This window comes from Lampetra fluviatilis, chromosome 20 (assembly GCF_964198595.1).
Source record: "Lampetra fluviatilis chromosome 20, kcLamFluv1.1, whole genome shotgun sequence".
In the NCBI taxonomy this organism is placed as follows: Eukaryota; Metazoa; Chordata; class Hyperoartia; order Petromyzontiformes; family Petromyzontidae; genus Lampetra; species Lampetra fluviatilis.
Window position 1 is genome coordinate 6,769,525 of NC_136294.1, and position 144,179 is coordinate 6,913,703.

General features: G+C 42.3%; 2 protein-coding genes across 2 annotated transcripts; one reads left to right on the forward strand and one right to left on the reverse strand.

The window, feature by feature from the left end:
- Window positions 1-18,531: 18,531 nt before the first annotated feature.
- On the reverse strand, window positions 18,532-57,956 carry LOC144937914 (chloride intracellular channel protein 5-like). Its single transcript, XM_078865517.1, has 6 exons — window positions 57,679-57,956; window positions 50,145-50,254; window positions 43,349-43,474; window positions 27,571-27,686; window positions 27,200-27,366; window positions 18,532-23,792 (listed from the first exon to the last, which is right to left on the reverse strand). Exons 1-6 carry the CDS (start codon window positions 57,727-57,729, stop codon window positions 23,634-23,636), a joined length of 729 nt encoding a protein of 242 aa, XP_078721643.1. The 5' UTR covers window positions 57,730-57,956; the 3' UTR covers window positions 18,532-23,633.
- An 8,766-nt stretch (window positions 57,957-66,722) lies between these two features.
- On the forward strand, window positions 66,723-77,498 carry HDDC2 (HD domain containing 2). The gene is made up of 6 exons (XM_078865518.1): window positions 66,723-67,038; window positions 70,225-70,346; window positions 70,804-70,906; window positions 71,283-71,351; window positions 71,553-71,691; window positions 72,223-77,498. The coding sequence occupies exons 1-6, from the start codon at window positions 66,973-66,975 to the stop codon at window positions 72,429-72,431; spliced, it is 708 nt and encodes a 235-aa protein (XP_078721644.1). The 5' UTR covers window positions 66,723-66,972; the 3' UTR covers window positions 72,432-77,498.
- Window positions 77,499-144,179: the final 66,681 nt, after the last annotated feature.

The window sequence follows — 144,179 nt, forward strand, 5'->3', positions numbered from 1 at the left end:
AAAGGGACAGAGAGTTCCACACCGAGAGGGCGACAGCAGAGAACCGACGTGAGGCTGTAACAGTTCGAGGCCTTTGAGATTTGACCGAATCGGGTGCATTTCGGGTGATTTTGTCAAAGGCAAACATTAACGTATATAGTTCAATATACAGCGAAAGTATTTATTGTTTAACCGTCTTATAATTATATAAGTGGGCAATCATTTCAAAATAAAAGTAATTTTTTCCAAGGAGACCTGAGGTTACTATGCAAACGTGATATTGAACGTGTAATGCAAAATAACATAATCAATGCTCACAGGCAAATCCATATTTTTTTACTGCCTCAGCAGCTCTGCCGCTATATTTTTTCACCTGATGACGATTGCTTGTGTTGCGATCGAAACGTCGTGATATTTTTTTTTATTTTTCTATCTACGTGGCTTTACCGAAAGACCCAAAGAATATAATAAAATACATTTTACACACCTGCTTACAGATGACCACAGTCACCCTGCTGGGATGGAAAAGTCTTGACTTTCTGGATAAAAGTCTGACACGCCACAATTTGTTGTTACGAGTGTTTATATTCTCAGCTGTCCCACACATTGTTTTGTGTTCATGCTAATGCCACGGGTTTCCTGTACCCAGTAAACAATGGGGCAAACAAACGAATGTTAACTCTATATATGCGGGAGATGAGAGGTTCGTCAGATAGAAATGTACGCACAGACGGACGACAAATGAGGGTAATAATACTCACAAAAGGTTATTTATAGACAGACTAAGGCGCGATTGTGACCACTGGCTCATTACATCTCAGGAAGTCATTGGGAGCGTCTGGCAATGGAATGCGTGGCATTTTTTAAAAGCTTGACATTCATATGAAATGGCTTAAAAGTGTTGTAATTATTCACATTGTACAGCCCTTTGTTAATCCACTGCTGGATGAAGGCCTACCCACACCGTGTTATGGAGGTTGTTTGACCATACTTCACCACACTGGTCAGTGCGGATTGGTGAAGGGGGGCACATGAGCAGTTCAGATATCACTGGCCTCGATTGTTAACCATAGCTCGGAATCGAACTCACATCGCCAAGCTCAAAGAGCAGCGCACTAACCATTACACCACCACTCCACCACACAAGGCGTAGCACTGAATAAAAACAACGTAACATTTTTGTAATATATAATTTGAGCAAAAGATGTGTTCTGTGTATGCACTTTTAAAGCATTGAAAATACTGCAAGCAATTGTTTCTGCTCGAAAACCATTGTTTTTCACTATCACTGTAACAAATGTCTGAATCAGCTGTTATTTGCATTATCGGATTTGTTACCATGTCGTGAGTACAAACGTAGCACGATTCATTGTGAATGTAGCCAAGGATCTCGACTACAGCCAGGCCTCCAATTAACATTGGGATTGATCAGACTTCTCGACATGGTCCAAATCTACCAATTTGTTTAACAACACAAACGCTAAAACATACCATACCACACGATTCAATTATATTCGGAAACTGTAGATCACCTTCAAAATAATTGTAAGTGCTTGGAAATACTATTGCTCTTCCTTCATGAAAGCAGATTTTTCCAAGATGCCTTCATTTGTTTTATTTGGAATGTATATTTTTGCCAGTTTACATTCACAAACATGATCCTTAACTAAGAAACAAGTACAATATGGCAGATTTCCAAAGATCTACGGAAAAATATATATTTTAAGAGTAAGTCAAGGTGATAGGTTAAGGAATGAAGAAACATACAATTACAGAGGTCACCGATTTTGTTGTTTAAGAACACATCGTAAGGACTGAGGAGATATAAGAGACAACATTAACAACAGTTTGGTGCCCTAAAATAAGGCGAAAGAAGTCGACGAAGACAGTGGAAGAGATAGCAGGAGCGAGACGAAATCACCGAAGTCAGAGTCCACGATTGGGCAGGAATAACTAAGGGAAAAAAAATTAACCCGTAAAAACAAAGTTTTTCACTATAAATCCTTTATATGCGTGGCATCCGGGCGGCTAGAGTCCTCTCGTCCTCTGGCTTGAGATGGCTGCCACCTATGGATCAGATGATTGTCTGGCAGCATTAAACAATTGGTAATTACATTTTTTTCCCCTAAACAGTGTAAAATTTTGAAAAAAAAATAATTCACGAAAATGTATTGTGTGCAAAATGTGAGCTCGATTGGATCACGGGAAGTGGGTTAAAAAACGACCGAAAGATTTGCACGGTCCTAAGCAAGCAAGCGAACTTAATATAAAGGATTTAAAAATGGGGTAGCCCATTGCCCCGTAAGTCGGACGATACAGCGTTGTAATACGGTGTTTTTTACTGGAAGATTTGCTGGTTTATCCAGGATGTTTCTGTAGCTCGTCGTCGCTTTAAGATGTTCTCTGTTCATATTTTGTTTGTTGCGGTTGCAGCCGACTCAAGAGCCGCATGGCTCACAGGGCTATACCTAATACATGAAACTTGAAAATTTGAAACAACCACAGCAAATCATCTTCACTACTTTCGATAAGACCAGACTTTGTGGAATAATTAGTGGTGCACTTCACACGATTCTTGAGAGACACGTGGAGATCTAGAGAGACACACATAGACCATTTACTGCATATTTGCAGGTTGGACAGAGGTGGGGGCATTTGAATGAACTTGCCCAGTGATTCAACTACTGCGCCAAGAGACCAAACCGGTGACTTCTGGATTGAAAGCCCAGTGGTGCTAACCAACAACCATTGCACCGGGGGAAATGCTTCCCTAAATAAATGTAACTTTTCTTTGTCATTCTCCAAGTCGCCACTAGGTGGCGACCACTCACAGTGTTGTCTCGGTGGTTTCTGAGTGCGGGAGATAGGAACGCAGGACTTTCAGCTGTTACGCTGTTTGTTTATCATGGCCTTGCGAATGCTCACTCGTATTCTCTTCCCCACCTCTTGATTTTTTTTTGGTCATTTCCATCTGTGGCTCGTTGCTGGGGCCCCCTGCGTTTTGCTTATTTGGACATTTTCCCAATTTGTCGCGAGTAGCTGTCTAAGTGCCATATCTGTCTTTTTCATGAAGCAAAAAAAAACATTACAAACTTGCTACAGAATTTCCGAAAGTAATTTGCGTGACAACGTAAATGCCCTTGATGTATGTTTTGTTTGCATATGTCCTGTATTGGCTGTATGATTTTCGAAAAGTTTTTCGAAAAGTTTTTTGGTTTGGCCATGTTTGTTTGTTGTAGTACAAAGTTAGACTGATGGCCTTAATCTAAGTTGTCTTGTGATTGTTGTTGTTTGACTTGCATCTCACTGGGATTTTTGCACACAGCGTTGGTGTACGGTGCTTTTTCTGCAATATTTTGCTGTCTTTTCTTGGATTTTCTGTTTGCACTTAGTCACATAGTCACTTTAAGATGTTTTCTTGTTCATGTTTTTGTTTTTTTGTTTGTTGCGGTTGCACCCGATTCAAGAGCTGAATGGCTCACAGGGCTATACCTAATGCATGAACCTGAAACTTGAACTTGAAACTAAGTACTGTATTGCAAGGGCTCTCAGAGCAACATCGCCTGGATTCTGGAGTGGTGCTCAGAGGGCGGTTAACTATCATAACTACTAAAAATACTTAACCAATTAAAACGCATGTAGTATGTATGTTTAATTTATTTCGCACCGTACGTAGCCGACAACGCTGATCGGAGGTGCGGGGGAAGGACAACAAACCAAACATAATTTCGCAGTTTGAAAGAAATGAGTAGAAAAAAAACTTGGAGGTGCTTTCGTGTTGTGAATCTAAAAATCTCCAAACTACTTTTATCGGCGTGTCTTTTTCACGTACATAGCATGGTGGCCATATGATGGGTGTGTCTGTGGCATTTGCTGCGGCCGAATTGTCCTCGTTAATACTGTGAGAGGGAAGATCGTACGACTAAAATGTCAGTACACTGTACTGCCATGTCTCTCAAGCACCATTTCTATACAACTCACTTGTTGTGCCTGACCCAACGTGGGTGGAGTATGGTCAAACCATCCCCATGACCTATAAAGGTATTGTGGGAAGCATTCGTCCACCAGTTGATTGACAAAGGGGCTGTACACATTACACGCAGTGCCGGATTATCCTAGTAGCAAAAGTAGCTACATATGCTACGGGCCCCGCACTTTCAAGGGCCCCGCGCTAAATGCTTTCAAGCTATCAATTCCGGTTCAGTGATACTGCACTTGCTATTTTACTGTAGTACTATACTGCCTTCAATTTTTATGAACGACTGGGTGTTTAGGGTTAGCGATGTGTCGTATTAGCTGTCTGTATAGCAAATGAAAAAATACAATTACTTTATTATGCAAGTATTTTTTTATATTTATGTTTTTTTTAATTTAGGGCCCCTTTATAACATATGCTACAGGCCCCGCACTAGCTTAATCCGACACTGATTACACATTGCTTTTTCTGTAATGGTGAACTCCAATGAATTGTCATTCACATTAATTTGAAAGGCAAATGCAATAACTAAAACAAAAACATTCACAATTGTAGGTGAATGGTGTTTTCCACGTTGGCGTTTTAACAATGCCAGGTAACCAAAATAAAAAAAAAATCTCAAAGATGTTTGCATGCGTCACAATTCCAGTTGCTACATTATTTCTTGCAATAATTCAGACGCATGCCGTTTGTCCTGCGCAGCTGGCCTTGCACAATGGGAGTTGACTGGATTGTTTGTCAAGGACAATGACATTGCTTAGTTTGAACGTTTTCAAAAATTCTGAAGAAAAAAATAGGTAATTCCATTGCATCTGAAAGCAAAATAATTAAACTGTATAAAACGCAAGCGCACCGAACTGATATATTTACCTTTCTAGAGCCGGGTGTGTACAGTATATGCCACAAATGATAGGTTTACATCTTCTTGGTTCTTTCGGTAAAGTCACGTAGAAGGGAAGTAATAAAATCATAAAAATAAAACATAATAAAATACAATTATTTTATTATGTTTTATATTTATTATTATTATTTTATCCCTTCTACGTGACTTTACCGAAAGAACCAAGAAGATGAATCCCTGCAGTCACGAAAGCTTTAAATCGAGATAGGTTTACAGTTTTGCTCGCTGACAGATTTCCACACTATTGTGTATGTTAATACCTATTGGGCTTAAGTTTACCTTGATAACATATACCCTATTTAGAGACGTATTTTTCTGCACACCAAATGTTTTACAATCTTGATTTGAAGCTTTCGTGACTGAAGGAATCCATACTCTTTGGTTCTTTCGGTAAAGTCACGTAGGTAGAAATAAAATAAAATAAATACAACAAAATAAATGTGTTTTACGTTTATGTTTTTTTTATATTCTACTCTATAGTGTCATTCGGTGTACACCCAGATAAAGGTTGGACGGGTGTGAGTGGTGGCACAACTGTGAGAACCTGGGTTCGAATCCTGGCCATAGCTGGCATCACAGTGCTGAGTGATATCTCAACTGCTTCTTGGCCTCTCCCCTTTCACCAGCCTGCACTGGCCATGCGTGGTGGAAGTGTGGCATATGTCAGTCAACAACCCTCATCAGCCTACACGATGTGGAAAGGCCTTCGTGAACAAAGCACTGGATTCACAGAGGGTTGTTAATATTTTCCATCCATTAACCTTCAATTAATGCAATTCAAACAGCTTCCTCTACGTGCATATCCTGGACATCTGTGAAAAAGAGCTGCATAGCTCATCAGATTCTTTCAGTCTAAATAAAGATTCTGATTCTGAGAGGTTAGACTAAGCTTGTTAAGGCCACATTTGATTGCAGGCGTTGAACAATTACGAATATCACTTTATCCAGGGTTTATATATAAACGAATTGTTCTTGAAGTAGGGATTCATCTGGATTTTTACACAGGACATTATTACGAAGTACCAAGGTACTTTAAAACATCGTTACTGGATATGACCCAGATATGTGTGAAAGTGCAAATTCAACACACAGATAAGATCAGTAAATGGAGCCAAACATACGGTATTTTTATTGTGTGATATTTTATTCGAGTGTAAAGTCACTCAAGGTTCTCTACCTCTGGCTTATGAATGACATGTCTTGATATTACATTGACAACATTATATACACATTACTGTAAATGGTAGATAAACAATGGAAAGGACGAGCACGGTTGGCTACATACGGTGCGAAAGAAGTTCAACATACATACATGACACATTTATTAAAATCCGTTCTTAGACTCACGATGCATGTTAAATTATACATATAAGATATATATTTTAAAGTCAATATACAGGGTGCTTAACAAAAATTAACACTTCTTTGGTTCTTTCGGTAAAGTCACGTATAAAATACCGAAAGAACCAAAGAATAATTCCTGCAGTCACGAAAGCTCCAAAATTAAGATTGAAAAATTAACACTTCTGAGAATTTGCAACAACACCACAGGAAATGTGCCTCCGGGCTCTGGAGACCACCTGGAGAAGATTCCAGGCACGTGTTGACAATGATGGCGAACAAGTGGAGACTGACTTTTTTGAAGCTATTCACATACATTTGTTATCATGTTACAGTGTACTACCCGTTGTTTTTCCATTTAAAACGATAGTGCCATGTAAGTGTTAACATGTTTTTGAAGCACCCTGTACTTTATTCCCTAATTAACGAATGCATCCACTAGGCGTGCTAATTTAAAGACGGTCACTGTATCGTGTGCTTTCAGATGCGCTCCTGTGGCCGTCTGGAATGCTCTTCCTTCCGACATTAGGAAGCCACTGGGGCTACGAGCTTTCAAATCTCGATTGAAAACTCCTTTCCTTCGAATTGCTTTTTGCGTTTGGTTTGTTGTCCTTCCCGTGCACCTCCAATTAGCACGGTTGGCTACGTATGGTGCAAAAGAAGTTCAACATACATACATTGTAAAAAAAACTAGATTCGTGGATCAAATTGTGATTCCCTAATCGTGACAAACCATCAGATTGCAGAGTGGAGAGAGTTCTCTCATGTCTACAAAACGAAGTGCAGTGTATGAGTGTAATGCATTGACTTTGAGGCAGGGTAAATGGGTCGCTCACAGACGGGTTTGGTGTGAAACGCCGGTCTAACAGAGCAAGAAAGTTTCTGTAAATGGCTATAAAGATAACAGGTCAGAGGTCGGTAACCTGAGGCTATGGAGCCGTAGGCAACTCTTTAAGGACTGCTTCGTGACGTTCTTTATTATGTAACCACCGTCTCTTATTCGCATGCTTTGCGGCTCTTTAAATATTCAGGTTTTTTTTCGAATAAAAAAAATGGCTAATTTTGTTACTTAGGTTGCCAACTCATGGATTCGGCATTTATTTTTTTTACATTTGCAAATGGCTTATTTTTAGTGTCACTGACTCATATGTGTGGGCGTGCTCTCGGCATTCCTGTTCCCTACCACACACAACATTCTCAAAAAAGGAATTGTTGAAATATCCTGAGGCAGGACCATCATAAAAATTGACCTCGAGACTTCGTGAAACAGAAAATATAAATCTCGAGCCCTTCAAGTTGCTTACTCACCCCGCTGCTGGTGAAAGGGCATCCACTCGAGGAGGCTCTAGCCATCAAGTTCAAAAGTTTGGAGTACCCACACTTTACTCCCAACCTCATGTGGTCTGGCGAATAACTGTGGTGTACGTACCCATTTATGTGTGGCACATTAGGAATGGATCACTCTTTAAATTATGTCCTTGTGCAGCAAGGGAGTAAAGTGTGGTTCTGTGAAAGTCCTGATGTGCTGTGCAGTGCATCAATGCACGTGTGTACAGCAGCATGTGATGACTGAGTTGGGCCTGTAGGTGGCTGGCAGGGTTAATGAATAACCGCACGTGTAAACCAGCCACGTGGTTAATGGCGACTCGGAAGAATTGCTGCGTGTAACACGTGCTGTTGCATTTCACAGAGTGACGGTGCTGTTCTTCACAAGATTAATATTAACCACAATAAATAAATGTGCTTGCCCTCGATTTGGAGCACCTGCCCACGTCCTTCATTTAGAGTGTGCAACATATGCTTCTGGGTGGACGGAGGTAGAGAAATTTGAGAAACTCCCTCCATTGTTTCAACTGTTGCGCTGGCAGATCAAACCGGCGACCTCTGCCCATTGTGCTAATCATTACACCACGATTATCCATCCCACAGTTGAACTATCTGCGCCACGTGGCAAGATGTTAACTACCTCGCCTTGTATTCGTCACTAGTACAGCACACCGGTATGTTGGATAGCCAAGCCAACAACATTTACAATCTGAGTACGAAGTTTCGCCAATAATTACAACTAGCTTCTACTGGCCAAGACTAATAATAGAATCTATCGAAATTGAAAGAAGTAAAAAATAACTTTAACCGTTCGGAGAGTTAGTTTGCATGTTCTCCGCATGGTTGCGTGGTTTTCCCTCCATATTTATAAACATGCGTTTAGAGTATTTGGCTGCTATCAATTTCCACACTATAAGCCACTTCGTTGGCCCGGTTGCTCATGAAAAAAGAGCTATATCGCTCAGTGGGCCTTACCTGGTCAAATAAAAAAAGTTTTGTTTTAAAAATACATTTTTTTATTATTATCCTTGCCAATCAACTGATGGACGAAGGTCTTCTTTCTTCGTTTGTCATTCATTTGGGGTTGTAGTTCGACTGTTCTTCACCACGTTAGTCATTTGCGGATTGGTGAAAGGTAGGCGGGGGGCAGCGACGATGTAGACATTCTAGATTTGAAGCTTTCGTGACTGCAAGGATTCATATTCTTAGGTTTTTTTCGGTAAAGTCACGTAGGTAAAAAAATTAAATTAATAAAAGTAAAATAATAAATAAAATAAAAATCACGACGTTTCGAAGGCAACACAAGCTTCCGTCTTCAGGTGGAACCGTCACAGCACGATAGCTGTATCAAGTGAGGTGAAATTCCATGAAAACAGTCCTGGTATATATACTGGTTGAGGGTGGGAGGAGCCAAGGTAGGCCCTGAATATTATTTTTGTGAGGTTCGGTGCGGCTGAAGCACGCTGTTGTAGACATTCACTCGCCCACTGATGTCAGCGATGGTTGGGGACTGAAACTCTGGGCGCTGGGGTCACGTGGCAGGCCAGTGCACGAGCCACTGCCTTGCCACCCTTCCACCGCATTATTCCATTATCATCATTACTCTCACGATACTCTTAGATTGCTTAAAAGATGAAATGTCATGGCAATTAGTTTAATTCGTTTTCAATCGTTTAAAATCACAGATGTGCAGTATCTATAGCTGTCAAAATGTAAGCAGTTGAATGTCGTCAATACTTATGACCAAAAAGCATTGAGAATGGATTGTTGTGCTTACATTCCAAACGTCTACAGTATTGAGAGGCGTGTGCGGGTGTCATGATCTGTACAACAATGTAACAACCTGTCGCTTTAAATGGGTGCGTTTTTGTTCAAGTCCAATACCTCAGTAGTTTGGTATTTGAGCTAAAAGTCTGTGGGTGGAGGAGGGGTTTCACACGCTTTGTGTCATGCTCTGCGACATGAACTCAACGTCAAATGGCCTAGCATAGGGTGACCACATCATTACCCTCACCATAGCTCTGCCTCTTTAAACAGGAAATGTTTGTTACTATAGCTGGGAAATTATTGTTCGAGCCATGTACGTTTTCCCCAAAGTCAAATGCGTTTTGGTAGTCTAATAAGGCTAACCATAACAGTGTTTGATGTGTTTTTCTTTCTTCTGGAGCGAGTGACTTGTATGCGGTCAATGGCATTAAAAATAAACGTTTCGAAAAACCAGCTTTCCCACGTGGTTGGTTGCCCTCTAAATTGTGCATTTTTCCATTCCTTATGATCTTTGTGAGCAATTTGTATGAATGATGCACTTTTTTCGCACCGTACGTAGCCAGCCGTGTGACAGAGAGTTTCATGGATCCAAAAGAGGAGGGAGACTATACCATCATCATTTGCAGCCCTGTGTCATTCTTCTGCTGGATGAAGGCCTCCCCATAACATGTTGTTCATGGGGTCACCATGCTTTTGCCACAACACATCTTGTTATTGTAACTTTGCTGGCCCGCTACTACTGGACATCTGTGAAAAAGAGCGTTTAGCTCATCGGATTCCTCCAGTCTAAGTAAAGATTCTGATTCATTGGTCAGTACAGATTGGGAGTGGAGGGTAGGCCCAGGATATATCACTCGCCACTGATGTTGACCACTACAATTACTGCTGATTAAACTCTGAAGTGGCCTAAGAAGTGTGCCAATGCACCACCCTAATGGCACCGCACAGGTTTAAAAAATTAATACTAAACAATGAATATTTTATTTTACCAGGTAAGGCCCACTGAGCTATATAGCTATTTTCCAGAAGCGACCTGGCCACGAATGACAGCCCATGTATATGTATATAAATGTGGATGTAAAACCCAGAGGACCTGGAGAAAAATCCACGCAACCACGGGGAGAATATGCAAACTCCGAATATAAAGGCGTCAGGTCGGGATCGAACCCACGCCCTCCTGTATACCAGGCGAGGGCGTTAACATCTCCTGGCCACCGCGGCACCCAAAGTTGCTGAACTGTCCCCATTTGTTGAACTGTTCCAGGTCACCGTCCCAGTTCAGCAACTACTCAATCGGCAACACTTTACATGCAGATCTGCAAATGCGTTCACGTAATTTCACAAGCCATAAACGTAACCCGACAATGCCTTGGATGCATTAGCCATACCTCCACGCATTTCGTTAACATCTCCAGACAGAGGGGCAAGACTTTAACTTTTTATGACATGTTTTTTTTATGACGGCATGTACTTCCTATATTATATATTACCCACCGAAAAACTCGCCACCGGCAAAGTTCATTTTGAAAACTGTCAGGTGATGTGTTTTATTTTTATTACAGTACTGCACAAGAGCTGCTTGTCTGGCTGCGGTGTCACATCAACAGTGTTCTTGACAGTTATTAAGCGACGTGGATTCCAAGAACCTCACCCTGCCCGAGTTAATGTGAAAGTAAATATTTGACAGACGACAAATAATTGTTTTCATGTTTCTAAATTCATTTTTGTTACGAATCATCACGTGATGTAAAAAAAAATGATTGTTATGAATTTGCGTCACTTAAAAGCCATGTATTCGAATACAAATTATGAATAGTGCAGTATAAACTGAAGTGGATCCAGGGGAACGGGGAGGTGCCCCCTACCTTCTCCCTCCGAAACCCACAATTTTTTTTATTTCACTGATATTTACCACAGAAAATACAGGTTTCCATTTTTACTGTGGGGCACTGCCTGATGTGTTGACGAAGCTGGACAGTCCTTCGCACCCCGGGCAGCTATACTGGGTAGGGGCATCCACACCAGTCGGATAGAGTGAGGCGAGACAAAATGGGTCTCGTTTCACCGACCCACAATGACGAGTGTGGGGAAAAATGATAAACAACAATCCCCATATTCTTAGGTTTTTTCGGTAAAGTCACGTAGGTAAAAAATTAAAATTAATAAAAGTCAAACAAAAATGTCTCTCACTTGATACAGCTATCGTGCTGTGACGGTTCCACCTGAATGAAGCTTGTGTTGCCTCCGCAACGTCGTGATTTTTATTTTATTTTTATTTTACTTTTATTAATTTAAAATTTTTACCTACGTGACTTTACCGAAAAAACCTAAGAATATGAATCCTTGCAGTCACGAAAGCTTCAAATCTAGAAACAATCCCCATGACTGTCGCATATAAGCCACGGTCCCCACGGTTTGTAGCAGCTGTAGATCTACAGCTGGGAAGGTGGAGGAGCAGTAGGGAGAGCAAAGAATGTCTGGGGTATGAACAGAATGCCTTCGGAGTTGACCAGTGCTCCGAAAGGCATTCTGTTGTCGAACTGCAGAGAGAAATAAAAATCGGACAAAAGTTGGACTCGGGTCGAGATGTTGGAAACATGGAGACATCTATCGCAGCAACTTTAAATGATGGCCAAATCCACTGCACCCATCATAATGAGAGTTTTCGATGCTAAGTTAGAAAAACTGCACCTGAGATATGAGGCTGCGATGTCACTGAGTATGCTTTGATGTCGTGTCACATAGCATGCTGTGATATCACACTCCTCGGAGCAAGCCGTGATGTCACAGAGCACAGAGATTGCTGGGATGTCAAAGAAAACATGGCATCCATAATATAGGTTTTTTTGGGGGTTAAATCGCGTAAATATATAAATGTGTCGTTTAAACCCGCCACCACCCAACACAGCCAGCTAGTAAGGGTTGTCCCGTAAACAGAACGTGCCAATTCGTCACTAGCACAGCACTAACCGGTGTGTTGGTGAGCCAAGCCGCAACGTTTACACTCTGAAGTGACGACACATCAAATTGCGCAACTTTAAATACATATAGACAACAGGTTCTACTTAATTACACTTTTTAATAAATGTTTTCTCCTACAACATCAGAGTGCAGCGCTACATTAAATACGCACTACAATGACAATAGTTTAAAGCGATTTGAAGCATGTTTTATTTTTTGGGGGGGGGGGCAGAGCTTTGTGACGTCATATTTGAGGGGGGGGTCTGACTTTTTGTGACGCCGTGTGACGATGGGGGGTCAAAAATCGTCCAAAATCGCGTGACGTCATTTATGGACGGCCCATAATTGTTCGCAATGCGAATCCTGCAGAAAAAATGTATTTCTGTTGCTATGGTGTTTTGACCTGTATCGCTTTTGTCACGTGCCACGAACGACCTTCAAAGAGACAGATGCGTGCACACACATGCGCAGGTGTGAACAACTCCTATTGTTCTGCCTTAAGGCCAAGGGGGCCGCGATGCTTATGTTTGCTACCGACTGAGGACACTTGTGCTGTGTAACGAAGCAGAGATGTGCGTCGTGGAGTGGAAGGAGATTTTGTACCGAGAAGGTTGGTGGCCTATGGGGGGAGGGGAGGGATAGAGGAGGCATTCACAGTGGCCGGTGAAATACTGGTGAGAGATGGACCGCCGTGTTTGAGATGGCAAGGTACGAAAGTGTGGGCGGTGGATGTTGGTGGGGAATGAGAAGGGGTTGGAGAGATCCACGGATTCCAAGATGCACTTAGATGGCTCGTAAACACAAATGTCGGACTCACTCGTGGTGATGGATTGAGAGAGACGTAAGTTCGAGTTTAGAACAGAAAATTCTGACTCGGAGTTTATGCCTCGTTTTGGCTGACGGTAGATGACAGCGTGTGAGAGGTTGGAGGAGCTGGGTAGGAGGTGATGGGAGATATGTTCAAAAGGGGGCGACGATTTTGGGAATTTATGGCGGAGACTTTACAGTGGGGTGTAGAAATGACAGCGCAGTCACCTCCACTGCCAGAGGATTGATGGATATATATTCTTAGGTTTTTTCGGTAAAGTCACGTAGGTAAAAACATTAAAATTAATGAAAGTAAAATAAAATAAAAAAATATTATTTATAATTTTTTATTTTTTATATTTTTTTATTTTATTTTACATTTATTAATTTTAATGTTTTTACCTACGTGACTTTACCGAAAAAACCTAAGAATATGAATCCTTGCAGTCACGAAAGCTTCAAATCTAGAATTGATGGATATGCTCATAGCGACGGTAGCCAGGAGGGATGGCTTCAGAGGGAGAGTAGAGCTTCTACGCGAGACTTCCAAAACAAGTCTTCTTTGGCGAGCTGAAGAATGGCAAGCGAGCACAAGGTGGCCCCAAAAAGCGCTACAAGGACACCCTTAAAGCTTCCTTGAAGAGCTTTGGATTCGACCTGAAAAGCTGGGAATCCCTAGCACAGGACCGACCTGCCTGGAGAAGAAAAGTACAGGACGGTGCAGTCCTCTGTGAGAGTAGGAGAAGCTCCTGTGCCATCTTGAAGAGGCAGCAGCGCAAATCTACCAAGGAAGGACGTGTGGCTGCACCTCCCCGACCTGTCCAGTGTGCCACAGAGAACTCCGGGCTCGGATTGGCCTCTTCAGCCATCTGCACACTCATCAAAACCCAACAAAATGACAAACGTGCAATGGTCATCATCAACTTTGATGGACGAACAAGAAGAAGAAGAGCTTCGAGAGAGCGTGTGCCAAGTTTCAGAGAGACGGTGAATAGCAATGATCTCCACCGGAAGATAGTTGATAAGGAGTACACATTTTACACTGGGCTAATTGAGAGTTCAAATGCAACGCTTTCTGTAAATGATGAGAAAATCCATCACACCGGGAAAATGCGTGCATGCGGGAAACAAATAGATTCATTATGATTGGCGTAATTCCTTTCTCTTTGTGAGTTCACCTTTGTGTGTTGTTAGGACAATCGTCATCATCCTTGAATCCCAGTGAGTTCAACACTGGGCACCAACTCTCTCGCCTATCAAGAATATTTGAAGCTCTCTGTGTGTGTATTTCCAAAAGTGGGCCAGACTGGCAAATCATTGAGATATACAGTTTCTCTTGGTGATAGTCAAAACAGAGAGAGCTGTTGTTTTTTTTTATTAAACAGTTGTTCCATGCTTACAGTCACTGAAGCAGTAACTTGATAACTCAACTTGAGAGAATTCCTCATTGGGTTCAAACATTGTCATCAAACCCAGCGACGCTCATGTTACTCGGAAGGTGCTTGATGCACTTGAACCAAGGCTGCTGGCCAATATATATCCTCTTCTTGGTTCTTTCGGTAAAGTCATCACGTAGAAGGGAAATCATAAAATAATAAAAATAAAACATAATAAAAGAACAGGTCTGTCCACCTGAGGACGGCTGCTTGCGTTGCGGCCGAAGCGTCGTGATAATTATTTTATTCTGTTTTATTTGTATTATTTTATTATTTCCCTTCTACGTGACTTTACCGAAAGAACCAAGAAGATGAATCCCTGCAGTCACGAAAGCTTTAAATCGAAATTTAATAGATATCCTATCTCTCTCCTCTCTTCCATCATTTGCCATTCGCTTTGGCGGTGAACAGTAATCTCTCCTCACCACATTTCGTTATTGTCTCTTAAGTCCTCCTTTTTATGCCATGAACCCACCTCTTACGTGGATGGCCTCCACTTCTTGCCCCTTCTACATGGCAGTGCAAGGCCACTGATGATCATTCATTGGCCCTCCCTTCTTTTTACACTTCCAAACCTTTGTACCTTTTGAACCAAAGTCGTCTGCTGCAGGCCTCTTTGTTGCCCTATGGTACGTCAATTAGATTGTCGTATTCGTGATGCTCCCAGAATCCTTCTCGGCTCGATCATTTCTTCTTTCTTTCATCCGATCTGCCGAAGATCCAGCATGCATTATTCAGGTCCGTAGAGCAGAACTAGGGTGGAGCTGAGTTCACCATTGCCATTTTAATAATACAATAACCATTTAACCCCTTTTTTACGCAAGGCACTGCTGGGTGAAGGCCTCTCCACACGCCATGTCAGTTGTGGTTGTTGTTCGCCATACCAAGTTCACTGCGCAATACGTGTAGATGCAGCGAGGTGGCCCAGAACTGTTTCAATTATCGCTTGCCACTGATGTTAACTCGGGTTGCTGAATTCGTATCACACTGCACTAACCACTACACCACTGCTTCGTGCCACTGCCCACTAAAATGTGAAATTGAGAGAAAATCGCGCACCGTTCGTTGTAATCTTCTTGACTCGATTGTATATCTTGGGTGCGATGTCATTAAGAAAACACAAAGCATGCACAATGAAGTGCATTGTGGAATACTATTTCATTTTCGTGGCTGTCTTCCAGTCAAGTCCTGGCTGATAATATTGGCAACGTTTTAACGAGTGTATTTTATTTTAATATAAGTGGGGAGTGTTCACTCGGGAGAATGCTAGTCCGTGCATGTTTGTGACGTTGGGGGTTCGTACAGACTAAGAATTTGATGATGCTGCACTGCCATGTAATGCTCAAAATGACGACCACACCTGTTTCATGCGCATGCTGGTGACCCATCCGAGCACTATCCAGGTTCAAAATCCTGCTTAGCCTTCAAAGTGTGAAGGGATCAGGCACATTCCGGGTGATGTAGTCATGGGAAGGTAAGTAATAAAAGTATAATTAATACACATTTTTGTCGCTCTTATTGGAAAAATATATATAATTTCTGCATCGAATGAAATGCAATGTGGTAGTGCTTTCATGGGTCGGCCATTCCAGCAAATAGCAAATTATGTTGAAGTCGCTACTTCCCACAAAACAACAGCCTTGTTGTTATTATGTGGGAGGTAATAATGAAAATCCCCCACGCTTTTAGTGAGGAATGGCAAATCACCAGAATAACAAACTGCGTAACAAGCGAGCCAGCCAGCCTGCGAGTGGAGCAGAAACATTGTTTGCCAACTGAATTGTGAATTTTTGTTTTGCTCCGTGTGCAAGCAACCCACGTTAATCACAAAGCTGACCCTCATCTAATTTATTTTTTACCCTATAAGGCAGCGCTCATTTTGTTTACGCTGTGATAATGTCGAACATGGAAGCGTATTACTTCGTAAGATAACATTGGGTTCATGATCATTATGAATTATACCAACATCTAGCTTATCTACAGCAGTGTAATTTTACATAAATTTAAACGCAGTACTATATATGAATGATAAAAAGGTATCGCCCTTTCTCGAAAAAAAGCAGGCGTTAAGTTGTTCAAACACCAAATAGACACATATTGCGAGGCATCAAGTCTCCATTTGCCACACATAAACTTGTGTAAAAAAAAAAAGCATCCCAATCTGCTTTGATAATGTATGCATTATTATTGTTTTTTTACCCTTTTATCTGGCAACAAAACTGACAACTTTTTTTACGAGGAGTCATGTTTGCATAGACCACAATACCTGCAGTCATAATGAAAACAAAAAACATAACTCTGATAATGTATGCACTGTCCTTGAAGTTGAGACTAGGCTATAAGGAAAGCTGTCTCGGGTGTGGACCAATCAACTTCAAGGACAGTGCATACATTATCAGAGTTGTGTTTTTTGTTTGCATTATGACTGCAGGTATTGTTGTCTATGCAAACATGACTCCTCGTAAAAAAGGTGTCAGTTTTGTTGCCAGATAAAAGGGTAAAAAAACAATTATCATATTTTTGTACTGCCAAATGAGGTACCAATGGAATGTATGCATTGTCATTGAAGCTGATTGGCCTACACCAGAGGCAGTCTATTGTATGGCTTTGTCTCACCAGTTCTAGAGCAAAGACCGCCAAACAAGGAGCAGTGTAACGCCTGCATTTATGCCAGAAAGGGTATGAATCCTGTTTTTGGTCATTCAATATCTTCGAACTAAATATTTTAGGGAGTTGAGTCTGAGATGGCTAAAGTCTGCACAACTACTGGTTTTGAATGTCACATTGCATAGCTTTACATTTCACAAGCGAGTTGGACAACATCTGGAAATCCCCTCTGTTCCTATTGACGTAACAGATATGCCTCAGGTTATCGGATATCAATGAAGGTGTGAGCCACTTCGTTTCAACGTGGTCGAATATTACATTTAATAACCATTCAAGATGTGCTTTTATTAAATTTGCGCATTATAATTTACTGGTCAATCTAATTTTGAAGTTTTCGTGACTGCAGGGATCCATACTCTTTGAAAGAACCAACTGGTCAGTTTGATAAAGCTTGGAATGCATCGCCTGTATGACCCGAGCATGCAAGGAACCTGAATTGAACCAGCCGTTGGAGTGTGCCGGGGAGATGCATGTTAGGGGTTTGCCTCGCCTCTGGTTGTGTGGCTCTTCCTGGGGGCTACCATCCTCTTTGACACGCGGAATGTGGGATTGCTGGGATTGTCACAATTGAGTTATCCTCCAATAAATGCGGCACGTTTCCTTCGATCACGAATACTTCGGGCGGTTTTAGTCACGGCATTGAGACGCTTGTGTGGAACTTCGGACAATGTACTCCTAAACATTTTGGATGAGTGTTTTTTTTTAAACATCGTCTTCGATGGAATGTGTCATTGTTATGCTTCGGAAAAAAGAAAAAACATATTTGAGCTTTGTTTTTGCAACTGGTATGTTGGCTAAAATGTGGCCCCTTAAGACAACTGGATTATTTGGCAGCTATAAATTTCCACGCGATAAGCCACTTCGTTGAGCTATCCTTTGTGGCCGGGTCACTTCTGACAACCAGCTCCAGTGTATTAGCTCAGTGTGCCTTACGCGGCAACATAAAAAAAATAGTTTAATAGATTAGTTGAACATAAAATAACGTGACATGACATGGGAGCACTCTTCAAAGCGAGCTAATTCAGTGATTTACCATGCGGCTTGACGAACTGCCTTGCCCCCCTCTCCGTCTCTCGACGAGCTTATTATGTCTCGGTCATGCAGTCTGCTTCTGCTCGCCATGCCGCACCATGCAGTTTGTGTGTGTGTTTTTTTACGAGCAGCAGAACAGATGGGAGCTGTCACATTAATAATAGGCGGTCGCCCATTATTATTGAGGATGGTGGTGAGGGTTTGTTGGGGGAAGAGGGCGGAGGAACGTGACAAGAACGTGTTTTATTTCCACGTCAAATGCCGAGTGCGCATTTTACGCACGTAAATTATGCAACCTTGCGGCTCCCAAATTGAAGACAGTCCAGGGATGTGCAATGTCAGTGAATGCTTTGATTATGTTTATTGAGCAAATGGTGAAATAAACCCGTAGCATTACAAAGAAATTACAGTGATGTTAGTAGAACTCTTAACGGCGTTACGTAACTTCAAAAAAAGCATAGTTTTCTTTCTCCTGTTGTCATCGCATTACAATGCGGTCTTACTTTCAGCCCTGGTATACATTATACACACTCAATTAAAATTTCCACAAAATAAGAATATGTACGTGAAAATCTATATTTACATTTAGCACACAAGGACACAACAATGAAACCACGCAAACGCAACCTGGCTATTACCATTCCGAGAGAACTACTGCCTCAAATTAATTATTGTGTTCAGTTTGTATGCCAAATGCAAACCTCCCCCCCCCTCGGTCATGTGGGGAAAAGGACCAATCAGAACCACGCATGCTTTGTATAAAGGTGCAGCCCTGCAATGTCTTGGGTCATGTCACTGCTGGTGGAAAGGGCATCCTCCTAGTAGTGGGAACGTCACGATGTGTGGCCTCCCCTTCTACGCTGGAGGAGGTGTGAGCACCCACACACTTAACCCTACCACACAACATCTGCCGACTCATTTATACTGATGGGTGGTGGACAGAGGCTGGGGGGGGATTTAAGAAAATGTCTCTGTCGTTACAACTGCGTCGCCGGGAGATCAAATCGAACCGGCGATCTTTGGGTTGGAAGTCCAGCGTGGTTAGTTGACCCCTCCCCCCGCGCACATCCGATTAGCATGGTTGGCTTTCGACAGGTGCGAAAGAAGTTCAACATACCTACGTACACACGGTGTGCTCCTAACCATTAGACCAGGGCAGCATTCTTCCACCATGATGTAAAACCAGGTTATTTCTGTAAACGTGCAAGAAATGTCTGAAAACTAAGCGACAGTCCGTGAGCGTAGTGAAGGATGATGAACTATATATTTTTTTTCTCAGAGACTACATGCATTAACCGTGGCACGCTTTTACGAGTCCCAATTTGCACAAGCCTGACAGATGACGTAACAACTTTGTGTATTGTAATATATGCATGGACATTAACTGTAAAGTATCAATCAACTGTTAGAGTTGATGTTACGTCACTGCTGAGCTCACGTAAACTGGACGGTAAACCGGCCATTCTCTTATGAATAATAATAAAACATCTTATCGTTTAATTTTAAAAGTGCGAATAGAAACATTAAATAAAACATTAATAACAAACCGTAATGATTAATAGACTTCAGTGTGATCAATGGACCTTTCAGTTCCAATGGCTTTGCACAAAAAACAACCTTTCCTTGAGTAAAGGAACACCTGGAGGGAGAGATATCATTGGCAGCTGAGAAGCATTTTGTGTAAAGCCCATTTGTGAAGTCAATGGTATATAAAAATAAATAAATAGACAATGAAATATAATTTTTATACGGGGGCAGTGTGGGGTGGGTGGATGTACTCTGCTTAAGGTATATATTACGTGTTTACTTGTTTGCTATATATGTGTCATTTAACACCATGGGCACCTTTGCAAACGAGATATTCCATCTCAAGGGATCATCCAGGTGAAACGTTTTAATAAAAAAGTATAACGATCTGACACCATAATGTACAACCACTTCTGAGCCATTTTTTGAAGACTATATTTTTTTGTCTGCGTACATAGTCCCCATATGTCATTTGTAACGTTAGGGTTGCTTGACCATACTTCACCACGCTGGTCAGTTCGGGTTGGTGCAGTAGGAGAGGATAGACTTTGTGAGGATAGCACAATACCATGGATTTTTCTGTACTGTCCTCTGCTGACAACAGCCCACACCATATTTTTGTAATGTGTGGTGGTCACCCATCCAAGCACTATCCAGGCTCAACCCTGCTTATAACTTCTGAGATAGGATGAGATTGGGCACATGCGCTGCGGGATTTGGTCCGATGCTGATTGAATGTGTTCAGAAATGCAGTTCAGATTGTCGCCAATTAGTTCAAGAGAACAACTTTAACGACACCTGACTGGTCTCTAACAATGAAGTCACACCGATCGTGACAAAGTTTTCATTTTGGTTTGTGCCTGTACATTCTTGAACGACATCTCATGAATATGACCGAAAGAGAATAAGGCCCTCCAATGCACGCTTTCCCGATATTGGCTGAGAAACAAAGGGTCGTGCAGTGTTCCAGAAATAAAAAAACACAAGCAGCAATTCACATGGATCGATGCGATTAGTCCATTCCCAACATTTCTAAATGCGAACGCCACCACTGTCAATCCTCAAAACATGTGTTTGCGGACCCACCGTGCACCAACAACAAAATTACTCCCAAACACCGTATCGGCTACGGTTCCGGGTAACACCTCCCATGGACTTGGAGATCTTCAGTGGTCCACAGACCACAGGCTGGCAGCCACTGGTCGATTCCACGATGGCAGCTTTTGCTTGCACTTTCCACACAAAGGTTTTGTGGAGTGCAAGCATTTTCAAGAAGTTTAGCTTTTTTTTCCCCTAAAGTGTATGCATGCGGACGATGTTCATCACCATGTTGAGTTGGTATAGTTTCTAATGAGCGCATCAACTTAATGCATGTGCTCCTGAGCATATGACATTTTTTTTTCTCTAAAGTGTTTAGGAATAACGGACTGAATTCACAACTCTTGTAATTGCTTTAGTAGGACCATTACATTTACAGAACTCCTATTAGCCGCGACTGTATTGTCCGCAACTCCTATTATTCATGGGACTGTAGGATCCACGGAAACTCATATAATTCGTGAAGTAAATTCGCAGATGACTCCGCGGATAATAGGATCCACAACTTTCGTCGACCACGTCTGATCACGGATAAGAGGAGTTCTTTAACCACCACTTTGGGGCCTCCACTTATTATGTATGGCTTGGTGTACAAATGTGCCACTGCGGCCCCTAATGTGCTACAAAGGAAGACATTCAATTGAAGTCTTGCTGTGACATTCGATAACGAACTAGGTAACATAGAAAAAAGAGCCATCAAAACAGACACCTTTTAGTTAAGCATATAATAAACACACATCCAAGACTTAACAAGAAAAAAACGAGGACTCAATAACATTATCATCAACGGCCGTGTTTCCTTTAAGACGCAGACTTCTGCGACTAATGTTCGATTCATCATAGATTTGTTGGTCAGATCGCGTGAGTGTGACACACTTTGGCCCAAAAACCAATTGTGAATCACAGCTTGATGTTTCATTGTTGCAAGTCTTATTTGAAGATAGTTGTGAAGAGCAGTATTGTAATACAAAGTTTTGAGTGTGTGAGCACTTCTAAAAAAACAAGTATAAGGATGTCATACATGTGGTAATATGAATTTGTTTTGTTTTACCATTAATTACCAATTTAACCATTATCAATATCAATGGGCTAGAAAGTATCTATCTGCATGCATGTGAGGCATCTATAACTGGTTGAAGATATCATCTCCAGAGTACGACATTATATAAGATGATGTTAAACAGTCTTTAGCACTTGTAGAGTGTTTTTCCATAAAGCTTTTAAAAACAATTCATATTAAACTGTACAATAAAATCACTCGTAACATATGACAGGAATATGCGCTTATGCGATCCCCCAAACACATATGTTTCACTTACTTTCATAAATAAGTAAATTCTATTCTATTTTTGCGTGTGGCAATATGTTCAAGAGCTGAATGCCAATGTCGAGGTCTGCTGGCCACGAGAGGGCTTCAGGAGAAAGTTGGTGTAGTTTTTGCAAGTTCCTCCATTAAGTAAGTAATTAAGCAAATTACACATACGTTTAAATTGTTGAAGCCGATAAGGCGATTGTACGGTGTAGGTTATTGAAGGTCTTGCCTTTTGTCTGGTAGAGGAATCTTCATTCTAAACCTGGAATGAGTTCATTACTGTTACCTAATCGGATTTGCTGTGCATCCCTAAAGAATGCAAGGTCATACCTGGAATCTGTATGGACATTAATTTGCCGTACCTAAATAGATACAAAGTGTTTTTTGCCAACTACTAAATTACAATCAAATAATTAGATGTACAAAATCAATGATGTCACATGAACATTTAAAATGTATTTATTTATTAGTGCTAGAACTAATAATGCGGTCATTCCGAATAAACCTGTGCATGCCACATTACACAACCTCAGATTCACCTTATGACCATTGAAGTACTTATGTAAAAAGATGCATTAAAACTCATCTTGTAAGCACAATATATATCTATATAATTTATATGTGTAGGAGGTATAACATATGTACAGGTGATTCATGTTAAAGCTTATATTAAAAGAGAACGTTTGAAAGTCATTTTTCAGAAAAATACTGTTTGCGATCTTTAGGGTCTGCTTCGATTCCCACAGCTACAGCCGGTGCTAAGCAAGAGACAACACAGACCATCATCTTCTAGGTTCTTTCGGTAAAGTCATGTAGAATGGAAATAATAAAATAATAAAAATAAAAATAATAAAATAATTCTCATGACATTTCGGCCACAACGCAAGCAGCCGAAACGTCGTGAGAATTATTTTATTATGTTTTATTTTTATTATTTTATTATTTCCATTCTACGTGACTTTACCGAAAGAACCAAGAAGATGAATCCCTGCAGTCACGAAAGCTTTAAATCGAAATACAGACCATCATCTTCAGCAACGGGCATTAGCAGGAGGGGGGTACCAAAAGTAACTCTGCTGAACCCTCCGAGCCGCTGACATAGAGAGGGATGCAAGTTTGCCTTTACTGTCCACAGCTTGCGAGAAGCACTCGCCCCAGATGGGACACTGGCACTGGGTGCGGTTGCCACCACTTGCATGTCATGGGAAGCAGAAGAATGTCTCACAATACCGGACGATGTGAGAACTACAATACGACGTGTAAATGCATTGTCTTCGGTGGTGTAGTAGTAATAGTATTGTTATTATAATTCCTACACAACTTACAAAAAAGCTGGGACTTTTCATATTCCGGGAAGACTTCCCTAAGATGGTGCACCTCAAAATAGAGGACGATGCTGGGAATGCCAGGACGGGTATCAATCCCAAGTGCTTTGGTGGCTGTGCGGCAGATGAGGGGAGGGGGGGCGGTGTTGGGGTTTAGCCACTGGACAGGGCCCTGGCCTCACTTCCTGCGGCACACCTCGGCGTAAGCGAGCTCGATCTCGCGGTCCGCCGGGCAGGTGCGCATGAACTCGTCCTGGGCGTACGCGTTCTTCAGGTAGCGCCAGATGCCCGTCAGCTGCTCCGGAAAGTCAAAGCCTCTGTAGCGCTTGCACACCACCTGTGAAGAGCGGCATGCGGAATTGTTGGGTGTGAAGGAAATTGGACAAGACCCGCTCGTTGCACTTGCCCAGTCGTTAACTGAACGGCTGAATGAGACTTGGTGCCTTCTGGCAGTTTTTTTGTTTGTTGCTGAAAGAAAAGATTAACTGTTCAGAAAATGGGTGTCTTGTCATTCTGGTTATCTTGATCGTAAAGGTGCAGCCCTGCAATTACTTGCTAACGCCACTCCTGGTGGAAGGGCCTCCACTCGAGGGAGCTCTGGAGAGCTTCTCTCGAGAATATTTGTCCTCTTTTATGCCGGAGGAGGTGGGAGCTCCCAGATTTTACCCCATCACACGTGACGTTTATACTGCTGAGTGGACAGAGGTGCGAGTCTTAAGAAACTCGCCCATCGTTTCAACTGCTGCGCCAGGAGACTTAACCGGTGACCTCTAGATTACATGTTCAGTGTGCTAACCATGACACCAAGGCTTCATCCATAATATAGTCAAGCAACCACTTCTGTTAGGTTATACGTTGTTTTATATTCTTACATCACGTTTAGTAAAATTTTACAGGTTTTTTACATATCGACTGGATTTGGGAATATATTCTAGAATATTTCAGAAGCTGCTATAATACAGTTTATGGCGTTTAGCAAAAGCACTTAGGACTGGTCACCAAATATTGGTGTGAATTACTGAGTGCATTATTGATAGGTCTGCGTGAGTGGTGAAGTCAGGGAATCCATGAAATGTAGACTCTCTAAACCAAATATAACCAGAACCTTGTATTCTTATATATTATTTTCAATGTTACCACAAAACATTTTATGAATTGCATCCGAAGGCCCTCCCATTTTCTAAAATAGGAAACCACGAATATTATTCAATAGTAATCTGTAATGGGATATTCTCCTGCATTCTATCTCAGTTCACGTCACACTCCACGGGAGACAAATTAGTTGCTTCAGTAATAATAGGATTGTACATTTGTAGTGACATATATTGGGTCACTACGGCGTTCAGCGCCAGCTACTGAGAGAAGAGTGCAACTGTGCGTGTTATAGCCTCTCTCTGGCACCAGAGTACGTATGGCATGGAAGGGGGCCCTAGGGGGCATGGTTCTGGTGACAGTCAGAGAGAGAGAGCAGTTGAGGACGTGACAGTCTAGGTCAGGGGTCGGCAACCAAAATAACAAGAAGAGCCATTTCTTTCCAATTCGGTACAAAATTCAGTATTTCAAGAGCCGCAATGCATCTGAGTACATACGTACTCATCGTCAAGAAGCAGCTCGTAAAGAGCCGCATGCGGCTCCGGAGCCGTAGGTTGCCGACCCCTGGTCTAGGTGAGCCCGAGAGGGCACGTGACCAGGACAGGATAATGAGGGGGGCCAAAAGGTGGCGAGAGGGACACGTGATGTTTCGCCCAGAACCTTCTAGTAGGATCTAGAAGGCGGCGTGGCCGAGGGCGGAGGCAGGCCACGCTCAGGGGCATAAAAGGGAGGTCCCAAGAGCAATCGGGGCTGTCTGTTGGAATGGAACCCATCGATGCTACGTCTTTTCGATCCTCGGTCCCCGGTTATGTAGCTACCCCGTTGTGGTCTAGTTAACGAGTGTATGTTTATGTAGTCACCCTGTTGGGGTGTGAGAATAAACATGTTGCCTCCAAGTTCAAGTGTGTGCCTCCGTGGAACCCACTACACATTTGTAAGTGTTTAGCACGCGACCTAAAGTGATGTCTAACTCAATGCTGAACCTGTGCTCTGAATTAACCATCCTCCTGGCCATAGTTGTTGGCAGGGAAAATCCAAACATTGTGGAGTTTGGATGTTTCTATTTATAAGCACTCAATTGTACTTATGCAAAACTTTCAGCTTCCTATCAGTTCTCGAACGTCATTCTAATTGACGTTTAGCCAGTCAATCACGGTTGTCTAGATATACAAGACGTGTAAATCAATCGTGAACATTATTTTGTATATTAGTGTGTGGTATTCATTTAGCTTTTTTTGAGTTCTCACTGCTAGGCCATGCATTGTGTAGGGAAAGAGCTCAGAGCTGGAGTCCAGCCAAATTCATTGGTGATGGGAATGAGACCAGCAACGCATTACAATTGAGAACCCTGTTTGATTCACAGGTGGTTACCTGGATACAAACTCAGGATCTCAGCAGTTCCGGCTCAGTGCTCTGACATCCGAGATGCCAAGCTACCTCCACAAACGACTACGGGTTGAGTTCTGCCAGACTCAACCAAAGGTCCCTGGCTCCGGTGTGACTTTAGTCAGCATCTGTATTTTATTATGTTTTATTTTTATTATTTTATTATATCCCTTCTACGTGACTTTACCGAAAGAAACAAGAAGATGAAGACAGCATCTGTTTGTTTAGTCATAGCCTTCGTCTACTTGACAACGGCCTGTGGCTGTTGTCAGGTTAACGTTATTTAGTCATTCTATTTATCTAGTCGACTAAAGCAGTCAAGAATGTAGTTCACCTTCAGTTATATAAAGGTTGGTGTGGGAGCCACGAAATTTTCCCTCTCCCAACCACATCGAGCAGGTTGTCCAATCAGTGAACTTAGTAAATCTATTTGATATTCATTTACAAATAAAAAAACATTTGATCTTCCTCATTGCACCAGAGTCTCTCATATAGTTGATAAATTATCTTCGTCTGCACCTTCATTCAGCCTCGTAAATGTTTGTCTCATCACAGTGCAGTAAGGCTTTGGCCTATGGTGGGCAACCATCTACAAAGGGTGGTCCAGATGTCTTGTGACACGCAATTAATTGCCTCCTAACATTTTTATTTATTACACGCTTTTTATCAATTCACTCTGTCTGTTGTTGTTGTCGTATCCTCAAATCTTGTAACTCAATTTTTACCCACTTCCCAATGTAGTATCGACTGTAAACTTGGTATACTTATGTCATACTGATGACAATACTATATTCTATCATAAAAAAGAAAAAACATATATTTTAATAAATTGTTTTTTATATGTCATGTTTCGGCTTGGGTCTAATTGTCCACGCTCAACTGACGTTGGCTGTAAATCACTACGGTCCCTTACGTTATGGCAAGCTTCGGGGCCACTTCCTGGAGTCGTGGAGTTCTGCCATTACTAGTACGGTACATTTCATTAAAGCGTGTTTTTAAAAAAAGTATTTAAAAATATTACTTATTTTAAATTGCTTCCATTGCATGACACACCCATTGGTATGCATGCAAAAATATTACGTTTTAGAGAATTAAATAGGGGTGATCACAAGACATCTGGACCACGCTGTACAATAGCCGTCATTCTTGATGCTTATCATCCACTCAATAGTCAACGTCGGCTCAAATAAAATATATATAATAATTATCGGTGAACATTTCCATCGCTGGTTTCGTTAGCAAAGCGAACACCGCCCGGCGGCTCACCTTGACGATGTGGAGTTTGGGCAGGAGGTCACAGTCGGCGAGCGTCAGCTGGTTCCCGTCCAGGAACTTTCGCTCGGTCACGTCGCTGCTGTTTTCCTCGTACGGCAGCGGCTCCTTCAAGTAATCGTCGAGCCGTTTCATCGCCTTCAGGAGGTTCTTCATCAGGTCTGCGCAGAAAGCGTTTCCGTATCAGGGGGACATTCGTGTTATGTTGTCGTGCGGTATCAATAATTCAGCGATTAATGCGCCAACAACAACAAAAAACACATTCTGTTGTCTCGAGTGAGTAAGACAAGTGTCGACTGTTGTATAAAAATAAAAAATAAACTCCATTAATGTTTAAGAAGTGAAACTGAGCCCTGGGCACTCACAGTTGTCAGAGCCGTTGTCCGTGGCGCTGGAGTTTTTGATGTACGCCGAGAACCTGGAGAACACATCAGCCCCTGCCTTGTAGGACGACTGATATTTGACGCCCAGGCTTGGGTACCTGTAGAGTAAACGACGCATTGCATTAGATTGGTGTGAATGCAAAAAATAAGACATTCGAATTCCGTGGCCTAATAAAGGCTTTCATTAAAGGCGTAAAGATCCTTTGATGTATTGATTAAAATTAATTTCTCAAGGCTCACAATATACCGAATCACACTTGAGTAATCGGCATTTTTCAATGTATGATATTTACACGTGGATGATATGCGAATCTCTTACATTTAGGCAAATGGAGAGAACAAAATTGTATAAATGAGACCAACGAGAAACAATAAAAATATGATGGTAAAAAAGAGATGCAAAAAAGTGTCTGTTCTTGCATGGAATTGTTGCACCTTAATCTGAACATTGCATTGAACTGCCGAGTAGGGAACCATTACACCCCTGGTTTTCATTACGAATATATCTTACCTTTGAATAATTTAGCCATTTGAAAAAAAACAAATGCAACACAATATTTTTTAAAATCCCCTTGGGTCTTGTACTAAAACAACACAACTACTCTATATCATGCAAGGAATACACATTGCACCATGGGAATTGCTCCCTTATTGTAAGTCCCTTTTATAAATGTTTGATGCCACGTGTAATGCGTTTTTCCAGCCATTTGTGCCCCTTGCGTGCCATAAAAATGACGCACATATGCGCTATTTGGCGGCTTGTTTAATAAATAATCAAAAGCTTTCGCGAGATGTGATTAATGGATGAGCACATTTCATATGGTGTACAGTGTTGCATTTTCAATTACAAGATGCCAAGGGCAGCATTTTAACCCTTCGAGGCAGTAATCCCGACGAGGACACTGAGCGGCTGATTCAGGACCTTGTGAACAATTTCATTTTCACTCTACGGAGCTTTTAGTCACGACGGATTATCTGTGTCATCTCCACGGGGCATTGCAACTGCGAAGTACCGTGCGATGCCAACACGTTTGCCCGGTTTATTCTTTTTTTCATAGATGCTCTCCTCTAAACTAAAAGCTGTTTGTTTTTGATGTTTTTTGTTTGCTGTTGTTGTGCTGGCAAGTAAAACAAAAGATGTATAATATAAAATTCTACATTCATTGTTAAAACTAATGGCATCACAAAAACACGTCGTTTTGTTTGTTTTTGCAATGGCAGTAGTTTTGAAAAATGAGTATACAGTGCTTCATGTAATTGCCAATCATAATATATTAATCACGTACAAATGCCACATTACTGCTGCAGTATTCAGAAATATATCTGTTATAACTACATCTTGCATCTGCTGAAAACATTCCCATTTAGAATGTTGCAAATAATATGTGTGATGACAGCAAGTACGCAATCAGCTAAGTGACCAATTTGGAGCAAGCACGTGCAGCATTTGGTCTGACGGAGCGTGGCCGCTAATGCACATCCGTGGAACATGAATCGTTACATTTCCTCTTATTTGTCCTTTGTTGTCACAAAGCCATTGTGCATGGCTTTGTGACATCGTCAAAAGCTGGTCCATCTAATGCCTATTGTGTGGCTGCTGCATCATCTGCTAGACTGGGTGGGTGGGGGGGCATTATAAAGGATAATGCAGAGGATACTGTCCCCGGCTTTTGAAACCCATGGCTATCAAAGTATTGCCTTAAAGGTAAAATGTAGATAATGTTAAATGACAATCATGAATCCATCCATACGCTAGAATGTGCCGCACCATGAGAGGGTCGTTGTGAGAAAGGGTGGGCACTATACTGCCCTTACTGTATTTGTGGCGCAACTTGTTGTGTAAGCGGCTTCAACGTTATTCACAAACACATTTTTGGGGTTTTATATAAAAAAAAATGTGCCCAGCCAAGAAACAGGGGCATATTCTTGAAAACAGCCCAATACTCATTATCCATTATAAAATCCTGGCGTTCCGTTTGTCCGTCAACTGCATTGAAAGAGCCTTTCAGAAAGCCTGAAACAAAAAAAGTTATAGAAAGTGGACCCCACCCCCTCCCCCCGAGATGTGGGGGTTAAAAGTTTATCCAACAGGTTTACAAAAATTGTCGACCCCCCCAAATTCGTTCTTAATTCCCCGCAAAAAAGACATTTCTTGTACCACAAGAAATATATGCCTACACACCCTACATACAATAGAGTCAGTAGTACCTGGCATCAGTGGGGGCGACGGGCGAGGCGCGATGTGCCAAAATTCTAGTGCACTGAAATTGACCGAACGCATTAAAAATTCCCTTTTCGGTAAAGAGTACAGGATAATACATTACTGTCCTATAGCTGCCTATCTTCACTTTAATAAAACATGAGATTAAATAAACAGATAGCAATATGCATTGCATGTTATGCTACACACCAAGACCCCCAGTATATCATTTAAAATGTAAATGTTGTGGCTTGGCTCTCCAACACACCGGTGTGCTGTACTAGTGACGAATTGGCACGTTCTGTTTACGTGACGACCCTTACTAGTTGGCTGTGTCAGGTGGTGGCGGGTTTTAACGACACATTTATAGATTTACGCGATCTAACCCAAACAAAAAAACCTCTATTATGGATTTAAAAGGCTGTTGGGGCAAGTGCTGTTAGCGAGCACCTATGCAGGCCGGGACGACACACAATGGGGATGTTTGCCACGGAACCACCCCTAGCCGCCTCACCTACCCCCCCCCCGTGTTAACGTTGAACCCACTGCACCACAGACTCACTCACTATGAGGCTGAGTCTACCTAGGGGGAGGCCCATGAGCAATTCAAATATTCCCCACTGTACATTGGTCGTAAGTGGGAATTGAACTTGGGGTATTCGGGTCCATAGCGCAGTGCGCTAAGCGCTACACTCATACTTGCAGCTCTCAGACATACAATGTGTCCATATATAAGTCGTTTAATCCACCCCTTTATTGTAACAAATGCAACTTTGTATGTTTAAATTATGCATTTTTCACTCTTAGTTTGATCTCGATGTAGTTGTAGTGCTTGTTATTTGATCATCTGTGGATATTCAAATTCTCTCCCCTCTTACCTCACTCTAGGCTGCTTCACATGCCCTCCTCACCACCGATCAAGGCCGTTTGTTGAATCCCCGAGTCAGCCTTCACCCTGTGGGACGTTGCTTCTTCCCATCTGGTACCTCCAGCTCTGGAACTCCCTCCCGCTGACCATCTGCACTGCTGCCTTTCTGCCCGTGTTTCTAAGTCCAGTCTCAAGACCGTCACTTTCTCCTGTTCCCACGACTCTCTCTTGTCGCACAAAAGTAGAGTAAGTGAAGTTACTTGACCGCCGGTTAACTGTGTTTTAGTTAAAAAAATTAAGGAAAATGTAACCACATTTTCTGATTATAATGTGGCTTTGAAATATACACACGATTTCATTTGCCCAACACATGGCCTTTACTTAGTTTTGTCTTATATTATAGCTTGTATAAACAGTGCTTCAACTTTGTCCGTGGCCCATTCACCCCCTAGAATCTGCCCGATCTCATCAGATCTCAGAAGCCAAGCAAGGGTTTGTGCACCTACAGTATTTGTGTGGATCACCACTGGCGTTTGGCAAGTTTTGTTGGCATGGCATAGGGCTGTGGGGTGGCAAGGGGGTGGCAGGCGTTTAGTTGCACCCCTTTGTGGCTTCTTCCTCACGAAATCAAAACACTCATTCGTCGTATTCGACAAACATTCCAATGCAGGAGGACGCTCGTGAAAGGCAGCCTTGAGTCTTTGCCAGATAAACAATTGTCATTATGAAAATAACTGTTTTATTTTTCTGAACTAACCTCATAGCATAAAGCGTAGCTAGTTAGAGGCTACTTTCTAACCCACGTTCCGCTAAAACGAGTCACCCCTGAATTTAAGAACCACTCCCACTTGCTGCTTGTTGACTTCTTGAAATAAAACGAAGTGAAACGTTTGATCCTTGACCTTTATATATTGCACCCCTTTCAGAATCAGAGGTCAAGTAAGTTGAAGCATGCAGCACACGTGATGCGAGAGTTCTATTGTAATCACGTCTGTGGCCGTGGCAACAAATGTGCACGCATTATTTGTCATAATAACGACGGCGTTGTAAATTGTGGTTTTACATGGCACCACGAGATGGAGTTTTTTGTGCTGCCGAGACGTGAAAACTACAAAGTATTGGGCGCACTTGGCGTCAGCTGTGCGACTGTCGGGCATCAGAGTGTGACTCAAGAACGCTTTGAAGGGCTCTAGTGAGCCACACCCAGAGTGACAGCCTCTGTTACCAGGGCCAACAGCTCAGTTTAGCCCACGAACCAAGGGTGATTGGTCAGTACCACCTGGCGTGGCGATTGTTGCTCATACCCACCATCAGCAGTATCCACCCAATGTGGGCAGAGAGTGTGTCAAAAATATACCACCTGCTTTATGGACACACTTCCTATATATTTTCATATTCCACGGATGTTTAATGTTTTTTTTATTTCCCCTAAACATTATGCTCTATATATTAAATAAAAAAGAATGTACTGCTATACCGATGAAAAAGACTAGAAACTATTTTTATTTTACCAAGTAAGGGTCTTTTTAAGTAGCAACCTGGCCAAAAATGATAGCTTTAATTATGTGGCTTATCATGGACATTTATAGCAGCCGAACACTCTTCTGAAACAACATATTTCTCACGAAAAGCTACCACAGTGGCCTTGCAATCGAACAAACACGTGATCGAGAGATAGCATTTTTCCAGAAAAAAATCCTTAGCATGTGCCACCGTTGGTGGTACCAATAGTCCCATTTTTGGGCAAATGGTTTTGAAGCGCCAATGTGAGAAGTGCGCGTGTGGCGGGGTCGGTTGTGCAACCGCACACGCTTGGACACTATCTCAGAGCTGCGGCGAGGGCCTGCCCCGTGCCGGCGAGCCATCTGCCTATCTTCACCCTAAGCGCCAACTTCTCCTGTTGCTCTTGCTCATGAATGGGTAAAGGTGCAGCCCTGAAATTGCTCGCTCACGGCACTGCTGGCCAAAGGGCCTTCACTAGAGGGAGTTCTGGAGCACCCCTTTAATTTTGGCTCCTGATCTGTACTAAGCGCAAGACTACTGTTCAACACGTGACCAATATTATTCGATAGAGGTTTTTTTGGGGGGTTAGATCACGTCAATATAAATGTCTCGTTAAAGCCGCCACCCGACACAGCAGATTCGTAAGGTTTGTCACGTAAACAGAACATGCCAATTAGTTACGAGTTCGGCACACTAGTTAGTGTGTTAGAGTGTGAACAGAACTACTGCTCACAGGGCTTATATATGATGGAAACTAAGAGATGCCAGTGGTGTGGTTAATACGATTTCTATTTTTAGCCTTGTTTTTACAGTTTTTACAGTTTCACAGGCCCATTAACTTAACTTTGCTGTATAAATTTGAATATGAATTGCACACGTAGTAAATAATTGTTATCACCATAATTTGCATAAAAATGTCAAAGGCAAAATTAATTAATGAAAGTGACTTTACCGAAAGACCCAAAGAGTATAATAAACCTATTTTTAATTAAAGAATCAATTCATCATTAAGTACCAAGTGGTTCATTAATGTAAAGTTTGCGGCATGCCCACTGACACTAACTGAAGTGTTGATACTACCAAAGTGGAATAAGCTGTTGTTCAGCACTGCATATAATGTTCATTTCCCGTAAATATCAAGAGGCGTTTTAGTCATTAGTCATCCATTCACATTTTTTCACGAGGAAATAATAGTAATTTTCAAACCTTCTACTAATCCACTGCTGGATAAAGGGCTCCCTCCACATGCCGTATCAGTAATGGGGTTATATGATCATACTTCCCTCGGCTGACCAGTGCGGATTGGTCAAGTGGGATCCCAAAACCGCTTTAGACATCACTTGCCAATGATGTTAGCCGTGGCTGCGAATCAAAAACTCGGCACGCCGGGTTCATAGTGCAGCACGCGGATTGCTGCGCCAATAAGAAAATGACAAAACTACGAAACTTGAATATCTGTACGTACAGTATATGAATCTCTGTATGTATTTGAGGCTCTGTGATGGAGTTAATTGTCAGGCCAATGTCCCCACACCGGTTGTACTGGATTCCAATGAAGTGAACGTCGACATCAAAAGTGCTGCCCAAGGTAATTGGCCAATCGGTAGACGTCTTAGCCACCTGGCAATGTTCCGAGTCCACAAGGTTTGATCCTCAGCTTATCCACCACAATAGGACACTTATGTAAAGTATTCATACAATATATATTTTTTTACATGATTCAGCATTTCTTCTCATTATAGCTACAACTTTTTAGTCACCAAATAACTTGTGATATTACATGTAGATACTGTATTATTAGGAAATAGTGTTGCTTCTTGATCATGATTTGTTATGACTTATGATAACTCGTGATTGCTTTCCTACTTACATGGCCCATGATGGTAACATGTTAACTACCTCGCCTGATGTACAGGAGGTCGTGGGTTCGTTCCCGACCCTGATGCCTGCTGTATATTTGGATTTTTCACCGGGTCCTCCGGTTTTTCCCTCCGCATTTCGAAAAAATGCGATAAGCCACTTCATTGAGCTTTCATTTTTGTCCGGGTCGCTACTGAAAAAGAGCTGCTATAGCTCGATGGGCTTTCATTGGTAATATAAAAAGAGTCAATCGTAGTAAGAAACTCTGTAGCCTATGGGAGGGGCAGGGGATAGGCAGGGGCTGGGCAAGGCAGGGCAGGGCCACATTGTTTCTCCCTTAGTTTATTTCAGCATTGATTTACGTCAGAGAAGCCAAAGTTGCTTTATCGATGATAGCTGGTTACTCACAGGGTTCAGAATAGCCACGTTTTAAAATGTCGGAGTCGCCTTAGTGATGGAAGGGTGTGGTGGCGTTTGGATTAAGTATGTGGCATATTGTGTCTAAATTTGGAACGTACCGGACACATCCAATTAAAAAGTCACTGGCCTCTTTATGTATGTATGTGTGAGTCAATATGTGTGTGTAGCTCTATGTGTGTGTGTCAGTCGATTTGTGTGTGTAACTACATGTGTGTGTCTGCCTTTTTCGCCCGGGCAACACCGGGTATTCACCGCTAGTGAGAAATAAAGTACAAGTTGGTAGTTTTTTTCTAAATGATCCCTGGCTGTGATGGAGGGAAATAGATGAGGAGAGAATAGCAAAGGAAGGGGGGAAATAAGCCATAGAAGCTGATAGAAGGTTACATTTCGATTTGAAGCTTTCGTGACTGCAGGGATTCATCTTATTGGTTCTTTCGGTAAAGTCACGTAGAATGGAAATAATAAAATAATAAAAATAAAACATTAAATTATATATAATATACTTCTTTTATTATGTTTTATTTTGCAGGGATTCATCTTCTTGGTTCTTTCGGTAAAGTCACGTAGAATGGGAAAAAAATATATATATTTAATATATTTATTTTATTATTAGAATGGAAATTTAAAAGAAAGCATGATAAAAAAAATATATAATATATTTATTTTATTATGTTTTATTATTTTATTATTTCCATTCTACGTGACTTTACTGAAAGAACCAAGAAGATGAATCCCTGCAAAATAAAACATAATAAAAGAAGTATATTATATATAATTTAATATGTTTTATTTTTATTATTTTATTATTTCCATTCTACGTGACTTTACCGAAAGAACCATGAAGAAGAAGGTTACATCTCATCAACAGTGGTATCCAGACAGCGTCCGCGGCTGAAAAACACATTTTACTTATCAAGTAGGGAAATTTGGCAAAATCAGAAATCCTGTTAGACTCCACTTAAGTATTAGCAGACACCATGATTAATTTCACCGTTCGCTTTGAACATAATTGTGATGTCTTCAACGGGGAGCGGAACGTTAGTTAACATGTCATGAAAATATTTAACAGACCTTCAGGGAACCAGATGCAATTGCCCCTTGCGAACAGCGCAGTTTTTTTGTTTGTTGGGGAACTTTTTCAATGACAGGGCACGCTTTTTTGAGTCCATTTCTTCTCCTCCTCGCATAGCCTACAACAACCAGGGCTATAATTGTCTCCGTAATAGAAGGGAGGTGGAGGCAAAACTCACGTGAAATGACAAGCCTGTCTGAGACTTAAAAGGAGCCTTCTGCCGTAACATCCCTCTTTCCCTGGATGCAATTAAGATACTGAGCTTGGGGGCTTCTTTCACGGCAATTTAACCATCACTGCCCTCCGCTCCTGTTTGATCGTGAAGTTCATCCTCTGTCTGGTTTATTATCCTTGCACGTGAGCGCGTCGTTGATGGCCTTTGCCCAAATGTGTACAACGACTACAACAGAAAGCAGTTGAGGTGGGGTGCGCGTGATCGAGTCTCATCTGGTCGCGGGCACGAACGCTGCGATGCACCTACGTACGATGCACGTACGTTCGTGTACATGCTGTGCGCTGAACTTCTTTGGTGCCTAAATTTCGATTTAAAGCTTTCGTGACTGCAGGGATTCATCTTCTTGGTTCTTTCGGTAAAGTCACGTAGAAGGGAAGTAATACAATAATAAAAATAAAACGTAATAAAATAATATAATAAAATAAAATAATATAATAAAGTAATATAATAAAATAATTTTATTTTATGTTTTATTTTTATTATTTTATTACTTCCCTTCTACGTGACTTTACCGAAAGAACCAAGAAGATTCTTTGGTGCCGTAACGTGGCCAACCTGAGTGAAACACCGGCGACCCGCGATGTCCCGCGGGTTGGCGCTTTGCGAGCTCGGCAGCCCCGTTTGCACTGAAATCCGAGATACGTGGCCATTCCAGTGTGTGTGTGTGCGCGCGCAGTCCGTGTGTTTGAATTACAATTTGTTTAGACATTGGAGCAGCCTGTACAATATCAACATGAATTGTTTCCATTCAGCCGCTCCGCATTGGGTTACTTCTGTCCGTAGGCGAAGTTTGACTTCTGTATTTGGAGGATCTGTGCAAGGGTTCGCTTTGTCGCTCGCATAAGGAATCGCGGTTGCATATAATTGAGTTATTTTTTTCATCTTATTTGTAAACTACTGAATTTAGTTTATGAAGGTGTCCATAATAGAACATAAATGTGTCGTTAAACCCGCCACCACCGACACAGTCAATTAGTAAAGGTTTGTCACATAAACACAACGTGGCAATTCGCTACTAGGACAGCACGCGCCGGTTCTGTTGGAGAGTAAAACCCAGAACGTTTACAATTCGAGTCTGACGTTTCGGCAGTAATTACAACGAGCATCATCAGGCGCACACAGCAGCGTGTTAAAGGTGTCCAGTTTGGGCGAGGCGTCCCCCCCTCCCCCTTACCCCCCGTGCCCCCCTTACCCCCCCTCCCGGGTCCCCCCGCCCATGCTCCCCTCCGCCCATGCCCCCCCCGCTCACGCTCCCCCCCCCGCAAATGCCCCCCCACCGCCACATGCCCCCCCCCCCAGCTCACGCTCCCCCCCGCCCATGCTTCTGTCTCAGTCTTTGCGCCGTTTCGTTAAAAGCCGCGGATACATTTGGAACGTCACTTGCCGGGTAGGCAATACTGTGGGACAACACCTCGCCAATGTACATAACACAATGAGTAATCGCTGCACGTGCTGCTGCACCCCCACCCAACATCACATTGCTCCCCCGATGTTGTGCCACTCGCACGAGGGGGACGAACGTGCAAAGCCAGTTTTTTTTTTGCTCAGCCACGCTGCGGTTTCGCAGTGGGCAGGACGCAAATGTTGTTCGCGGTCTATTTTTGTACATGCCGTTTATAATTTAGGAAATATATTTTTTGTAACAAATCATATATACATATTTTTTTGTTGCCATGTTTAACTTCTGGTTCACGCTCGTAACGGATAATGTACCATATTAAAATGCCAATGTGATTATGACCTTTATCATACTTTTTACGAATGAAAAATAAAACAAATAATTCTGATGTTTAAAGTCCCTCGAATGTTTACACTGATCGTTGATCGCGCGTTTGCATGCTTTTGCATGATAAAGTCTCAAAAGAATGCTAATCCATTCTAAACAGCAGAATTAAGTTAAAATTAATGTAAGTATGTTATGTGGTGAATGCACGTATCAACATGCTTTCGTTGCCAGAATTGCCTATTGAGGTATAACCAATGTATCACATATTTGACAGATATAATCGAGGCATTTAATGAGGGTAGTGGTGATACAGTGGTTTGGATTCCCAGCCAAGGCTAACTAACATCAGTGGCGAGCGATATATGAACTCCGCCTGCACACCCCAACATTTCACAACCAGCATTGACCAGTGTGGTGAAGTATGGTCAAAACGACTCCCAGGAGGCGTTCATCCAGCATTGGATGAACAAGGGGTTCCATAGTACGTTTCATTATCATCTTATACTATTAACAAAAATTATATCCATGCCTCGAGTTTCCCGGCTGGTTGACGGGCGGACTTGCTATCCACCGAATAAACCTCGGAGGGATTGAGGAACCAAACTCTCCCCCAACAACAACGGGCCAGTTGTCAGAGCCCCCGGCAAAGTAAATATGAAGCCCCGAATCTGGAATAAAAGACGCTACTTTCTCAACCACCTCAACTCAAATTCACCCAATTCTTTCTGCACCAAGGTAAACACGAGTGGTATGTCCACGAACGGGAGCCGATATCGCCGCTTGCATCGCCGTTATTGATCGTTCCGAGTGGCACGCCTGTCATGCTCAGGCTGCAATCTACACGAGTGTTTATTGAGCCAGACCTCGGCACAGCTGTGTATATTCTCACGTGCTTACGAAGAAAGGACATCGCCCGAAACGTCGCCTATCACATGTTTCCATTGTAAGGTGACATTGTCGCTGACGAATGTGTTGATTTTGTTATTTGGTTCTTTCGGTTAAGTCACGTCTAAAGATAAAATAATAAAATAAATTAAATTAAATAATAGAATACGACGTTTCGATTGCAACACAAGCAATCATCATCAGGTATAATGAAATAGCGACATACAATCTAACCAGAAAACTATAGACAGACATATTAGCAGACAGATATCACCAAGATACATAGCGGGAGCAACACAGGTAACAGAGAGGGGTGATCGTCTCTGTGGGGTGGCCTTAAATAGACAGGGGGGGGGGTTAGAGAAAAAATTTGCATATCAATGAGTGGTCAACAGACGTGGTGCTGCACGGCAAGTAAGCCTGAAAATCAGCCGTGCAGCACCATGTCTGTTGACCACTCATTGATATGCAAATTTTTTCTCTAACCCCCCTTCCTTCTCTCTGCCTCCGCCCCCCCCTGTCTATTTAAGGCCACCCCACAGAGACGATCACCCCTCTCTGTTACCTGTGTTGCTCCCGCTATGTATCTTGGTGATATCTGTCTGCTAATATGTCTGTCTATAGTTTTCTGGTTAGATTTTATGTCGCTATTTCATTATACCTGATGATGATTGCTTGTGTTGCAATCGAAACGTCGTATTCTATTATATAATTTAATTTATTATTTTATCTTTAGACGTGACTTAACCGAAAGAACCAAATAATAATTCCTGCAGTCACGAAAGTTCTAAAATTAAGATTGCTGATTTTGTGTTGTTGTTGTTGTTGTTGTTAATTGTGCGTGGTTGCACCACACTTCCAATGCAGCGGCATCGCCAAATCATTCGCACTGCAACAGGGGGTGATTCCTTCATGCTTTAATCGATACCCCAGTGCTCTCTAATGACCATCCATTTCCTCAACGGGTCGTCGAACAGAGTGAAAGCGACGGGTCCGTATCTCACATAGCTGTAGGAAGCAGAGCGTTACGAGATTTAATTGGTGGATTGAGATTGGTGAGTAACACACGTGCAGAAGCTTTCAATTGAGGTGTTGTTTTCTCCAGTTTCTATCTACAAATGCATCGCACTGTGTGTGTCTGTTGTCAGGTAGTGGCTGTTTGAGGAATGTTGTGAGGTTTTCGTTTGACTGCAATAACAGATGGGCTACTCTACACCCCAACAGTAACTCTGTTGCGATTGGCTGCTGTCGGCCATAGCCACCAGAGCTAGCCAGGTAACTGGCTAAACGGAATTGTCCGTGTAACAAATGAACATTGACTTGAATTGAAACGGTGGAAGAAGCAGTTTTAAAGACAACAGATAGCGCCACTATATTTCGATTTAAAGCTTTCGTGACTGCAGGGATTCATCTTCTTGGTTCTTTCGGTAAAGTCACGTAGAAGGGAAGTAATAAGGTGGAAGTAACAAATGCAGAAGGCTGGCATGGTGCGTTTAAGAGTTATCTAAATTTGCCATTTGTGCGCCTATTAATGTGATTCTTTCACCAGAATATTTTTTTTAAATCATGGAGAATAGAAAGAAAAACATCACAATAAACATTGTCTCGTGCTCCGATTACAAGATTGTGATAAGAGTCGTCGCCTTAAACGAAACTTTGTCAAAACGATGTTTTATTTTACCAGGTAAGGCCCACTGAGCTATGTAGATTTTTTTCGAAAGTGATCTGGCCACAAATGATAGCTCAACGAAGTGGCTTATTACGTGTAAATTTGTAGCACCCAAATACTCGTATATTCCATCACAGTGCAACGGGTTCTATAGCTAGTCATTGTAAGGAATACATTTTACAGTGCTTTGTCAATCTACTGCTGGATATTACCATCGTTCATCATTAGACATGTTCTATCCACTGTTGATCTTTGGGTGGTGGCTTCCAATGTTGTGTTAACTCAAAAGCATTTAACTTGCAGGCAGTGTAAAAACAAATATACTGCAGAATAGTGTGCGTGCTAAATGCAGTGAACAAGGCTATTGCCTTTAGCAAGTAGACACGTGTATGTATGTTTGTTTATGTAAGACGTGTTTGCATGTTTAAACTGTTTGTATGCGTGCACTATTACGTGTCTACACCATAGACACCGTCGCAAATGAGATTCTCCATCTCAAGGGTGGTTTCACAGGTGACCTTTAAATTTGGCCCGAGTCTTGTCAGTTACAGCTACTGAATTATTGCTGTTGCTGTAGACGATTGTTCTCACTGGCAACATTGGCAACAAAAGCCATTGAACCTTCACTTTGATGTTACGATTGAACTGTGCTGGCTATTTTGTGCACTAAAATAACACCTATAATTAAATTAAAGGTCACGCAAATATAAGTGTACACTGCTTAACCATGAATGATGCTAGGAAATCGTGAGGGCACAGTTCAATATGCTGAACATATACGCGTGGTGAAAGTGATAGTTTAAAATGACTACATTGTTATCCAAGTGTGGTGAAGTATTGTCAAATAACTCCCACGATCCACACGGTCTGGGGAGGTCTTCATCCAGTGGTGGATTGACAGCAATGGAGGTATCAGTGCAGAGCTAACCATGAATAAATCATTTTCATGCCTGGGTAATACAAATTTCGCATAGCACTCAGCAGCATTCTGAACAATACTTTTTAATTATACTCTTGATGTTACACATTTTTGTCAGTCCCACTGCTATGTGTATACCTCTCCAAGCTGTGCCGCTAATTGGGTTAATTTGGCCATACACCACCAAGCTGGTTACAGTGTGGGTCGGCGAGTGAGAGCCCAAGACCGGTTTATATATGACTCGCTCTGATGTAAGTGGCCATGGCTGGGAATCCAACTACCCAAACTGCCAAGATATGTTTAGTAATGTAAGGGGGTTACTTTCATACTTTATATTGAAATTCTGAGCACAGTGGACTTACTATTTTCTGCATCAATTGACTGTGAAATATACGGTCAGCTATTCCTTTTCAGATTACAGAATTCTGCGATATTGCAAATGCACGTTTTCCAGTGTCACCCAGATTCCACATTGTCACATTTTCATTTGGACAGATGCTTTTGACTTAGGATTATTTTTTGTGCTGATAATGATGTACATGTTCATAACTAAATCATGTGTTATGCTGTAAAATATGTTTATAGTACACAGTTCCACTGAACACATTATTTAGTAATCAAAGCAAATAGCGATTTGATAAATGTGGTTTTCCTTTTACGTGTGGCTTGCACTAAAAATTTTCCATTTTGGTGAATCACAATAACACATATCCGATATTACAGCTGGTCTGTGTTGAGTCAAAAGGAACACAAAGGAAACGGGAAGTGACGAAGCCATTAGGACATGGTTTGGTGGGCTGCAGACATTGACAGAACCGCAGTCTTGGTTCGTCAAGAAGCGGAAGTTCATGTATGGTAACTTGAATACACAGTGGGTATACTTTAATTAGTAACTGCATGGCTGAGTCAGAAATGACATTTTTGAATAAGTACTTTTGAAAAATTATTGTTACATGTTTTAAGTGGGAAGATTCAAAATGTACATGAAAGAAATATGTCATTGTATTTTTTCCCTCCAATGTATTCCGATTGCCGTGTCGGAATCACATCATGAGACAAAATAATCCATTTGGAAAACGCACACAGAAGCTTGCCTCGTGTCAGAGAATGGCCTGCAAAAGAGATTTTGCACTGGACCTATCACAAAGAAATTAATAAAGTGGATTAGTTATCCTTTACACAGTAATAGTTGCATTTTCTCATGCTCTTTGTAATGAGACTTTCACATGGGAGTCATACCAATATTTTACTTTTATTTTAAGAGCTGGGAATCTAGCCAAACAAGCCGCAAGGCTAAATTTGTTTTGCCAATTGGTGACTAGGTTGAGGGTGATGAGCTCACTGCACGTGGGTAGCCAGTTTAATCGTGGGCGGCTGCCCAGATGTTAACCCAGTGCCTCAGCGGTTCTGGCTCATTGCTCTGGACTCTGAAACAGCCAGCGACATCTACACAAGATGAATGAATTATTTTCTTGGTGGGCCCTTTTATTACTTTGGAATATTTGCAAAGGGTTGTGTTTCAACATGAAATTCTGAGCCACATCGTGTCTTAACAGGTCCATAATTGACGTGGCTGCGCAACTTCGATGTATGATCTTGCATTTAGGGCCTAAAAAAGACAACGCAAAGCTCAAAAAGTAACCGGGTCAGAGCTGTACCCACACATAGGGCTGGGCAGAGGCTGTCAGAACAAGATGCGAAATAAACTACGCTGCCTTGGTGTTAGTCCCATATTTACCTATTATACATATAATATTACGTAAAATTCGTAAATGTGGGGCAACATAATGGAAATATAAGGGTAAACTTTGAATGCCTTACAAGATACGATCATTGTGAATGGATATCTTCATCAGTTGGCCTAAAATCAGAACGTGCCCAATCTCATGAAATCTGAGAAACCAAGCAGGTTTGAGCCTTGACAAAGCTAGGATGGGTGACCATCCATATGCTAAGAGGCTACATGGTGGGTAGCATAAGATAATGTAATTGTACCTTTATGCTCTCAACATCGGTGGGATGTTAACTATCTTGCCTGGTATACAGGAGGTTATGCGTTCGATCCTGACGCCTGTATATTTGGAGTTTGCATATTCTTCCCATTGTCGCGTGGATTTTTCTCAGGATCCTCTGGTTTTTCCCTCCACATTTAGAAACATGCCTTTAGAGTATTTGGCTGCTATAAATTTCCACGTGATAAGCCACGTCGTTGAACTATCATTTGTAGCCAGGGCACTTCTAAAAAAGAACTATATAGCTCAGTGGGCATTACCTGGTAAAAAAAAAATGTTTAGTAGTTTAAATCTATCCTACCCACCTTCACCAAACCCTCACTGACGGCGTGGGGGAGGGGGGGGGGCCTTCATCCAGCAGTGGATCATCAGCTCGTGTGTGAATGCTCACCTCGGGGGGCAGAGGGTCTCCTCCAGGAACTCCTCGATCTTGATGAAGTCGGTGCGGACGTCCCCGTTGAAGGTCAGGAAGGGAGGCTGGGATCCAGGTGCCAGGGAGCGCAGGATCGCTGGCTTCCTGCAGGTGCACAGGTTTTGGGCAAGAAGGCATTTGTATGTAATTTAGGGAACACTCTGGAGAAGCGATGCGTTTCCAGCTGTGGAGCCTGGTCTGTTGATTGAGTTGTTTCCACAAGGTGTTTTTGTGTAATTGCATCAATAAAATGCTTTTTCTCGATCTATACATATTTTAATGTGTATATATTCATTGTCGTTTTCTCTTGCACCCTATTTCATCCCAATTGCGTTATGTGATGAAATAAAGAGTCCATTCGGATATCTTGTAGAGCCGTGGTGCTATAGAGCGGCTCAGGGATGTGGATATTGGGGGGGGGGCAGTAAATTCCCACCAGCTCTGCCATATCAGAGTGCTGTTTACCTGCCCTATGACAGTCAAACCAATATTTTTAATTCTCAGAGTTCAAAATCAGCCAAATTAAGATCCAAATTTAATTTGATGTTATTATTTTGCACGGTAACCAGGCTGGGACCATCCACAATTAACAAGAAATGGCAATATGGATCTTAAAACTTCATAAACAAATGCAAACCTATCTTTCTTTAATAATTATTAACTGCAGAGACAACAAAACGTTTGGTTCAGTGATCTGAGTCTTGTTAATGACTGAGGTTGCTAGGTGGACCACGGCTTGTGTGTTCATGTTAAGGGCTAGGGGTCACTGATTTCAACCTCTATTGATAAAAGCACTCCATTTCAAAGTTCACAAAAGTGCTGAGGCTGTCCAGTCTATGAAGCTTCTAAACTGACATTGAATATCCTATGACATTACATATATATTGAGGAGGCTATTGGTGCCAAAGTCAGGTAATAACGGGAACATATGAACTAATTTTTGTTTTAAATAGATTATACATGTGTTTTAGGGAATGAACCAATACATCATTTAGAGTGGAGGTTGCAGGATGACATCGTGATTAGCACACTGCGCTCTGGAACTGGAGACCAAGGCCAGTCCCCAGCCACGACGCACATCGATGGTCAGTGATATCTGGCACAGTCCTTGGCTGCCCCCTTCATCAACCCACACTGACCAGCATGGAGAAGTATGGCGAAAACATTCCCCATGGCCAACACGGCCTAGGGAGGAGGCCTTCATCCAGCAGTGGCTTGATAAGGGGCTACACGTTCTTATTGTCATTTAGAGTACACGTAATATGCTGTGTCTAGAATTAATGTAATATAGTACTGTATTCCTAACAACTAGAACATATTTCCTTCATTTAAATTACATGTCATGGTGCTCCAACATCGGTGATACTCAAGGCAGCTGAGGCCCAGTGTATCTCACATTAGGACGCTTTAGGTGATTCAAATAAAACACTTTATGTAAACGATGAGAAAACCCACAGTTGCCTCTTTGTTTGCCCTACTGCTTGTTGAGATGGTCACATTACCATATTAAACTCTTCTTGAGTTAAATTTCGATTTAAAGCTTTCGTGACTCCAGGGATTCATCTTCTTGGTTCTTTCGGTAAAGTCACGTAGAAGGGAAATAATATGATTTTATTATAATATTATTTTATTATTTTTCTTCTACGTGACTTTACCGAAAGAACCAAGAAGATCTTCTTGAGTTGGTGGGAATAACGACCAAACCGTTCAGCTCTTGAGCTACTGACTGTCTCAATTTTGAGAGCATTGTACTGCACGTGCGATGTGGCAGTCACATGACAAGCATGCAAGGAATTAGGAGAGTTGTGCCTTACTGGTGTTTGTGACCCCATCCTGGGTCTCCCCTAGGTCGACTCAGCTTCAAATGAGTACCTGGTGTGGTGTGTAAGCATCAGTGTTGGGCAGACAAAGCCAGGCAGCTGGGCGTGGTGCTGGCCAACCACTCTCTGGCGTGCCGTGGCAGCCTTAATAGGTGCTGCTCGCTAAAATAATTTAGCCCTACAGTCTGTTAAGGCTATATATGTGTGTTGTTAGATCTATTAATAGAATGCCAATACAGGAGGCACGGGTTGTACTGCTGCATGTGTGACTATCATGCATAAACGTGTGCGCAATGTGGTGACACGTCCTCATGTCATATGCCCTCATGTCATATGCGCCACACGAGGAAGAAGAATAAAGGTAGACTACAGCCATTAAAGCAAACCTGCTCATTACTGGTTATTTTTAAAACAAATATTAAGCCAGCTCTTTGCAAGCTGGTTCCAAGTCACATGCAGTGGCGTAGCTAGGATATAAAATTGGCAATCCCCACCCGTTTAATCACATACCAAAATGTAATTACATGACATGTAGGCTGTGTGTGGCGGGATATATAAACTTTTAGGTTGAGGTGTAGATTTGTGCAGTAGTTTCAGGCTGCCGCGCCCGCCGCAATAAGTTATAATGTAACGTTGTAAGAAGCTTCATTTTGGCGCCCCTTTACCTTGGCGCCCGGGGACACGTGTACCCCCCTGCCCCCCCCTCGCTACGCCTCTGGTCACATGTCCATTTTGTTTGTAGTTTAACCATTTATGCTTTCAGGTTAGCACTGGCAAAACAAAAGTGGACAATCTAAATAACGTTTCTCATAAGTGACCGATGAATTCTGTGCATTTTACATTGTCCGCTTAAAAAAACTAAATTATGCAAAGCCACGGAAGAGATATACCAGAGAACACAATGAAGTATGTAGCTTAACAAGATACTTTCATATATCCCATTCCAGGAATTTGGGAGGATATTTATCAGTCGGGCGGATATTTAAAAGAAATGTCCTCATTGCCATTACACAAGTCAAGACATATCAGCATGGGCGTGTGAAAATGTACAGATGCGTGGATTTCCCCTAACTCGGGTTAGGAGAGGGGATGATGAGGGTGATGGAACAGTTGTGGTTCCTGTTTTTGTTCCCTTGTTGTCGTTACTGGGAGGTCACATGTGGACGTGACTTGTCCCGGGGCATGGCTGTGATTACTCATACTCACATGTTCCACTGTAAACCTCGGCCTTTAAGTTCGTACCTTCCCAACAGTTTTCTTTTTTAATGTACAACTGCAATCGATGACCGCGTTCTGTGCGATTGTATGCGTGTGCAGTTTGGGTAACTGCCTTTGAGTTTGACAAGAAAAAGTATGGACAAGAAACATGCGTTTAAAGCAGAGGTCGCAAACGGGTTTTGATTCCTTACCCGTACCCGTACCCGGCCGCACCAGGGTCGCAAACGGGTACCCGTACCCGGCCGGGTACGGGTACCCGTTCCCTACCCGTACCCTACCCGAAATGAGTGACAAACGGTTACTCACCAGTGACTCACGGCCTACCCGTACCCGGCCGCACCAGTGTCGCAAACGGCTACCTGTACCCGTACCCGGTCGGGTACGGGTAGCCAGGTATCGGGTAAGGTACGGGTATCGGGTACCCGGTTGCGACCTCTGGTTTAAAGTGATGCACTTCAAAGTCTCGTATCCTGGCCAATTTGTGTTCGGGGGTATAAAAGCGTCAAATCACACAAGGGGCTATTCAGAGAGTCAAAGAGAGTCGAAATAGTGCTGAGGAGACCCACGTGCAATACGTGCAGTGCCTAGTAAAAATCATCTACCCAGCCAACTGGTTCAACCTTAGAACGAGTGACTCACAGCGGAAGGTCGTGAGTTCAAATCTTGGTTGGGGGTTGACTTTAGCCCATCATCCTTCGACGGATCATTAAAATGAGTACCACCTTTTGGGGAAGTCAGCAGTGGTTATCCTATGGATAGCATCACTCCTGCCGCAGGAATGTGGAATGTCTACTGCTGGCTCGGGGCTGTAAACAGGATATGACCACTTCCTCCTTGATTACTTGAGCAGGACATCACTTTGACCTTTACACTCATAATGTACGGGTGGCAACGCTGTCCACGGTCAACAGGAATGATATACTGGATTTGTAAAGCGCAAAGAGTTTGTTTCGTCGTCTTATAAAAGCATATAAACTGCTTATCTAAATTTCGATTTAAAGCTTTCGTGACTGCAGGGATTCATCTTCTTGGTTCTTTCGTTAAAGTCACGTAGAAGGGAAGTAATAAAATAATAAAAATAAAACATAATAAAATAATTCTCACGGCGTTTCGGCCACAACGCAAGCAGCCGTCGTGAGAATTAATTTATTATGTTGTATTTTTATTATTTTATTACTTCCCTTCTACGTAACTGCTTATCTAGCTTGCGTAAAAACAAAAACCGAGCCCTCTTCACGAAATAATACCGGTTTTCCCTTAAAGTAAGACTTCTAAGAATAATGAAATTCGTTGGTATGAAGTTAAAACAGTGGGTGATTCCACAGTGGTTTACACACACACACGAGCAGTGGGAAGGACTCTGGCATGCGAGCAGCACTGCCTTTAACGACCTGTCATTCTTCATACTTTTGTCCAGCCTGGTGCTAGATTTGACACTTCGAGTGAAAAGCTGCTACTGTACGCAGACGTCGCAATTACGGGGGAAGGCGGTAGAGATGGATGATGCTCGTTAAAGCCTCGTCGTGTGCCCCCAAATCTCATGGCCACGAAGACAAAATCCCAGTGGTACGCAATCAATGCACGCACACAAACGGAAGACCGTTAGTAAACAGCTTGTGATAATGTTCCCAAAGAATGCAACAGCACAGGGCGCTGGTGGCTGCGTTCACTACTAAAACACGAACATTTAATAAACTTGGAACGTCAGTAGAGTGCTGAGCCTTCAGTTGGCAGACCACACTTTGTGTTGAGAAATATCTTCTATTGGCCAGACATAAACATCACAAAGAAATTACGCATGACCCTGTACTGCATGATATTTAATTAACTCTTTGTGTTTGCATATTACAGAACTGTATATGACACCATGCCCAGTAGATTATGATATGCTTTAATAAGTAATAAAACAGCAACCCTTCATTAATTGCTCGACAAGGGGGTTTGTTTGACCATACTTCATCAGTGTTGGTCAGTGCAGTCTTGGTGAGGGGGCAGTTGAGGACCGTATTAGGTACAAGCTGCTCTGATGTTTGCCATGGCTGGGAATCGAACTCTGGTTTGCCTTGTTCAAAGCACAGCGTGCTAACCGCAGCGCCACCGCTCCATTCCCGAAAACGTGGAATTGGGAAAACATCCCCAAAACAGGTCAATGTTAGCCTGTTGAGACACGTTTGGGTTGCAAATACAGTAAACTGGTAAACTAAACAATGTATTTACGAAATTGTACCGGAAGCAAATGTTTTTGTTTATTTACTGCGTTAAAATAAATGTGACACCCTATGATTCACACCTGGACAAACAAACACATATAGAATGTAACCTATATTTTATCTTGCAATCAATGTTATATACTGTGGCTTTACATTTCATGGCATTTTTTCTGCATGAGATATTTTATGTCGTGCTAAAAATACTGTGGTATTTATACAGATCAGGTGTATCACCTCACATTATTTAACCTGAGGTGTAAAACCATGCCCAGTGACTCTTACGGGAAGCAAAGTGTCAAACACCTCATGGTTAACACTGCATATAATGTATTTAGTATATGACTATATTTTCTAAGCGTGTATATATAACGAAATATAAAACAGGGCAGCTAAAAAGTTCTACATTTTTACAAAATCCGCTTCACAAATTCAGCAGAAAACATTAGCAGTTTACAAACAGGACCTTGTCTAACAAACCAAAGCATCCTACAGCAAATAAGAGGGGCGGATATGCAGTCCACTCAGAAGCAGATGCTAAGAGGCACTTAAAAAGGCCGCACATCAGAAAGGGAACATTTACTCTAGAAAAAAATATATATACACGCGAATCGTTTTCCTTTTTGCAGCGCTTTAATGGGATGGGCTTTCCGGAATTTTCAGCGGGGAGAGAGAAAAAAAATGAAGTCGAAAACTTTCCTTTGAAAAGCGGGAAGGAAATGGTCCGTCGAAAACTTGAACTGGGATGACATCCAACGGACGTGATGGCTTTACCGATAAGTAACTGAAATGCTGCGGACGCAGTGGTATTCAAACGTAAGAAAATTGCTTCGGATGGTGAAGTTCATTGTGTGAGTGTCCTTCGCGTCCTCTGAATGTCCCTCTTAAATTAAATTTGTGCACGTTACAAATTTTATCAGCGAAATACTTTACGGGCAGTGATATGTTTAGTTTGATGTATGTGTCTGTGTGAAAGTGTTTGTGGCATGTAGTCCAGGACCGGGGAACGGGAGTGGAGCGCTTAGCACGCCGTGCTATGAACCCGACGAGCCGAGTTCGATTCCCGCTCATGGACAACACCAGTGACAATTATCTGAACCGGCCCTGGGCCTCTCCTAGGTTGCAAATAAGTACCTGGTGCGATGTGTAAAAACATCGCCACTGGGGAGGCAAAGGCGACCGGGCGTGGTGTTGGCCACCCACCCCCTTGTGTGCCATAGCAGCCTTTATAGGTGCTCACTAACAACACTTGCTCCAAAAGTCTATTAAGGCTATACGGGGGATCTTTATCTTTGTATTTTTGTGGAATGTAGTCGAGGCCCACTTTGTATTCTGATGTCACATCGGTCAACATGACTCACAGTGAAGTAATAGTTAATGTTTTCAAAATAACGTTTGCATATGTTTTGCTTGACTGAACGTTAGTAAAAATACCCTCCCCCAGCCAACGCCAACCCAATGTAATTAACTTATGGGCGAATGTGCAGCGCATGTGCGCGGTTTGCAGTGGTGGGTGGTGCGAGCATTTACTTTGTCATGTCGACCGTGGTGACGTTGAAGGTAACCCCCTTGAGCCAGAGCACCATGAAGATCCTCTGGCACAGGGGACAGTTTCCAATTGTCTCTCCATCACTTCCAGCCTGGAAAACACCAGAAGGCATTCGAATGTATTGCAACACACGCACTTGTCTGGAATACAAAGAACAATTCAGCAATGCAGCCAGTGCCGGATTATCCTAGTAGCAAAAGTAGCTACATATGCTACGGGCCCCGCACTTTAAAGGGCCACCGCTAAATGCTTTCAAGATATCAATTCCTGTTTAGTGAATCTGCACTTGCTCTATTACTATAGTACTATACTGCCTTCAATTTCGATGAACGGCTGGGTGTTTAAGGTTAGCGATTTGTTGTATTATCTGGCCGTATAGCAAATGAAAAAATACAATTACTTTACTACGCAAGTTAAAATTTGCGTTTTAATATTTATGTGGTTTATTTATTTATTTCGGGCCCCTTTATAACATAAGCTACAGGCCCCGCACTAGCTTAATTCGGCACTGAATGCAGCACAAATACACACGCACAACGAATTATGACTACCCACAACCACCACACAGAGGGGACGATGACAGCTTGCAAAAAAAAAGGATATTATTTTTACATCATCGTCAATCATCATCGGTTATCGTCGTCAGCCACGATAAATCCACTGCTGGATGAAGGCCTTCCCAAGCCGTCGCCATCGCTCGCGGTCCTGCATTGTGATGACCCGTCTAGTTGATTTCATCGCTTAATTCTCTCTAGCGGACAAACCATCAGGTGTTTGAGCCTGCTTTAGCTCTCGCGTCTTCATGAACGTCGACCACCTGCCCATCTTCTCTCCTCGCGAAGCGTCGCGCCCAAACCCACGACTGTATTATTTATCGGTCAATATGATGCGTTTGTTTGCTGGCCACTTATTTGTCACTTGTTTTGAGCATGGAGGCCTTTGCTCAGCAACGGTGTAAAAAATAATAACTATATGTTGCCCATGTACAGAGAACATTAATAAGTAACACGACAAATTTGGACTACCCACATATACTTCACAAAGGGTGGTAATGACTATTCCAAAAACTTTTTTTCAAAACGCATGTATTCAAATTTATATATGATGAGAAACTCTCCCTATCCCCCCCATCAAAACAGAAAAATAGTGCAGGCCAGAGAAGCCATGAGTTTCAAACAACAACACAAAAGCGCGCTCGTGTGTGTGCTTTTTTCCTGCCACACTTTTTTGTACGTTGTTCATTTATCCCTGGGTAACAACAATAACAACACCAACATGTTGTTTTAAATAATTGCGAGTTTGCTCTGCGACTGCTCTGCCGTTGGGGCATGAGACCGTGTTTCTGTTGTCGTCAGCCCCCTACCCAGGGTGGTTAAGAAAGGTGACATGGGTTGGGATGAGGTCGGATGGGGAACCTGGCCCGGACTCCTCAAAGAAAGTTCAATCTTGCCCCTTTGTGGAATTGGGGCCCTTTTCTCCAGACACTTGCCTCTTATTCCCCTCCCCCCAACCGCCGTGTCCTTGCATGGGAGACCCAATGATGGGCTGTTGATCGACGAGCTTATTTAGCAACTGCCGTGAGCGTTTTCGTTAATGTTCATGCATTATATATATAGTGTAGTATCTTGACCGGGCTAAAACAACATTGAAGCAAGGGGGGGGGGAATAAGTTGGTTGCATTGTAAAATAATTTGACTATCCTGTAGTCGTCTGCCAAATGGCACAACCCTCATCCCATCTGATTTTGAGCTTAATGTAACTGTAAAGCAGTTTTCGATATCGTCATGACACTGAATTTAAATTTACATGCCTGTTTATGTGCCCCCCCCCCCCCCCCCCCAGAATAAAGCTTTCAAAGATATGTAACAAACGACATTTGTTGTCCGAAAGTCAAAGTAAGCTATGTACAGCCTATACTAGGGATGAGTATTGGATTTTAATATTTTCAGACTTTCAAAGACAAGAATGGCTAATGATTGCATTGGGATTCACAAGGCTCTGGATTGTATAGGCTTTCAGTTGGCGCACTGTGCGATGGTGAATTCATATCGCAGTGCCGCTGGCTCATATTGCATTGCTTGCAGTCACAGCTCATTTTAGTAGCATGACTTGTCTCCTGGCTTCACACAGCGAGCAGCGAGTGTGGCCGACAAACAGACGCACGCATCTCGCTGACGTTTTTGTTTCAATAGAAGAGACAATAGATTTCCCAGGCGGTACAGATACCACGCCATTAATTTGGTGTCCACTGCCAAGTGTCATGAATCTTGACTTAAAGCTTTCGTGACTGCAGCAATTCATATTCTTGGGTCTTTCGGAAAAGTTACGTAGTTAGGTTCAAAGAAAATAATCAAAAATAGCAGAAAACTACGTTTCCATCGCAATGCAAGCGGTCGTAGTTTTCTGTAATGTTTTATTATTATTTTCTTTGAACCTATCTACATGACTTTACCGAAAGACCCAAGAATATTCCAAGTGTCATGTTGTTCATATAGTTGAACTTCTTTCGCACCGTACGTAGCCAACCGTGCGAATCGGAGGCGTTATCTGTGACCCCAACGACTCCAATAATTATCTGTGGGAGCTGCAGGGTCCACAAAACCCATTATCTGTGGCCCTTTTCTTCCCATTATCCACGATTAGCCACCATTGTGTTTTTCTCCCCGCAGGTAAGTGCAGTACACCCGCGATGATTGAATCCCACATCACCGTGAACAAGAGGATTTCTGCAGTATTATATTTCCAAAGTGATTGTGAACCACTGTTTGTGAACACGGGCACTTTAGTGCACACTTATTTTTCAGTTGGCCTTCTATTGGTGAGCAATTTGAGCAACATCTCATATCACCATAATGATAATTTAAAGTAGAAGTTAAGCCTGGTCCTCGACAGATGTCTTGTGACCCGCGTTTAATTCTCTAAAACGTAATGTTGCTAACGGTTTATTTACGACAGAAATTAACATGCAAAGGAAAACAAATTGTTGGAAAATAAATTAATTGGGGGTTACAAGACAGCTGGACCACCCTGTGTGCAGCATTCCCAGCCACTGGCTCCCTGCTGAGTTTTCAAGGTTTATAGCTATGCCCAGTGGTCAACGTTTATCTTGGTAGCAAACTACAGCAAACGGTTCCTGTGAATCTTCTTGGTTCTTTCGGTAAAGTCACGTAGAATGGAAATAATAGAATAAAAATAAAACATCATAAAATAATTCTCACGACGTTTCGGCCACAACGCAAGCAGCCGTCCTCAGGTGAAGAACAGGTCTGTCGGAAAGACAGCGTCTGAATGTCTTTCCGACAGACCTGTTCTTCACCTGAGGACGGCTGCTTGCGTTGTGGCCGAAACGTCGTGAGAATTATTTTATTATGTTTTATTTTTATTATTCTATTATTTCCATTCTACGTGACTTTACCGAAAGAACCAAGAAGATGAAGCCCTGCAGTCACGAAAGCTTTAAATCGAAAGGTTCCTGTGAAATTAGCAATAAATCCTCATTCTGCAGCTGCTGCAGTCTCACTAGAAAAGCCTGCGCCGAGTCTTTTATGTCAAGGGTAGGGAAAGGATGGCCTTAGGGAGAGGAGAGAAAGAAATATGCGATATTTGCGGGGTGTTTGAGCCTCTGTGCAATCATGCTGATGGCGATTACTGCGAAATACGTGATGTTTATTGTGATGCCTCTTCTTTTGTGTATTATCATCTGGTGCCTGGGGTCCTAAGGGCACAACATTTGTATATTTATAAACTGTTTGTTTTACTATACGTGAGTCAAAAGACCCCAGTATTTGCCTTTGAATAGGAAGTGAACACACCGTTCACATCCCACTATCAGTTTTACCGGCGATGTCCTTTCTTTTGATGATGTTGTGTCACTTTAATCACCTTTTTGTAACGCACACCAACGCCACGTTTGAACCTTGACCACATTTTACGACTCAGCGTTGCTCACTTCTGTAACACCACGCAGCTATATGAAGTTTGCAGACTCTTAAAGGGAAGTTTACACATTTAAAAAAAAAACTTCTGTGTTTATACCAAAGTGTAGCAGGGCTATGTCATCGGCCGTGCAATATTTATTCAAAGTTTACACCTTGTAACTCAAAGTACTGAAATACTTCCCATAATTGTTACGTGGTTTTTTGAACGTGGGATGTAAATGGTTGAATGCAAGTTTGAATAAATTCGTAAGAAAATGTGCAAAACACTCCTTTTGAAATTACCCAGTCTCTCCGACACAGAATCCTCCCATAAAAGACAGTGTTGAGACTCAGTTTGGCATAGTATTTACAAGGACTGTACACAAATATGTATAAGGATTACATTGTATGTATGCATTGGAATATGTAACCTCGCTGTCCTGATTACAAACATAAATTAAAGCGCCATTTAAATGATGTAATTACTGAAATGTAACATTAGCAAAACATTGGCAAACGCGTAGCCATAAATGCGTTCGATCCTTTGTCCACAATGTTGTTTTTTGTGATAACAAACACATTGCAACCTATAACCTCTCCGTTAATTATTACAGAACAAAATGTAGTGAGGGACAATTTACTGGAATCTGAGCAGGTTACAACATGACTTGCTCGCTATCTGTTGCACCGAACCAAGTTCTGTCTCATCCACTTCACACAGTGAGTGCTCTTTGTTTTAGAAGGCTCTGGAAATGTTTGAGTGGGTAGGCATTAGTGGTGTAACCATTGGAAGAAAATATTTGCATCGCATACACCTCATTTATAAACAGCCCTTTGCCACACAGCGCGCGTGTATTTATGGTGACATTCTCAACGAGTGTCTTGTTTTCATTTGCACTTGAATTTATAGATATATCCAGTATAGACATATTTATATTTTTTACAAGTGAATATCTCAACACTATTCTGTTCCACGATGGCCAGACATCTGAGGACGGCTGCTTGCGTTGTGGCCGAAACGTAGTGAGAATTGTATTTTATTTTTATTATTTTATTATTTCCCTTCTACGTGACTTTACCGAAAGAACCAAGAAAATCTTGAAAGAGGCGGAGGGTACCCACACTTGACTCCACCACATGTGACCTGCCAGTCGACCGTGATGTTACGGAGGCGTTGGTTGGAGTGAAGAATCATCATCACCCTTTGCCGATTCATTTTAACTGCCAACACCAGAAGATTGAAATGTCAACATCCTCCCGAAGTCCAGTGGCGCTAACAATCATAAACACCACTGCAGCATCCTGCTTCTTACACTCTATTCATATGATACGGTAATTAAAGTAGCGAGGATAATATCGATTTCATAGTGCTTATTTCAGAACGGTATCGTAGCCTACAGTACTGTTGTTAAATTACACTGCACAAACTGTGGCCAGCATATACAGGGTGCTTCGAAAATGTTTTAACACTTCTGAGAATTTGCAACAACACCACAAGAAATGTTCCTCCAGGCTCTGGAGACCACATGGAGAAGATTCGAGGCGTGTGTTGACAATGATGGCGAACAAGTGTAGACTCTATGACTTTTAAGGCTATTATCATTACATTTTCTTGGTTCTTTCGGTAAAGTCACGTAGAAGGAAAATAATAAAATAATAACAATAAAACATAATAAAATACAAATCTCACGTTTCGGCCACAACGCAAGCAGCCGTCCTCAGGTGAAGAACAGGTCTGACAGACCTGCCGAAACGTCGTGAGAATAATTTTATTATGTTTATGTTTATTTTTATTATTTTATTTTTTCCATTCTACGTGACTTTACCGAAAGAACCAAGAAGATGAATCCCTGCAGTCACGAAAGCTTTAAATCGAAACATTACATTTGTTATCATGTTCCCATTAAAAACGATAGTCCGCTAATAAGTGTTAACATTTTTTTAAGCACCCTATATATATAGATGGTGCGCAGAAAAAAACAACTCACACAGGAACCCTCACATTGTAAAACAAGCCTGCAAAGTAAATGTGGTACTGAATTACCACCAAGTAAAAAAAAGTCTCGATTTAAAGCTTTCGTGACTGCAGGGATTCATCTTCTTGGTTCTTTCGGTAAAGTCACGTAGAAGGAAAATAATAAAATAATATTATTATTTTATTATGTTTTATTTGTATTATTTTATTATTTTCCTTCTACGTGACTTTACCGAAAGAACCAAGTTTAAAAAAAAGTCGCCACACTTGGCAGCAGGCATGACCTCATGTGTTATGCATGTCCAAGCCACTTGACTTCTTTCTCGAGGCACAATAGGCCCCTCTTACAGCTTTATTTACTTTGATGAAGTTTATTCATTGCTGCAGCTTGCTGTCTGAACATCCTTTACACGATTACGGTATTTCACTGCGAAATATCCACCCGTTTCTTACGATATACCAAATAAAACACACGCGCGCACAAATTGGGACACCTAATATTATAACACGTTTCAATCAATTGAACAAAAATGCGCTGATGATTATGGCAACAATTGTGTACAGCACTTCTGTAATGCGCGGCTATTTTATTAAGACGTTTCCTGACTCAAACATTCACGTGGGTGTCTCGAGGCACGAACGATTTCCTCCACTTATCAATTTACGCACGCACTTGGCTTGTCAAGACACCAAACATCCCTAATGCTATTTACAGTGGCGTAATCGTTACAGGTGTGTCTCGCCCCCAGGTTATTGTCGTGCACAGAGTTAAGGCCACATTTATTTATTTATTGCTCGTGCCACACCTGAACGAAACATTTTGACCCAGCCCAATGTCCACGTCCAGCTGAGGAATGTGAGCCGCGTCCACTGAAATTGTCTTTGCTGGCCAGGCATTTTTTGTTTGTCACTATCGTCTCTAAATAATGAACTTTATCCATATATACAGTACATTTCTATTCACTGTCACTTAAATTCCGAATAGTGAAACTTGGTTTCACGTTAGGGTATTTTATATATCGGAATTTCAGACACCTTCAAGCGTTTTAATACACACATTTGATGATGCCCTGTTAAGATGTGGTGGTTAAGATGATTAAAATGCTGTATGTGCATTTTATCATAAGTAAATAAAAAATATGTTCATGGCCAAACAGATGAAGTAATGTCTATATTTACATTTTACCTGCCTAACGAGTATTAACAAAAGTATTTCAAAGCAGGAATTATTTGCTTGTTGCATATTGACACCAACCAACATATCATAGGCCAACACATCATAAAATATTACATTCATGTTAATCATAAATAACAAAACAGTATTTTCAGACATAGAACAAGTATTATTTATTCATACATAACACACACTTTTTTGGGTTAATGAAGAGTTTTGGTCAAATAAACTTTTTTTTATCATACCACCTTGTGGAGGTGTTCCAATAGTGTCAGAATAAGGTTCTAAACGAAATTGACCAGTCACTCTGGTATACTCGTATTGAAAGCACCTTCGTACACATGAAGTAAATGGACATGAGTCTGTTTACATTCACTGGTGCTAGCGATATTTTAAAAAACGTTGTCGTCATTCCGTAAGAAAAATGCACGTCCACAATTCGACCTTACCTTCACAAACAGCTCGATGGACGGCTCGTTGGCATCAACCCCGTTGGACATTTTGAGACAACTCCAAAAGTGGTCGGACAAATGTGAGCAAATTTTTTTTAACTAAAAGCCTACCTATAAGTAAAATAAGAACAACAACAAAAAATCTCGCCTAACACCGGGCCAATGTCGAGAGATGACGAGACGCCCTTTATTTTCTCCCCAGACTGCAAATGCCAAAAAGGATGACAGCAACAGGACGAGCGAAGTGAGTGAAGCGCAGAGGGGAGCTCGGAAGGGCGGATGCGAGCAAGAGACCGCAGCTTGAGGCTTTTTATTGGCGACCCGAATTAGGAGCAGAGCGAGCTCCACCTCCCAACATCAGCAGAGCTGCCCCCTTCCACGCCCGCTGAGCGTGCGTCACTCCACTCCCAGACGCGAATGAGTAAAGTTGGCCCTTTGTTACCTGCATGCTAGCGAGCAAGGACTTTGTGGCTTGGTGCAACGAAACGCAGCTGGCGTGCGCCGAGGTTAATGTTTGTATTGCTTACGTCGTATCTCTAAGTGGGCATGTGACCGTTCTCGGTGTCCGAAGATAATTCTGAGCATTTTGACTGTGGCTCCGGGGATCCCGTCGCATTGAATATGGGCGGAGGGAAAATATAGAATGTCACGCTTCGCGTATGACGTTGATTGGTGATGGCTCTGTTATGGCAATAGCACACCAAAGGCTGCGTCTTAGGCCAACAACTCTGTGCAAGTGTGAAACCCAAAGTGTTAAAACCAAACAAAGGTAGCAGCAGTATAATGTCTAAACCAGCAGGCTACCGTATTGTTATTCTTGGTTCTTTCGGTAAAGTCAAGTAGAAGGGAAATAATATAATAATATAAATATAAAACAATAAAAATTATCACGACGTTTCGACTGCAACACAAGCAATCATCATCAGGTGTGAAACTTCTTGAGAATATTTATTGTTTTATATTTTTATTATTTTATTATTTCCCTTCTACGTGGCTTTACCGAAAGAACCAAGAATATGAATCCTTGCAGTCACGAAAGCTTTAAATAAAAATTTACCGTATTGTTATCAATCACGTGCCCTGTATGGCCAGAGCAGTCAGCACCGCAGGTTCAGCAGTGGCACAGTCATTCGAACACTGTGTTGTGAACCCAGCAATTTTTAATTCGACTCAAATCCATGGAACTCTCAGTGGTGATTGAGATCTGAACTCGCCCGAGTGTCTCTACCACCAGCCCTCTCTCCCCTTTTCCTAAGCCACACTGGCCAATGTGGTGAAGCCGTGACCTTAATCCAGCATCGGATTGGCAATTGGCTGTAAATCAATAAAATCAGCCAGCGTCGTACCCCAGGGGTCGTCAGTGTTTATGTTGATACAGCAGCAGGTGCTTCATTTCAGGCTGCGTTGACCTTGAGTAGAGTCCCAAGACAGATTCAGATACCGTGGCAAATAGCACGGTGCGCTATCCATACACAAGCAAACACTGGACAATGCCACAATACTGAAGGTAAAGAATGGAAGGCAGGGGCGACGCAGTTATCAGCTGTTTGCACACGTGTATGCCACTGCTCACGTTGCTTTAATTAAATATGGACACTAAAAATTGCCACAAACATACTCAACAGGTAACGTGCTCGAGTGTTACGGGTTTTTACGGCAGACCAAATGAGTTGTGGGATTTTCTCAAAAATAGCAGATTTTGTTACGCAAAAAAAGGCCACATCTTCTCACCTTGGATGTAATGTCTTTTTTTGATGACCATTACAGTTTTAAACCTCCCAATAACCCACCTGCCTACTTATCATATTTGCAAACAACTACACACTTCTGCTAATTCCTGACTTTACCATTTGCTTCATTGGGTGTTTCGTCATAGTTGTGTTTGGTATATCCCACCGAGGTTTGTGGACCAGCTTCCCATTACCCTGCGGATAATCCGATGTGCGATATTTCTGTCCCACATCACCGTGAATAAGTGGAGTTAACTCCTGCATAATACTATTGTGTTGACTACGCATAGATTAAACATGCAAGTAAAATACCTGTTACGCATCACTTTACATCACTGGAGAATTCCCACTCATAAGATCCCGAGGGCAACTATTATGATGCTGTTGTCAAGGTGTTAGGACCACACCCACCAGAATTGCACTATATTGTATCAGTAAGGTATTTAACTCCAGCATATATCGCTGTCGTCTTTGAATGTTCGCGAGCCTTGTCATATCGCAGTGTCGTGAATCATCACCATATTACGCAGTGTACCTATTTATGGTTCATTATACCGTCCCTTAAAACAATAGACTGGTGTGTAAATATTTAAACAGGGCTAACATTGTCGTCACAAACTACATTTGTTGCCATGGTTTGCCGTACTGAATTGCCCCTTTTTGAATCTGGAGGCTCTCAGCTCCTCTTATCCATTCTTAACTCGAACATTTATTTCAAGTTTGCTTAGAACGACTATGTATGTTCACTCCTTAAATAAGGTAATGCTACAGGGTTGACAGGTACAGATATGTAGCCTCTGCCCATTCACGATTGCCACATTAACCTTGAAAAGTAGGAGACATAGCTCAGATAATTTAATCTAAATGTGTTCAGAAGGTTTTGTAATGGGAAGGTCAGCCTTGGAATGTACAACATTTATTGTGATTGTTTGGTTAACCATTTTTTCCTACGGAATTGGCTCACTTATAGCACGATGAGTAAGTAACCTTGTGTGCTGTGAACGGAATGTGTCATGTGCAGGTTTTTTTTACTTAAAATATATTGATCATCATCATCAGCCATGATCTGTCCACTGCTTGATGAAGGCCTCCCCATATCATCGCCATCTATCGAGCTTTTAGCGGGACAACAATCCATCTGGGACCTATACACAAGCTGATTTTATCAATCGTCTCTGCAGTGGACTTTCTCTCAAGCACGTTTCCTCATTTAGTCTATACCGACTAACAGTCAATATCTTGTCTCTAACTTGCGTATGTTCTCTCATTCGTGTGGTCCACTTCCGAAAGTGCACCTCTCCATGTTTCTTTGCACACTTTTCAGCTTTAGTTAAATGTTCTTTGTCATCGTCCTTGTTTATGATTCACAATTCATAGCAGGTAATGTACATTGATGAGTGATAGACTCATTTAATGAATAAGATTTCAAAATATGAGCATGTTTTTTTTTAATAAGCAGTTGAATATATCTTCTTCTTGGTTCTTTCGGTAAAGTCACGTAGAAGGGAAGTAATAAAATAATAAAAATAAAACATAATAAAACAATTCTCACGACGTTTCGGCTACAACGCAAGCAGCCGTCTTCAGGTGAAGAATGAGACACTGCCAAGCTAGGAGCTTATATATAAGCTGAGTTGGAGGTGGAAGAAGAAGAGAGCCTTAACAAAAGAATGTGCATATCAAGAGGAATTTTGCATATTCATGGCAAATGCGTAGGAGGTGGGCGGGGCGGTTTCAAAGTCATATTATGCCCATGCATTATGCAGGATCAGCAGCACCAAAGGGAGGGGGGGGGTAGCATTAACAAAGGGAGGGCATGTTAATAGTATGTAGAAGCAATGAAATATGTGAATGGGAAAACGGTGGCAGGAGATCCGCAGCGGAGCAAATAATGCATTCCCTGTGGAGAACACAAGATACACAGTTAATGCCAGTGAGTGGACTGTGGTCTGAAAGTCACCATAAACGTGAACAACAATCAGTTAAGATCCAAAGTGGTTTATTACGTCCTTCCAATGATTGCTGAGCCAGAATCCATCTTCTCGGATGAAATTGTCTCTGTGTTTGTATATGTGGATCGCCTCATGAACGAATCTCTCATGGTAGCCAGATGGCTTGCAGAGAACCTCTGTCTTGGAGAAGTCAATGTCATGTGAACCCACTGAATTGTAACAGTGATCTGCCACGGCTGAGGTGTTTGTCCTACCGTGTTTCAGGTCAGCTTTATGTTCACGGATGCGGTCCGAGACATGTCGTTTGGTTTCTCCAATGTAACTGCTACCACAGAGGCAACTTAGTTTGTATACGCCAGGGTACTGTATGTCTGGAACCACGTCTTTTACAGACGGAACCAGATCACGGATTTTATGTACTGTGTTGAATCGTACCTGAATCTTGTGTTTAATCAGGATTTTGGAGATCTTTTTTGTGACCCCAGCAATGTAGGGTAAGGTGATGGTTTTGAAAGGCTCCTCAGCAGGATCCTTCTTGACGGTTGGAGTGATGGCCTTGCGGATTGTGTAGTCGGAGTAACCATTAGAGCTTGGCGTACGTGTTTGAGTTCACTGGCAATGTGTTCCTGGTCGGAGATGCATTGGGCTCTATGGTATAGAGTCTTGATGAGGGAGTTCTTCTGGGATGGATGGTGGTGGGAATCCGGTTTTAGGTAGGCATCCGTATGGGTGGCTTTCCTGTAGACAGAATGGCTCATTGAACCATCAGGTCTCCTTTTAATTAGGACATCCAAAAAGGGTAGCTTGCCATCTTTTTCAACTTCCATGGTGAATCTGATGGCTGGGTGTATGGAATTGATGTGGTCGAGAAATTGGTCTAGAGCAGGCCGGCCATGTGGCCAGATGATAAAAGTGTCATCTACGTACCTCTTCCATAAGGTCGGGTGTAGAGTGGCAGTCTGGATGGCGTCAGTCTCAAATTTGATGGCAAGCTACCCTTTTTGCATGTCCTAATTAAAAGGAGACCTGATGGTTCAATGAGCCATTCTGTCTACAGGAAAGCCACCCATACGGATGCCTACCTAAAACCGGATTCCCACCACCATCCATCCCAGAAGAACTCCCTCATCAAGACTCTATACCATAGAGCCCAATGCATCTCCGACCAGGAACACATTGCCAGTGAACTCAAACACGTACGCAAAGCTCTTAAGGCTAATGGTTACTCCGACTACATAATCCGCAAGGCCATCACTCCAACCGTCAAGAAGGATCCTGCTGAGGAACCTTTCAAAACCATCACCTTACCCTACATTGCTGGGGTCACAAAAAAAAAAGATCTCCAAATTCCTGATTAAACACAAGATTCAGGTACGATTCAACACAGACCATAAAATCCGTGATCTGGTTCCGTCTGTAAAAGACGTGGTTCCAGACATACAGTACCCTGGCGTATACAAACTAAGTTGCCTCTGTGGTAGCAGTTACATTGGAGAAACCAAACGACATGTCTCGGACCGCATCCGTGAACATAAAGCTGACCTGAAACACGGTAGGACAAACACCTCAGCCGTGGCAGATCACTGTTACAATTCAGTGGGTTCACATGACATTGACTTCTCCAAGACAGAGGTTCTCTGCAAGCCATCTGGCTACCATGAGAGATTCGTTCATGAGGCGATCCACATATACAAACACAGAGACAATTTCAACCGAGAAGATGGATTTTGGCTCAGCAATCATTGGAAGGACGTAATAAACCACTTCGGATCTTAACTGATTGTTGTTCACGTTTATGGTGACTTTCAGACCGCAGTCCACTCACTGGCATTAACTGTGTATGTTGTGTTCTCCACAGGGAATTCATTATTTGCTCCGCTGCGGATCTCCTGCCACCGTTTTCCCATTCACATGTTTAATTGCTTCTACATACTATTAACATGCCCTCCCTTTGTTAATGCTACCCCCCCCTCCCTTTGGTGCTGTTGATCCATCCTGCATAATGCATGGGCATAATATGACTTTGAAACCCCCCCGCCCACCTCCTACGCATTTCCCATGAATATGCTAAATTCCTCTTGATATGCACATTCTTTTGTTAAGGCTCTCTTCTTCTTCCACCTCCAACTCAGCTTATATATAAGCTCCTAGCTTGGCAGTGTCTCATTCTTCACCTGAAGACGGCTGCTTGCGTTGTAGCCGAAACGTCGTGAGAATTGTTTTATTATGTTTTATTTGTATTATTTTATTACTTCCCTTCTACGTGACTTTACCGAAAGAACCAAGAAGATGAATCCCTGCAGTCACGAAAGCTTTAAATCGAAATTGAATATATCTGTTAGAGACACAACTGGGAAAACCCATCCGAGTATGTTTTTATGCCTGACGACGATCAAAATTCTAAACTATTAAATAAAGAGGTGGACGCAAGCAGGTTGGATGCTTTTAGAACAGCGATGCCCCAACCTTTTTGGCACCAGGGACTGGTTTCGTGGAAAACACATTTTTCATGGACCGGGGGGGGGGTTCATCATTGGGTCTTTCCCTCTTTTCAAAGAAGCTTTCCAGCGACGTTTGTTTTTTACTCATTTTGGCTAGGGTTAGAGCTTGTGGGCTTACCAAAACTGTGACTGATTGCGTAGTGCGGGGAAGAGGCGCGGACGGAAGTGGTCAATAAAACAATGGGCGGGTCACGTGCGGACTCACCGCTCACCTCCTGATGCTGTGTGGCCCGGTTCCTAACAGGTCACGGACCGGTAGCGGTCAGCGGCCCGGGGATTGGGGATCCCTGTTTTAGAATATGTAACTTCATGCTATATGGAAGAGCAAGCATACAAGTGTGCTTCAGCAAGACAACGTATTCACCGTGCCCTAAATTGATTTATTGAACAAGAGATAGAACACATCATTTGTATTCATCCTATTGATTTTTCAAATGTGTGTTTGAATAAACAGCACTTAGAGGAATGAATACCTGATTTGTAAAACCAGTACTTGTCAAAACAATTTCTGCGAGAATACTGTTCGTATGAAAGACACAACACGCATTCTTAATGAGGTATGGTACCAACATTACTTCTGCTATTTAGCTCTGTTTTATGAATGAACGTCTTTATGTGCTTGTTATTTGATTTATTATAGTGTAAGTTACTACTATCCCATAAAATTGCGAATGTTAGCCTTTTTTTTATAACATGCAGTGTGGTATTGCTCTCGATTATTGATAATATATATAAAAATATATATTATATATATAAAATATTGCACTGCACTGCACTGTTTTAGTTTACTCAAGAAAGCCTTAATGAGCCTCAAGTATTTTTGGGAGGGTTCTGCATTGGAATGTTTGGGTAATTCTCTCTATGAGTGTTTGGCTTCGCGTGGGAGGAAACTGTAGGGTATATATACAGAGATACTATCCCGAGCATACGAGGGGCCCTAAGTTACACACGACGAGTTCATGAACCCACTTGCTGCACTGCCACTTGTTGACCACCTCGAGTTTTGGCCCAGCTGCTTTGAGAGCTTCATAAATGTTTTGTGATGTCCCCAATTCTTGCCACATCCTCAATACTGTAATGGAATTGGCCAAATTTCCAAACCTGTCAACCTATACGGTTTACCCGTATTCTTGAACAGGGAAATTGAGTTTTCAGGTCCATATGGCATACAGCGATTGCAATACTGGCAACAATTGTTGTCTATTTGTTTGTGTTTCTCCCTTGTGATGGGACTTTGTAGGATGAACGTTGAGATTTATAAGGGCACGGCATGACCAATAATGTCTCAATTGGTCTGTAAAACGATAGGCACTGATGTAATGGGTTGACAGGTAGGAATTCCCAATGCAGAACCCTTCCTTAAGAAGCCTCAAGACTCGCCGAGGCATTTCTAGATAAGGGGTATTGTTAAATAAGCCTGGCTCTGCTAATGAGACCCAGAGGGTTGAAACCGTTCCAGAGTTTGCTTGCTTTAAAAAAAATATGCTCGATAACATTTGTCTGGAAAGTTAAAAGCTTAGCTGATAAGACTATAACCACATATTTTTTTATTTAGAAGTGTTAACACTAGACTGAGTTTTGCTTGTGTATGATTATTACTGGAGTCCTGCATGTGTATGATTATTATTGGAGTCCTGCATTACGGGGATGTAGCTAATAACTAGTTATTTGATGTTTTGAAATGTAAAGGACATTAAAACCTCTTGACACCATGCAGCTGTATTCTAAACAAGGGCCCAACTTGGCCAGTGGCACCATCTGTTGGTGCCACTTGCAAATGCAGGAAAATGTCGAGTGCTGCTTGCTTCACATTTCATGCAATCTAAAGGCATATATATGAAACACCAGCTGAGGATTCATCTGTTAGCAACAATGTTCTGAATATAAACGCACGTGTGGTGCCATTCTAGTGGGCCTCCACTGGCTGACTGGCAGCTCATGCACAAGTAGCTCCAAATTTAAGACCATGCACAAGTAGTATATTTTGTGTGACGTCATCGCGCGAGCACATCGACGCTGTTTACATAACGTCATCGTTGCTAGCGAATGACTCGTTCTGCTGCGTCATTCACCCACTTCAGTCGCTTGACGTTGCCACAATAGGCTGTAGTCGTTATGACATCATCTGGCTGTTGATAGTCGCTATGATGTCATCGCCCTCACGAGTCAACGTAAAAACGAGGCGGAAAAACGAGAGATATTTGTATATAAAACAAGTTTTACAATTGAATAGTGACAATTCATCGATTAGCTTCAAAGTGAAGGGTCAATTAATATGAGACGCCATCTATATCGTCAAATGAATATTTTAAAATATATATTTGTAACTGGCTATGAGGTCACCCGGCAGGGTTTCACCCTGACGCATTCGATCACGCGGCCGTGACGTCATCGTAGCGCTGTATCCGTTATCTGTGGGGTGACGTCACGTGGGGTGGGGTGTGGCGCGCGAGGGGGTGGGGGGGGGCGCGCGAGGGGGTGGGGGGGGGGCGCGCGAGGGGGTGGGGGGGGGGCGCGCGAGGGGGTGGGGGGGGGCGCGCGCGAGGGGGTGGGGGGGGGGCGCGCGAGGGGGTGGGGGGGGGGCGCGCGAGGGGGTGGGGGGGGGCGCGCGAGGGGTGGGGGGGGCGCGAGGGGGTGGGGGGGGCGCGCGAGGGGGTGGGGGGGGGGCGCGAGGGGGTGGGGGGGGGCGCGCGAGGGGGTGGGGGGGGGCGCGCGAGGGGGTGGGGGGCGGCGCGCGAGGGGGGTGGGGCGCGCGAGGGGGTGGGGGGGGGGCGCGAGGGGGTGGGGGGGGGCGCGCGAGGGGGTGGGGGGCGGCGCGCGAGGGGGTGGGGGGGGGCGCGCGAGGGGTTGGGGGGGGGCGCTGCGGACGTTACGTGAAATCTCCGCGGAAGTGACGTCACGTTGCTCCCCGACATGACGTCACTACTGTAAGGAGACAGGCCGCCTCGGCTAACGCGGATCCCACCGCCCTCCATTCATTGCGCTCGAAACTCGGCGGGGGGAGAAACAAACAAAACCTCGCGTCCGTGCGTGGCACCAGCCTCGTTGGTACTGCCGGCCGGGGGCGCGAGCGTGTCTCTCGTGTCGCAACAGCAGCAGCAGCTCGAGATGGCGTCAGGAGCCACGCGGATGCAGAAACTCTTCGAGTTCATCAAAGTTGTCGGGCAGCTGAAGGTTCGTGTGTGTTTCGCGTTGTTGAGGCGGCGCCATTCCTCACCACCCCCTCACGCTGGACTTTGTCTGCTGCTTCTGTATCGACGTCACCTGGCGTCGCCCCAACGTCACCCCCCCCCCCAAACAATCGAGGCCCCACAGTCCGGCCTAGTCACCGCCGGCTAGCTGCGTTTCAGTTTAATTCCACATTTGAAACGAACAAGGGCTGTTGCCCGAAACGTCGCCGATCATTTTATTTGAAGGCAGTGTGTTTGACGGGCGTGGCGGTAAAAACATTGCGGTTGTGTTAATTGCTCTTTGCAATTGTAACTGTGCTGTGGTAAGCAAGTAAGGATTTGTACTTTGATTCCTGTTACCGATTAACGGTGGAGAGGAATCGAGTTGAATCCCAGTCGGGGCGTACAGCCCCCGTTCACATGTATGGTGCTGTAGGTGGTTCATTGAAACGCGATAAGTTTGTGTAACATTTGCAGGTTCGCGGGGTTTAACCGCAGCGCCTCTGCCGGTTAAAAGGCTCCAGCAAAACCGCATTGAGATAACGGGAATCGATTCGTGGATCGATATATAAGAATCGTGACCTTCAATCCTGCATGCGATTGGCTCCAATTATAATTAATTATACATTATTTATAATTGCATCTTCCCGTTTCCTTTGCGTTAGTTTAATGACAAGACAGGTAACGAGTTGCTGTGAACCATTAAACAGTTGCTGGGCATAGGCTCAGAGGCCCGGAACGTCGAACGGCCAGCAACACACGGCACTGTCAACAGTTGAGATGGATGCGAGTGATTACGAATTGAGCAAGGTCTCATTTAGGAGTTTTTGGCAAAATAGACAATGGGAATAAATGTAAGAATCTAGAAGTGAGAGTGCAGAAGCAGAATATTGTGACCTGCAGTGGGGTGGTTGAACACAGTGCAGTAATGACGATGAGATGGGTGGGTAGAATCGTCCACAACTTTTAAGTAATCAATATTTTGCATTTATAGGGCGTTTGATTTCCTCCGCATCTCAAAGCGCCTTGTCATCTCTCATTTCAACCATTAGACGGATCCCCCCTCGTGGCAGGTGTCCCTGTGCGGCTTACAAATATCCTTAATGTTCCACAGCAACGGTTAATGAATTTGTACATAAAATAACTTTTTGCTTTCAACATGCCAATAACATCTGGTAACCCAGCAGCATATTAACAAGCTCGACTTTACTGATGAGACCCAGGAAGTCAAAACCGGTCCAGGGATTGCTTGCTTAGCCAAATGCTGCTAGATATTAGTGGTCTAAAAATCCAATAGACCTATGACTGAGAGAAATTTGGATAAAATGGACAAAGCAAGTTTCCTGCTTTTAATTGCCAAGTCACATTTCCTGCTTCTAATTGGGAATGCAACATGTGGGCCAAAGCAAGAACTTTCAAATGACACCACCCGAGGTATATTTTAGTCACAATCATCAGCTCAGATCTCTCTACTGCGGGAAGAACCCTCCACAAGCTGTTGACATATTTCATGGTCTTGCGATGCAACATCCATCTTGGTCTTGCACAAGAGATGATATCATGGCTCCGTCTCTGCAGTAGATATATATATTCCGGGGCATTTCCCCTCCTTAATCTGCCACTCAATTGTTAGTCTTGACCACCGTTCATCATCCCTTCTCACGACATCACCTTCCTAGGCCCACTGACATGGCTACCCCCCATCTCCTCTCCAATGGCACGCATCAATCATAATGTTGGGGCACCACGGTGGCGATGTTAATTGCCTCACCTGGTATACAGGAGGTCGTTGGTTCGATCCTAACCCTGACGCCTGTATTTTTGGAGTTTGCATGCTCTCCCTGTGGTCATGTGGAGTCTTCTCTGGGTCTTCCAGTTTTTTCCTCCACATTTAGAAACATGCGTTTTAGAGTATTTGGTTGATACCTCTTGTAAATCATTGTTGGTTAATAATTCTAGGGGGAGGAGTGATTTAACTTTTCAGTTATGTCTGGGCAAAATAAATGGCATTTGTTTAGTGTAATGATGTTTTGTATGCATACAAAGCCTTGGATTTGAAATTTGGAAGCATTTTGGCTGAATTGAACATTTGCTAGAATACCATTGAACACGTTTCAATATCTGTTTTCCAAGTTATTATATTTTCACTTATTACTTTTGTGACTGCAGGAATTCATATTCTTGATTCTTTCGGTAAAGTCACGTAAATAGAAAAAATGTTTGAAAATAATAAAAAGCAAAAAGCCTACAAAAGTATATATATAAGTAGTAAACTAAATAATAAATAAATACACATTCATTTAAAATAAAGGCAAAAAATCCAAGACGTTTCGATCGCAACACAAGTGGTCTTCTCTTATGATTTTTATTTTAATATTTTTAATTTTGTTTTCTATTTACGTGACTTTCCCAAAAGAACCAAGAATATAAGTTATTACATGCCATTAAAATTAACCTTGATAGCTGATGTCTTACTGTAGTTTTAGCTGAAAGCGTTTGATGTATCTGGGTTGACATCTTCTTTGCATTTTTTATAATGGCCTCTGGCATCTGGAGATGGCATAGAACTGTGCCACGCAGCGTTCTCCTGGGACTGTTATCATGCACAAAAGTCTTTAACCGGTTTCTGCAGTGCATGGGTTGTCTCTACCCTTAAGCATTCTCTCGCCTCAATTTGCGACTTGATCTTTATTCCATTTGGGTTTGTTATGTATATAACATGTAACTGCATGATAGAAATTATTCAGAGTTTGAATATTACTTGGAAACTACAGTACACCAGAGTGAATGGCGTGTGGTGTAAAATATGTATGTGCCCTCCACGCCGCCGTTTTCACTCCCTCCACCTTATTTTAAAGATGTCTCCCCTGTCTTGGTGGCAGTCAAGTGGGCGTCCCAACATTTGACTGCACTAGAAGTTAAAAGCCACTGACCTGAGTGCAATTATATCACGTGTCTGCATGGGCACGTGCTGATACAGCGGATTAAAGAAACTTGGCTAATGTTTCAAGCACCTTTTGGCGGGAATTGTTGCTCGGAACTCTGCACTTTAAATGCAGCATGTTTACATCTACACTATGACGGGACTGGACAGTCTCCTCTTGCACGCAGGGCAAACCATAGCTCCGATGCGGACATCTCGCGTATTATTTGAGCTTGACTAAAGCTGATATCTTGACCTCTATTTCAGAACGTCAAACGGACTGGATGGATCTACAGAAGGGTGCCAGACCCAGAAAGTGTGGCTGACCACATGTACAGGATGGCCATTTTGGCTTTCCTCATTCGGGATGAGTGTCTTAACAAGGACAAGTGAGTGTGTTGCATTGGATTGTGAACTTGTCGTTTAACAGTTATTGGCATGTAGATAAGAGCACTTTCCTCATAGTTTTGCACATGTGAAAAACAAACAACTTTGGACAGTGAACTTTTACGTAGAATCGCGTTGTTTTCGTAAAGCCTTATAGCAGCGTTTAGCAAAAAACAAGTACTGACATTGAGACACATTATTCCATTCATGTAGAAGTTATTTTATATTTTTGTGTCAACTATTATGTAAAACCTGGCACCAGCCCTTTCCATTCACAGCATTTCACGACAAAATGCATCTTCCAGTAAAAACATTGTTAAATGTCTTTTATCCGTCCAGAACAGCTGCAGAGAAATGTAAACATTCCTTTAAAGCTGGGATGGTTTTTCATTTCTTAGTAGAAATGAATCCCAGGAAATGTGGGGGATGGCCCATGTGATAATGACAGTTATTGTGTAGATGCATGAAGCTGGCTCTGGTGCATGACATGGCAGAGTCGATTGTGGGGGACATTGCACCAGCTGATAACGTCAGCAAGGAGGAAAAGCATCGCAGAGAAGAGGTATCTGCTTATTTTGTTGCACTATGATTGTTTGATGCACTGGAACAGAGTACACATAACTAATGCTCACAAAGTAACATTGAAGGCTTTTGTTGTCTGGCCCTTAATTTTTCCAATATTTTCAATTTTTTATAGCAATCATTTGACTTTGGGTTCTAGTCTGATGGCATTTAGATATGTTTTTATTTGTGTCAGTTTAAAATAATCCTCAGTGTAAATTATGTTCTGCCTGCGTATTTTCTGTATACACTTTGTTAAGTATTTAAACAGACTCGTACATTTGAAGGTATTGCACAGATGTTGAAAAGAGTTAACATTTGAAATGACACTGTGTACCTTTAAACTGCAATACAATTTTTTTTTTTACCATTTGTAGGATGCCATGAAACACATTTCGACCTTGGTAGATGAAGAAATTGGAAAGGAACTTTACAGCTTATGGGAGGTATGTACCATGGATACCTTCGGCGATGATTGCATTGCTTTCATACATGAGGTAACATGTCCACACAATACTCACTCCACAGCGAAAGCTACTTGCTCTGGGGAATCTTCAAAGCAAGGTTTAAATCTGCACTTGGGTTTGCGAGTGAATCGCTGTCAAATCACATCCTTTTACTTCTGCATTTTTTTGTTTTACTCAAAGGAGTACGAATACCAGAGGTCTGCGGAGGCCAAGCTCGTGAAGGACCTGGATCGATTTGAGATGATCTTCCAGGCGTACGAGTATGAGCAGACTCACCATCGTCCGGGAGAGCTCCAGGATTTTTACAACTCCACAGAAGGTAATGTATACGTGACACAAACACGCAAGTGCAATTGAGCAACAGCTCTGTTACAAAGGTGATCTTGCAAAGGTGATTCTTATAATTTGAAAAAAAAGTATATTCTGGCATATGAGAACTGTACTTAATTCTAACATATATGGATATTTATTATACCACAGATAACACGTTTTGGTATATTTGTATATCAATGTGTTTTATAGTTTTCACCATTTCTTTAAAGGTAAGAGACATACCAAACTTGATTTGAAGCTTTCGTGACTGCAGGAATTACTCTTTGGTTCTTTCGGTAAAGTCACGTAGAAAGACAATAAATTAAATAACAAGAGTACGACTTTACAATTGCATACCAGTTGTTGATTTGTTTATGATTAAATGTTTAAACATTACAAACATACTAGACTGGAAGCATTATATACATTAATCGACTTGGCAAGTGTGCTGTAAAATAGTCTAGAATAACATCTCGAATTAAAAAAATATTTTCAATTCACTGCATTCGAGTGTCTGCGCGAATCTCCACGCCCGCAGGGAAATTTCAGCACCCGGAGATGGTTGAGTGGGATGATGCCTTGAGAGCCTTGAGAAGCACAGGGGAGCAGCGCGGCGCGGAGGGACAATCGGCGGCAGGAGCGACAGCCGCCCAACCGCAGTGTTCCAGGGCGGGCCTCGGATTGCGGACAGAACCCGAGGGACAGACCGACCAGCCTAGCCCTCCGTTCCGGTCCACGCGCAACTGAGCGTGTGGCGCTTTTCACCGGTCGTTTAAGAAGCATGCGCAACACCGCCAAGCTCGCTTCAACTCGCCGATTCGCAGCAGCTTGCGTTAATGCCACATTCGCGAGCCAGCCCCGGTGATATTGTAAACCAATTCGTGGCTGATCTGTAGAGCGTGACATCACAGCGGGATTGGCTCGTGAAATGTGTTTTGGACGGTGTTCACATGCCTCGGGTCAACGATCCTCACATCTCTATCGCTCGGATGCCATTCCATTCCAGCATTCCTCGTCTGCTATTTACCTCAGTCGATATGTATATTGTTAGGCGTTCTACACGTTTGTGATCAATAGACATTGAAAGCTGGATTAAAGGTGGCTTCTGAAGGAAATAATTTGAAGAATACACGATCCTCATTAAAGTTAGACATTTAAACTTCTTTCGGTGCACAAAATGTATTATTTTACAAAAAAAGGCTAAAATGTGGTACTGAACATTATTTTAATTTATTTTATCCTATGATAACTAGTGGGTATACAGTTGCTGTGTTATTGAGGCTAGCTAAACAATGCAAAAGTGCTTCTCTATCTTATCGTTTTTTTCACGACCCCCCCTCTGCACACTTGGGATTGTGCAGTTGTTGTGAATGCCTTGAAGAAAAACTGCTGCTCCATTCCATTTTCACTGCAATAGTGAACAATGCATGTCAATTCTAGATTTGAAGTTTTCGTGACTGCAGGGGTCCATACTCTTTGTTTTTTTCGGTAAAGTCACGTAGGTAAAAGAGGAAAATAAACGTGATTACATTTATTTGCCTTATTTGCCTACGTGACTTTACCGAAAAAACCAAAGAGAATTCATGTCAACGCTATGGGAGGTATTTAAGTTATTCGTTGAACATTTTCACAGTTTTATTCAGAATGAAGCAACATTGGAATTGCACTTCACACCTTACAAACTTTGGTTTCATTTTGTAGACATATATACACAGCTTTAATTGGCAATAAGCGGTGCCACTTAATGCCAGGTGTTTTGTGGAAAACAGACGACCCCTTGTGTTCTAAAATCCCCCTACACTGATGTGTGGTCGATGGAGTTAATGTTTATTGCACTGATGTACTGTGACTTTCATTGCACTCTATTTGCCACACTTGACTTGGTTTGCATGGTAGTAAAACACAAGATGTATTCTTTTTTTTCTCTTGGCTGAATGGAGACTTAGTGCTTCGTGTCCGGTCTGTATTCACCATAGGCTTTTATCGAGCAAACTTAACAAAAACGTGTGGCCAGCAAATGCTAAGTGTTTAAAAAAATAAAAAAGAGCCTTGGCTTTAAGTGCTGCTGTAATCGCTTTGGCAAAGTGCAACACGTCAGCTCTCAATCCTGAATAGTGTACTCCTTTTGCAGTAGTTCGTACACAGTGCTTGTATATATGTATCTAGAATGCCAAAAGTCACTTTGTGTCATACACAAGTTATGCTGTCACAACAAGTTAATGGTAAATAAATTGAATTGCGGAGCTAATATATGTTGTACACCGGCTATTTACATATACGTTTGAATGTGGTAAGAATTTAATTGAGATTACACAATACGATTTTTTTAAATGAAGAAACATTCTAGATCTTAAGTTTTCGTGACTGCAATGATCCATACGTTTTAGTTCGTTCGGTAAATTCACGTAGGTATAAAATGAAATAAATAAATAAAAATCAAATCACGACGTTTCGGAAGCAACACAAGCTTCCGTCGAGATCTCTTGTCACAAGCAGCTCTTTTGCCCACTACAGCAATTTGTTTCTTGCCGTGGCTGTCCCACCTGATGACGGAAGCTTGTGTTGCTTCCAAAACGTAGTGATTTGATTCATTTTTATTTTGTTTTGTATTTTATTTTATACCTACGTGACTTTACCGAAGGAACTAAAGAGCATGAAGAAACATTGTTACTTTTAGCAACAGTATTGATTATTCATTTTCTGTCGGTTGTTGCTTTCAGCGGGTTTTAGTTTTTATTTTACCGGTGTTGCCATTCAAGTAACCATGCACGATTCGCTGCAAGATTCATAGTTAATAGGTTCTTCCTGGCAGCTTGTGCCCACTGCCATTGAAACACAAATATACTTAACTGAAGTAGGTAATCTACTTTTAAAATAACATATTTAGACAATTGGCAGGTAGCCAGAGTACAAAACCACAGCCCGACCTGCAACATTTTCACCTATATGGGGGGGGGGGGGGTGATCACGTGGGATAGCGGAACAGCGTTCGCCACTTGCTGCAGAGGTTCACAATTCGAATCCAGATGCTGCCCTGATTAATACTGTGGGTGTACGAACCGCACAAATGCGCCATCTGGTTCACACAGTGGACGTTAAGGATACCATGAGGCCATTCGCAGGACTTGGACAGTCATGTGCAGTGGCAGTCAAAGCTTGCCATATTCGAAATTTATCCACAAATTATTCAATTCGGATTACACACAGAAATTGTCACCCCCTACTCGCAGACTAGCGTATTGGGCGCTATCAGAAACAAAACCTTTTCATCGTCTGTTTCTTTCAGATTCGTGTGTATAATCTGAATTAAGTGTGTTCACGTATAATCCACCCACTAATATTTGTAGTACAGTTATCATTGCGTACACAGTTCTTAAATTACTGTATTTCTAAAACGTTACCTTCATATATTTATTTAAAAAAAACAAGTATTTTAAAGTAATGTGCTGAAAACTAATCGTGTAAGATTGAGCATTGTTAAGAAAATTTTATTTTGGAAATTGTGTGGCGCGCTTATGTAAAGTTAATGGGAAAGTGTATTCAACAATGTTTTTAATAGCTCCGTATTATATTAGGTAAATACATCCATTTGTGCGCCAATCGTGACCAAACAACGGAGCAATAAGTAAATTGTGGTGTTTGGACATTAATCCACAAACTATGTATTAAAAGTATGAAGGTCTACATTCCTTGTTGCTAAAATTACATGTTCTTACTCTTTGCATTAAAACCACTACTTACACGACCATACTCGGTGATATAATTACAAATTCTTAAATAAACCTTGCATTTAAAAAAATATTAGAAGTAAAACGTTAGGTATCAAATTGTTAATTAAACAGTGCACATTGTGTTAATGAAACGTATGATATGGCAGAGTAAGTTAACGGTGTAGTTTAACATTTCTGCGCAATGTATAATTTACATTGCTGCAATGCATGCGTTTGTATTTTCTGTTTAAAAGTTTAGTAAAAAAAAGAATCCCAAAATCTTTTCATCTTTTTAATTTGTATTGAATGTGGAAGAACTGTTTTTGTTGTGTCAAAATTTAATTGGAAGCGTTAAATCGACGTGGGGCACATTTCACCAATTGCATCGGTGTGTTGTCTCTGCTGAAGGGAGTGCGAGTTTCTTCATTATTTCTTGTTGCAGCAAAACAATGAATGGGCACCTGTACCTCTCCCGTGCGTTGGCTTCGTGGAGTTATTGGGCCGGCATAAACACCACGTCTTTTGGGAGCCTGTTTGATATACTACACGATAAACCTGGGCATGCTTTACAGTAAATTCCTATTCACCTGTTCGACCTTATAATTAATTGGGGTATTTTCGTAACGAGAGGTCTGATTTAGACCGAGGAGGAGGGGATGAGGTGAATTTGGGTCGGCGTTTGAAAATGTACCACAAACTCTCACCCTGCGTGATCTTTTAACGCCAAACATTTCCCAGGTGTTGGCAAAAGCTGCTTGTGAATCGGCCTCATTGTATAAGTTGGGGGTCTGCCTTGTGTTTCCTTTGCTGCTCATGGGCCCTACCAGGGGACAGCAGTTTAACGTTAATTCCCTCATCCCTTGTATGTCAATGGAGGGCTCCGTTTGACAAACGACCACGCAAGTCCCGCACACGAGTAGTGCAGCTTTGATAGGGGTGATCTGTTATGGGTCAGTATTGGTTACGCGAACTGACTTGTAAACATCTCCGGCTGTAACTTGATAATCTCGCAACAAACTCTGTACAAAGTGTTGGAGAAGTGTGTGGCATTGAGCTACTATAAGTTGTACTTAGAGACGATGTGCATAAGGTTTAAAACATTGAATTATTTGTGTGGGCTTCAATTTAGTGAAGTTAACAAAGCGCTCGTTTTAAGCAGTCGTGGCGTTTGCACATTTTAAACACGTGTGCAGTAGTTGGGATATGCAGTTCGTTCACAGTGATGTGATTGGTCACAATGTGAGAACATGTTTAGCTTTAGTTCATGCAGTGGCAACGTAGAAACTCAACTCATCTGTGAATGGCGATATATTTTTAGTTTTTCCAACATTTTAACTTGGCAGGTATTAGCATTCAGGCCTGATTTGACCTCTTGCTGCTACTGTCAGCCAAGCCAGGTAATCAACACCTCCGATTAGCATGGTTGGCTTCGTACGGTGCGAAAGAAGTTCAATGCACAGTTCGTACAATAGAGAATAAGCAAATGTAAAACCTTGTTCTGATTATAGTTGACAATTGGGACTGCATGAACTGCCGAAGTTACTTCTAAGTGAAAATATAGGTTTAAAAAAATGTCCTGTACTTGATTTTCAACATTTAAATAATTAACTCCTTTTGCTTACAATTCTCTGCTGATTTGCATGCAATTTGCATGTGATTCACTCTTGGAAGGTTTGCCCCGGGTGTGTGCCCTTGAATAAACAGCGTTGGTTAATGGATTATATGGTAATCAGCCGAATAACCACTGGGTAGTGCAAAAGAGCATGCATTGCTTTGGCTAAAACGTTAGTGATGTTCGGTATTGCATCGATCTTGTGCAGACCGGGAAAAGGCTACTTTGTGGTATAATTGTATCACTTGGATCTCCTTATGATTATTAACAAGGTGCCTTTGTATTGATTTCTTTAGAAAATGTACAACTGCTTAACCGCACAAGCATGTTCTCCTCTTAAGTAAAGACTTGGCTCAAGTGTGTGTTGCACGCACACGTCGCCCAATGATGTATCTTAAAAAGACAAATAACTTTTAAGATTTTGTAACAGTGGTTGTGCGAATATATGTGGTTGGGTTTCTCATGTTGTAAAAGCTTGCGAATAAACATGCATGGTTGTATTGTCGTGGTGTGGTATAATTGTTTCGTTTCGTTAATATTGCACACGTGTACCTCGTGCATTGACATCTTTTTACGAAGCTGACTGTCCACTGCAAGTTGTATCTTGGACTTCTTTCGCACCGTACGTAGCCAACCTTGCTAATCGGAGGTGCAGGCGAAGGACAACGCTAAACAGTTGTATTTTGTAAGTGGAGCAGCGTGGTCCAATGGTTGCCCCCACTGCACTTTGGCCGCCTGAGTTCGATGTCTGGCCATGCCTGCGATTAGTGGTGATATCTGAACTGAAGTCTGTTTCCCCACCACACCACCTTCGCCAACCTGCACTGACCAACGTGGTAAAGTATGGTCAAACAACCCTTGTGTCTTGATATGCTGGGTTGCCAACTGAAGTGCATGGGAAGAATAATATCTCAAAATACAGGAAGAAGAGAAAACTTAAAAGATTTCCCCAGCTGTCTCGAGAGGATGATCCCTCGGAAAACCGGAACAGGTGGTAATCCGACCGAACATGGTGTGGAAGGGCCATCCAGCAGTGGTTTTAAAACATTGTTAACTTTTATTTTTGTATTTAGTTCATCGGAAGATTATAATACACAAGGAGTTATACGCTGTTATCATACAGCATCAAACCAATCTGCAATATATTGTGCAAAAACGTTCCAAGTCTAATTTCGAAATGAAAATGCAAATGTGTCCCAACGCAACTTTAGCAACACAATAACATGACACTGGTCTACAGGGTGGTCCAGATGTCTTGAGCTCCAATTAATTAACCCCTAACAATTTTTTCCTTTGCATATTAATTTCTGTTTTAAATAAACCTTACTTAAAAAAAACACGACGTTTTAGAGAATTAAATGTGGGTCACAGGACGTCTGGACCACCCTGTAGAGTGTGGAGAGAATTCCTATCGATTATTGATCAGGGTATGGAGTTCAGCATTGTTCGTGCAGTGGAGCACACGGAGTGTTTGAGCGTTTTTCCGCATCATAGCTATGCAGAAAACATTTACAGTGATACCAGTTATTAACTTGCTGCGTTTTGGCAGATGTGGAATATTTTTAAAGTTTTGGATGGATACTTTATAAGAATACCGTTACAATAATACAATGAAGAGGTCTTTGATTTACACTTTAATGCATACAGTATATTTTCCCATATATAATTCTGAACGAATGTACACCATGCAGTACTGTTGAACCTGGACAGTGCTTGGATGGGCGTCATGAATACCAGGTGTTATAGGTGACGTGCCTATGTCGTGGACAGCAGAATGGTCAATATCGGAATCAGAATATTTATACCGGAGGAATCCGATGAGCTGCAATGCTCTTTTTCACCGGTGTGACGAGGGCCTCATCAAACAGCGGATCCACGAAAGGACTGCCCAGTACACGTAGATACGCCATCCAGCTGAGAGGTAGATCACGAACATCACAGACACCGCTTCTGCTGGGGACTCCATCCTGATGGACCCTTCCATTGGCACAAAGTGGGCACCAGAGGTTTGGCGGTCGGGTATAAATGTCAATGTTGAGATGCAGTCCCAACACACGCAGGGGCGAGCTACGCCGGGGAGAGAGAGAGAGAGTCTATTTTTGAGCAGAATTAGCGTTTGTCGATTTCCCAAAGGTATCGTAGCGCCGCTCTGATCCAATACGCACAGGAAGATGTAACGCCACACCGCCGTGTGTACACTACGAGCACGTTAATTTCCGTTGTTAAGAGTGTAAAAAAAATTCATTTCATTAAAAATATATATGCAGGATTATTATTCTTGGCTTTTAAAAATGATTGCTTTGTAAGCCTTGGCTAAGGATAACAGAACAAGCCGTGGAACAATGATGTCTGCAAGATGAATGTTTAACGTACTACAAGATCCCCTTACTCGTACCAGGAAACCCATGGGGGCCGCTCGCAGTCGGGATGCTATCGCTACCCAAATCCAATTTCATCGTTCCTCCAGCTTTGAGAAGCACCGTGGTTTTCGAGGGGACAGTGGGCAGATCAGACGGTCTCTTGTTGTGCAGCGTATCCCGATGTTGCTTGCAGCACCAGCAGCGATTGCTGTGATCACGCCTGTACCGTCCTTAAATGTTTAACTCGTTCTACAGGATAAGTACACACTAGCGGGGGGGGGGGGGGGGTTAGATCGTGTAAATATAAATGTGTCGTTAAACCCGCCACCACCCGACATAGCCAATTAGTAAGTTTCGTCACGTACACAAAACATGGCGATTTGTTAATATAATTGTTGTTTTACCCTTCTATCTGGCAACAAAACTGACACCTGTTTTACGAGGAGTCATGTTTGCATAGACCACAATACCTGCAGTCATAATGCAAACAAAAACATAACTCTGATAATGTGTGCACTGTCCTTGAAGTTGATTGGTCCACACCCGAGACAGCTTTCCTTAGAACCTAGTCTCACATGGTGTTGGACCAGATGACGCCAAAAGGCGCACAACTCAAAGACAATGCACCATCAGAGTATGAGAGCTCGGGGTAAGCAGTTTTGTTGCCAGATAAAAGGGTAAAAAAAACAATTATCATATTTTTTACTGGCAAATGAGGTACCAATGGTGATTTGTTACTAGTTCAGCACACCGGTATGTTGGAGGGTAAACCCACTGCAACATTTTCAATTCGAGTACGACGTTTCAGCGGTAATTATAACAACCAGCCTCATGAGGCGACAGCCAGAGTTGTGGAGGAATCCTCCTGTTGTGGATAGTATTGGTCGCGAAAGCCACCATTATGTCTGCATTCCAGGTTCAGAACCGCTGTGCATGTCAAATGTCAGAGCCGCGTAGCGGTGACGACAAAACAACCACTCGATACACAGGATCAAGTAAATGCCTTACTAACAGCGCATGGGCTAGAGATGTGGACATGCGATCACTCTGTATTGTAGCCCATAGAAATTGAGGTGGGGGGGGGGGCAAAGGGGCCAGTGGTTTTGATTGAGGGGGGAAACAATTCCAAGGATTTTGAGGACCACTGGGTATATGATTGATTAGTCAATACCGTTTTATCCACTTGAGGGCACTGCTGTTCTTTCTGTCGGAACATAAGTAATTCTACCCTTTGCATGGTGCCATGTATTATAATCAGCACCATATGTTTATTAAATCATCAATAATTCATCAGTGTACACTGCCAAATAATGGTATGTAAAACAAAGTTACGTGATTATAATGTTTTTCTTCCCACCACCAAGAAAAACGTTTAAATACTTCAATTTAAAAGCACTTTAAAAAATTCATATTGTGCAGAATAATTGCCTTTTCATTTGTGTAATGTGCGAATTTAAAACAACATTAACTGGAGGGTTATCAGGATCCCCTTGTGGTTCCTGATCAGAGTCCTTTGTGATGATTTTGGTAATGCAGTACTATTAGTTAACAGGAGCAGAATGTACGGTGTCATTTTCAGCTGATTGCTTAATGTTCCAATAATAAAAAAAAAGATACCACCTGTACAGTTACAAGGGAAGTTGACTGCTCTTTCATTAACTGGTAACGCCCCAGCTCATTTGTTAAAATGTTTTTCAAGATAACTGAGCAGATTATACTTGAATTTGTAAACAAACGCACGTCGTTATCTGTGGATAGGCAACAATCTTTTACCCATGGCTAGTCCAACTTGCTCGAAAATTGAACTTGGTTTTGTCGCGTAATTAATTCCGGCAGAGTAAATAATGGATGGTATCTTACTGCAATTACATAGTAATGAAGGTTAAATGTTAGGGGCAAGGAGGCAGTGTTTAGATTAGGACTAAACAATTAACATTTAATTTTCCTCTTATTTAACTAACCATTAAACCTTTGACCTCTTGATTTTTTCCAAATGCATAAAAAATACAGAGGACATTCCTTATCTATGTCAGAAAAAAGCACATTTAAATGTTTACATCTGTTAAAATAATAATTACAATTCCAGTACCGGATACGTTTAAAACAATGTATTTTTTTTCTCATAAACTGATAGCAGCAACATCGGCGGATTTTGAGTTTTAAACATCGCCTTTTTGTCGGGTGAAGATGAAGTCCCCTCAGGTGCTTGGTATCAACAAGGGCCAGCTGGCTTATAGTGTGGCATTGCAAGTTTAGCACCTGATCTAAGGTTTCCCCTTCTGTTTCATAACACCCACAGTAGAAGAGACCGTTGTGTGGATTGAAGGCAGCAAGCAGTGGCCTTTAATTTTTTCTACTTGCTTAGCAACTCCGTCAACATAAGGAATAACCCTTTCCATGGAAATTCAAGTTTTCATCAAGCTCAGCAAAGCCAATTCAATAAATAAGCCTTCTCGTGGTTTCAATAAATCGTATGTTTTTGTGAGAAAACAAACCGCTTGCGTCAAGCGAAGGCGAACTGAGACATACATTGGTTGTAATTGTGAGTGCAGTCACGATGAGAGATGTACGTACACAACTATTTCAGCAAGCAAAATTGGTGATAGTATATGTCACTGCACCCAACAAAGTGCATTTATGTTGTGCAGTCTTAAGTTATGTTTCTGTATACAAAACATGTACGCACGCACACACACATCTTCACAGACAGCAATTTGCATTGTTTATTATAAACATCAGAAAACTTGTAATGCATGTCTTCAATGTTTAGTACGAAAGGCAGAATCATTTAAACGTCAGTTATACTCATAAATGTACAGATAAAGGTACATTTAAACGCTTCCCAGGATGCAGTGTTGTATTCCTCCTTAAATTTTAAATAAATGTTAAATGTTTGAACGTTCCTGAGATTACATGAACCTATAATAATTCACATATTTAATAATAATGATACATACAGGACTAACTTTGTAGACATGCATTTGAAATGCATTCACGTAAAGCTTGTTAACATTCTAATGACCATGCGACCACCTGTATTTTCCACTTGCAATTACGACTGAGCTTTCAACTGTTTTTGTGAACATTGGAAATTAATGTAAATAATAATGTACATGAGTATTACTTTTGTGTTTGAGGGCAGTGGTATAGTGGTCAGTGCACTGGACTATTAATCTGGTGACCTGAGTTCGATTTCCGGCAACGGCTAATAGCAGTGATGAGTGATATGTAAAATCGATACTGGGCCACCTCTTATTCCAGCCCGCACCGACCCACGTGGGTGAAGTATGGTCAAACAACCCCATAATCGACAAAGTGTGGGGAGTGTATTGACAAAAGGTTGAACGTGGTTGCGTTTTTGTAACACCTGTGCATATTGTAAATGTCAGTCCAAAGAAATACATTCTGATAGCTATCAAGAAAGAACATATAAATGAACAGCATATGTTTTACTGCATATTTGTATGAGTGCGTTTTTCAAAGACATATAAGTGATGTATCAGTAGCAGAGCACATTTTTGGCAATGTGCAGAGCTAAAGTAACAAAGAATGGTTGTATAAAATCGCCCAGAATGTGTGCTGATTCTGTTACAATGCACCAGAGTAGAAACAATAACTGCAGCAGCCTTGCTTCTATCCTCGAATATTGCCAAACGTACTCTTGTTGATGTTTTTGCAGAACAATTTTTTTTTTCTACATTCACTGAAGTAATTTTCTCTGATGACACCCGTGTCATTGCGAGCTACAGTCAGTGTATGTGACAGTGGTATAGAAGTGAATAGAAGTTAAGCCTAAACATAATAATCTCCTGAATGTGAATTTAATTACAGAAGAGTTTGCTTAATACCCTTTTGAAAATCTCACAATATTAGTTTTGGGGGCAATTCTGGTTCCAATTCAACATCTTTGCCATAAATCACCTGGTGCTTTCAAAATAAAAATTTCATTTCCTGCATGTCAGTTGTTTTTTTTTACTGCCACCCACTGTGACTGATAAAATATTCACAGATCTGCAGTCCAGCTGAGATTCTGCCACCAACCATGCATGCACGCACACACTGCACTCATTGTTAGGGCTTTGTTATTATCCTTTTGTCTCAGGGGGGCTCTGGCCATCTGCAGATCCCTGCTCCGCTGATACACTTCCTTTGTACTGCTGTTGCACTCTCCCAATTCTCGTGCGCCCTGAAACAATGTCGCTCGGATTGTTTTACCGAAGTTTCTGTTGGAGAGGTGAAAAGCCAAGAGTGGTATGCACTGGATATTGCCTTCCAAATTAAATTGAAAGTAACCTGCAAATGTCGGTATGATGGCTACGTTTTAAAGACGTATACTGTACGTGGACTGCAGCGTTCAGTCTATTCGTGCGGAGAGGAGTTTGTCAAAAGTTCGGTTAAAAAGGTAGCGGTATATTGACGATTTGGATTTGCAACAGCCACGGATACTTCTCAGACATGTTTTATATGTTTTTGTTTCATTAGAGGAAAAAAGTAAGCCTGCAACTCTAGCAGTTTACACAATTTTGAAAGACTCTCATATTTCATTATGGAGGAGACATGATGCAAGTGAATCTGATCTGAAGTTGAGTTCTGTTTACAGACACCATCTTATTTCAATTGTCGAGCATTTTGCATTTGAATAAACAATGGGCTTTCATGGTGATAGAAAAGTGTGATGCAAATCAAAATGCCAGCAGAGAACGATCGTCAATCAGGCTTGAGTTTCATATTAAAAAATTCCAAGCGTGAACTAGTTAAGCAACATATTACGGCGTTGTTTATTACCACCCACTACGGCTAATAACGCATTTACACATATGCAGCGGGGGTGGGCTCCGCCAGACATATTTTACTCATTTCTTGAGCTTAAGTGTTCTTCTCTATTTCCCATAGCCCCAGATCTGTCACTGGCTTTAATTTGCACCAACGCCTGGCAAAGCCCTCTCTAAGAGAACACACTCCTCACAGCAAATATATTTAACAAGAAACAGTCCCTCCTTCAAAGCGCTGGCTGGTTGGTCGTTGTAGGTTTTATGGTGAAAAAAACCATCACCGTTTTCATATGTCTATGGTTATGGTATTGCAAAGTCTTGCTTTGTGATCAAGGCTGAGCAACTGTGAGTATTCCCTTGACTCGACCACAATTTTCCTCAAGCTAGATGAGCTCTGAGCCAGAATAACACCTATACAGCTGCCATCACAATTGAGTTCCAATGGTAAAGCTTTTCATAAATTTAACTTAATCTTATTTCTATTATAAAGATTGTAATAGTACATTATTAATTGAATGTTAGAATTCTAAGGACCATTTTCCTTTTTGTCTTGTCATTTCCAATTAAATTTACATAAGCCAGAATCGCAGACTTTTTTTTTCCTTTTTAGCCGTAACATAGAACTAATATTTCACTCGGGAAACTCAATTTAAATGTCTTTAGAGCGTATATACAGGTGACACCAATAATGAAAATGGTGTTTGAATAGCAAGCCTGCTACATTTAAAAAAAATCTACAGCACTGCAAAATAAGATTTTTCTGGATATGGAATTTACATTCCTTGAATAAGCTGTTAACGTACATAGGGTAATGAATGGACCAAGATCTGGTGTGGACAGTTGAGCTCGTTCCAACAATGAAATCCAAAGATAGAGTCCTTTAAACCCTAAGAGCGTAATGCATTACCATTCTCGGTTTGATTTTGTTGACGTCTGTAACTTTCGTGTATGCACGAACGTTGCCAGCAGGGGAAAGTACTGCAATGCTATTTCAAGCAGTTTGATGTGCTAATAATTTTGGCCAGGTGTGACTTCATCGCAATCCACTTTTATGAACTGAACCTCAGAAGGAAGGGGTCATCATATTTTTTTCTCTCTAAATTTGGTTGTGGCCAATTTTTTTGGTTGTTGTATCTCAAATTTTGGGTTTTGCGAGACAACGACTATGCCGTTTAATTACGATAGTTTACTGGTCTGATGTTCACTTTTCTGTAATAGCTCACACGCAGATATTTTGCTCGCTTGGTTGGCATTCCATTTTTTCATATTTCCAAACACTTTTTGCCAAAAGGGCATATCGTCGTCGGTCGAGAAGAGAGGACTGAATGTGCACAGGAAGAGTGGTGGCCGGTTCGAAGATGGGTCCATCCCACGCGCTTGGTACTTTATGCCTCTCCCGATGTGTCAGTGGCTTCACGGGGGGGGGGGGGGGGGGGTGGTTGAGGGTGAACAGAGAGGCTCTTGTGGGCTTTGCACTTCATGCCGCTCAAGTTTCAGCTTCTTGGCAAGACCCCCTTGCCCCAGTTGGCCATCTGTCCACATTTTACCTTCATATGGATGGATTCCAGCAAGGACATATTTGCTGCACCTTATTAGAAAGTTGCAAACAATTTGCTGTGACTGCGCTGATCGTTATGCTCACACTTTGAATGACAAGTCTCATTATGCACTTAGTAAAAAAACATATTTTAAAAGTATTGAGCTGCTACCGCACTGCCAGTTTTTTTGTATGTGTGCCACATTGCAAATTCAAAACGCCGCTTTTTAACATCACACCGCGGCCACGATGGTGTACGACTTACCACAAATGTCAGTGGTTTACTGAAAGTTTTATGAACAGCTGTATTGCTTTACTTGACTGCTCAAGCGAGGATAAATATTTTTGTCTTTTTTGTTACCCCCCCCCCCCCAGGCACGGTGGTCAGTTTGTGCTTAGCCCTTATTCGTCGTGTGCATCGTGAGCTCTTCATCATCAATAAGGCTTAAGTTTCATTGCTAAACGTTGCACTGTGCAATGCGGATAAAGCATTTGAGTTTGTGTATGTTCACAGCGAGAATTATTGTTTAGAAATACACGTACGTATTTCAAGAGTTTTTATTTTTAATAGCGTCTGGAATGTATGCACCACAGATAGAGCGTGCCAGTTAAGAGTGCAGTGCACCACGAAAAAAAGAAGTGGAAAATATCTGCAATATATTTTGACTACTTACAGGTTATTCATTTACAATATACTTATTCACGTGTGTTTATTCAGAAGTTGCATATTGTAGGTACATGAGATTCATACTTTATATACAGTTTGAACATAGACACAATATCAACATCATATATAACGTTTAAAAATTATAACTTAAAGCCCTTTATTAAGCTACTGCTGGATGAACGCCATCCCTCTCTATGCAGGTCTTGGGAGTTATTTGATCATACTTCACCACGCTGGTCAGTGCGGGCTGTGTGAAGGGGCTGGACTGGTTTAAATACCACTTAGAACTGATGTTAGCCATGCCCAGGAATACAATTAGCTTCTTCATATTATAGAACAATAATAATTACTTAGTCTGAAGACACCTTTTGATCAGGACATTCCTGCGTTGGGATGTTTGGTCGACACCGTTGACATTGTGTGTTGTTTAGCCACAGCAGGAAACCGGAGAATCCGGAAGAAACCGTGCAGAACAGGGAGGGGGGGGGTAAACATCCACAAACTCCGCGCAGAGCCCACTGTGTGAACCACTGAGCCACCGCTCCGTATATTATATTCCAACACACACCAATATATACACAAAACACAAGCAGTTATATTTCGATTTAAAGCTTTCGTGACTGCAGGAATTCATATCATTGGTTCTTTCGGTAAAGTCACGTAGAAGGGAAATAATAAAATCATAAAAATGTAACATAATAAAATAAAAAATATGTTTATTTTATTTTATTAAAATAATAAAATAAAATAAACATATTTAATAACCAAGAATACAAGCAGTTATGTTCAACCCCCCCCCCCCCCAAAAAAAATCACAGAGCTTTGTGGTGACTGGGGAAGACGCCAAAATAATTAGCAGAAGCAGCAGCGGCGGCGGCTGATGATGATGATGGGGAGTCGTCGGCAGCGAGGCGTTGTTCACGCGGCTCGCTCGGAACGCGCTTGGCTTGCGAGTCGGTCGTACCCCGGTGCAATTCTCGTTGAGCCAGCGTGCGTACCGGAGGCGCAGTTGTATAATGCAGTGTGTTTACTCTCCCGCAGAAACACACACATACATCAACCCTATCGGATTTGCGCTCTTGCGCTTGGGCGCAACCGTTCAGTCCAATTTACACTCCCACACTTCGGCCGTACGCAGAGACATGCCTACCTCTCGTGGCCGCTGGATGCATAAGCCAATAATGCTGTGTAAATCACACGAATTGCCCGTGTGAAGAATTGTTGATTTTTTTTTGTATTATACGTGTTAAGTGCGCATATCTTTTTTTTTTCGGGGGTAAAGAATGGAGCTTGGAACGGTCCCTCCAGTTACGTGAAGAGTAGGCCATTCTTGCATTGTGCATGAGCCTTTACGGAGAAACCCAATCTCCCGCTATTAATCTGCAGTTCCGGGGCAATCTGTCTCGCACAGACGTCCCCCAGCACTGATTACTTGGGAAATCTACCCTCATTATATTCCACTAAGTTATTAGACTGTAAATTTTCCAAACCTCAAATGACTTCCTGAACCAATTCAGCCCATTTAATTAAGGCAAGATGCGATCCCAGCTTAAATTTCCTGCTCAAGGCCGATATTATTATGTTCCAAATACACAGCGCTCCAGTGGGCCATTATGGAAGAGAGTTTTTTTTTATTACTGCAGAGAAAACAGGTTTGTGATTCCACTTTTTTTGTAAGCGCCTATTCAGTGGCAGATTGGAGCAATAAGGTAAACTGGTTTAGACTAGCTATGGGGGGGGGGATAAGAAAAACAGACAGACATGAATGCATGCTAATGTATTGTGTACCACTCTTTTTTTGGACCAGAAGTAGGTATTTGGCTGTTGGTTTTAAAAATCCATTTGGGAAAGTGATTCATATGTTTGAAGGGTGCAATATGGTAAGTGTTGTAGCACATAAAACATTTCGTTCAGCCTATTCGCTCGCTCTCTCTCTGTTTATTTCTGTTCAGGTTCCTTGTATTTTGTATTATTATAAATAATTGAATATAAATTTAAAGGTACTACATCAAACACGTAAAACAATCGCTTCAATTTCCCATATTATAGTTTGTGAACTATGCAAAAAATTAATATTGCAGTTGCTAAGCAAATTGCTGGAAATATATATGCCAAAAAACATCTTTATTAAAATTGCTTCCCGCAATACGAGACTTTTACAGATATATTATGGCTCCGGGTGTATCGGCTTTAATTAACTGAATAATTGAGCTTCCAATTTAACCTGCAACAATATATATATGTCTAAAACATTCAATCCATATCAGTTAATATGGTTTGTGGGACTCATAAGACAGAAAGGGGCTATAGTTTCAGAAGACTAAATTAACAGCAAACATGTATTACTCTGCTCTATTTCCACAATATTTTAATATCGTATAAACTAGCTGTATGTACCGTATGCATATAGTATGCTCAGTGTGTGTGTGGGTTTGTACAGAGTTGCACGGTCAACACCAGTGACGACAATTATTATCTGAACCGCTGCTGGGCCTTCCCTATATCGACTCGACCTAAAATCAGTAACTGGTAAGATGTGTAAGCATTGCCACTCATCAACCAAAATAACAAGAAGAGACATTTGGCAAGAATTCGGTAAACAACTCGATATCTCAAGAGCCGCAATGCACCGCTGTGAATACGATACGGTCCTCAACAAACGACGGTCACGATGCGGTCCTTGAAGAAGCATGCATATGCGGCTCCAGAGCCACAGGTTCCCCGACCCCTGCACTAGGGAGACAAATCTTATTGGTTCTTTCGGAAAAGTCACGTCGAAGGGAAGTAATAAAATAAAAAGTAAACCCGTAAAAACAAAGTTTTCACTATAAATCCTTTATATGCGTGGCATCGGGGCGGCTAGAGTCCTCTCGTCCTCTGGCTTGAGATGGCTGCCACCTATGGGTCAGATGATTGTCTGGCAGCATTAAACAATTGGTAATTCAATATTTAAAAAAATTTCCCTAAACAGTGTAAAATTTTGCAAATTTTTTTCTCACGAAAATGCATTGTCACGCACAACGAGTCTGTGTGCAAAATGTCAGCTCGATTGGATCACGGGAAGTGGGTTAAAAAACGACTGAAAGATTTGCACGGTCCTAAGCAAGCAAGCGAACATAATATAAAGGATTTAATAAAAATAAAACATAACAAAATAATTCTCGACAGACCTGTTCTCCACCTGAAGACGGCTGCTTGCGTTGTGGCCGAAATGTCGTGAGAATTATTTTGTTATGTTTTATTTTTATTATTTTATTACTTCCCTTCTACGTGACTTTACCGAAAGAACCAAGAAGATGAATCCCTGCAGTCACGAAAGCTTTGAATCGAAATTTAGGGAGACAAATTCGGCAGTGTGTGGCAATGGCCTACCACCCCCCCTCGTGTTCCGTGCCTGCCTTCATAGGCGCTCGCTAAAAGCACTTGCTCCAACGGGGCATAGTTCTCATAGTGCAGAAGGAATTGTGGGGGAGGGTGAACAGAGGCCACGTTACCACATTACCAGGCCACTCAAGCAAGGGCTCCAATGCACTGGGAAGACTTTAGCCCGACTTTTTTTTTACTGTTTAATAGTCGATTTAAAGCTTTCTTGACTGCAGTATTTTGAGAATTGTATTTTATTATGTAAATTTTTTTATTATTTTATTATTTCCCTTCTACGTGACTTGAGAATTGTATTTTATTATGTTTCATTTTTATTTTTTATTATTTTATTTTATTATTTCCCTTCAACGTGACTTTACCGAAAGAACCAAGAAGATGTTTAAAAGTCATGTAACATGTAAGATATTTGTACAGACAATTGACAAATAAAATGGAATTGAATCTGCATGCAGAGAAGCGTGAAGAGGTGCATGCTGGGAATTATACAGACAGCGCCGGCAAAAGGATGGTTAAACGAAACCAATTTTTTGCTAAACTATTTTTATTTTACCAGGTAAGTCCCACTGAGCTATATAGCTCTTTTTCAGATGTGACCTGGCCACAAATGATAGCTCGACGAAGTGGCTTACCGTGTGGAAATGTATCGCAGCCAAATTCTCTAAACGCACGTTTCTTAATGTGGGGGGAAAATCCGGAGGACCAGGAGAAAAATCCACGCGACCACGGGCAGAGACATCCGCAAAACTCCAAATATACAGGCGTCAGGGTTGGGATCAACCTGACGACCTCCTGTATACCAGGGTAGGTAGTTAACATCTCGCCATCGTGCCGCCTTAAGTGGGCTTTAGCAGGATGCGTTGCTGCAAGTGGGAGCATGGTTGGTGGTGAAGGCTAATGATGGAATGGCAACCAAGGAGAGAACATTGCCCAAGAGGATGTTCATAGAACTAAATGGTTTGTTGCTACGCGGTCGGGGGAGCGAGATGGTGATGAACTTGGCGAGGGAGGCCTTCATCCAGCCGTGGGTAGAGCAGTGCTCTAAATGGTGACGGCATATCTGGGCATGACAGCTTATATAATTTTTTTTATACATTTTAATTATCTTACTAAAGGCACTGTAGCGAATTGTGTTAGCAACACGCCAAAGCGATTTCTTTTTTCAAACGGTGATTTATGTGCCTTGATTGTTGATTAATTAGCTGAGCCATTTGTCATGCTGTCCGTCGGATTTTCATAGGGCGGGGTAATACCTGCCTAATAATGCCAGTAACTGCTTGCAGGTGTTGCCTCGTCGACCTTTGACCTGTAGCCTTTCCCCTCTTGCAAGATGTGATTGTGCCGGTTCCTGCGGCGTGGAATGTTGGGCGGGATAGTGGGATTAGTAAGGAGTAATTGCTCTGAGGTGTCTGTGAGACGTTATCCCCCTGACAGCTAATAGAACTTGTTACATACGTACTGTAACAAACCAGTTTCAGAGCAATGTTGCGCCTGTAGGCCCTGTCAGCTTAGGCAAGTGGCATTGTACGCATAATGAGCAGACACAAATATATCAGTTGCCCATAATTACGGGGCTGACGCCGAAAGGTTTCGCTTGTTAAGTCCCGAGAGCATGTACACATTTTAATTAACTTGTAGAAATGCATCCCAAAAAAGAGTGTTTTTTTATCATTATTGAAAACTTAAGTGTGTTTAGTAATTTATTTATTTCGTTATAATTTAATAAATGAAAAGGATTACACCACTTTGGCCTAAAGGGTAAACATACCCACTGTGGCTGCTAAACAGAGATGTAGAAATTTTCATTAGAGGGTGCACATACGTGCATATCCTCTATGTCTTCTGGGTCTGCCATACAATGCGGCGTTTTTCATTTGAAGATAAATTATTCAGAGTTGTCGAGAAACTATTATTGCAGGTTTCAATAGCTAGCAGACCTCAAATGTTGTTCACCCAGTGACGCTTCAAGACCATATACGAAGGGTCCTGCTAAGATGTGGTTCGATACCTTATTGTGCACTGTTTGGTTCACGTTAAAAAAAATAAGGAAGGCAATTAGAGTGACTGGAGAAATCCCAAGCATATGAAGAGGAAAACGTAGAAACTCCACATGGCTTGGGCAGGAACCTACTTGCAGCACTCCCTCGAACGAGCTTGCTGTCTTGCAAGTAGGTGTTTTTCTCCCTCACTGTTGGCTTCAGTGCGATCCACCAGACCAACCGTGCTACTTACCTTGAAGTTTTTGTATGATGAGTGAACATGCCCAGACTGCAGACAAGTCTGGTTTGTTCACCTCGTAAAAATTGCAATGTTCATATTCGTATTGCTTACTTCTCTTTTTGTACTGGTATATATACTGTACGCAATTATACTAATTATGTGACCGCAAGGTCAGATGTCTTCATGTCAATCGCTAATTGTTACACGAAAAAATATGACGTGGATCTAGTAAAGGCCACGACTGGACGGTAAACGAGAGCCCATCCCTGGCTCAGCGCTAAACAACTCCTCTCTGCTTCACTCTGACGGCTGAACAATTTTTGTTACACGCGCGACGATTGGTCGACGCGAAACAAAGGTCTTTATCTGGCCCAGGGGTATTGAAGTCGCCCAACCCGAATGTAATTAAACATCTCTACATGTGGAACGTTCTAATTCACTTAATTTTCGCGAGGAGGAGGAGGGTGTGGATTTCATTTTCACATAACGGGAAGCATACTGCTTTCGAAAAATTATAATAATATACGCTACACAAAGAGACTAACACACTTTTTTTCTCACGGGTCAATTGCCTCGACAGATAGAGTGGTTGAATATGTGTGCTTGCTGTTTCAGTGAAGCTTGCCCAATAGCCACATTGATACCAAAGTAATCACAAAAGTAATATCTTTTCAATTACGGGACGGCTCTGCTTACCCTTTGACCCTATTTCCTGCAAGTCCTATTATCAGCGGGATCTGTACGGTCTGTGAAAACTCTCGTTATAAAGTGGCCCTATTATTCCTATTATCCTCAATTAATTGCGGATCTTTCCTGCGTACAATTGGGGTAAATTCGCAGATAATCCTTGCGGACAACAGGATCCGCGATATTGGTCTCCCACACCCCCAAAAGTTAAGAGGAATATATTTGCAAGATGCCCCCGGAGAGTTTTTGCTCAGATGGTTGGTTGCTGAAACCTCGTGGAGCTCGGCGGGTGGGATTGTGCTCGACAGGGCTGACCTTCTTGCTGTCGCCGTGATGCTGAGCGAGGAGTGTTTCACGTCTGCACGCTGGACATGAACATCAGGCTTGCTTCTCAACCGGAAGACAGCAACCTCACATCATCATCATCATGGAAGGTAGCAGGAGGTTCGGTCGCCACGCTGGCGAGATGTTATCTACCTTGCCTGGCATACAGGAGGTCGTGGGTTCGATCCTGACCCTGCTGCCTGCTGCTGTATATTTGGAGTTTGCGTATATCTCTCCCCGTAGACACGTGGATTTTTCTCTGGATCCTCCGGTTTTTCCCTCTACATTTAGAATCAAAATGCGTTTAGCGTGTTTGGCTGCTGTAAATTCCCACACGATAAGCCATTTCGTTGATCTCTCATTTGTGATAGCCAGTTCGCTTCTGAGAAATAGCCATATAGCTCAGTGGGCCTTCCCTTCTACGTGACTTTACCGAAAGAACCAAGAAGATGAATCCCTGCAGTCACGAAAGCTTTAAATCGAAATGATTTTTTTGTTTTTCATAATTGTCATCATCCCTTGGCATAGAGGAGAACGGGTCCCTGCTGGAGTTATCCAGCGACGCTCATCCTCTGCAACTTTCAAAAATACTTCTCTTAATGGGCTCGGCAATCGCTGTCAAGTTTGCCGCCCATGCAGTCCCTAAGGTTCAGGCCAGATTACAAGGCAACGTTCGCGTGAGCTCGTCTCGCTCTGTCCAGATAGTTCAGCTTCAATATTAACTTTGTGTAAAGTGATTTATACACTGAAAGCCAAAGCGAATGTTCAATAAAACTGGCAGAGTTCTGTGGCGTAACTATATTCGATGGAATGCAGCTAAAGCTGTCTGTCAATACAATAATGGGCTTAGCGGTTACTTAAATGTTACCTCAGTGTTTGCCTTTTGCACACAAAGCACGTTTTGAGGATAGCCCTGTAGTTACAAAAATACTTTTAATTCACAGAAAAAAATGGAGTCGATTGTAATAATAATAATTCAATGTCTAATGCAGTATTCCATCCTAGGATCCCAATGCGCAAAGCATGAAGGGCAGGGAAACAAAAACAGAACCAGGGGCAACCGACCAAACTAAAGAGGGAACGCCACTTTAAAGAGATGGGTTTTCAAAGCAGACTTCAATGTATCTACCCACTCCGATTGCCTGATTTCAAGTGGCAAGGCGTTCCATAGCTTGGGTGCTACGCTAACAAAATCCCGGTCACCAAAAGAGCGCAACCTAGACCTAGGAGTGCTGAGCAGCTGGGACATCAGAAGACTTTGGTTGAAATAATAAATCTGCAGCCATATAGCTGCGCGTGATTGAGGCAAACGGAGCTAATTTCTCAGTTACATCGGTGGCCTCGGCAGGCAAATACTTATCAAGAAAAAAAATGGGAGCTCTAATGGTCCAGAGTCCAACCTCGCCTTACCTCAACACTCCAAAGCAATAACTGCAGAGTCTGCTCACCCAGACTGGGCAGAGTGAGGAAGCCCCCCCCCCGTCTCCCTATGAAACTTCTGCAGCGCCTTTAAAATGCGGTTTACTGAGAGCACATGTTGTGATGACCGCACAATTTCCACATTTTTATGCGAGCGTGAAAGCGATGGTGACAAGTATGAGAGTTTCCATGTGCTTCTCTGCAATTTGGCAAAACTAATTTATGGCAAGGCACAGTAATAATATGTGGGAAGGTACACATTTCGTCTTTGTCTAATATTAATTTTAAAAAATATATACGGTCTGGGATTTGCTTTATTATCACATGTGTATATGTGCGGTAAAAGTATAAACCATTCAATTTTTCAAATCGATGGTTATTTTTTGCAAGTGTTTTTTTTTAGCGAAGGCAACATCTTGTAGCGATCATGGCCAGGTGTTGGGATTAATATATCACGTATATTACCTGCTCTGTTTCAACGTATTTCATGTTATAAAGACCAACACTAAATAAAGCGAAGGTAAAGCTTGATTGATTAGCAATGGATACACCCATTTTCGTCATCTGGACACCCTAATCCTCTACACTTACCAGAGCCCGCGTAGAGAGAGGTATGGGCCCCACTCTTATTTTACGGCTGTTAACAGGGCACGCGGTGCTGTCTGATTGCAATGCGAATTCAAATTAAGATGCTGTACTGGGAGAACGAGGGTGTTAAGTGCAAGCAGACGTTGGGGCTGGTGACCACGTTGCTTTCTGTTGTTGCTGCTAATCGCTACGTTGGCTTTGCATTCGCAAGCAGAGGACACAGTTCGTGATATATGGAGGGAGTTGGACGGGGGCGTTCTCTGGTCAACGTCACTGCCAAACCCGTCAACCCCGCAAACTCCTTCCATATGTCACCACCCCTCCCACGCCCGCATGCCAGCCAGGGTGCTGAGTAACATGCAATTTACATTGGGATCGAGTTCCAGCGGGGAGAGAGAGAGGGGGAGACGTAGGGGGGCTGATTAATTAATCTACTTCTTCAGCTTTATCCAGCCGTGTAATTGTTTACAGTTGCTAATACGGCGCAGAAGGTCAGGTTACGGTCGAACTGTAATAGCTTCACGCACACATTGTATGCGGGGGGGGGGTCATACGCTCAACGCTGAGCTTTTTGCGAGACACAACTTGGCACGACGTTGACACCAGAGCATTGGCTGCGTCCAACGCGCTGGTTTGTACCACGAATTAACGTGTAACCTGATTTATGCGAGTCTCTGTTGGATTGCTTCGTGTTACTCTCGAGCCGCTTCCTGCTAATTAGTAATTTTCTTTCTGCCTTTTTTTTCTCTCTCCCCACCTCGCGACATCGTACACAATATTCGGTCTGTAATGTGGCGCAAGGAAGACACAAAAAAAACATTCCATTCCTTTTGCATGCTAATATTGTGCTCACGTGTGCACTATTAATAGGATGTTACACAGGTATTCACTGTCGGTTATATTGTTGGGCTTTCATGTTGTCCTTCATATATTTCATTTCGCAAGCACGTACATATTTTTATTTTTTATCTTAACAATATATAAACACGCGTGTCAAAGATTCAACAGATTTTGTAACTCTTCATTGTTATTACATCTCTGCACTGCATACAGAAAATTTGGACATTAAAGTGAACAAGCCCACGCAATTATTTTGACCACGTATATGCGCTGGTAAATAAAAACAATACAAATTATCAAAATGGTAATGACAGCACTCTGTCAAATTAGATTTTAGAACAGATGGCAGCGCAAATGACTCTAATGCGTCATTACACATGAAAAGGCTAGTATGTGTGTGAACGTGGTTTATATAAACAATGCAAAAGCAAAGGAAGAAACATTGACTTCTTGGTTGTTGAGAGAAAAAAAAACACAATTATCTTAACTACTATTAGTGACAACATCATTAGGCAATGCATTTTGTTCACGTAAAAAACTCGTATTGCAACATCATATTGTGGTATAGGGATGCAAAACAATATCAGGACATATACAGCCAAAATCTGCATTTGATCAAGTCGTCTACGCAAAGAAAATGAACTCAGAATACGGATGTATTGCATTGTATCACAATTTTCCATTAAATTGCAGTAGGTTTTAAAGTAATGTGAAAGTCACCTTTCAATACAATGTTACATGTATGTGGCACATGCCCAATGCACGTGTGTGTGTGTGGGGAGCGGTAGTGTCGCAGTTAGAGCGCTGCGCTACGAACCCGGCGACCCGAGTTAGATACCCCCTCACGGCCAACACCTGTGACTATTATCTGAACCGGTCCTGGGCCTCTCCTAGGTCGACCCAGCCTCAAATGAGTACCTGGTGTGGTGTGTAGTAAACATCGCTATTGGTGCTGGCCCACCCACCCCCTCGTGTACCGTTCCGGCCTTCATAGGTGCTCGCTAACAGCACTTGCCCCTACAGTCTGTTAAGACTATACGGGGGATCTTTGTCTTTGTCGAATGTGTTCTGTTGTCTGCTCTAAATGCAGTGTCCTCTCTATCCTTACTCCGCGATGGTGAGATGTTAACTCCCTCGCCTGTTATGTAGGAGGTCGTTGGTTCGATCCCTATCCTGACGCCTGCTGTATATTTTGAGTTTGCCTGTGCATCTACCCATGGTCGCGTGGGTTTGTCGCCGGGTCCTCCGGTTTTTCCCCATCACATTTAGAAACGCGCGTTTAGAGTCTTCGGCTGCTATAAATTCCCACGAGATAAGTCACTTCGTTGAGCGATCAATTGTGGCCAGGTCGCTTCTGAAATAGAGCTATGTAGCTCAGTGTGAACCTTATCTGTTAGAATAATAAATAGTTTATAGTTTTCGTTTTAACTGATATTTTCACATACAGGGAAAGGACTGTTTATATTATGCATCAGTATATCAGCTGTGCGGGATGAAGAGGCGTAGTGTGTCAGTTGTTCTCGGTGGCTCATAAATATGGTGGGGTTGGTGGTTTACTTGAGGATGCTCGTGCCGTGTCAGTGTTTGTGAACGTTTGGTTGCAAGGCTTCACGTATCAGCTCTGTCCGTCTGTCTGTAACGGTGCAAGGGGGTCACCATGATAATCCTCGTAGAGATCATCCAAAACGTTGCAACACATTCGTATCAGCTGTTTTGATATTTGGGATTTACATGACGGGTGACTGGCCAAATTGATGAAAGGGTTGCCCAAAACTTGTGTGGCAAATTTATTTTTTGTTAAAATAAATTTTCTTGCCGGTCATGGCGATGATGTCACCACGTGTCTCCCCATCCCAATGACGTCGTTACGTATGATGTTTGTCATGGTCACACATCATGCGCCTTGTGACGTCGTCTTGCTGCTCGGCTTGGGACGGTAACGTTATCGATGATTAAAATGGACAACTGCATGTGGGAAATCATTATAGATGCCATGAATATGAATTAGTCGTATTCGTTGTTGTAGATTGACTTAAATTTCCAAATATTTATGGCACAAAAACGCAGGCGTTTTGATACCAGATTACCGTAACTCTTAACAGCACCATGTTTGAATGACACTATTCTTAAGAAGTGAGTAAACTTCACTTGACTTCTTAATGCGGTTTAAGTATTATGTTTATCGTAATTGGTACCATAACTTCGTGGAATCTGTGTTTGATAAACCACGCAGACATAAAAAAAAACACATACACAGAGACGTGTAACAAAAACCCATTGGCTTTACTTTCCAGAACTTTTTTTCCTTCCCCCACGTTGTCACGAAAGTCACTTGCGGGGCTTTAGTGAACATGAAAAAAACCATTTGTGTCAATCCTCGTTAGTTGATGTATTTCACTATAATATTCAGTGCAATGTGCACCGGCCTGTTATGCACCATCGAAACGGAGCGGAGGCTTAAGTAATTCCCGAGTGCATTGCTATCCTTCGACAATCGTTTTGAGCTACATTCAAGTATTCTGAAAACTTTGCTCAAGCTTCAAGCTCAGGCTTAGAAAGTGCCAAGAAACACAATGAAGCTTGGTGCCAGTCCACCTGCCCTCACAAGGCAGAGATTGCCGGGCTTACTGTGAATTTTACATCTGAATTCCAGTGCAATGAGAATAGGTTGAAATAACATCCATCTTGCTATCTATCAGACCAAAATTAGATATGTTGTCCCTTTTGCCAATTTATAAAAAAATATATAGCCAAATAAATAGTTAATAATTTATGTAAATGTAATAACAAATAAAAAAGTTTATTTTATTTTAATAAAAAAAAACATATATCATTATGGATGCTTTTGAAATTATGTATTTCATTTGACAGGCACACAATGTCCTGTGTATTGGCTTAAAGTCATCATCATCAGCCATGTATGTACTGTGTGTATGTAGAACATATTTTTCACTGTACGTAGCCAAACGTGCTAATCAGAGGTGCGGGGGAAGGACAAAAAACTAAACGCAAAATTTTGTTCTAAAAAAATTAATTTTCTACGTACGCGAGTTGATCTAATCGCTCCATCTCCTTCACGACTCTCCTCTTATACACATTTGTTTAACCTTCAAACAAAGACTATCACCACATGGCGCTCTTTCAGATGCGCTTCTATGGCCGTCTGGAACACTCTTACTTCCGATATGATGAAGACCACTGGAGTTATGCACTTTTAAATCATACAGAGTGAAAACTCATTTCTTTAGAACTGCTTTTTGCGTTTAGTTTGTTGTCCTTCACCCGCGCCTCCGATTAGCCTGGTTGGCTTTGTACGGTGCGAAAGAAGTTCAACATACATACATTACATTCATAATACAGTTTTTATTTTGGGTTAGATCGCGTAAATATATAAATGTGTCGTTAAACCCGCCACCACCCAACAGAGCCTATTTAGTAAGGTTTGTCACGTAAACAGAACGTGCCAATTCGTTACTAGTACAGCAACACCGGTGTGTTGGAGAGCCAAGCCACAACATTAAACATAATAAATGCAACACCATTTCAAGACGATGTAAAATACAGTGGGTGGGACATGGTCTTGCTGGGGTATTGGAAATATAAGCGATTTATATCATAAAGATAAAGAGTGACATTCAAGGAGAATAGGAGTATCATGAACCTGAGCCATGAACCGAGATTTGCGCAGATGCAAGAGAGTCCACAGTTGCAGATGGCGGGAGAGAGAGGCACGTCTAGTCGACAGCGGGCAGCAGAGGAGAAACAGCGATCTCGCATGAATCAAACGGTGGCCTCTTACAACCAACGTCACGTTTTGGTCAATTTGTTAAATGCATCGATGTGTCAGGAACGAGAATGCATCGCATTCGAATTAAATGATAACATCGTGGATTGTCGAATTGTGTCTCCTTTGCTTTGCGTATGCGAATGCGACCTTTCCGACTCGCACGCTTAAATTTCGATTTAAAGCTTTCGTGACTGCAGGGATTCATTTTCTTGGTTCTTTCGGTAAAGTCACGTAGAATGAAAATAATAAAATAATAATAATAAAACATAATAAAATAATTCTCACGACGTTTCGGCCACAACGCAAGCAGCCGTCCTCAGGTGGAGAGCAGGTCTGTCGAGTCTACTCGCACGATTGTTCAACGTTTGCACGGCGGATGCGCGCACGGCAGAAATGCGGCAGCCCCCTTGCACGTGTCTTGATCCAGGCTTTGCCGGTGTGGGAAAGTAGCCAGTTGTGACTGCGGTGCCATGTTCGCTTTTCTCGCATTGCTCCCATACGCCAGGCTTGTGAAGCCTCCTTTCCATGTGCAACACTTCTTAAGCATCTTTTCGTGTGCAGGAAAATGTTCACTTTGCTTTAACCAACAAAAAGAAAACGTAATTTTCGCAAGGGCACTGCTGTGGTCGTTTGGACAATCGCTTGGCTTTTAGTTGAGTATCTTCGCACTTGGAGGGGAAATGGGGAACCTAGACTCAGGCACATAGGAAGGGTAACAAACTGTGATGGGATTCTCGTAATTTTCACAAAGTATTAGAATTGATTATCACACTTAGGGGCCGTCCATAAATGACGTCACGCACCTGGGGGGGGGGGTCAGACATTTGTGACGATGTGTGACGAGGGGGGGGGGGGGTGAGAAATCTGACGTCACATCAAAATTGGCAACTTTAACTAATTATAGACAACACGTTCTACTTGATTAAATAGACTTTTTAATAAATGTTTTCTCCTACAACATCAGAGTGCAGCGGCAGATTAAATACGCACTACAATGACAATAGTCTAAAGCGATTTGAAGCATGCTTTATTTTAAAAATGGAAAAATGTTTTTTTGGGGGGGGGGGGGGGAGAGCTTTGTGACGTCATATTTGAGGGGGGACTGACTTTTTGTGACGCCGTATGACGAGGGGGTGGGTCAAAATCGTCCAAAATCGCGTGACGTCATTTATGGACGGCCCCTTAGGCAGTCCCAAACAGTGCCCACAGTGCACGAGAAGGTCCTGTCCAAAGGCCGGCTGGTAGAGCAGCAGAGCGAGCAGCCTGCGAGCGGAAGGGTGTGAGTTTGAATCCTGTTTGGACATTCACTCAGCCCATTATCTCATCAGGGTCAGTAAAATGAGTATCGCTTTTGCGAAGAAGTTAACAGTGATTGTCATCTAGGTATATCTGTCCCCGACATACGAATGTGGAATTTTACTGGCTCAGGGCTGCGAACATCAGCGATGAATTATCTTTTTGTTGGGGTCGACTAAACTCAAGCCACTGGTAGTTAATTGTCTCGTTTGCAAGAGTGCCGCTGGGCATTCGTCTGCCAGTCGGGGGGCGATGATTGCTACGCACAGTATAATCCCACTTGAGCAATTTGTGGTACTTTAAGATTGTTTGCAAGTGATGGGAAGACAGTCGTGATACTTCCGAACAAGGAAGAAACCGGTACACCGTTGTCTCCTTGTTCTGCTGTTGCTGAAAAGTAATGTGCTTACATTTTTAACTCTTGTGAGTGGGTAGTCGAAAACAACGATGTGTCCCTTCTGCGACACAGCACGGTGATGCCATGTGACTTGCAAGGCATGCTGGGTGGACTGCTCCAAATATCTCGCAATCGCGCTTTTTGCCATCTCCAAATCACCTTTTGCGTGAATTTTTCCTCTTGAGTTTTCTCCAGCCTGTGAGGACAATTTTCTCGCCGATGCAGCGTCTCATCATTTATGGAAGGTGTTCGAATTGGTTTGCAAGAAACTCTGCAAAGATCGGGGAAGCAACTCGCATCATGCTCTGCTGATTCGACGAGGCACCTTGCCGTGCTGCAGGTGGGTGTCTCATGATGGCATCAATATCTGCATGAGCCACCCAACCGCATCTTTGAGTCACTGCTTTGCATGTGTCACCACGCGCAGATGAGAAATATATAAAGAAGACAGAGTGGAGGATAGATATTAAATGGTGCGTGCTCTCCTCCCCCCAACTTTCTTTCTAGTTACTCCTTTAAATGGCTAATGTGACAATTTAAATAATGGAACATGCATAACAGCCAGCAGATAATTATGTAGGCTTGCAAGCGTGATCAATGATTTAATTATATAAGACTTTAAAAAAAATATGGATAGCATTGCATTAACTAGGCTACTCTCCCATGACTAATACTGCACTGTTGTAGCAGAAATGTAATTAGGAATGATTATTTTTAAATATAAATATGCTCGCCACTTAATTATAGTTTTTCTTTATGTACGGCATTTAATGCCCTAAATAAATTAAGTAATTAATAATAAAATGTTTTCTTTTTTTAAAAGCTCATAATTTCACGCTCGTTTATGGGCTTATGTTTGTTTTGCTTTTATTTCCCTCTGCCAGGGCCCATTATTAGCATGTAGATCGTATTGGTGTAACAAGTGTGTATTAGGGTGTTGCATTTTCCTCTATGCTAATGTACTTATCACAAGTGTAGCATTAAATCAACAAATTGTAGCAATTAAATGATTCTGCTTTTGTTTGCATATTAATAAAAAAAGAAGTAAGGAAATGGGAATTTCCTTAGTCTTACACATTTTCATTATGAATGTTAATTAGGTTAGACAATAGCTGGCTTTCACGTTTATGCACGACCATGATAACGATAATAATTTAGAAGAAGTGTCTCTTGCGCTCCATTATTATGGATGAAGAAAGCCTCGCCGCATCGTGTTAGTTGTGCTTGGTTGTTCAGATTTAACTTCTCCATGGCTGGTCATCGTGGGTGCAGATATCACTCGCCACCAGTGGCGGCTCCTGCAAAATCTCTCAGGGGGGGCAAATGTCTGGATGATTGATAAGGATAAGGTCCACCCATGCAATGGTTAATTAACAGCTTAAGCATGTAAAGGCAACTTCACTTCTTTAATATTAATGAAAAATAAAGTGACTCTTACAAAACATCTTGTTTGTTTCTATCTCACTATTATTAAAATCCACTTAGTTTCTTTTATTAAAGATTCCACTAGGTGGCGACAAATAACATTGTTGACTGAAACGTGCTTACGTATGATGACGTAAGCACGTTAGTGCAAGCCCTCCCGGAAGCCATAGAGAATGCATTGCAGCGCCCCCCCTTTCGAAAAAAAACATCTTTGAATGTAAATCTATGGGACCACACGGGGCGATTCTCAGCCAGAGTGAAATCGCCCAAAAAGAGGCGGTACTCCACAGAACGTGACATGACGCTGATTGGACTATATCCAGAGGCACAGTAACGGCTGAGATTGGTGGTGCGTCGCCCAATCGCCCTAATGAAGAAACCGCCCCTGCTCGCCACTAATGTTAGCTGTGGTGCGCAGGGTTTTTCGTGCAGTGCGCCAGCCACCGCGCCTTCGCTCCACTCTGAGATTGCCCCCCGAGACAAAATTTGTCACGCACTCAGAGCCATAGCCACCGAATCATAAGAAATCCCAAGAAGGCAAACAAAAAAATAATCTATGAATTTACACGGAGTGGTAGGTGCACGCTCATTTCTCATGGCTGAGATGGAGGAGGTGAGGGGAATATGATCGTGTCGCTACTGCCCTAAATTAAGTTCGTTGTGAAGCTTCATTGGTTCGTTTTCCTCTGGAAGACGGTGACTCAGCACACGGGATGAAAGGTGCTGTGTGATGAACACAAGGGCAGGCTCATTATACTGAGATTTCCACAAGCGGTTGAGGAAAAAAACCCCCGTCAGGATCACTTGTGAAATGGCAATGAAACAATAACGCAAGTAATACTCCCGCTTTGATTTGTTGTGCTGTTGCACAGCTCCTCGATGTGCTTTCGAGTTGTGCCGCGTGTTGTTCAGCGTGATACTCGTTTCGAACCATGTGTTAAATAATCTCCATCTGGTTCCATCTGTATGGGGGCTGGAGTGTTTCTCCCTTGGGCGCGGTGGGTTTTCTCTGGGTGCTCCGGCTTTCTTCCAATTGTATAAACACTCATCAACAATTGGCTGAAAAGATTTTTAGAAAAAGTTATTATAATAACTCAGTGAGGCAGGACCCTCCTAAAATGGAGTCCGACGACTCTGTGTGGTTTTCTTAGATAAATATATATTTTTAAGAACCTCTCAGCAACTGGAGTGAAAAGTTGGACATCATATCGAGCCGTGGGCTTACATTGGTCCAACATTTCGCTGGAGCACCTGGAGTCTAGTTTGTTATACTTCCCCCGCACCTCCAATTAACACAGCTGGCTACGTACGGTGCGAAAAAAGTTCCACATACATACATGTGCTGGAAGCTTCTTCCTGAAGGCTGTGCATCCCAGCACGTGGTACAAAACGTCGGACATCATGCCACGCCACACACGGTGCAACACGACAAACGCTTCAGAGCGCTACACAGAAAGTGTCCAAAAAAAACCATTGTCATCTTAGATAAGTTTCCTCATTTAACCAAATAATTTCCATATATAAGTGGAAGGTGGGCTTGACTTCAAATGGACATGGGCCAATTCTTCGTGTTTTATTGCAGAAGAGACGATTACTTTTGTTTTATGTGTCACGGGATGGGGGTTGTGCTCCTAGAGAGAAGGATCTTTATCACCTAAATTCTGCAGTTGATGCAGGAAATGTTACCCTGCCATAGTATCAGGGGCGGTTTCTTCATTAGGGCGATTGGGCGACGCACCACCAATGTCATTCAACCACAGAGTCACGCTAGCCGTCACTGTGCCTCTGGATATAGTCCAATCAGCGTCATGTCACGTTCTGTGGAGTACCGCCTCTTTTTGGGCGATTTCACTACGGCTGAGAATCGCCCCGAGTGGTCCCATAGACTTACATTCAAAGATGGTTTTTTTCGAACGGGGGCGCTGCAATGCATTCTCTATGGCTTCCGGGAGGGCTCGCCCTAACGTGCTTACGTCATCATACGTGCTTACGTCATCATACGTAAGCACGTTTCATCCAACAATATAATTTGTCGCCACCTAGTGGAATCTTTAATAAAAGAAACTTGAGTGGATTGTATATTAATAGTGAGTATAGAAACAAGCAAGATGTATTGTAAGAGTCACTTTATTTTTCATTAATGTTAAAGAAGTGAAGTTGCCTTTACATGCTTAAGCTGTTAATTTATCCATTGCATGGGTGGACCTTATCCTTATCAATCATCCAGACATTTGCCCCCCCTGAGAGATTTTGCAGGAGCCGCCACAGCATAGTATGCTGTTTGACTTGAACTCAGTCTTTAAGTTCATAATAACACAATTAAACTCATGCCAAGGTGGCGCAGTAGTAACCACACCGTAATATAAACCTGCAGACCATGAACTCAGATGGTGAAGTATGGTCAAACAACCCACCATGACCAAAAGGTGTGGGGGGAGGCCTTCGACTAGCAGTGAAGATTTGCAAAGATCTGTAAATTAAAAATGAAAATTAATTAACATCTCTTTGTCAATGTAATGCTGGATGAATACCTCCCCCACGTCCGTGTCAATCATGGAGGTTGTTTGACCATGCTTCACAATGCTGGTCAGTTTCGGTCAGTGAAGGGAGTGTGTAGGGCCTGGTTCAGATATATCTCCTGACTGTTAGCCAGCTGTGCACTTTGAAATCGAGATTGAAAACTCATTTCTTTTAGAACCGCTTTTTGTGTTTAGTTTGTTGTCCTTCCCCACACCTCCGATTCGCACGGTTGGCTACGTACGGTGTGAAAGAAGTTCAACACACAAACATAGCCGTCGCTGGGAATCGACCGGTTACCAGATTCGCTAACCACTGCTCCATCGCTTTTTCATGTCCCCCCCCCGCCCTCATGTCAAATGTAAGGGCCATGTAGAGCGAGCAACGATGGCAACGTAATTCAAATCTGAGGTGTGTGTAACGAAAAATGGAACTGAAAGGCTCTCCACGTTTCAACCCCTGGGCTGTTCTCGGGCTGCGTTGCTGCATCAGCGCTGTGGCGAAGCAGCAGTCCGCAATCTCGTCGCAGCGTGCAAGCAACCAACAACCAGCGCTCAACGTCGCCAATGACACACACGCACATGCACACACACGCGCACACGCACGCACACACGCGTGCGCACACAACAACAACAACTGCCATTCGCCACTAAGTGGCGGTGACGTTACCACGACGCTTGTGCCAGGTTAGGTGCACGTCGGAGGATGTGGAGCTGAGTGGACTTGCCGAAAAACCAGTACCAGTGGTGTTAAGATCGGCCTCTGTGGAGGAGGCTCGTGAAGGACGCTGCTACTGGGCAAGTTGGAGGCAGTCGCCCTCCAACAACAACAGAAGGGGGAGGAGCGACGCTCACAACAACGAGCGGAGCGCCGGGTCGCTAAAGCTAGCAAGTTGGCACAGTAGGGGGCAAAGGTGGTGCATCAGCCAGTCATCTCAGTCAGTCGAGTCCACAGTGTCGAACGCCCGCTCGCAGGAGGTCACGGGGCAGACCCAGGTGCCACGGGTCGACTGACTGAGATGACTGGCTGATGCACCACCTTTGCCCCCTACTGTGCCCCCTACTGTGCCAACTTGCTAGCTTTAGCGACCCGGCGCTCCGCTCGTTGTTGTGAGCGTCGCTCTTCCCCCTCTGTTGTTGTTGGAGAGCGACTGCCTCCAACTGCCCAGTAGCAGCGTCCTTCACGAGCCTCCTCCACAGAGGCCGATCTTAACACCAATGGTACTGGTTTTCGGCAAGTCCACTCAGCTCCACATCCTCCTGCACCACATCACTCCATCTCTTCTCTAGCCCGTGCCGCGCCCGTTTAGCACCCTCGATCCGGCCGAACAAAAGCTGTTTAGGCATGCGGTGGCTGGGCATGCAGGCTACATGACCCAGCCAACGCAGCCTTGCCTGCCGGAGGAGCTCACCGATGGGACTTTGTCCAGATCTTTCAAGGATATGTGAGCTCCTCACACAATCCAGCCTGGTTAAACCCAAGATGGATCGTAGGCAGGCCAGCCTAAATATTTCTAACCGGCGAAGATGTTCCATTAGGAGGGTCCACGTTTCGCAAGCAAAGAGAATGGAGGGAATGACTGTGGCCGAGAAGACCTGAAGCTTTGTGCGGAGCGACAGAACAGGTAGCTTCCACACAGTGTTACGCAACCCATGAAAAGATAATGCCGCTCGACTGATTCGGAGTGAGACTTCTGCTGTCAAACCAGAGCCAGTCATGAGCACACTGCCCAGGTATGGGAAACTCTCCACTCTCTCCAGAACTGTCCTATCACCAATTGGGAGTTGTGGGGGTGGAGTGTCCGATGGTACAAAATACCCAGGCAGGTGCTTAGTTTTGGTGGGGCTGATGGTAAGTAACCACCTTTTAGTGGCAAGCTCCAAGTTCAGCAGCAGTGCCTCCAACTCCTCTGAGTGAGCAGCAATCATCTCTGCCCGGTGCCTTTCCTGGTCTCAGGCTCTGGATCGCCTTCAGTACTTCCTCAACAGATGGCACCTCAGCCAGCCACTGACAGGGGGCAACTTCTTCTTCCCATATGTGAGGCACCGCAGCCTCAGCTGGGTCATCCCCACTTCGTCCCACGATGTTTTCCAGTCGGAGGGATTTCCCCTCCCCCAGGACCTCAGAAATGCTCAGCAATCTGTAAACCTGTTACTGGGGGTCGGAGGTTGGATCACCATTCTATCCCCTAATGATGGTGATAGGTGTGGCGCTGCAGGTTACTTTTTTTTATGGAATTTAAAGAGCGATTTGTGATCGTGGGCCATTGTGGCAGACTCCATCTCCTCAGCATCCCACGACCACCAACTATCCTTGCAGCGCCTCACGGCTCTCCGAACCTCCGAGCGAAGGCTGCGGTAAGCCTCCTCATTCTCTGACGTGGGATGCTGTAGACGATGAGAGTGGGCCTGTCTCTTTTTCTCAGCCAGCCTGAACACCTCCTCTGTCAGCCAGGGTCTCTGGGAAGGTCTGGACCATGTACCCAAAGTAGCTATTGCAGCTGCATACACATCCGCGCATAAGCGCCACCACATTTATCTCAGGTCTCTGTGTCTACTTACATCAGCGGCAAAGTGCTCGGTGCATAACGCTTTTGTGCAAATGCTGTTAAATTTAAAGCCCGTTGCATACATCAAAAATGCACCGTGCAAAATTGTACTTGACACTGTTGCTTATTACTTAAATTCCACGCATTCTGCTTCTGATTTATGCAGAAACCTGGCATTAATCATAATTTTTTGATTCATTCTTACAGCATCCCCCCCCCCCCAGTAAAAACAAGACATACATAAATCCCTTTACTCGGGCAAGCACAAATGCATCGAGCTAAATAATTAACATTTTTTTAAATGCTCAAATCTCACCGGTATTAAAGGTTTTAGTTTCAAATGCAAAAATCTAATTAACACACCAGCATGCTGTTGCTCCAGTTGTGTTTGGTGCACTAAGCAAAGCAACAAGAGGATTTACCAATAAATTGAACATTTTTAATCTGCCGAGGCTTGGTGGGACCAACACTAATTAATTCTCATGCTTGTTGTGCACTTGCCCCCCCCCCCCTCTTTAAATTCAATAGACAAGATTGCGCAACCTGTTTTATTGAAGTGCATTAGCAAAAGCGTTCCAACATTATAGCACATTCTTAATGGGCGCAGCTAACAATGGCGCAAGGCTGCAGCAGAAATGCATTAGGATGGAGTGGGGTTTAATTATTTATTTATAAGGTTGTTCAGTTCATTTGATGGGAAATTGGATCGGCCTATCTTTTGAGCTATAATTAATCACAACGCAGACTGTAATATGATGCATCCATTAGCCAAACAAGAAAACAAATGGGCTCAAAATGAGCACATATTTGTTTGGTGTTGCATATCAGCCAGTAATAAATGGGCACCTTATAAAGCATTTCTTTTACGCTTAATGGTTTATTATATTTAGGCCCTTATGCTGTTTAGATTAAAAGTTAGCGGTATTCGTATTCCCCTATTTTTCATTACTGAGCTTTAAGAGATGAATGCTTCATTACCCTAACCCAGTAATATACTGAACTGCTGCAGTAATGTAGATTCGTTTAACGCGAATTTCAGGGCAACAAAAACACCTGCATTCGGAACAATATAAACGTCATATCTACTAAACTAATAGGGTTTAAAGTGTGGGGGGGGGGGGCATGTCTAGTAAACTGCTCTAAAGTAATACAATTACTTAACGACTAATTATGCAGTAAAAAGAACCTCAAATTAAGTTTACCTCGTGTTTATTTTTAAACATTCCAGGATTGGAATAACCGTTAAAATAACGGGAGACATCTCAAGCAAAAATAATTGTTTCCTCTGGACAAGTGGTAGCCACCCAGTAAACAAAAGACCTCAAAGGAGAGTGGAAAGTTATGGAGGGGGGGGGGGGAATGAAATGAATTACATTTTTATCAGAGCTAATGCATTTATATCAGAATAGCTTGGGGGTTCCACACGGTTCACATCTCGAGGGGGTAAGCCCTCAAACACACCAGATTGTCTGTCATATCACTCTCGTTGTCTTGTTGCCCAGGATGTTTTAAAGAAAGTAATTACTCTATTGTAACAAATCTTAGATTTGTTTTTTTTTGTAGTGCCGATACTCGGATTGCGTGCGTGTGTGTGCGTGTGTGTGTGGGGAGCGGTGGTGTAGCGGTTAGCGCGCTGCGCTACGAACCCGGCGACCCCGAGTTCGACTCCCGCTCACGGCCAACACCGGTGACGGTTATCTGAACCGGTCCTGGGCCTCTGCTAGATCGACTCAGCCTCAAATTAGTATCTGGTGCGGTATGTAAACATCGCCACTGGGGAGACAAAGGCGGCCGGGCGTGGTGCTGGCCACCCACCCCTCCTTAGCTGTGCCGGCCTTTATATGTGTTTGCTAACAGCACTTGCCCCTACAGTCTGTTAAGGCTATACGGGGGATGTTTGTTTTTGGAGTGGTGCGGGCATGCTGCGAGTCATCTCAGTCAGTAAACCTGGGTCTGCACCGTGACCTCCTGCCACCGAGCCTCGACACATTACGTGGCCTCAAGGTGCACCTAGCCTGGCGCAAGCGATGTGTTGCGGTACGTGCGAAGCTTCGCCTGGAGAGTGGCCGCTCCAGTGTTCTGGTTTCAATTCCCAGTCATCGACTGCGAAGGACATTGGTATCTGTGCTGGGAGTTTGTCTCCTACAACACGTTTCGGTCTACTCAGAGTAAAATGAGCACCTGAAATTGGGCATCAACGCCAGGCCTGGGAAAATAAGCAGTGAACGCCTGAATAACGATGGCGGCGGTGGCGAGATGTTAACTACCTCGCCTGGTATACAGGAGGTCGTCGGTTCGAGCCGGTATATTTGGAGTTTGCTGGCTCTTCCTGCGGTTATGTGGATTTTTATCCGGGTCCTCCGGCGTTCCCCTCCACATTCATAAACGTGCGTTTAGAGTTTTTTTTTAAGTTTCATTTCATTTATTAGGTATAGCCCTGTGAGCCATGCGGCTCTTGACTCGGGTGCAACCGCAACAAACAAAAACATGAACAGGAAACATCTTAAAGTGACTACGCGCAACAGAAAAATCCAGGAAAAAACAGCAAAGTCTTCCAAAAAAAGCACCGAATATCAATGCTGTGTGCAAAAATCCCAGTGGGATGCAAGTCAAACAATAACAACCTTAAGACAATTTAGATTAAAGTTATCAGTCTTACTCTGTACTACAACAAATATGGCTAAACCAAAACGTTTTCAAAATCACCAAAATAAAGCTATAAAAACAATGTAACAGTGATCATAGGAACTGTGATTCAAATTTAGCAATAAACGATATACATAACATGTACGAACAAACTTTGCAGTCATAGCTGGCAGCATGAGTCACACTGCTATAAATGACCAACTTCGTTGAGCTATCATTTATGAGAGCCAGGTCGCTTCTGGAAATAAAATAACAAGAATCACGACGTTTCGATCGCAACACAACCAATCGTCTTCAAGTGAAAATATATATGTTCAAATTTTTTTTTCCATCTGAAGACGATTGCTTGTGTTGCGATCGAAACATCGTGATATTTTTTTATTATTATTTTTCTTCTATCTACCCATAGAATATGTATCCCTGCAGTCACGAACGCTGTAAGTCAAGCGCTATATAGCTCAGTGGGCCTTACCTCGTGAAATAAAAACACAGTTTAGTATAGTTAAGTTCTATACCGGTATGAATTGATGCTTGCCAACACCACTTGCCAAAGCAGTTTCTCGCCATGCTGCCAGGGGGGGGGTCTCCTAGTCATTGTGTTATTGCGTCTGTGTGGGCACAAGCTGCTAAAGACTGCTCAGCATGGCGTGGGCTTGTTTGTGGCCTTATGCTCCGCAGGGAGCGAAGAGGAGTAAGTCAGTCTGTGTGGGCAAATGCCTGCTTGCAAGAGAGAACTGTGTGATTTGTCCTCACCGTGAGGTGAGCAAAGATGTGAGCCTGACAGTCGCCGATTGAGGGCGGTGCGCGTCATACAACAACAACAGCAGCAGCAACAAGATGCTTGGTTGCTTTTAGTGAGCACCAATTTCATCCAATACACTCGCTGTCGTTTCCAATCGCTTTGTATCCCCCCCCCACACACGTGAATTATACCCCGCAGGATGATGTAACGAGGCTATTTGGTAATTGTGTACATTTGACATTAGTTACCGGAGGGAGCTTACTTTAACATGAGAGTCAGCAGAGGGCAGGAGTGCACAGATAGACGAAATAAAATCGCGGCGAGATCACTCAAGCCTTGGGACAGATGAGCCCAGCTTTTCCGAGGGACTGCAGACTCTGCTCCAGATCTGGAAATATAGGGTTTGTTGTATTTTTTAAAAATCAACATTCAATTTTCTACACATAGCAAGATACCTACTTTATTTTACATAATGAGCTCAGCTTGGTTGAATTGAATCACACATGGTCTGTTTCGGTTTCTTGAAATGTGTTTTCTTGGCAAGCCAGAACATTTTTTTAAGTGGTGCTTATTAATTCTAGATAATGTACCTCGTGAAGTTTGCCGTCTCCAAACACGGCTTATACAACTGTGCCAATAATAATAATTGCCTCCATCTATAAAACTCACATTCTCTGAAGGTGTGTGCATTGTTCGTGTCGTGTGTGTGCTTCTGCGTTCACATTTCAACGTGATATTCTTGAAGAGGAGATCTATTTAAAAAAAAAACAAAGTCTAGGTGGGGTTTCTTCCCTTTCACTGGAATGTAATTAACTATTTGAAGACGAAAGATATCTGAAAGAAAACCCTTTTTTTACTATCCAAGTATCAACATGTCCAACGGAGTGAAATTCAAAGTGTTGTCCAACCACCGGTCAACTTGACTCAAATTTATATTTAAAAAATCATTATACACGTTTGAGAAAAGACCCACATTTTGTGCCGTTTAATCCCAGCGATTTTAATCGGTATTTTTTTTACTTGTAACATTAGAGGTTCATTACATCCAAAATTTACAGATGTTTAACAATTCAAGTTATTTCCTTATGCGTAGGGAAAAAAGTGAACAGGAAATGAAATGTGTCAACCCTAATTTGGGTTCTTAAATGACATACAATCGTTGTTCGGTATTATTACACGTGGCTATGTGAGTGCATGGCAATTTGCGAATGTACACAATGCACCGTTTGTCTAATGAGACATTTACACTACAACTGATACTAGTTTCTGCTACTCCCCATGCTCCAGTAGACGGAAGAGAAAAAAACAAATCTCCGACTGATGACAAGAAAAATGTGGCTAACATCTAATGCATTTACAAATACCATGTATATAGCAATACATAAACTCGTATTTGTGGAACATCAAATGTATCAATACATTAAATGCCAGCTGGATTGTTCTCACGTGTAAAAGTTTGTAAGGTTAACGTGTTTTACAAAATGTGCTTGCAGTGCGTGAGGATAACCAACTTCAAGCTGTAGTTACCTTCCTGCAGTGTGAGGATAACTAACTTGAATCTGTAGTTACCTTGCTGCAGTGTGTGGATAACTAACTTCAAGCTGTAGTTACCTTGCTGCAGTGTGTGGATAATCAACTTCAAGCTGTAGTTACCTTGCTGCAGTGTGTGGATAACCAACTTCAAGCTGTAGTTACCTTCCTGTAGTGTGAGGATAACCAATTTCAAGCTGTAGTTACCTTCCTGTAGTGTGTGGATAACTAACTTCAAGCTGTAGTTACCTTGCTGCAGTGTGTGGATAACCAACTTCAAGCTGTAGTTACCTTGCTGCAGTGTGTGGGTAACTAACTTCAAGCTGTAGTTACCTTGCTGCAGTGTGTGGATAACCAACTTCAAGCTGTAGTTACCTTGCTGCAGTGTGTGGATAACTAACTTCAAGCTGTAGTTACCTTGCTGCAGTGTGAGGATAACTAACTTCAAGCTGTAGTTACCTACCTGCAGTGTGTGGATAACTAACTTCAAGCTGTAGTTACCTTCCTGCGGTGTGAGGGTAACCAACTTCAAGCTGTAGTTACCTTCCTGCAGTGTGTGGGTAACTAACTTCAAGCTGTAGTTACCTTCCTGCAGTGTGAGGGTAACCAACTTCAAGCTGTAGTTACCTTCCTGCAGTGTGTGGGTAACTAACTTCAAGCTGTAGTTACCTTCCTGCAATGTGTGGATAACTAACTTCAAGCTGTAGTTACCTTCCTGCGGTGTGTGGGTAACTAACTTCAAGCTGTAGTTACCTACCTGCAGTGTGAGGATAACCAACTTCAAGCTGTAGTTACCTTCCTGCAGTGTGAGGGTAACCAACTTCAAGCTGTAGTTACCTTCCTGCAATGTGTGGATAACTAACTTCAAGCTGTAGTTACCTTCCTGCAGTGTGTGGATAACCAACTTCAAGCTGTAGTTACCTTCCTGCAGTGTGTGGATAACCAACTTCAAGCTGTAGTTACCTACCTGCAGTGTGTGGATAACCAACTTCAAGCTGTAGTTACCTTCCTGCAGTCTGAGGATAACCAACTTCAAGCTGTAGTTACCTTCCTGCAGTGTGAGGATAACTAACTTGAAGCTGTAGTTACCTTCCTGCAGTGTGTGGATAACCAACTTCAAGCTGTAGTTACCTTCCTGCAGTGTGTGGATAGTCAACTTCAAGCTGTAGTTACCTTGCTGCAGTGTGTGGATAACCAACTTCAAGCTGTAGTTACCTTCCTGTAGTGTGAGGATAACCAACTTCAAGCTGTAGTTACCTTCCTGTAGTGTGTGGATAACTAACTTCAAGCTGTAGTTACCTTCCTGCGGTGTGTGGGTAACTAACTTCAAGCTGTAGTTACCTACCTGCAGTGTGAGGATAACTAACTTCAAGCTGTAGTTACCTTCCTGCAGTGTGTGGATAACCAACTTCAAGCTGTAGTTACCTTCCTGCAGTGTGAGGATAACCAACTTCAAGCTGTAGTTACCTTCCTGCAGTGTGAGGATAACTAACTTCAAGCTGTAGTTACCTTCCTGCAGTGTGAGGATAACCAACTTCAAGCTGTAGTTACCTTCCTGCAGTGTGTGGATAACCAACTTCAAGCTGTAGTTACCTTCCTGCAGTGTGAGGATAACCAACTTCAAGCTGTAGTTACCTTCCTGCGGTGTGAGGATAACTAACTTGAAGCTGTAGTTACCTTCCTGCAGTGTGTGGATAACCAACTTCAAGCTGTAGTTACCTTGCTGCAGTGTGTGGATAACCAACTTCAAGCTGTAGTTACCTTGCTGCAGTGTGTGGATAACTAACTTCAAGCTGTAGTTACCTTGCTGCAGTGTGAGGATAACTAACTTCAAGCTGTAGTTACCTACCTGCAGTGTGTGGATAACTAACTTCAAGCTGTAGTTACCTTCCTGCGGTGTGAGGGTAACCAACTTCAAGCTGTAGTTACCTTCCTGCAGTGTGTGGGTAACTAACTTCAAGCTGTAGTTACCTTCCTGCAGTGTGTGGGTAACTAACTTCAAGCTGTAGTTACCTTCCTGCAATGTGTGGATAACTAACTTCAAGCTGTAGTTACCTTCCTGCGGTGTGTGGGTAACTAACTTCAAGCTGTAGTTACCTACCTGCAGTGTGAGGATAACCAACTTCAAGCTGTAGTTACCTTCCTGCAGTGTGAGGGTAACCAACTTCAAGCTGTAGTTACCTTCCTGCAATGTGTGGATAACTAACTTCAAGCTGTAGTTACCTTCCTGCAGTGTGTGGATAACCAACTTAAAGCTGTAGTTACCTTCCTGCAGTGTGTGGATAACCAACTTCAAGCTGTAGTTACCTTCCTGCAGTCTGAGGATAACCAACTTCAAGCTGTAGTTACCTTCCTGCAGTCTGAGGATAACCAACTTCAAGCTGTAGTTACCTTGCTGCAGTGTGAGGATAACTAACTTCAAGCTGTAGTTACCTTGCTGCAGTGTGAGGATAACTAACTTGAAGCTGTAGTTACCTTCCTGCAGTCTGAGGATAACTAACTTCAAGCTGTAGTTACCTTGCTGCAGTGTGAGGATAACCAACTTCAAGCTGTAGTTACCTTCCTGCAGTCTGAGGATAACTAACTTCAAGCTGTAGTTACCTTGCTGCAGTGTGAGGATAACTAACTTGAAGCTGTAGTTACCTTCCTGCAGTGTGTGGATAACCAACTTCAAGCTGTAGTTACCTTCCTGCAGTGTGTGGATAACCAACTTCAAGCTGTAGATACCTTCCTGCAGTGTGAGGATAACCAACTTCAAGCTGTAGTTACCTTCCTGCAGTGTGAGGATAACTAACTTGAAGCTGTAGTTACCTTCCTGCAGTGTGTGGATAACCAACTTCAAGCTGTAGTTACCTTCCTGCAGTGTGTGGATAACCAACTTCAAGCTGTAGTTACCTTCCTGCAGTGTGTGGATAACCAACTTCAAGCTGTAGTTACCTTCCTGCAGTGTGAGGATAACTAACTTGAAGCTGTAGTTACCTTCCTGCAGTGTGGATAACCAACTTCAAGCTGTAGTTACCTTCCTGCAGTGTGTGGATAACCAACTTCAAGCTGTAGTTACCTTCCTGCAGTGTGTGGATAACCAACTTCAAGCTGTATTTACCTTCCTGCAGTGTGTGGATAACTAACTTCAAGCTGTAGTTACCTTCCTGTAGTGTGAGGATAACCAACTTCAAGCTGTAGTTACCTTCCTGTAGTGTGTGGATAACTAACTTCAAGCTGTAGTTACCTTCCTGCAGTGTGTGGGTAATTAACTTCAAGCTGTAGTTACCTTGCTGCAATGTGTGGATAACCAACTTCAAGCTGTAGTTACCTTCCTGCGGTGTGTGGGTAATTAACTTCAAGCTGTAGTTACCTACCTGCAGTGTGAGGATAACCAACTTCAAGCTGTAGTTACCTTGCTGCGGTGTGTGGATAACTAACTTTAAGCTGTAGTTACCTACCTGCAGTGTGAGGATAACCAACTTCAAGCTGCAGTTACCTTCCTGCAGTGTGAGGATAACTAACTTCAAGCTGTAGTTACCTTCCTGTAGTGTGTGGATAACCAACTTCAAGCTGTAGTTACCTAACTGCGGTGTGAGGATAACTAACTTCAAGCTGAAGTTACCTTCCTGTAGTGTGTGGATAACCAACTTCAAGCTGTAGTTACCTTCCTGCAGTGTGTGGATAACCAACTTCAAGCTGTAGTTACCTACCTGTAATGTGAGGATAACTAACTTCAAGCTGTAGTTACCTACCTGCGGTGTGAGGATAACCAACTTCAAGCTGTAGTTACCTACCTGCGGTGTGAGGATAACTAACTTCAAGCTGAAGTTACCTTCCTGCGGTGTGAGGATAACCAACTTCAAGCTGTAGTTACCTTCCTGCAGTGTGAGGATAACTAGCTTCAAGATGTAGTTACCTTCCTGCAATGGGTGGATAACCAACTTCAAGCTGTAGTTACCTTCCTGCAGTGTGAGGATAACTAGCTTCAAGATGTAGTTACCTTCCTGCAATGGGTGGATAACCAACTTCAAGCTGAAGTTACCTGTCCGACCCAAAGGCATAGGGAGGCCTTCATCTAGCAGTGGATTGACAAAAGGATGAAAATTAAACTCATAATGTTTGCGTACGGCTGTTACATAACTACCGTGAACAGTTTCGTTTGTTACCAATGGATCGCCTAACGTGCATATGCATGTTTGGTGATGGCATGCAATGTTTGACTTGCACGTCTCTATGAATTTAAAGCGTCCTGTGCTGACATTCAGCTCCGTGATTAATGGCGAGGCAGTCACTTTAATTGCATCGCTTGCAGTCATTGTTTTTATGCGGCAAATTTTACACGTACAGTATTCTAATGTGTTTAAAATGACTGGCTACGTGTTGCATGACATATGTTTTTAATAGACTATCTGAATATTGGTAGTAATTAAAAATATTTTTTATATATAATAATAATTAATCACTGCAATCATTAATGTCTTTCTAAGAATGTTTTGTCTGTATGCTCAATGTACAATTGTGTTATTGTACATGCTGATTCATGTCGCCAATCCACCTTAATCCGCATACATTAAATCAAATCACGTAATCCTTTAGGCGAGTAGCCGTAGAGAATATTGTTATTACTCCATAAAATGGTGATTGTTTTTTTGCAATAAAATTGTGCAATCATATTGGCAATTTGGTTGTGCCAATAGAGTTTATATTCACCCTGATAAACAAGTTCTGATGATGTCCTATGATAGTTTGAAATTGTCCTTTTTAAGCAAATAATTAACAAACAAACCTTTGTAACGTATTTCCAAATGAGTAATCAAAAGATGTAGGCATTTTGAATTTTGTCACGTTAAAAAAATCGTGTGCAACAACAACACATTCACACCGGCACATCTGCAACACAACTCCCCCACCTGAAACATCAAAGACAAAGATCCCCCGTGTAGCCTTAACAGACTGTTGGGGTAAGTGCTGTAAGCGAACACCTATGAAGGCCGGCACGGTACACGAGGGGGTGGGTGGCCAGCTTTTGTTCCCAGTTGCAATGTTAACTACACACCGCACCAGGTACTCATTTGAGGCTGAGTTGACCTAGGGGCGGCCCAGGATCGGTTGAAATAATCGTCACTGGTGTTGCCAGTTTCAGTTTCATCGATTTGGTATAGCCCTGTGAACCATTCGGGTGCAACCGCAACAAACAAAAACATGAACAAAAAAACATCTTAAAGTGCAAACAGAAAAATTCCGGAAAAAACTGCAAAATCTTCCCGTGAGCAGGTATCGAGCTGGGTGGCCGGGTTCATAGCGCAGCGCGCTAACCACCACATTACCTCGCCCCACACCTGAAGCATCACACACACGGTGTATAAGAAACGTCTCTGTGTATTTATTCAGTCTGGCTCAATATTATTTATCTTTCTGTGTTCGGCACTTATCTGTTCTTCGGGTTTTTTTTTTGTACCCCTCTTTCGTTTACTTAGTTAATATCCCAGTGATTGCTGCATGATAACTGTGTGCTTAAACTCTGAATTTAAACTCAGTAAACACCGCCCCGTATTTGCCTCGCATTTGCTTTGCATTTGTTTTGGATTTACCCACGCTGTTTACCCCTGAGCTCTATTGCGTAGAGACAAGCGTTCTCGGCGCGGTGGTAATACAGCAGGCAGGGGCAAGTTATTAGCTTGTCAGGAGAGCCGGCGAGGCTCCGTAATAGAGTGAGATTAATTTTTAATATTCCCACTCTGTATTACCGGCCATCGCTCTGCAGCTCTCCGGCACGGTGAAAATTACATTCGGAGTCCAAGCCCGAGGCGGCAATATTACCTGTGTCGATTACACAGATACAAGGCCGGAGAGGCGGCTGTTTGTTCCAATCATAAACTACTTTCAAGGGAGCTCGCTGTAATAAAGCAGGAGGGGGGCCCTTGCAGGTTCTACTTACACTTGTAATATTACTCTCAGCGTGAGGCAGCCCACCGGCTAGTTTCTCTCTCCCCCCCCCACCACCTCATCCACCCGTCTCTCTGTCCCCACCACGCACATACAGGGGGATCGTATAGCTCTTTTGGTGTATTTCCTTTCAAGCCACGCCGTTATGGACGGCTGAAAATAAATACAAACCTTCTCGGTTGTGACAAACGGGTGGCTTCACGTTGGATTTGCGAAAAAGAAAGGAAAAAAACCACCCCATCGTATTAAATATGCAGCTAAGCTAAATCTTTCCCACTTACAGCTTTTTTTTTTTGCAATGATACAATAAAGGTGTTAACACCACTTGGGTTTGCTTTATGGGTACACAAAACTGTGCCTTGAATGAGGTATAAGCAATGGAGTTTCCCCCCCTCTTTTAAATTTACAATTCTACGTAGCGTAAATGTGTTATGGTCAATGATGATCAAAGGCAGTTATAAATAATTCGAAGGAAATCTTTGCTTAATAAATCAGTATCCAGATGAAGGCAGCATTTTCCACACTAATCACATATGCGTCATGCCAGGGTTGTGATTTAAAATTTATATTTGTGTGTTTCTACAGAGAAAGATATTACACGAGTGATAAAAGCGACTGGAAATGAAGTTAGCCTGGCTAGGCAGATTATGGATATTAAAGTATGAGGTCTTAGAATATTACTATAGCATTTGAAGTCTCCGGGTTTGACAGCTGCTTGGTGAAATTGGATTTCCTGTAATAACCTTTTAATCTTAAAGTTCCTAGGAGGTATGTGAGACCAATGACATAGCAGTGTTTTTTGGTAAATCAATTAAAATAATTTAAATATAAAAACGAAATGGAAAAAATACTTTAAAAATGTACGAACCTTTCTGTATTTAATTGAAAAAAATTGTAATGTTTGTAGTTCCCAGAGTAGGTTATTTATCACAGGCTTTTAAATTGAAAACTAAAAAAAAAATCCACTGACTACTACAATGTAAATTCGTACGGGGAGAATATTGATTTACACATTAAAACAATATTTTTACCTATGTTCATGGCAGAGGTGGGACAAAGTCATTGTTATGCAAGTCCAAGTCGAGTCGCAAGTCATCAAATTCATGACTCGAGTCTGACTCGAGTCCAAGTCACATGACTCGAGTCCACATCTCATAGGTGGGACAAAGTCATTGTTATGCAAGTCCAAGTCGAGTCGCAAGTCATCAAATTCATGACTCGAGTCTGACTCGAGTCCAAGTCACATGACTCGAGTCCACACCTCTGGTTCATGGTATTTAATAATATGCACTATAAAGCAATATATATTTTTAAAATATAAAGGTCATTCCAATAAGTCAAGCAAATGCAGACCTTTAGACGTGACTTAACCGAAAGAACCAAATAATAATACTGTTTTAAAGTGTTTGTATTCTAACATTTGGCAATGAGCAAAGCTATTTTTACACACTGCATGTTTACAGAGCCACACATTTTTTTTAATAATCTCTCTCCAAATTCCCAACCTATTAAGGATTTTCTTGGTAATTATAATAATGTAGTTATTAAAAAAAATCATAAATGCATATTTAGATAAAGTGATCTCTGGTTTATGAGGACAGGTACGGATATATATATACGTAATCCACAGAAACTGAAAATGAACAGAAAATAATAGTCGCAAAACAATGCATACAATTACAGATTTAACATACTAATGAAAACAATTGCGTGATATTATAGTTCTGAAACGTTATACTAATAAATGCACAAACCCAAGAATAAGAATGTTTAATTTCAATAAAATTCCATTTGTCTGCCCGACCACCCCAATACGCGCCACACTCGGAGCAACGGGAGCTTCAGCCACATCGGTGGTCGTAGCAAGGTCAAAGGCGGTCGAAGGTAGAGCTGGTGGTGTCGGTGGTGCTGGTGGTGGCTTTGGTGCTGGTGGTGACGGCTGCAACAGCGTCGGTGGTTGCGAGCAATGCAGGGGTGGTGGCGGTGGCGGTGTTGGCAGCCGCGATAGTGGAGATGATTGCGGTGATGATTGTGGTGGTTGCGGTGATGATCGTGGTGGTAGCGGCACTGGTTGTTGGTCCTGCTGAAGCTGCTGGTGTGTTTGTGGTGTAGAACTGGTGGAATTGGTAGTGCTGCTGCTGCTACTGGTGACGGTGATGACGGTGGTGGTGTTTGTGGTGGTAGTGTAGAACTGGTGGTATTGCTGCTGCTGGTGACGGTGATGACGCTGGTGTTCGTGGTGGTGGTGGTAGAGCTGCTGATATCGGTGCAGCAGCAGCAGCAGCAGAGAGAGGCTTTGCACAACGTTGGTTCCGACGATGGCAGTCTGGTGTGCGGTCTGGCTGCGCTCTACGCGTGCGTGCGTGCGTGAGCGAGTGCGAATGAGCAGAGTTTGGACTCTATTTTCTGTCGGGCGGCCTCCTGCCGGCCGTAATGGAGAGGGGTGCTAAAGCGAGATTTACGGCCCACATGGCTGCCGTCCCTCGGTGCCTGGAAGCGGGAGCGAGAAAATTGCTGCGTTGACAGGGGTCCCTCGAGTGGGGCTGGAGGTTGTTACTCCGGGAACAGAATCGTCGTTTTTTTTTGCCTCTTTCCTCTGCACCCCCCTCCCCTGCAAACTGTAATTTACAATAAACACCTTTTTGAAATACTTTTGGGCCCACGTGGAGAGAAAGCCCCCTGGAGGAACTGCTGGATGGTGTTATAGGCAAGGCTTGTACTTTTAACAGTTCTTTTGTTAATTTCGCTAAAAAGTATTTTTGTGTATGAGCCCGTTTTTTTTTTACGTCTTCAAAAGAATAACGCCCTTTCCCCCAATTTTAAAATGAATTTTCCTAGCAATATTAACTTCGGTTATCTTTAGAAAAATCAAAATGAAAACTGCTATTTCGGCAAGAAATAATAACATTTTGGAAGCTCCGTGATTGAATGTACAACTGTGCAAGCAAACATTATTGCCTCTTTCATCTTCAGTTTCCATCTCGCTGACTTTCATTTTTGGAGAGCTCTTCCAAAATGCTTTCTGCTGTCTTACAGGTCTGCTGAACTTTCTCATTATTAAAGTAATGTGTATCCGTGCTTGCCTGTCTTTGGACACCTGCAGTACATTGCTGCGTGCAATGTGTAACTCTTTGCAATATTTTCATTTCTTTCCTTTATACTGAACACACAGCAACCAAGCCTTTCCCTTTGCCTCCATACCCCCTTCTGCGGGTCTCTATGCTGATCTCTCACTCACTGGGTGTTATTGCGGCTGCCAGTCACAGGCTATATTGATCGCTGCTGACAGAAAAACCATTTCCATGAAAAAACTCATTTCCACTGACCGCCGTATAATCCTGGCCTGCGATTTGATGAGAGAGAAACGAGTTTCCCAGTAAGTAAACAGTAAAGTTATTGCTTCAGGGAGATTGATCTGACCCACTAATTTCATTGGAGCAGAGTTTATAAAGTTTCTGTCGAGATAAAGCCCGTTGCCGATGCATTTAATAGAAAGGTCGACGGGGATTTTCTGAGAATCTCCTGTTTCGGTATAAATACCGCCGGCTGCACTGTATAACGCTGCGGTTGGTGGTTTAATTTAAGAAAGTGATAAATGTGTGTTGGGATTTTCTCAGGGTTACAGGCCTCAATTTCCTGCTATTGATTGCTAGCCATATGACGAAGCTTCGTTGTCAAGGGCGGGAGCCAGGTCCAGAGCCGTAACGCAATCCGTGCCCCCCCTCCCCAAACACAAAAATCCCATCCTCCTCTTACCAGATGTCTTCATCTGTCTGGCCAAAAGCCTTCTCATTTAATTCATTAGACGTGTAAATAAATAAATAACCCCGTACCCGCCCCAGCACAGCTGATTGCGTTTAGGGCAAAACACTGCGACCTGGTTTAAAATATATATATATATTTTGTTTTGATAAATACATTGTAATTATTTTAAAGGTTTGCATGCTTTTATATGACATTTTCTATTTATTGGTGTATATTTAAAAAAATGGGCTCGATAGGGTGCAACATTGCCAATGTCATGTGTGGTTAAATAACAACTTTAATGGGTTTTTTTTTTAATTTTAGGAAAATAAAAACATTATTCCATCAGTAGTGTCATTATGAAAACAACAACACGAGGAGGCCTCTTTATATAATGTCATACCAACACGCTTGAATAATGTGCTCAGTAATCGAGTTTATACAATTGCCAAATTGAATGTGGGGAACACGCTATTAAAATCAAATCCAGACATTAATTGTGTACGTTACTGGGGTGACGCGCAGTGGACTAGAGAATCGGATGTTGTAATTGCTTAGAAATTAGCTATTGAAATATTACGTTAGGGGAGGTAATTTCTCTTTCTGATTTTTGTTGGAAATGGGACGGATGTTGTGATAAAAAGCAAACCTATAAAAAACACCGCATCATACCTCCGCTTAACGAATGCATTGCATTCAATGTAATTCTAGTTTTACATCCATGACTATGCAAAGCTGTCGTAAAATACAATTCGGTGGTTCTTCCCGATGTGCGCGTTATGTTTGTTTAATGTGATCATTCATGGAATAGTGGCACGCACGCACGCACGCTTTCCACCATTTGAATCACAGATGCTTTAAGCATATACAGTACTGCTTTTTTTACATTTTCCAACTTGCAGGTGCAATGAGTTCGTTTTCAAGCAGTGTGGTTTATGTGAGTTCTGAATGTTCACGTTTTTCAGTGTCCTAAATGTATTTCAAAAATCAATGAGCTGAAACTGCGGTTTATCCCTTTGACCGGCAAAACCCAGCTGCGTCATATTTCAGCTTCGCACAAGTTTTGACATTTCACTTCATATGCAATAATGATTTTCAGAGCATTTTGGGGGTGTACACTTTCCACAGGAAAACTTATGCAGCTGCATTCTCTTTATATATATTTTTTTTCCAATGGAATTATTACGTGTTTTAAGTTGGGGCGGGTGAGCCATTGGCGCAGTGGTCAGCAGACTGTTGCGATGAACCCGCCGATCTGAGTTTGCTTCCTGACCACAGCTAACATCGACGGCGAGCAATACTCATGAACCGTTCCTGAGCCACCCCACCGCTCTCCTTCACCGTCCCGCACTGACCAGCGAAATGAAGTTATGGTCTAACTATCCCCTTGGCTGACCATGGATTTTAATACCTGACATCATTCTGACAATTCAGCATCCTTTTAAACAGCTCCAAGTGTGCATTTTTACAGGCCTACGTTTAAAGAGACGATTATTCTCGACAATGTTTTTTGTTTTTGGGTGGGTGGCGTTTGAGTGTGCGGGGGGGGGATATGGACAATGTTTGGCATCTGATGTTAAAACAACTGATATCATATTTCGCTTCAGCACCCTTTAAAACCCTCACATGTAAGCTTTGGGTAGCTGTAAGGAAAATAATTCCCTCACCGCAGTATTTGTGGGCCCCAATTCAAACGGTTCGGTTTGTGAAGCGTAATGTCAACTTGTAATTCGTTCTCTCTCGAAGACTCTTTCGAAGACAGGGAATGCATCGGAGGCGAGAGGAAACTACAGACTCGCGGGAATGGCCGCCAGGCAATGAGCTGGCACCAACCATTGCCCAAGCTCTGCGATCCTCAATATGTGAAGGTGCTATGAGGCCGGGAACACTCGGAGAAAAGCCACGCATGTGAGGATACAACACATTTTTCCAAGACAGATGGAACAGGTGGAGTCCACACACTTGTTTTCTGGGCCGTATTCTCCTGGCGGGCCAGGGTACGGTACCTCTGTAATAAAGGTCGTTGAGGCGACTTCTGGAATCCGGTCTTTTATTCAACTTGTATTACAGCTTTCCTTCACGCTGCTGACAGGCAGCGTGAGAGGGATAGATAGAGACGCACTGCCATGTGGCAACCCGGAGCCCCGCTCATGCGTGGCACCCTTCCTCCGTTCGTTCCAGTTCTGACCACGTGTTGTTCGTCTCCACCCCTATTTAATACCCGGGTCACGTGGTACATTTCCACCAATCCTGGTTAGCCTCCATGGAATATTCCAGGCACCCTCGTTGGCTCCCGGGACCACGCCCCTGACTCATCTCCCCATTGGCTGTGGTCAAAGCCAGCAGAACCAATCCTCTACTTACAGCTGTCACCTTTCTATTACGTCAGGGCCACGCCCCTAGGCTTCCCCCCATTGGCTATAGACCAGGACCGGCAGAGCCAATCATCATGACGAGTTGTGATACGTCAGTGAGCCGGATATATCCTCACATTACACCTCCATGACGCCCACGGGATGGGAGTTTCACAACATCTGTGTGTGACCCACCAACCGCTTGCTTGCTTCCACGGTGCTGGATCGCAGGTGTGTGCCGCCACTGCCTGCCTAATGTTTGTATATTTCCAGTCATAAACATTGTGTATCTTAGCAAAGTTGCACCTTTCTACCGCATCTGTAGCATGATTAGAATTTCAATTGGTCACGAGTCACTCACTTCCTTACTCATGACCAACTTAGCACATGATAAGCAGCTAATCTGTGCGTGTGTGTATATATAAAATGTATTGTCCTTCATAGGTGCTCGCTAACAGCACTTGTCCCATCAGTATGTGAAGGCTATACGGGGGACCTTTGTCAGAGACCCCCTTCGACCACTCCACCATTTTCAATAAAAAAAGTATAATTTGAAAACGTTCATGTATTTAATGCAAAAGAGATTGAACTAATATTTTACATCTATGTTTGACATGTTAATATGGCAATTTCTGCTTTTTCAAGTCATACATTTTATTCCCAATCATACATTGGGAAGGATTGCGTGCTAGGTAAGGCGCTACCATTCTCCTAAAGTCCTGGCACACAGATGTTTATATTTATTTTTCGTTCCAAAGGTAGCATGTGGATCCTCGTAAAGTCGAGTTTTTGGTCTTCGTTTACATTGTGGAAAATACGCTCGATGTTTAATTCCTCATCATTGAATCTCGACCGCCTTCCCACCACAAATATTACATATTCACAGATATCCCAATACGCGCACGCACGAAACTATCGTTAGCAGAGTAAAAGTGGAATTTGTCAAACTTTCTCCCCACTCCCAGGGTTGCGATGCTGAGCCGGTGTTCTGAGTTGTCATCACTCATGCTACTTTTCTTGAGCGATGAAGAGACCCTGATACTGGCCACAGCGGTGGGTGAGTGAAAGTTAATCCTTGAAAAATATAAACAAGATAAAGGACAGATATAATGGACTTTATATATATAAAAAAATAGGTATGGACACTCTGAGCTATTGTTATGATTACATTTGTTAGTATTGTCACTGGCTGGAGCGGAAGAGGAGTTGTTGGTGTGCTGGGCCACGTACCCGCTGACCTGAGTTAGACTCCTGGCTATGTTTTAACATCATTGGTGAGTGATACCAGGTCCTGCCTTCCAACCGCCTTCACCACCCCACACTGGACCAGCATGGTGTTGTATGGTCAAACAGCCTCCATTACTGCCAGGGTGTGGCCAAGAGCTTCACCCAGCAGTGGATTGTGAACAACGGCCTGTGAATTGTCGTCGTCATTGTTATTACAGTGTCGTTATTATCGGAGTGCTATAATAACGCTGTTGGTGTTGCTGACGTATATATTTCGACTTCCCTCGGCAATGCAATTTCATTTTAATGCATTCATCTCATTTCAATTGAAAACCCCTTCCATCACAATGGCTCTCTCCGATGTGACACAAGAAAAGTAGACTTGGGGACAAAAAAAGCCGCAGCGATGGCTGGTTCTGGGAGGAATCGTAAGACTGTTATAGGGTCAGGTGGCCTCACACTCATAGCTGACCTCAATCAGGGAATGACACGAATGCAATTCAATCATTGAACGGAGGGGATGGCTTTAGTAATAACCTAAAGTAAGAGTCCCAGTTGCGGCTCTGAAGTCGGAAAGGTGCGGCTACAGTGGGGCAGCCCGAGACATGAATCCAGTTTCAGGCTTGAATGGACAAGGCAGTATATATCTCCACTCTGTACAGGGTTTTTCATCAAGTGCAGGTCTTACCCCCCTCTCTTCGGTGCTGTGCATCAAACTCAGGTGCAGTTGTTCATCTGCACCGTGCATTGTCGGTCTTATTTGCAGATTCAGATGTCCATTTTAGAGCTACAAAACTTGAGCACGTGCTCAATGATTGTTTACTTATAGCCGCATATCAGACTTGTTTACAAATGTGCATATTGATAACTACACTGCAGTTTCATATTTGTGTGTTTTTTTTTTGCACGTTCAAATAGACGAGGATTCAATGTGCTGGGTTTTTTATGGTTTCGCATTTTCTGCAAACATGATTTTGGAAAGATGAGTGTTTTGTGAGGTGGAATGGGTGAGTCTCCAGTCATGATGGACTGAGTTTCTGCCATGTGTAATGTCGCCTGCAGCGTCAGGAAGTGTGCTTCAATGCGGTCCATTTAGAAAAAAAGCTACCACTTAGTTGCATTGCGTTAGGAGTGGATTGGGGGACAAAGTAGAAGTATGTGCGGAGGGGGCGGGAAGGCGATAGGAAATTATATAGGGTGTGGCAGAATAGGCCTGTGAGTAGTGTAGATTGATCACATGGCTTGTTATGACGACACAAAGTCAGGGGTTAAAATGTCACCATACCCAATTATGTTGATGTCATCACTTTGTCACCTTGCCATCACTTTATTCTGCGAGATTATATAGTTTTTATGAAGACTACACCATGCTTCAAGGTCTATTCTTGCAGCATTGAACAATCTGACTTTAATTCTAGATTTGAAGCTTTCGTGACTGCAAGGATTCATATTCTTAGGTTTTTTCGGTAAAGTCACGTAGGTAAAAAATTCTAATTAATAAAAGTAAAATAAAAATCACGACGTTTCGATTGCAACACAAGCAATCATCATCAGGTGTTTCATTTATACATGTTGATGATTGCTTGTGTTGCAATCGAAACGTCGTGATTTAAATTTTTATTTTATTTTACTTTCATTAATTTTAATTTTAATTTTTTACCTACGTGACTTTACCGAAAAAACCTAAGAATATGAATCTGACTTTAGGTCGTTCTCTTAATTGCCAACCTCTGGGTGCCACTCCAATGTCTGTCTTTGTAACCAACCTTCCCTCTTCCATCTGGCACACGTGTTCCACCCTTCACAACCTCCTTTTCCCTGGCTACATCTACCAATGCTGTGTCTCGGCGCATTATCATCTGAACTTCAAAGTGTTCTTCCCTTCATGCTTACATTACAATGTTCCTCTAAAGTAAGCCAGAAGCTTGTTTTAGAGGAACATTTATGAAATAAAGCCAGCAGCATATTTTATTGTTGATTTGTCAAAGTGCAGCTCAGTGATCTACACAGTAACATAGACAATAGTACATCTTTAAAACATATTTAATGTATACAGTATCTTCATGAAAGAGCATATCAAGACACGTGCAGTGCACAAGACAACCATAGTAGCAGAAATAGCGGAAACAAATAAGTAACATTACAACGTGACAACAGTACGAATTGAAAGGCGAGTGGTGTTGGTTGAGCAAAGGTGCAGCAGGCCCTGCACAGGCTGCGTCAAACACTGCAACCGCCCCGCTAGTGACAATGTACTGGAATGTGTATTACTACAGCAGTATTAATTCTAGATTTGAAGCTTTCGTGACTGCAAGGATTCATATTCTTAGGTTTTTTCGGTAAAGTCACGTAGGTAAAAAAGTTAAAATTAAATTTGATAAAAGTAAAATAAAAATAAAATAAAAATCACGACGTTTCGGAGGCAACACAAGCTTCCGTCTTCAGGTGGACGGTTCCAGGTGGACGGTTCCACCTGAAGACGGAAGCTTGTGTTACCTCCGAAACGTCGTGATTTTTATTTTATTTTTATTTTACTTTTATTAATTTAAATTTTTTACCTGCCTGACTTTACCGAAAAAACCTAAGAATACAGCAGTATTAAACAACGGTGGAGGTGTGTGTGTTTGTGTGTTTGTGCGTGGGGGTGAGAGGGAAAGATGGTGATTTGAATTGAGGTGGAATAGCAGTGAGATGAGGGAAATTTTTAGAGAGCATTTTCAGGGGAAGTGACTAAAAAAAAGTGTCGGCGAAGAGAATGAAGAACTGGAGTCTGGACTTGCGGGCGGGAACGGAATCAGCGGCGTGGGCAATCGGGAGGAACATTCCAGACGTGGGGGCTGTAAAGGAGAAGCAGTGAAACTTCAAATCTAGATGAAGCAGTGATCTCCCAAGAGTGTGCAGTCCCATTGTGCACTTCACCAAAACGCCTAGGCTGAGAATTGCCTCCTTTTTCATAGACCAAACCCAGACATATTTCTCAGGCGAGCCTAGGTCTATCAAAATCATAAAGTATGCGCACTGTAATAAAGTTCGAAGCGATGCAACCAGAACCTCGGTACAAATCAATTCCTACCACCTGCACACAGGCACCATTTCCCAGACTATCTGGTTTGAAACCCGGACAGGTGGTAACCTCTACCTAGGATCTTTGCTTAAAATCTACACACAGGGGAATAGACTGAGATAACAGAAGAGAGCAAGGCCGGAGAAAGGCAATGTATTATATTAAAAACAGTGATGTCTTATTTTAGGTCATATTCAGAGCAGTGCGAAGTGGTTTTGCTTGTGGTTGTGATTTAGGAGTCTGGTGTGCAGAATTCTGGATCTTCTGGAAAGAGATTTAAAGGATTGCCAGAGAAGGTCGCTACAGTAGTCGACATGAGTTAGTGAGGCATCAATTATGGTACATTTAAATTTCACATATGAGAGACATTTCGCTGATGAAGGTTAGATATCTCCCCCAAAAATCTAAGCTCTGAATTTGGAATTAATTATCTGATGTCACGTTTGGATTCAGCATCATTACAGTCCTCCAAATTTAAACGTCACCTGCCTAGGTTTTAAAATAGTAAAAGTTGAACAATTTTGGCATTCACCTATATTGGTGGAGAAGAGAAATATTGACAATCTTCGCTGATACGAGTGACATCTGAGCTGCCATGGGATGGTTTATCGGAACCCATAGTATGGTGGCTGGTGAAGCCACTCCTCCCTCACTGTCTGTGATGTCTTTGTCAACACTGAAGACTCGTCTGCCTTTAGCGATGCTACGATCACTCAAGGTGCAGTTATCCTACTGTGGGTGCCTTTGGCCTAACTAAAAAGGTTAATCTGCTTTAGGCGATGCCATAAATACTGTGGGTGCCATTGCCACCATCGAGGTCCTCATGTGCCTTTGGCAATGCTACAATTAAACAGGGTCCCAATAGCTTGTTGTGGCCAGGTGATATTGGCCTTATGAAAGCACCACATAAGTGATCTTCATAGCTCGAGTAACTTGGGAGTAACTCAGGAAATCATGGACGCATCACTTTTTCACCATCTCGAATTTTTTCCCACCTCAAATTGTCCCTCAAGTCGAGTTCAGGCCAACTCAAGGGCTCCATTGATCGGCTCTAGATAGATATCCATGGAAACTGGGTAAAATAAAAACCCCTTTGTGAGGTTCGACTTTTAATTTTCACCTTATCCCCGTCGTTCTGGAGAAGCTCGTGTATGGGGAATTTTGCCAGTACTCGGCAATAATGAGAAATCAACATCTGTTGTTATTTACACTGCTTATGTGCACATTCAGCGTGACCTTGTTTTTATTAATTTACCTGCCTCAACACTCTGCATGTGATCATAATTCATAATGAGGCACGAGTAATTGTGCAAATAATATGTACAGTTTTAATTGATGCAGTTATTAAGTGTATGAGTGAATTATAATGCTTGCAATGCAAGTATGACAAACGATTTAATTTTCGATTTAAAGCTTTCGTGACTGCAGGGATTCATGTTCTTGGTTCTTTCGGTAAAGTCACGTAGAAGGAAAATAATAAAATAAAAGGGGAACAATATTTTTATTTATTTATCATTTATTATTTTATTATTTCCCTTCTACGTGACTTTACCGAAAGAACCACGAAAACAAATTAATGCAATGCATTTGACATAATCCTGTTCCTGAATAATTGTTGTCCAGACACTTTTGGTTTACAATATATGTCACTAGACAGTACATATGCAGCCCTCACATCAATCTACTGCTGTATAAGGGCCCACGGCATGCTGCTTGGCCATACTTCACTCGGTTGTTCAGTACGGGTTGGTCAAGGAAGGGAGCATATACATTGGTAGCATAAGAGTGTAGTACAACTACGGATTGTGCCTGTAGCGCCGCAACCTTTACAGGCACACTTTTGCTTGGCCTCTGAGATATGACAAGTGAGCACATTTCCGGTTATTTGGTCATATACTCGCTTTGCAATACATCCATGAAAACGTGTTGACAATCACAATATAGAATATTGGACGTTGGTATTATAAAATGTTTCGGCTCATCAAAGTATTTTTCAACGTGGCTTATATCAAACTAGCTGGAAAATCCACAACCAACGGGACCCGAAAGAATGGGGCATAATTTGCCATAAATATTAAATGCAAGAAAAATAACATCAAAAAATAAAGCGACTCTAAAATTCATAGAGTGGAGCACTGTCTTGGAATTAGCCTTGGCAAAATCTCTTGGGCCAAAAAATGATAAGTCATACAGGATATTAAATGTCAGAGCCCGCAGGCAGGATAAAGATAATAGCAGTTCTCCACAACGGCAAACACGCATATTGGGTGTTTGGATTGGTAATTTGTAATATGTACGTGATGGTGTTGGATGCCTGCAGTGTCCACAACACTGCAAGGGATGGAATGTTTATCATCTTGATAAAATCTGTTTGACTACTAGACAGTGCAAGGCAAGCCAAAGGAAGTGCTTCATGAAGGCATAGTGCTTTAAAAAATATAATCCGGCTGAAATCTCATTTCCCTCCAATTGCGTTGTGCTTAAAGGAGCAGTTTCACATAATTACGTCCACCCACTGAATTTTCTCTTTCAATCTTGATTTTTTTCTGTTTCCTTGCTGTATGGACCGTTGCATTTTCTGAGAGCTATAAAATTGTTGATATTTAAAAGCATGAATGCCTATTAAAATATTATAAAATCCTGTGAACATAACATGCTTTTAATTCATATATACGTCATAGAATGATTAGGATGCACCTGTACACAAGTGTATTTTCCTCTATTAAACATCTGATCGATGCAAAAAAAAACCTTTAGAAATAAAAAATAGGTTTATGCACATATGCTTAGTGAATAGGACAGATCTTGAATAAGCATCACCGCTGCTTGGGTTGATTACTGAAGCACAGACACAATACGCGGAGGCGCTAAAGACAAGCGACGCTGTGCGATAGAACATGGTTTCAAGCAATAGGATAATCAAAATGAGACGTGAAAATGACCCAGTAAGTTGAGTGTTTTAATGTCCAATTCCTGAAACTTCAAAAATGCATTTTTACACTACATATTCAATCCAATGTATTTCATTAGCAGTCTGCAATGTGCATAAGTCAGCTTCTTCTATGACGCGTGTTTTTATAACACAGATGCGAATTGGACACAATGCGATTGAGTAAACAGAACTACGTCACGCGAGTAGGAATAATTAAGCGGTGGTACTGCTGCCTCGGCGCAGCATCACGCAAGGCAGCGGGATGCTGCTGGATGCTTCTAGATGCCACCCACGTGCCTCAGTCTTTGTTCAGCCTATAGTAATAGTGTTTTACCCTTTCAACTGGTACAAAAACTGACACCTTTATACAAGGCATCATGTTTGCAATAACCACAACACAAGCAGTCAAAATGCAAACAAAAAAGAAACAACTCTGATGATGATAATGATATGCACTGTCCTTGAAGTTGATTGGTCCACACCCGAGACAGCTTTTCTTAGAGCCTAGTCTCCATTGGTGTTGGACCAGATGATGCCTTTTGGAATCATCTGGTCCAACACCAATGGAGACTAGGCTCTAAGAAAAGCTGTCTCGGGTGTGGACCAATCAACTTCAAGGACAGTGCATATCATTATCATCATCAGAGTTGTTTCTTTTTTGTTTGCATTTTGACTGCTTGTGTTGTGGTTATTGCAAACATGATGCCTTGTATAAAGGTGTCAGTTCTTGTACCAGTTGAAAGGGTAAAAAACCTATTACTATATTTTGCCACTGGTAAAGGAGGTCTCATAGTGTTTGTTTAGCCTGCTTACGCATCTCACGTGTTATCGCGGACTGTGCTTTACGCTACATTACATATCATTTATTATAACTCGATTGTTCCACGACGCGGTGTTCTTCAGGAATGCAACTACTATCACACAATAGACGAACAGACTGCATTGGCATTAGCGCATTTACACCACTTGTTTATTTCCCGATACATTTTGTTCACTTTTTTTTTTAGAAACACGCATTAACACTCGTTCGTTCGGCCATAGCGCCGACACATTTTGGCTCACTGTCTCGGAGGCTTGCTTTCGGTGGGGGGGGGAGTACCTTTAGCGTCGGTCGACAGCAACCTAGCTTAGCGTGCAATTGAATAAGTATAACCCGTAAAAACAAAGTTTTTCACTATAAATCCTTTATATGCGTGGCGGCTAGAGTCCTCTCTTCCTCTGGCTTGAGATGGCTGCCACCTATGGGTCAGATGATTGTCTGCCAGCATTAAGCAATTGGTAATTAAATATAATATTTTTGTCCTAAAAAGTGTAAAATTTTGGATTGTTTTTTCACGAACATTAATTGTCTGGCACAACGAGTCTGTGTGGAAAATGTCAGCTCGGTTGGATCACGGGAAGTGGGTTAAAAAACGACAGAAAGATTTGCACGGTCGTAAGCAAGCAAGCGAACTTAATATAAAGGATTTAAAAAGGATGGTACACATCTCCAACAGTCGCCACGACTACGTAGCACTGGCAGGTTTTGAGCTTTCGTTTCAATCCTGGGAACCTTGCAACCCAGCCGTGGGTGTGCTACCACGGAGGAGGAGGGGGAGGAGAAGAAGCAGCAGCAGGTCCAGGCTTTGGTTTATGGCAGCCAGAGTGATCTGCTACAGGGCATTAAAATTCCCCACTCCAGGTGTGGCAATAGAATTAAACGTCAATATGCTTGTACATAGCCTGCACCTCAACGACGTCTGTTAAGGGGAAACACTTGGCATGGGGATATAAAACCTTATAATGGAATGTTCTGTTTGCAGTTGAAAAAAGCCTTTGATTGGTTATGTTTCTGAGACGACACTTTCACCCTCAGGACTTGGCCACATTGTGGTACACTTTGGATTGCAATTTAACGTCACCTTTCCTGAGCTTTGAATTGTGCGTTTGTGCATTTTTTTGGTGGTTTAATAATTACTTTCACTAAAAATGTAATGGAGTTAGCGTCACTACGTCCGTTCATTTTGATATTTTGCAAGCGTCGACTGCCCGGCGTATTGAATCCTGAAGGGTGGATTTAAGGTTATTAGGAATCATCTTTGAGCCTCAAGATGCATCCTTTTGAAATCAAACTGACTGGCGGTATTGGGATAGTCCAATGTGGGCTGGCAGTATAATCTGCTCTCTATTTTATTTGTAGTGTTTGCCAATTGTAGCTGAATTCAGCTTCAGAGGAAAAAGTATCAACATCTCGCAGACGTTTAAGCCTCCACAATACTCTGTGCAAGAATGCGCTTGGTAATAAAGGATACAATAGCTGTACAGCAAGCACTCTCACGCACGTAAAACAAATTCACTGCATAAAATGATTCATATGCGATTAGTTCACAACTTTGCTATTACACGTTTCCATGGCAGAGTAAACAACATTAATAAAATACGTTCTTAATAATTCATAGCAAACATATACATGTTGGATTTGCTTTTCTTTCGCCCATTTATCTGTCGTGTGTTTTTTTTTTCACTGTACGCAGACGTTCCTCTTTGCACTTTCTGAGATGTACAGCAAAATTTGACTCGCAAGAACATGGCCTCGGAGAACTGCATCGTGCGATGATCTCAATAAAAAAATATTCCTTCTTCTGCTACAAGGGCTGCAAATATATCAATGCTCCATTTGGTAAATGGAGGTAACTGTCTTGAGAAAGAGGAACGTGTGATTTTTACACGCTTTCTTTTAACTCAGTCTGTCTGTCGTTGTTGTCGTTGTTGTCATTATCATATCCTCAAATCTTGTAACTCAATTTTAACCCTCTTCCCAATGTGGGATCGACTGCAAACGGGGGATATTTATGTCATACTGATGACAATACTATATTCTATCAAAAATTTGTTTTAACATTTTTTATGTTATGTTTTGGCTTGGGTCTAATTGTCCACGTTCAACTGACGTTGGCTGTAATTGCCCACCGTCCCTTTCCTTGTGGCAAGCTTCGGGGTCCACTTCCTGGAGTCGTGGAGTTCTTCCATTACTAGTACATTTCATAAAAGCATGTTTTAAACAAAGTTTTTTTTAAATATTACTTATTTTGTTTAAAAAATAAATCCAAGCAGACGGAACACCAGGAGCAACGAATGGTTGCTCTTTGCGTGGAGCATTTGAAGACTTTTACGTTGTGTTTGACAGCGCCGTGCATGTCCAGAATTGAGCTGAACGCAAAGTTTCTCACGCCACCTGCTAATTAACAAAACACATTACGGTAGTTGCACAGTGCAAAGTGCCACTATAATTCCTGTTGCATATAGAGACTGTAAGCCAAGACCCATGTATATGGAACATGATGCACGAGGCTCTAAATAGCCTCAATGCCATGTCGTATTATGCTTAACATACGTGACTTTGTTTTCATCTTCAAAGACCTTAAAATAGATGTGCTGAGAAAGGAAATTGACCATATCCAGAGTCCCTCGTCCTTTAACAATAAAATAAATTTCTACGTAAATAATTAAAGAAACAATTGCGCTTTCTTCCCATGCAAATAATAATAATATCCATTCAGTTCAAACCAGTGGATCAAAGCAAAGTGGTGGCCAAATTGAAACATCCTTTCTCCTCCCAGCAGAAAAGCAGTTTAATGTAATGGCATGCTTTTTACTTAATGCATGTTAAGTAAGTTGTATGTTCCTCGTGACCCTATTTACTAGATTGATACAGCCATCGCTGCTGCGTGTAAGTGGCTTTAAGTGCCGGAGAAACGACGTACATTTACTGTATTAAACAGAAAGTAAAAGGTCTTGCCCATCAAGCAAAATAGCATGCGCCTGTCACAGAGTCGCATAATGGAACGTGCACAGAACACCACTAAGAGCATTTTCTGATACTTGAAGGTGAAATCACTTAAAAGCACTGGGCATGAAACTTTGCCTATGTAACCATACTATTTGAAAAAAGCATTGCCTTCGCTTCTGTGAACTGCATCGTATACGTTATACGCGTGCAGATGTTTGCCACAGGGAGTGGTGGTATGGCGGTAAGCGCACTGCGTTACGAACCCAGCGACCTCGTTTTTATTCTGAGCTGCGGCTATAACATATCTGAACCGGTCCTGTGTCTTCCCTGAGCCCTAAATGAGTGTCTTGTGTGGTGTGTAATTGTACACATCAGCCCTGGGGAGACAAAGGTGGCCGGGCGTGATTCTGTCCACACCCACCCTTTGACGTATTGTGCAGGCTTTCACAGGCGCTCACTCACTAACAGCACCTACATCGGTAGCCCTGATAAATCCTGGACGACGGGGAACCAGCGTGTTTATATATATCTAGGCGTTTATATTTGCGTAGACATTTCTACGTTGAATATCCCGATAAATATAGACAGTATCTGCAATAATGTGCATGCGTGTGCGCCTATGTGCGTATGAGCACATTATTGTGGATCTAAAGGAAACAAAGCGTTTTACCGCATGCTATGTCATCATCGGCATTATCGTTAGGAATCTCTTCATTCCCCGGCATTGTTAGCAACCTCCCTCCTGATCTTATTTCCTACCAGTAGCCTCGCAGGCAGCCACGGGATCAAGGTTGTCACTGCCAGGTCATGTGACTGAAGGTCCTGATGCTTGCAAGGTATTCCACGCATGTCCACTGCGAGTCCTTTAGCCACAAGGTCAAACAATTTGCATCATTGCCTACCGCTGGGCTTAGGGCTCAGAGATATTTGATTCTCTGGAATTGAATAGGGTTGTGCAAACAATTGATTGAAATTTGTCGGGAGGCATAAAAAAGTAATTTCATTAAAAAGGCCCTCATAGAATGGGATTAGGGATGTAGAGTGTGTTGTGAGTGCCACTGAATCTTTTATGATGTACTATTGTCACCAGCCAACTTGCGTAAGGCTTCTGTGTACACACACTCTTAACAATATTGCATATTTGATATATACACAGCAACGTTCATTAATTTACAAATTCTTCGTTGTGAGAAACCTGATCACACTATGCGATATCATATCATTGTGCCAATGCGTAGGAATTGGTGGCTTTAAACAGCATATTTATGTTTTTGTCAGTTTAATAACGTTATTACGTTGTCTTTAAAAAAAAAACGGAAATTGAATTGAAAAGTGATAACAAAAAAAATGTAATGCTATTAAATAAAAAATATATTAAAGGACGATATTCGGATTTGCCAGCTTTGTGTTTCAAGCTTTAGGGAAATCACAGGAGCCAAAAATAAGCTCCTCTTGAGTATTAGGTGAAGATGCATTTTGCGTGAAAAACACATACATCCCCATGTTTGTGCTTTAAAGGTGGTTTATTGCATTGAAATGATGCCAATTGTTAGATGGAAATGTATGAAACTTTTACATTATGCTCAGCAGTCATCCTAATTCAACAAATTGCCACTGATGGGTAATGAGCGGGTTCTTCACATTGGGAAGTAAAATCCCCAGCCTGTGTAAAAGGGACCTTCAAAATGATTAGTAGTTCCCGCATGCTGGTGATAAATTGCTCACACGTAGGGATTGGGTCATCATTGAGCATGTAACAAAACAACTATAAAATCAACAACAACCTAAAAATGATAGCACAATTATGCAACTTTCAATTTTCATCAAATGTAAAATTGATTTTTCAAAAGTTACACTACCAATGTTACACTACACTTGTAAATATTATAACTGTTATCTGTAGAGGCCTATTGGAGATTCCATAAACATCAGCGCAAGTAAAATGCACTGGGCCATGGTTCTGACCTCACGCTACCAAATATCTGGGTGGCTCAACCGGGACCCATGGTAAGCTGGCATCCCTGTCCTTTTTACATAGCACCACCCACACAGTGAGTCATCTCTTTCATGTTGCCTACGTCTCTGCCAACTGAAGTAGCCTCAACCCCTTTGTCAGTGCCTTGAGTCTAGCGTGAGGACAACATCTATATGTTTGCAATTGCTTGGCATGTTGGGACGACCTTTCTGAAACTTGGACTCTACTGGCCAGCCTGGGACATTAGTTACGTTATTCCCAGTTGCCAGGTGACCCCATTATGCTGTACCAATCGTAGAACACGTGCCCTCTAGCAGCACTTAGCCAATAGTATGTCGGCGGCCCAATAGTGTATTTGGCTTGTATAATTGATACATTATGATGTGATGCTGCTGTGTTTGTGATAGTGGTTAGCACACGACACCTGCAATCCAGAGATGACCGGTTCGATTTAATTGTATTGCAGTTGACACGATGGGCAAGTTTCTTAACTCCACCCCCATCCCCCAACTCCTATTCACCCAGAAGCATAAATAAGTACAGCCACAGTGGATCGTGTGTGGTGGTGTAGAATGTGGGAACTCCCACCTTTGTCAAGATGTCTGGCCAGCGTTTGAGGGTAGACAACACATGGCCGAGAGGCGTAGAGTATTTAGAAGACCATCTTAGCGGGGCTCTCTAGAGCTCCCTCGAGCAGAGGCCACATCTGCCAGCAGTGATGCGAGCAGGCAGTTGCGGAGCCGCACCTATTACAACGACTCATTAGCAAGCCCGAGTTATGTACTGTGTGGGATTGTTTACTGCTTCTGCCAATCTGTATTGCATTTACTTCAACATATTGAATTACCTTATCTTACTTTAGTTGCCATCCTTACGTAACCTACGCTCAGTGCCAGATGTTTTGCATGGGCGTTTTGTTATTTGTTCGTATTTCTTGTATGATTGTAGCTCTTGCATATAACAGGTCCTATTTATTTTCACATTAAAAGCATGGCATCTTACTTTTTATATCCTGTTATGTATGTCCTCTCAAGCTATAATAAGTCAATATCTTTCGAGGTGGAGTATACAATGTTGCTAACTGTGGTAATGTTTCACGCTTAATAGGCCTCACCTATATCCCAAGTATTTCCGATATTTTTTTACAATTATTTAATTGCCTATGTCAATCTACTGTAGGATGAAGGTCTCTACATTGGATGCCAGTAACAAGCATTCATACTCTTAGTTCTTTCGGTAAAGTCACGTAGGTAAAAAATGAAATTAAAATTAATAAAACAATAAAAACAATAAAATCACGACGTTTCGGAGGCAACACAAGCTTCCGTCTTCAGGTGAAACTGTCACAGCAAAAAATCTGTATCAAGTGACAGTTTCACCTGAAGACGGAAGCTTGTGTTGCCTCCGAAACGTCGTGATTTTATTTTTTTTATTTTTTATTAATTTTAATTTCATTTTTTACCTACGTGACTTTACCGAAAGAACTAAGAGTATGAATCCTTGCAGTCACGAAAGCTTCAAATCTAGAAGTAACAAGCATTGTTTACCGATACTTCACCGTTCTGGTGAGTGTTGTATTAGTGCGGCGGAGTTCTGGTCCACTTCAGATAAAACTCACAACCGTTGATAGTCATGACCGGAATCGAACTCACATCGTAGCAAAGTGCACGAACCCACAACCGCTGCGCTCCTTGCTGCCCATTGCCATTATCTTTCGTATGATTCGTAGAGTTTTGTACAGGTTATCCCTTAAACCATCCCTTTTGACAATTATTCCAATCTCCACCAAGTCGACTCGCATCACAACTCTCTCTATGCAAAAGGAATTGCATCAATCCAACACGCTCATTTAATATCTTCCAGACTATTACTTACGGAGGCATAGGACACAAGACAGACACTTGATTTTGGGCATCCATCCAGACAAATGTGGCCACGAAACACGGAGGAGGCATGAAAAGTACAATCTATCACCGCAGGTGAACTCCAGCTGTGACTGTGATATGTGCTGCAGTCACTTTCACACCCAACTGTGCCTATACTTCATTAGCACTTTGAGGGTGCACGCCATTGGGACTCCATTACACAGGATTCTTGAGGGCTTTTCCTGATGCTGCGTGTTCACATTCTTCACAGGTTGTATTTTCAACAGGGCTTCCTGCAGGGCTGATATTTCCGCTAGACGGCACTTAATTTTTCGAGCCACCTCAGTAGGTGTGGCACATAAATAGCAGCACACCTCACGCAAACTTGAGAGGAGAAAGAATGATTACTGATGGCTTAGAGGGATTTTTTTTTCCCACCCACTGCCTCCCTCCCTTTATTAGACAAAATTCAAGCAAAAGTCTAATTTTGTCTCCTTTGATGAGATTGAGACGTTATTAGCTCACCTGCTGCAATTATATATTAAGTTAAAGTAGGACGTTTGGAAGAAAAAAAGAACCGCGGAACAAATAAAAAATGAATACATTAAAGATAGTTGTGTTTAGTTGTAAATTATGTTTAAATGTGGAAGCAATGGTTCACATGAAGATCATTGAAGGCAACATTCTATACATTTAATAATTACATTTTACTCTGAGGTGAAAAATACTAGCTATAATATCTTATGAAAAAGTATTTTAATCAATATATATTTTAGAATCTCTAAGTTATCTGCTTACCATTGAAAAAAAAAACACTTGGGCATTGCAGCTAGAAAGCTCCGCGCAATATTTGCCAAAATGGGATTGGACTTATTTTAAGGTCTAGCGATGTAGCAAATGCTTGCTTTTATCTGTATTACAAAAACAGCAGCAAGTTGTGGTGCTTATTTCTTCGTCCTTGAACAGTGTGCTCATCATGTATATGTCACACCCTCTACTGCCCACATTGGCAAACTCTTGTCACGCCAAAATACCCTTCAAAATTCCTGCTGTACAACTCAAGGTCTGCAGGTTGCGCCATGAAATTGCGGCGGCTGCCACATTATAAAATGTCTCTTTATCAGATGATCACATTAATTGCTTTATTCTTTACTCTCCGTATCAGCAGTGCACCGCAGCAGGAGCTACTCACAATGAGAAATGTGCGTACATATCTGAGTGAAGGCTTTATTTATTATATTAATTGTATTTATTTTTATATCTACCACTGTCTGTTTAGAAATTGCTCGGCCTTTAAGGTTAATAAGAAATTTCCCATTTAAAAAAATCAATTGCATATGAAAATACTGCTGTTGTAGTGATATCCATGATTAATTTCATACTATGAAAACTGATATTATCATTATTGGGCCACACATTCTGTAAAACATTGCATCTGTGGTGTGCTTTGGGATTGCATACGCTCCTTAGGGTATATAATTGAGAAAATATTTTTTTTTGTTTTTGTTAAGAAAAAACACTATCGGTTGTTACAAAATACATAATATACGTAAAAAAAACTCACGGGTAAAGAGGCACCTTCATCCAAGCATCAAGCCCCTTGAAAGGAGGACGTATCAAGTGATTTAAATGAGAGGTCAGCTTGTCGGGAGTAATGGTTACCTTTCGCTGTTAGAGCTACTTTGAAAGATCTCTCAGTCGCACGGGTGTAGAAGTGCGCACCTCTGATGCACATCACGCCAGAGGTGGGACAAAGTCATTGTTATGCAAGTCCAAGTCGAGTCGCAAGTCATCAAATTCATGACTCGAGTCTGACTCGAGTCCAAGTCACATGACTCGAGTCCACATCTCATAGGTGGGACAAAGTCATTGTTATGCAAGTCCAAGTCGAGTCGCAAGTCATCAAATTCATGACTCCAGTCTGACTCGAGTCCAAGTCACATGACTCGAGTCCACATCTCATAGGTGGGACAAAGTCATTGTTATGCAAGTCCAAGTCGAGTCGCAAGTCATCAAATTCATGACTCGAGTCTGACTCGAGTCCAAGTCACATGACTCGAGTCCACATCTCATAGGTGGGACAAAGTCATTGTTATGCAAGTCCAAGTCGAGTCGCAAGTCATCAAATTCATGACTCGAGTCTGACTCGAGTCCAAGTCACATGACTCGAGTCCACATCTCATAGGTGGGACAAAGTCATTGTTATGCAAGTCCAAGTCGAGTCGCAAGTCATCAAATTCATGACTCCAGTCTGACTCGAGTCCAAGTCACATGACTCGAGTCCACATCTCATAGGTGGGACAAAGTCATTGTTATGCAAGTCCAAGTCGAGTCGCAAGTCATCAAATTCATGACTCCAGTCTGACTCGAGTCCAAGTCACATGACTCGAGTCCACATCTCATAGGTGGGACAAAGTCATTGTTATGCAAGTCCAAGTCGAGTCGCAAGTCATCAAATTCATGACTCGAGTCTGACTCGAGTCCAAGTCACATGACTCGAGTCCACATCTCATAGGTGGGACAAAGTCATTGTTATGCAAGTCGAGTCGCAAGTCATCAAATTCATGACTCGAGTCTGACTCGAGTCCAAGTCACATGACTCGAGTCCACACCTCTGCATCACGCCACTTGTCTTACGTTCGGCATCCCAACATGGGCTGCCATGCGCCACATTACATTCACAGTTTTCCGTATCAACTCAGCCCGTAATGTACGACTGCGTGGGTTTTAGCGGTCGCGCTTCACGGCTCTGTGCTGTGCTTTGGGGTTGTTTCGACTTTTCGTTCCACATGCGGGGATCTTCATCAGGAACTGTTGAAGTTCCTCGTTTATTTGTGTGCTGTGAAGAAGGGCCATCTCCCGAAACGTTGCCCATTGTAAATATATATTTTCCATTAAGGCCAAACGCTGTTTTTAAATCCTTTACATTAAGTTCACTTGCTTGCTTGCTTGCGCGCTTACGACCGTGCAAATCTTTTGGTCGTTTTTTTTAACCCACTTCCCGTGATCCAATCGAGCTGACATTTTGCACACAGACTCGTTGTGCGTGACAATTTATTTTCGTGAAATTTTTTTTCCATAACTTTATACTGTTTAGGGATTTTTTTAAATATTTAATTACCAATTGCTTAATGGTGGCAGGCAATCATCTGACCCATAGGTGGCAGCCATCTCAAGCCAGAGGACGAGAGGACTCTAGCCGCCACGCATATAAAGGATTTATAGTGAAAAACTTTGTTTTTACGGGTTAATTTTTTCACGTCTACGTTGAGTTTTGTTTCTTTTTCAGGAACTGTTTGTTTGGCTATCAGCCAAAGTGTGTGAGTTCAAAGGACATGGATCATGAGTGTTTTCCAATTACAGAGTACTGTTTGTTTTTGCGCCCTCGTGATATGATTTTATTCTGTGCAAACAACACGTGTGTGTGCTAATACTGCTAATGCGGCATGTGCAGCTGATTGGACTTCTTGCCGATAACTGGCACCAGCAGTGTCAAGATCGGCCTCTGTGGAGGAGGTTCGTGTAGGATGCTACTGAGAAGTTGGAGGCAACCATCCTCCAACAACAGAGGAGGGCAGAGGAGTGACACTCACAACAACGAGTGGAGCGCCAGGTTGATAAAACGTGGCGAGTTGGCGCAGTAGGGAGCACAGGTGGTGCATCTGTCAGTCACCTCAATCAGCCAACCCATGGCACCTTGGTCTGTCCCGTGACCTTCTGCTAGCGACCCTTTGACGCTTCACGTAGCCTCAAAGTGCACCTAGCCTGGCACAAGCACCGTGGTGACGTCTCTGCCACTTAGTGTTGTTATTGTTAATACTGTGTTGATTTACACAGAGATTGAGGGTGTTCATTTTATCCAGCAGGACAATAGTGTCGAATCCTATAACATGTATATATTTTTCATAACTCTTGCTGAAATTCATGCAAACATTAATGTCGCACAAAGATTACAAATATTGCAGGGTGCAGAATAAATAGCATAGCCAAGTGATGGGATTATGGTAAGAACTTATTATTTTGAAGCATTAATTGCTCATTATTGGGAGTAAATATTTTCATCCACTTATATTTAAATGTCCATTAAAATTCAGTGCTCATAGAAAATGAAATGTGACATACACTCCATCATACAAATAAAACCGATGCAGTAGGTGTCATGAATACAGTCACGATTCAGTGATGGGCAATAAATAAGTCTAGCCCGATGATGTAATATTGTTCAAGTGGTATGGAGGAGTATATTTCATTAAAACTGGACAATATATTTGAATTCTATCTGCACACAATATTTCAGATGACAAGGTATGATTTTTAAAGGAGCATTCAATAATTCATTTATTTGTTCAATTAATTGCTGTTTGCGTCAATACTTAACTTAAATTGAAAATCCCACTCGCCTTGAGAAAGTTTTCTGTTCAAGATGACTAATTATCCATTCGTTATTAATGTGATCTTTCACTGTAATTTCTTTTGAATTTCAAACAGGGCGCATTTTCGCCTCTCAAATGGAATGCACCCACAAACGTGTTGTTGTTGTTGCTGCTGTTTTCGAAACCTTTGCCTCTCTAATAAGTAGCACGCTAATACCACCCCAGCTATGAGCTTGTTTACACTCTAACAGGGCAG

What these genes read in the sequence shown, in the direction of transcription:
- LOC144937914 (XM_078865517.1), bottom strand. Translation starts at nt 57,729, where the DNA reads ATGTCCAACGGGGTTGATGCCAACGAGCCGTCCATCGAGCTGTTTGTG. An exon ending in CCATCGAGCTGTTTGTGAAG is followed by an intron (nt 50,255 to 57,678) that starts GTAAGGTCGAAT and finishes GGTGTTTTCCAG; the next exon opens with GCTGGAAGTGATGGAGAGAC. An exon ending in CCAAACTCCACATCGTCAAG is followed by an intron (nt 23,793 to 27,199) that starts GTGAGCCGCCGG and finishes CGCTCTTCACAG; the next exon opens with GTGGTGTGCAAGCGCTACAG.
- HDDC2 (XM_078865518.1), top strand. Translation starts at nt 66,973, where the DNA reads ATGGCGTCAGGAGCCACGCGGATGCAGAAACTCTTCGAGTTCATCAAA. An exon ending in AAAAGCATCGCAGAGAAGAG is followed by an intron (nt 70,907 to 71,282) that starts GTATCTGCTTAT and finishes TACCATTTGTAG; the next exon opens with GATGCCATGAAACACATTTC. An exon ending in AACTTTACAGCTTATGGGAG is followed by an intron (nt 71,352 to 71,552) that starts GTATGTACCATG and finishes TTTTACTCAAAG; the next exon opens with GAGTACGAATACCAGAGGTC.